We start from the raw sequence: 143756 nt of genomic DNA, 5'->3' as shown, positions 1-143756 counted from the left end.
CTTTAAAAATAAATAAATAAATAAATAAATAAATAAATAAATAAATAAATAAATAAATAAATTTAGGGGCACTTGGGTGGCCCAGTCCATTAAGCATCCAACTCTTGATTTTGGCTCAGGTCATGATCTCAGGGTTGTGGGATCAAGCCCCGAGCCAGGCTCCATGCTAAGCTTGAGATTCTCCCTCTCCCTCTGTTCCTCCCACCCACCTCTCTCTCTCTCTCCCTCTCTCAAATAAATAAATGTTTTTTTTAATTATAAAGGAAGTAGGCACCTATAGGAAAGAAAAAATTTCAAAATGTGAAAGGAAGGAATGAAAAACAAGAGAAAATAACACTATGAAAAAAGAATGGACAATGTGAGAAAAATCAAACAAAACTTCTAGACATGAATAATATAGTCATTCAAGTTAAAAATTCAGTGGATGGTTAAACCACAAATTAGCCATAGTTGAAGAGAGATTTAGTGAACTAGATAATTTCTCCACAGAGAAGTACAGAGTTTACACACATACACACACATACACACACACAGAATTGGGGCCCCTGGGTAGTTCAGTCAGTTAAGCATTGGACTCTTGATTTCAGCTCAGGTCATGGTCTCAGGGTCATGAGATCCAACCCTGCATTGGGCTCCGTGCTGGGTGTGGAATCTGCTTGAGATTTTCTCTCTCCCTCTCCCTCTGCTCCTCCCTGCCCCCCCCCCCAAAGTAACCATGACAGGGAATATCAAAATGGTCTTTAAGGTTCAGTTTCCAGAATTTTAATGGAGACAAAGTAACATACTCCACCCATCTCTCCCACAGAGTAAAGCTATAAAACATGAACAGATCATGTTTGAAGAAATAATGGCTGGAAACTCTCCACATTTGGCAAAAGATATAGACCTACAAATTCAATAAGCTCAGTGAACCAGGAGCAGGATCAACCTGAAGAAATTCACACACCCCCCAAAAAAATTCACACCCAGACACATTCTAATTAAACTATTAAAAATAAATGATAAAAAATCATGAAAGAAACCAGGGGATAAACATACATTAGAGGAGAACAATTCAGGTGATTGTGAATTTCTCTTGGGAAACCATGGGGGCCAGAAGGACAAGAACAACATTTTTAAGGTGTGGAAAGAACAGGACGGTCAATCCGTTATTCTATGCCTGATGAGACTATCCTTCAGGAATTAAGGTGGAATGAAGATATGCTCAGATAAAGGAAGACTAAAAGAATTTGTTCCCAGCATACCTACTCACAAAGAATTACTAACATAAGTTTTTCAGATAGAAGGGAAATAATACCAGAAGGAAACCTGGAACATTGTGCTTGACAGAAGAACAACAGAAATGGTAGATGTCTGGGCAAATAACAAAAGACTATTCTTTCTCTAAGTTATAAAAATTATGTATGACAGTTGAACGCAAAAAGTTACAACATTGTTTGGTGGGATTTTCAGTATATATCAATGTAGTATACAACCACCATAACGTAAAGGGAAAGAGTAAAGGAACCTATATTGTGGGAAGGCTTCTACATTCCACTCAAAGAGGTAAAATATCGATTCTAAGTAGACTGGAAAAGTTAAGTATGTATATCCTGCCCCCCCTAGAGCCACCACTAAAAAGCTACAAAAAGATGGAGTCAGAAACACAACAGATAAAACAAAATAGTAAAAAACAGGTAAAGAACCCCCAAAATAGGAAAGGGGAAATAGAGAAACGTAGAAGGAAAAACAGAAAAGTAATAAAATGGTAGACCTAAATCCACACAGACTGATAATAACACTAAATGTAGAGAAACACACCCATTAAAAGAGATTGTCAGAAAGAACAGAGAGAGAAGCGAAACAAGGCCTATTTGTTGCCTCCAAGAAACTTACTTCAAATGTAATGATATAAATAGGTTAAAAACAGAGGAATGGAAAAAGATATACCATTAAGAAAACCTTCAAAAGAAAGCTGGAGTGGCTATACTAAGATCAGACTAGGTAGACTTCCGAGCAAAGAAATTTACAAGGGACAAATTCAGTTTACCAAGAGGCAACCTTAAATGTGTGCGCACCTAAAAACAGAGCTTCGGGACACATGCAGCAGGAACTGGCAGAAATGAAAGGAGCAATAGACAAATGCATAATTATGGTTAGAGACTATAACACTTTTCTGTCAGTTAAGTAGCCAGAGTACAAGTAGACAGAAAATCAGAATGGCTATTGAAGAACTGAATAATTCCATCAGCCAACTGGATCTGACATTTATAAAACACTCTATCCAACACCATCAGAATACACCTTCTTTTCAAGTGCCCATGGAACATTCACCAGGACAGACTATATTCAGGGTCCTAAAACTAACCTTTACAAACATAAAAGAAGTGAAACCATACAAAGTAGGACCATAGAGCGCTTGCACTAGACATCAGGAACAGAATAACCCAAAAATATTCAAACTCTTGGAAATGAAACAACATACTTCAAAATAATCCATGAGACTGAACATCACTTATTCATTCTATAAGGCCAGTAGGACCCTGATATCAAAGCCAGATAAAAACATATAAGAAAAGAAAACTGCTAACTAATAGGCTTTATGAAAATAGATGGGGGGAAAAAAAACTCAACAAAACACTAGCAAACTGGGGCACCTGGGTTTGCTCAGTCGTTAAGCATCTGCCTTCGGCTCAGGTCCTGGGATCGAGCCCCGCATCGGGCTCCCTGCTCAGCGGGAAGCCTGCTTCTCCCTCTCCTGCTCCCCCTGCTTGTGTTCCCTCTCTTGCTGTGTCTCTGTCAAATGAATAAATAAAATCTTTAAAAATGTAAGAGTGAAAGTGATAAAACTCTCATAAGAAAACTTAGTAAATCTTCATGACCTTGGATTTGGCGGTGGTTTCTTAGAAATGACATCAAAAGCATGAGCAACAGAAGAAAAAATAGATAAATTGGACTTTGTCAAACTTAAAAAAAAAAATTACGCTTCAAAGGATACCACCAAGAAAGTGAAAAGATAAATATTTGAAAACCATATCTCTGATAAAGGACTAGTACCCAGAATATACAAAGAATTCTAAAAACTCAACAACAAAAAGACCAACAACCCAACTTAAAAATGGGTAAAGGATCTAAATAGACATTTCTCCAAAAAAAGATATACAGATGGCCAATAAGCACATGAAAAGATGTTCAACATCATTAGGCATTAGGGAAATGCAAATCAAAGCCCAGTGAGAAACCACTTTACACCCCCTAGGATGACTATAATTTTTTTTAAAAAGGAAAAAAGAAAATGACAAACATTTGCAAGGATGTGAAGAAATTGAACCAACATACATGGCTGGTGGGAATATAAAATGGCAACAGTTAAATATAGAATTACCATATGACCCAGCAATTCCACCCCTGGTTGTATCACCAAGAGAACTGAAAACATATGTTCACACAAAAATATGTGCATGAATATTCATAGCAACATTATTCATAATAGCCAAAAATTGGAGGCAAGACTGATGCCTGAAGAAATAGAAAGGTCAAACAGATCTATAATTAAATAAGTTGAACTAACAATTTCACATGTTCAAAAATAAAACACCAGGTTTAGGTGGCTTTTTAGGTGAGTTCTTCCAGATATTCAAAGAACATAAAATACAAATCAAGAACAAAATATTCTCGGGCGCCTGGGTGGCTCAGTTGGTTAAGCGACTGCCTTCGGCTCAGGTCATGATCCTGGAGTCCCGGGATCGAGTCCCGCATCGGGCTCCCTGCTCAGCGGGGGGTCTGCTTCTCCCTCTGACCCTTCCCCTCTCATGCTCTCTGTCTCTCATTCTCTCTCTTGCAAAAAAAAAAAAAAAAAAGAACAAAATATTCTGAAGAATATTCTCCCTCTTCTCCTGCTCTCTCTCTCTCGCTATCTCTGTCTCTCAAATAAGTAAATAAAGTCTTAAAAAAGAATGTTCATGACATCATTGCTTTTGGTGAAAATGAGGGACCAGCCAAAGCATCCATCAGTAAGCCAATGGTCAAACAAATCAAATTATTATTCCCATGTAATCAAATTTTATGTTAACAGTTAAAACAACAGAACTAGAGTTATATGTACCACATGGATAGATCCAAAATGCACTGTTGATTTTTTATGAAATGTCTTTATCTTTTGGAGATATGTACTGCAACTTTTATAGATGAAATTTCACTGTGTCTGTTTTGCTTTAAAATGAGAGTGAGAGGAAGTGGGTAGGTGTTTTAATGAAGCCCATGTAAACATAACTGGTTATTACTGAAGTTGGTATATGGATACATGAGGATTCGATATATTCTTCTCTTCTTTTAGGGAAAACATAGTGTGAAAAGAAACCATTGAGAACAACATACTCAAAATGACAGTATTTACATAGTTTAAAAGCACACAATACTCTATATTGCATTGTGATTATATATATATAGTTTTAAAATGTATATTATAAAACATTCATGAGAGTGATAAACACTAAATTCAGGGAGATTGGGGAAATATGTCAGGGGAGAGGTACATAGGGAACTTCAACTGGTTTTGTGATATTTTATTTCTTAAAAGAAAATCTGGGGCGCCTGGGTGGCTCAGTTGGTTGAGCGACTGCCTTCGGCTCAGGTCATGATCCTGGAGTCCCAGGATCGAGTCCCGCATCGGGGGTCCCTGCTCAGCGGGGAGTCTGCTTCTCCCTCTGACCCTCCCCCCTCTCATGTGCTCTCTCTCTCTCTCTCTCTCTCTCATTCTCTCTCTCAAATAAATAAATAAAATCTTTAAAAAAAAAAAGAAAATCTGAAGCAAATAATGCAAAATGTGGAGATTTGACAAAGCTGGATTGTATTAGCTATTATATAATTTCTGAATTTTTTTCTGAATGCTTGACACATTTATTTTAAAAAACATTTTTAGTTATTTACAGAAGAACAACATGCACACTCAAATGAATTTTAAACCAAATGCTTACACACTTGGGGTTGCCAAAGCAAAACTTGTGAGTAAAGTTAAATTATTTTTAAAGATTATATTTGAAAGAGAGAGCACAAGCTGGGGAGCAGAGAGGGGCTCGATCCAAGGACTCTGGGATCATGACCTGAGCCAAAGGCAGACCCTCAGCCAACTGAGGCACCCCATGACTAAAGTTAATTTAATAAATGATTGCTGTTGTTAAAAAGTAAATGAATTTGACACTATAAAAAAATACTAATAAAATACCACTCCCATCTGTTCTGCATACTGAGAATAATCTCACACAAAAAAACACTTAAAAATCGTATTAGGAATTGAATCATAAAATAGCTCTGTCCAGATAGAATTCACAAAACATACAACTTATTTTTTTTTTAAGATTTTTTTTTTATTTATTTGAGAGAGACCGTATGAGCACAAGTGGCAGGGAGGGGCAGAGGGAGAAGGAGATGCAGACTCCCACCAGGCAGGGAGCCTAACTCAGGGCTCGATCCCAGGACCCTGAGATCATGACCTGAGCCAAAGGCAGACCCTTAACCAACTGAGCCACCCAGATGCCCCACAAAATATACAATTTAAAGCGTACAATTCGATAGTTTTTAGTACATTAACAAACATGTACAATCATCACCACAGTCAACTTTAAAACATTTCAACACCTCCAAAAAAAATTACAATAACCTTGTAACCTTTAGCTATTGCTCCCTCCCCATCTCTCCCAGACTTAAGCCAAACCTAATCTGCTTTGTGTTTCCTATAGATTTATTTATTAATGGACATTTCCTATAAATCATATAGTACCTGGCTTTCTGTAACTGGATTCTTCCATTTAGCGAAATGTTGTCAATGTTCTTCCGTGTTGTAACATGTATGAGTACTTCTTGCCTTTTTATTGTTGGATAATATTTCATTGTACGGAACTACCAGACTTTGTTTATCCATTCATCAGTTGATGAACATTTGGTTTGTTTCCATATTTTGGCAACTATGAATGATGCTGCTATAAACATTCATATACACAGTGGTGCTGTGGATATATGTTTTCATTTGTCTTGGATATATACCTAGGAATGGAATTGCCAAACCATACAGTAACTGAATGTTAAACTGTTTAAAGAATTGCTAGGTCATTTTCTCAAAAACAAGTTCTATCATTTTATATTCCCAACTGTGCATGAAGGTTCTGATTTCTGCACATCTTCACCAACGCTCGTTATTATCTGACTCTTTGATTATAGTCATTTTGAGGGTGTGAAGTGGTATCTTGTGGGTTTGATTTGCATTTTTCCCTAATGCCTAATGATGTTGAGGATGTTGAGCATGTCTTCATGTGCTTATTGGCCATTCATAGATCTTTTTTTCTTGAGAGAGAGAGTACGCAAATGGGGGGGAGGGACAGAGGGAGAGAGAGAGAATCTTAAGCAAGCTCCATACCCAGCACATAGCTGGACATGGGGCTCGATCTCACAGCCCTGTGATCATGAGTTGTGTCAAAATTAAGAGTCAGACACTTAACCGACTGAGTCATCCAGGTGCTCCTCATATATCTTCTTTAGAGAAATCTTTATTCAAATCCTTTGCTCATTTTTAAATTGGGTTATTTGGGGGTTTTTTATTGTTGAGTTTTAAGTGTTCTTTCTATAGTCTAGATACAGTTCCCTTTCCAGATATATGATATGCAAAATTTTCTCCCATTGTGTTAGTTTCTTTTCACTTTCTTGATAGTGACTTCTGAAGCACAAAATTTTGAAAATTTTGATCAGTTCAATTTTCTATATCCTTATTTTGTTGCTTGTGGGTTTGGTGATGTATTCAAGAAACTTTTGCCTAGTCAAGGTCATGAAGATGTATCCCTATGTTTTCTTCTGAGAGGTTTATAGTTTTAGCTCTTATATTTAGCTCTCTTATCTTTGATCCATTTTGAGTTGATTTTTTTAATATGGTGTGAAGTTTTTTGCATGTTGCTCTCCAGTTGTCCCAGCACCATCTATTGAGGAGACTATTCTTTCCCTATTGGATAGTCTTGGCACCCTTGTGAAAAATCAGTGACCATTGACACATGGGTTTTTTTCTGGACTCTCAATTCTATTTTACCAATATATATGTCTATCCTTATGTTAGTACCACACTGTCTTGATTATTTTGCTCTGTAGGAAATTTTACAGACAGGAAGTGTGAGTTCTCCAACTTTTTCTTTTTTTCTTAAGATTATTTTGGCTATTCTGGGTCCTTTGTAGTTCCACATAATTTTAGGATCAGCTTGATCATTTCTGGAGGGGAAAAAAGGCAGTTGAAATTTTTACAGGAGTTACATTGAATCTTTAGGTTAATTTAATAATAAGTCTTTCAGTCTATGACTTAATATTATTCTGGATCTCTTCATTTGTTCCTGTGGATTCACATTGAGTCATTTCCTTTATTTTGCTTCCACTCATCTCTTTTGTGCTGTTATTGGCCCCCAAAAAAACAAAACAAAAAACCCCTATTATATTTCTATATGTTATAGGCCCAATAGTACATTATATGCATATTGTTTTATGTTATTGCTTTTTAAAGAAGAAATAAATGTGCATTTATACTACCTTTTATAATTACATAATTACCTGTTGCTATTCTTTTTTTTTTTTTTTTTTTCCTTCTGTGAATTCTGTCTCTTGTTTTGGGATCACTTGCTCTCAGCCTGAGGAAATTCTATTACTGCCTTTTTTTTTTTTTTAAGATTTATTTATTATTTGAGAGAGAGAGAGCACAAGAAGGTGGGGGGAGCAGCAGAGGGTGGGAGGAGAAGCAAGCTCCTCACTGAGCAGGGAGCCCAACTCGGGGCTCAATCCCAAGATCCTGAAATCACGACCCGAGCTGGAGGCAGACGCTTCACAGACTGAGCCACCAAGGTGTCCCTTTAGTACTGCTTATAAGGCAGGTCTGCTAGCAACAAATTACCTCAGTTTTTGTTTATTTGTCAAAGTCTTTTTTGTTTTGTTTTGAGTTTTGAAAGATAGCATTGCTGACTATAAGCTTCTTGGTTGACAGTTTTTTTCCTTTGAGAATTTTGAACATGTTACCCCAGCACCTTCTGGCCCCATAATTTCTGATGAAAAGTCAGCTATTACTCTTATTGATGTTCCCTTGTAAGTGACAAGCTGTTCTCCTCTTGCTGTTTTCAAGATTTTCTCCTGTCTTTGACTTGCAGCATTTACACTGGGATGTGTCTACGTATGAGCCTGCTTGTGTTTATACCATTGGGAGTTTGTTGAGATTCCTGGATGCGTAGATTAATGTTTTTTCAATCAATTTCGGAAGTTCTCAGCCATTATTTCTTTGAATATTTTTTCTCATTTCTGTCTCCTCTTTTTTCTGGTACTCCCATTATACGTATGTTGGTGTGTTAAATGATGTCCCACATTTCTCTGAGGATCTGTTCATTTTTCTTTTTTTTTTTTTTAAAGATTTTATTTATTTATTTGACAGAGAGACACAGCGAGAGAGGGAACACAAGCAGGGGGAGTGGCAGAGGGAGAAGCAGGCTTCCCGCAGAGCAGGGAGCCCGATGTGGGACTCGATCCCAGGACCCTGGGATCATGACCTGAGCTGAAGGCAGTCGCTTAACCAACTGAGCCACCCAGGTGCCCTGTTTATTTTTCTTCATTCCTTTTTAATCGCTGTCCTTCAAACAGCATACTCTCCATCAATCTATCTTTGAGTTTACTGATTCTCTTTTCTACCAGTTCAAGTCTACTATTCTGCTTCTCTAGTGAATTTTTTCATTTTAATTATTATACTTCTTAACTCCAGAATTTCCATTTGATTCCTTGTATAATTTCTATCTCTTTATTGATATACTATTTGACGCAACTTTGTCATCACATCTTCCTTTACTTCTTTGTCGTGGTTTCCTTTAGTTTTTTGGATGTATTTATAAAGGCTACTTTGAGGGTTTCCCCTATTAGATCCAATCCCTGGTCATTCTCATAGGCAGTTTCTGTTACCTGATTTTTTTTTCCTGATACATGAGTCATGCTTTCCTGTTTCTTTGAATGTCTCATAGTCTCAAATTTTTTTGGAGGCTGGATAATTGTAGATTATAGGCATTAGATTTTAGATAATATCCTGTAGGAACTCAGTATGGTCTCCTCCCCTGGGGCTTGTTATTGTTATTTGCCTATTTATTTGTGTAATGGCTGAATGGATTATTCCATCCTTTCTCATTCTCAGTGTGTAGACTCTGATGTTGCTCCTAAGTGGGTGCAACCATGGGTATGCCCACAGTCATTCTGGAATGACAGTGGTTTGGGTGGGCTTCTCTTTGACTGTCTCTTTCCCTGACTGCACCCGTCTATTAAGCTCCACTGATTGCTGGCTACTTATTATTTTCAACAACATGCTATGACATACATTTGTTCCCAGACTGAGCCAATCAAATTTGGGCTCATTTGAAGGAATAGTTCCGAGGTCAATGTTTGAGATTTGTTCTGACCCCAGAAGGGCTCTTTCCAAGTATCTCTTTCCCTGATTCTCTCTGGCAAACTAGCCAGGCTACAGTTTAGCCTGAGTCTCTAATGAATTCACGATTTCCCTTTCAACTACATTTTACCACACCCTCCACTGTTTTTAGAGCACTCTAGGCTTGCACTTCTTCACACTAAATGAAGTCTGTTCCTTTGGAAAGAGATTGGGAGCCCTCTGTTCTACACTCTGCCTCTTCCTCTAGGTAAAACCTCTAGGCCATGACTCTGGAGCTGGGGATAGGGACAGGGTGTGCTTCTCTCTGATAGACAGCTCTGCTCTAGGAGCTGAGTGCTCAGGAGAGGGGAAGGGTGGTAGCCTCAGGTCTTCCTGGTTTTCCTCTCCCATGATGGAACCTCTGCCTTACAAGCCAAGGGAAGGGGATTGGGACCTAGAATTCTCAGTGGTCTCATGCTCGTGGCAGAATGGGGGCTGAGCAGAAGGGAACCCCGAGCAATGCCTCAGCAACGGATAGCATGGGATGGGCTGAGAAACGCTGGCATCCTGCCCCTTCTGGGAAGATAGCCCTTTCACTGGGAGCTAGAGGGAAAGGGATTTCAGTGCTCTGGGCTGCACCAGTCAGGAGTGGAATTACCATCTTGTTGAGCTAGAGGTGGGAGTGGTCTTGGTTCAAACACCATAGACTCTCACTGTTCTCACCAACTTTTAGTAGATTTTCTTGAATAAATGTTTCTTCATTTATTATATGCCTCTAGGACCATTTCCAAAGGGTACCTGAGTGCTGTGATGAGCAAAAGCCCCCTCCCACTCCTGGTGGACAAGCAGTGTGAGGGAGAAATATTCTTTTGCTGTTTTAAGCCACTGAGAGTAGGAAGTTTTGCTACACAGCAAATCTAGTTTCGTGGTTCTCAAACCTGAGCATGCACTGGAATCACCAGAAGGCTTATTAAAATGGAGTGCCTTACCTCCTGAGTTTCTGATTTAGCTGATCTGGGTTGGTGCCAGAGAATTCACATTGCTAATAAGTTCCCAGGTAAAGGTGACCCGGGACTCACACTTTGAGAACTACTGCTCCAGCCATCCTTTCTGAAATGTGGGGATGAATAATAGTACAATAGTACTGACTTCCTTAGAGTATTGTAGGGATGATTGCATTAACATCTGTAAATCATTTAGAATAGTGTCTGGCACATAGGCAGCCTTAGTACTATTATTAATTTGTCCCAAGGTTTTCTTAATATAAAGATATTCTCAGGTGTTTAAATTTTAATACTCTTTGGCCTTTTACTAAAATAGCCCAGATGACTAGACTTCCCAGGATTATCAGCGGTCTCTTTATTCCTTCTTTTTTTTTTTTTTTAATTTTTAATTTATTTATTTGACAGAGAGAGATAGCGAGAGAGGGAACACAAGCAGGGGGAGTGGGAGAGGGAGAAGCAGGCTTCCCGCCGAGCAGGGAGCCCGATGCGGGGCTCGATCCCAGGACCCTGGGATCATGACCCGAGCCGAAGGCAGTCGCTTAACCAACTGAGCCACCCAGGCGCCCTCTTTATTCCTTCTTGATACACTCATGGCTCACACCAATTGCTAGGAAAGACCGTCATCCAGGCAGGATTGTTAACTAGACAGCATAACCTTGCCTACTTGCCCCGGTCAGCTTGCTCACCCCTACAGGGCTGAAAGCAGCCCCGTTCCTCGCCATGCACAAAGGTGCTTAGGCTTTGTGACTATGGTTCTCCTCTATTCCCACCAGGCCTGGGCTCGGTGGTCTCCTTTTTGATGAACCCAGTATAAGACCCCAAAGTGGTGCTGAGATTTCTTCCTTGTGAAGAGATGGTGCAAACAAGAAAGACAAGAACTAGGCTGAGTCAGGGAGGAGGGGGCTGCTGTGCTTCCATGCCCTTCTTCCAGCTGCATGAGGCATCAGGAGGTTCGCCATTATTCAGGAGGCTGTGGTCCAAGAGGAAAAGGCAAGAGCAAGTCCCTTGGAACTCCTAAGAGGGAAGGAATCATGGGACTGCCGTAGAATAAATGATGGCCTTCCATACTTTGATGTCCAATACTGGTCCTTCACCACTAACTCATTTCATCCTCCCAATGGCAAAGCAGGGACCATTATTGCCCTCACTTTACAGTTCAGGGCACTGAGGCACAGAGAGGTTAGGTGTTTTGTTCAAGGCCACACAGCCAGTTAAGAGAGCCAAGATTTGAACCCAGATGGTTCTAGAGTCTCTGCTGTCAACCCTGCCATTGAATCCCCAGAATGTAAGTGTCATGCAGACAAGACTGTGGACAGGCACCCATCCTGTCTTACATGCTGCTGTCGCCCCAGCCCCGGATGGCTGCCTTACCTATAGGAGGTACTCCATAAACATCTGTAGAATGAGTGAGCAAATTCCCAGTTTGGAGCTGGTGAGCAGAGACTGTTGATTATGTGCTCATCGAGTACTGCTTATACAAAGGAGGCTCAGAGAAGAGTAACTCCTCTGAGGTCTTGTAGGGCGTGGTGTGGCCAGAACCACTGCCCTTAGTCTAATTAGATGAATTAAGTGCCTGCAAGTCTCTGCCAGAACAAGAACCTGGGACAGGGCGAGGTTCTGCCGGGTGGAGGCTGCCCTAGGGAGGCAGTGCCCAGTGAGGGTGGGGGGAGGGCACCCTGCCTGACACTCCCCCCCCCCCCCCCCCCCGCCGCCGCCCTGGACATCACGAGAGACAGACACTGAAGGCAGCTCAGCGATAATACTGAATTTGGACACAAGGAAGAACCTGGGGTTTTCCACCATGACCTAGACTGTGGGCTGTGGCCAGAGACCCAGGTTCAAATCCCTGCTGCAGGGATTCTGCTGTCTGGGCAAATTCACTATGCAGATTGATGGATGTGAGGCCCTTACCTTGGTTGGCTCCTCCCAGACCTGGCCCCAGGGCCTCAGCCCCCAGAAGGCTGCCTCTCCCCACCCCTAGGCAGGAGTAGATTTCCCAGAGAGAGGCTGAGACGCTGGTAGGGGGTGATCTTGCCTCAAATAGGTCACTTTTCCAGCTGGTCACTTTTTCCCGCTGTTGCTGACCCAGAGACAGCGGGCAAACTGGTTTGCCCGAGGAGAGGAAGTGGAAGGGAGGGCAGCGAGCAGAGAGCCTTCCCCCTGCCCTGCCTTCCACCTCCCAGAGCCCCAGTCCTGTGTTGCAGAGGTGCATCGGAGGAGGCCTGGGCTGCCGGCAGAGACCGCAGGCCCGAGACCGTGGGGACCTTGCTTAAAATACACTTCTGGCCCCACTCCTGAGAGTCCAGGACCTGGCCTCTCCATTGTAAGGAGCTCCCCAGACTACTCTGATGCAGGCCTCAGAGTGCCCTTTGGGGCACATGCCCGAGGAGTCTCACCCCAGCCCCAAACCTGGTTCTGGGTCACCCTAAGTTCCTCCTTCCCGTTCTGTTTCTCCGTTGCAGGGGAGGCCCTGATGGTGTAGCAAGGTCCTGACTCGGGATTTTCTGCTGACGTACCACACCCCCAGCTCCGACCCTTATTCCTCACCCACTACCCACCTCTGACTCTTTCCCCAACTTGACTTGGCCAAGGATTTGTACTGTTCCCCCTGCAGCTGGCCTGAGCCAGCCCGAAAGTCAGCAGGCTTGGCCTGGGGGATGGAGCTGCAGGGGACCCACCCAGCAGCTCCATTTGGGAGGCACCCCCCCTCCCCCATGGAGATGAGGGGCAGGCAGCGAGCATGGTGCCCAGTGGGGAGGAGGAGGTGGAAACTTTGTCCTGATGGTCAAATGAGGCATGACCAGAGGGCGGGGCCTGGGGGTGGAGGGGTTGGCCGGGCCAGCTCTGTTCCATGCACAAGCATGTGCAGGATGCCATCTGGCTATTTTTACTCCTGCCAAGGAAATAGCGTGATTTATGGGAGGCCTGGTCCCCTTCAGGGCTGTGTTATAAATACACCTGGCCCCACACTCTTGTTCACTTGGAAAGGAAGCTCAGGCCCTGTCCTGTGTGGCCTCTCTCCTGCCTCCCTCCCTGGCCTCACTGGGTCGTGTCCACATGTGGCCTTCTTGGGGTGTCCTCCCTCCCCACCCCCATGGTGGCTCAACTCTCAGTCATCAGAGCCTCAGTATGAGTGGGTTTATCAAATGCTTTCAGGAGTGAGAGTTGTCTGGAAGCTGGCTTCGATGAGCTTTGAATTTGGGGTTCACACTGACTTCAAGGGCCAGTCCAGGTAACAGGAAGGAGAGAGGGGCCCAGGCAGGAGGGAGGCAGGCCTAAGAAGAACTCCACTCCTCCTCCAAGATGTACCCCTCTGACCAGAGCCCCATCCGGGAAAGTAGTGGGCAAGACAGCGTGCTCGCATACCTGCACTGAGGGGCCTCTCTCGGCCTGGACCGGTCCCGGAAGGATCCCGGCTCAGGAGCGCCAGCTGGGCTGTTCCATGTGTCAGCTACGTGGCCTTGGCAAGTCCCTCAATTTCTCTGGCCCTCAAGTTTTTCTTCTGAAAATGGGTGCAGAGATGCATACCTCCCGGGTCGACATGTTCGAGATTCAGGCCAGGCCGGACGGACAGGGAGGTATTCAGGGCAGGCAGCCCCGGTCTGGCATCATCCTCGTCCTCTGAGAAGCCCTGACCAGAGGATGGCCCCTCCGCTCTGCCCGGGGGGAGGCAGGGCTGCTTCCCCGTCGCCCCTGGGGTGGCACCCAGTTCCGTCGCTCCCAGGAGGCGGTCATTCAGTGCAGCATCCGCTTCAGAGAAGTCCAGGTCCAAACCCAGCTGAGCAAGGGCACGATGGGTCCCATCACAGATTATCAGGTCACTCCCTCCCCGGCAAGCCGCTCCATGGAGCTACAAGGGGCCCCCGGGGTCACCGAAGAGTGCCAGTCAGCTACTGCCAAACAATGCTGCCTCACAAGCCCCTCGAAAACCCCGATGCTCGAAGCGATGAACGTCTCTCTCCTGCTCATCCTGCCAGGCGGCTGGATTTGGCCCCAGCTTGGGTCCAGGACGGCTCCACGCGTCTCTCACCCTCTGTGGACAGGTGGGCTCGCTGGAACATATGCTTCCCGAAGCCGAGTCAGCGGTCCAGGGGCAGCCCAGTCACCCAAGCCCTTTTCCAAGCTCTGCTCGCCTCCTACCTGCGTGTATCCCATTGGCCATAGCAGGTGTCGGCCAAGGCCAATCTAAATGGGATGGGAGGCACACTCCTCCCATGGAGGGGCTCGCCGGGGAGGGAGTGACCAGATAATCTCATGGACTAACTTTGCGATCTGCCCTGGACCAGGATAGGGGATCCTGGAGATACTGTGGGGCAAGCGGAGGGAAAAGGGACAGATATTGCAACATCCCCGGACCCCAGCTCCTTCCAGAGCCTTCATGCTTCTGTCTTGAGGATGGGAGGTGGAGGGAACTGCTTAGCTATTCCTATGCTCAACTCTTCGGCAGTTCTGAGCCTTGTCCTGGGACGGGCCCCGCAAAGAGGAAGAGGAGACAGAAGGGGATGTCTGACTCCCAACCCCACAACTGCGTCACCTTGAAAAGGAATGAACTTTAATTCCAGTACCTTCCACGACGTAACTGACCAAGGTCCGGGCTTGGAGAACGACACTGGACTGTAGAATTTCTGATGAGGAAAATAATCCAGACAGGAGGAAGGAGGGTAGGGGGGGTCCCCCACTCCCTGCTCCTGGGAATTGTGGGAAAGGAAGGGACAGCCGCGTGTGTCCACCTGGGCTTCCGGATAGAAGGAGAGGGGCTCTCTCGCCCCGCTGCCCATTGGGACCTTGAAGGAAGCCCCTTGGGCCGAGCCACATCAAAGCGGACACAGTGGCCAGTGTGGTGAGCGGGAGAAGCCTGGACACGGAGCTCTCCAAGGCCCCTCCGAGTGGGTCCTGCGGGCGAGTCCCGGGTGAGAAGCCAGCCGTCAGCTCCGGGGACAGCTGTGATGGGAAGGTGCCACTCAGCTGAAGGTGACGGGGCCCACGCCAGGCCCACATCCTGGGGACCGGCAGACACCAGCAGGTGCAAGCACAGGCCCCGGGCAAGCAGGAAGCTGGACCCTTGAACACTGGCTCCCTGTGCATCCCGGCTGCCCTCTCCGAGAGTGGGGAGGCGTGTGGAGACCCCCTGCCCATCCCCACACACTGTTAGCACTAGCACCACCGTCCCCCGGGAAAGGTCAGAGCAGTTCACTCTCTTGCTTAACAGTTGTGGCCAGCCCCTTGCCGTGGGGCAGGGGTCCACTCCACGGCCTTCCCTGACTCTCTAGCCCCGCCCAGGCCACAGCTGGCAGAGACCTCTGGTTGTCCCTTGATATCCTTCCTCCCCTTTTTCCATGGCATTTAAACCCCTGAGTTTTAGCTGGACATGTGGCCACCCAGAATAATCTCTTGGCTGTCCTTGTGGCTAGGGTGGTTACAAACCAAGTTCTGGCCAACAGATTATAAACAGTGTCACCTGTCAGCTTCTGAAAGCCTTCCTTCCAAACTCTGACATGTATATTTCCCTCCCTTCTTCTTTACCTCTTTCTCCATGTTATTGCCTGGGATGTGGGTGCAATGGCTGGGACTCTAACTGCCATCTTGGGCCAAGAGGTCAAAATCCACATTCCAGGGATGTATCGTGAGCTGGCAAGAGCCTGGGTCCCTGAGGAATTCATGGAGCCGAGCCACCATGTCAGCCCTGACTGCCTCCCTCCGGACTTTTCCATGAGAAGGGGGGTAGGAGGCAGGGAGAGAAGCTTCTATCTTGTTAAAGCCACTGCCTTTCTATCACTGTCACTAACACACCGAACTTCTCACTGTTTCCAGATCCTTCCACACCTCCAGGTCTCTGCACCTGCTCTTTTCTTTTCCTGCATTTTCCTGTCCCCCCACTACCACCCAACAATCTGAGAAACTCCCATTTACCTTTAAAAACTCATCCCAGACATCATCTTCCCTGTGACAAAATCTAAAACTACACGATTTTAGGTGATCCATGAGCCATTTCTTCTCTTTTTACTTGCATTTTATTCTTAAACTCTCACAAAGTGAGCTGCTCCCAGTTGTGGGTTCCCCCACTGAGGCTCAGTGCCCCAGTGCCCTCCAGACGCCTATCTCTCCAGCCCAGCAGCACGGTCCTCGGCGACTTTGTGTCGTTACCCTCCTGGTCCTTCACGACATACGATTCATGCATGGGGTCTGGTGGGTGTCTGCAGGGTCGGGGTGATTCGGAGTCCCAATCCAGCCCTTTCTGTCATTCTGTCCCCCTCACACCCGCCCCAGGCTGGCAAGAGTGTGGCAGGACGGTAAGGGTCAGCCCAAGCCAAGGGTAGGCCAGGGGGCCACACACCTGGGCAGTGCCAGGAACCGTGCTGGGTGGTGGGAGGTCCACTCGGGGCGTGGAGGTGGGGGCCTCGGCCCAGGGCTGTGGGGGGCAGGGCCCAGGTGTCAGGGCTGCGCGGGGGAGGAAAAGGGCGGCCTATAAAGTGTAGATTCCCCTCTCCAGAACCTTACACTGCCCGGCCCCAGAAGACAGTCTGGAAGGGCCTCAGGCGGGCCCACTTCTGCTCCCAGCTCTCTGGGACACTGACTTACACAGGCCCCTCTCTGGAGCCAGCCTCGTTCCTAGCAGGGATGTTGTCAGAGTGCTGGGCCCCTTCTGGATGGAGCTCCCCTGCCTCCTCCTCTCCCTATGCCCAAAGAGCCCGTGACCCCACTTGGAGAACCGGCCATGGATGGTGGGCACCCGGCCCGGCCTCAGAGCCACACATCTTGAGAACAGACAGAGCCCCAACTCCAGACCGAACTCTGCTCTCCGATTGTGTCCACACGGGACCACACCAAAGTCGGTATGTCAGAGAGGAAATCCATCTGTCCCTAAAGGTTCTTTGTTGTCCGGTTCTTACAGAACCGGAGAGAAAGGAGCTGGGCTGACAAACCACATCCAATAAGGTTGTGTGATTACAACGAACAGAATGGATTCAGGATATTCCCTGGACTGGCCGATGAACTGGACGGTGGGAATCCAAGGTGTGCCCAGGTTTCCAAGCACAAAGCCCCAGCAGATGTGAGGACAGAGCAGAGGCAGTGGGCAGGCAGGGGTGGGGGCCGACAGGAAGTCTGTTCCAGCCGCGGGGCGCAGGAGATGTCTGCGGGCCTGACGGATGACGGACAGACAGCCAAGTGGAGACCGACATCAGGCACATGGCGGGGATGTCGGAGCTCACGGGGCAGGCTCACTGGAGACCTCGTACAAAGGAGAGAGATCCTTGACGGGGAAACCGGTGTTGCCCTGTCCGCACTCAGAGAGTAACGGGGAAGTTGAGGCATACCCACAATGTGCTGGTCAAGGTCAGGGAACCAGATGCCTTTTCTGAGGATCTAGAATGTAAGCTCCATGTGGGCAGGGACCCTGTCACTTGTCTCCTTCCCCGACCTTGGCCCTCCTGGAGAGCCTCCCAGACGCCCCCAGGGGAGCTGACCACGCCTCCCCAACCCCAAAGTATCCCCCATAGCATCAGACATGCTTTGCCATAGGGTGTACTGCTTTTAAGGGAAAATAAGTGAAGGAAGGCGGGATTTGGGGCTGGAGGTGGTGGAGACAAATGCAAAGGATCCGTGTCAGACCAGGCCCCTCCCTGCGGGCTGGGAAGTGGGTGTACCTGCCTGGCCTTCTCCACGGGGAGAGCATGGGAGCAGGCAGAAGACAGGGAGGGGACAAATGCCAGGGGCCGTGTGTGGCCCCCACTCACACCCGCAGGGCAGGGTGGACTCCGCCTGCACCCGGAGGGGGGATGGGGCCCTGGAGGACACCTGGAGGGCCTGATCTTGCTCCTGCCCCTCACAGTAGGGACAAAAGAACCAGGACAAGTGGGGTGCAGGCCCAGAGTCTCCTACCCATCAATGCAGGGAGCTGAGGTGACTTGTCCAGGTCAGGCAGGCTGGCGAGGGGCATGCGGCCCTCCAGGCACCAGCCCCTTCTGAGTCCTTTCTGCAGCTGGAAGCCATTTCCTTCCCCGAGATCACAGCGCCCCGCACCCCCTCCCACCAGGTGACACAGCTGGGATGGGAGCCCGGGGACTGCCATCCACCCCAGAACCCTTTCCGCCCCTCAGCTGCTGTGTCCCATGCTGCGAACCCCTGCCGGGGGTCCCCGGCTCCTTGCTTCCTCTCTGGGGGCAGCCCTGGGTGAGAGTGGGGACTGGGGCGTTGGCGGGGGGAGACTGGGCGGCCCAAACCTTCTGTGGGTCCTGTTCTCTCAGGGGCCAACAAAACTCAGGGTGGGGGCCCCGCCTTCCATTCTGCCCCTGTGGCCACACCGCAACTATGGCCATGGGGTTGGGGAGGGGGATAAGAAAACCCCAACACCCCGCTTTCCACCCCAGGCCCCAACTTCTCTGTATTTGTTTATTTACCTTGGAAAAGGCCCCACGGCCCAGGCAGGAAATGGGCCAATTTCAGGAGGCTCGGGCCGGGCTGGGGAACAAGGAGCCACATTGTGCTCATGCCCGGCTGCTCCCCACCCTGGGCCTGCCGCGGGAGCCCAGAGAGGGGGATCTGCGTGGGGGCGCAGCAGGAAGGAGGCGTGGGGCTGAGGGGCTGCCAGCGTTCTCAGCCAGGCGGCCATGAAAGGGCTTCTGTGCGGGGGCGGGACGGGGGGCTGCCGCGCCCCCACCCCTCCTGGGAGTGGATGAGGCAAGGATGCGGGGCAGGGGGGGGCCTAGGGCCCTCCTGGCACCGACCTGCCGGCTCAGCTTGGAGGCGTTCTGGCTGTGGTCCCCAGCCCCTGTCTCTTCCTGGGCAGATGCCACCCTTCACTGGGGGGACGTCGGGCCCTCAGCCCCCCGTCCCTGGTCCCAGCTCCTGCCAGGCAGCTGGCCCAACCTCAGGCCTCCCTGCGGAGGAGACTGCAGGCTGGAGAGTCCTGTGGTCAGAGCCCTGTCCTGGCTGATGAGGGCCAAGCCGGTGTGGAGCTTGACGTCACCACGGGGCCACTCAGGGAGGGCTGGCCCTTCTGCAACTCTGGGCTCTTCCATACCAGCGGGCTGTGTCCATACAGGCTGATCATTCATTCATTCATTCATTCAACACGTGGCTCCCTGTCCGCAGCCACACGCTCCCTTCTTCTCTATTCCTGCAGCCCTGACTTAGGCTCACTGGGGTCGCAGAGGGCTACTGGGAAACGCAGATCTGAGTATGGCACCCCGTCTCTAGGGGTCTTCTTCAGAGACTTCCTACTACTTTCCCCCCTGTGCTCAGGCCCCAGCACACCAATGACAGGGTGCGGGGGGCCATGGGGGATCAGGGGTGAGATGGACTTCCACCCAACCCTCAGGGCAACTTTGGGATGGATGGACATGTCCTTCCACCTGGAAGAGAGTCTGAGGGCCTCAGAACTGGGATGAAGACCTGGAACCTGGGACAGCCCCTCCCACCCCCACTCAGGGCTCTGAGGTGGCTCTGTGCCCCCACCCCTGCTGCCCTCACAGCCCCACACCACCCGGTGTGTGCGTTTATCTGCGTTCATCTCCGACTGGATCATCAGCCCCACCAGCAGGGACCAGGTCTGTCTCCTCACTGTGGGCCGTAGTAGGTGTTCAGCAAACGTGTATGGGATGAAGGAAGCAGGAAAGGAAGGGAGGAGCGAAGGAAGGAAACGACCAGAATATAAGGAGAGATCATCTGCTTCCAGAGGGGTGGGCTCGATATTGTAAAGGTGTCCGTTCCCCCAAAATCAATCTAGAACTTCAATAAATGAATCTCTAAATCCAACAGGATTATTTATGGAAGTAGATGACAGAGTTCGTCTAGAAGACAAAACAAAGAAAAAGAGCCAAGAGGACCCACATAAAGAACAAAGATGAGCACCCGCCCTTCCAGCTATGAAAGCAAAGGGCACGTTCACAGTCATGACATCCAATGGGTCCTGCACATTCACTGCGCTTGCAGCTGTCGCTGGGGGCCCGGCCACGCGTCCCGCACCGCCAGGAGCAGCTTTTCCCGGATGGACCCATCAGAACCTCACGTGAATCCCTTCTTACAGCTACCGCCATTTCCAGCTAAGGCAACTGAGGCACAAAGGAGTTAGGGCACTGGCTCAGGGCTCACCTGGTGCGCCCCAGGGCCTGTTCTGAGTGCTTAGATCTGACAACCCACGCAGGGGGTACTGTTACTCATTCAGTCCAGCTAGAATATATCTGTGACATGCGAAATCCTGGGCCGTGGTTATAAAGGAGGCCGACTGACTTTGCAAGGGTCCAAGACCCATCACGTGAGAAAAAGCTACAGAATGATACATACATACATCATTGAAAGGAGACACAGGAAAACTCCCGTTCTGTATACATGTCTGTGGAGGGATGTGAGTGCACGGAAGCTTCTGGAAGCAAACAAAGCAAGACCCACGGTGTCACCTCTGCAGAGGGGAGAGGGACAGGGACTTTTGGATTCATGCGCCCCTTTCCTTCCTAAGCGGTAAAATAAAACAGAAACGTGCACAAAATAGAAGTGTCCCCACGGAAACTTGTTATCAAAAGAGCACCTGCGTGACCCCACCCAGGCAAGAGAGAGACACGCGGTCAATCCCACAGCCCCCACCTGCCCCTCCCAAACCTGACCAACTCCCGGTCCCCGCCGGACTGCCACATCCTCCCTACCAATTATGACCTTAACCTCTTGACATTTTGGTAACATTTATCATAAACAGCGATTTACTTGTGCCTGTTTCCAGGCTTTGCCTAAGCGAGCGGTACATATCCCCTGCCGGACCCAGCTTCTTTTAGCCTAGTGATTGAGAGGTTCACCACGTCGGTGCGCGTAGCTTGTATAATGATGCTCATCTCATTCATGGGGCTCCATCCTCGTGACCTGTCACCTGCCAGAGGTCCCACCTCCTCATGCCATCACCCTGGGGGGTGGGTTTCTGCCTAGGAACTTGGTGGGGGGAGGACACAAACAGTCTATAAGCAAGCCCCAAACTGGAGACAACCCAGATGTCCATCAACAGGGGAACACACCAACTGTGCCGGGTTCGTACAACGGAGCCCCACTCGGCAACAAGAGCGAACGAATCACAGAGCCTCACAGCGCCGCCGAGGAGGGGCCCGGACACCACACCGAGCGCAAGCAGCCAGACACAAAGAGCAAATACCGCCCGATTCCATTTATACGCCGGGCAAGAACAGGTGCAGCTAAGCTGGGACGCAAGCAGTGAGAACGCGCAGCGCGGCTGGCCGCAGGGGGACCGAGGCAGTGGCGGGGTGGGGGGGCGGGGAGCAGGCCTGCTCCGCTTCTTGAGCTGGGGGGTGGTCACGTGGCCATGTTTGCTTTGTTAATAATTGGTCAAGCTGGACCCGCAAGACCTGTGCATTTTAACATAAATTCCATCGCGATAAAGAAAAAACTATCTGCATGTATTACTTTAATTACCATGGGGCTCCTGGGTGGCTCAGTCGGTTGAGCTTCCCAACTCTTGATTTTTTTTTTTTTTAAGAGTTTATGTATTTATTTGATGGAGAGAGACACAGCAAGAGAGGGAACACAAGCAGGGGGAGTGGGAGAGGGAGAAGCAGGCCTCCCAAAGAGCAGAGAGCCCGATGCGGGGCTCGATCCCAGGACCCTGGGATCATGACCTGAGCCAAAGGCAGACACTTAAGAACTGAGCCACCCAGGCGCCCCAGTCGACTCTTGATTTTGGCTGGGGCCGTGATCTTGGGATGGTGGAATAGGCCCGGCTACTGGGGGCTCTGTGCTCAGTGGCGAGTTGCTGGAGATTCTCTCTCCCTCTGCCCTTCCTCCCACTTGTGCACCCTCTCTCTCTCTCTCGGGTAAATAAATCTTTTTTTTAAAAGTATTATAAGGGGCGCCTTCGGCACAGGTCATGATCCCGGGGTCCTGGGATCGAGCCCCGCATCGGGCTCCCTGCTCGGCGGGAGGCCTGCTTCTCCCTCTCCCACTCCCCCTGCTTGTGTTCCCTCTCTCGCTGTGTCTCTCTGTCAAGTAAATAAAATCTTTAAAAAAGTATTATAAGTAAACAAAAGACATTTTACTCACTTGCAAGAAGGCCCCTGAGTCCACATCGAGGGTCTGGATGGACACATCGCCCACTGCTGGCCGGGGACCCTTTAGAGAGGGGGATGGGAGCACATGAAGATTTTCACTTTCTTTTTAACGTTTTTTATTTATTTATTAGTAATCTCCACACCCAACGTGGGGCTCAAATTCATGACCCCAAGATCAAGAGTCACACGTTCCCCCCACCGACTGAGCCAGCCACGCACCCCCCATCTCACTTTTTATTATAAACTCCTGTCTACTCTAAAGTTTGAGCAGAGCATGATGCTAGTTTTTTTCTTAATATGTGTGATTATAAACTATATACATTATATTTCTTTCTCTTTAAAAAGAGTAAATCAGTAAGCAATAGTGATGAAGAGTCCACAGTCAGCGAAGGGATTGTCCTGAGCAAAGATGCGGCCCCAGCCCAGAGGTTGGGGCGCGTGTTTGGGGGCCCGCCAGGGGCATGAGGGCTGGGACCCTGGGCTCCATGAATGGGAGGTGGGCTCCAGCTGGGAAGCTGAACACTGAGCCCAGGACAAGGCCTTGCTCACTAGGCTGGGCCTTTTGGATCTGACCCTACAGAAAGTGGGAGCCAGTGAAGACACGGGAGCAGAGTAGATGTGGTATGTCACAAAGATCTAGTCTGTCCTTGAGGGAGGCCACCGAGGGTCAGGAGACAGGGGAGGGTGCCCCTGGCTGTGGGTGGATTCAGGGAGATTTCTCACCTGCAGGGGACCACGGAAGGCCTGCAGGGCTCTCCTCTCCCTCCTTTCCAGGAGAAAGCTCCAGCCCCGGGGGGCTGTGCGCCTGGAGGAGCCGTCCCAGCAGCCCCAGAGCACCAGCCCAGCAGCCCAGGGATGATGCACAGATTGCCTCAGATGACAGCTGCCGGGCACGGTTGGCGTCCAGGCCGCTGAATCCAGAAACCACGTTCTGAACCATCTTTCGACGTGGCCGCGTGGGGCCTGGAGGCCACCAAGATTCACTTGCCGTCTGCCCTGGGTCAGCGCCTGCAGAAATGGTAGCACAGGCCCCAGAAGAAGACATTCGGGAAGGGGGTCTCCTGTGCTTCGCGTGGAATCACACTCCCCTCGCCTCTCCCCAGCGCACACCTGGGAAGGGCCAGGACCGGGCAAGAACCAGGAGGCACCGGGTGGGAGGGATGTGCCCCCTCCCTGTGCTGCAGCCCTTCGTGGGAGTGACAGGAGGACAGGGCCTGTCTGGTGGCATGACCTAGGCCTCAGTCTCCTCATCTGTCAAATGGGGCCAACAAGGTCATGGGTATGAAAGGGCTTCACAGGACACAGGGAGCGTTAGGACAGGAATCTGAAAGCACTGGAGCCTGGAAGGGGAGGCGGTCTGGGCCTTGAAGAGGTGGGAGGCCCTCCCTGGGCTTTGGTGGGGGTGCCAGGGCTGGGGGCGATGTCCACACCTTTCCCCCCCACAGTCCACCCCCAGCTGAGGGGGGACATGGTCTGGAGTGGTGGCTAAAGGTCGTGCCTCGGCATCTGACAGGCCTTGTTAGGCTTCTGTCCTCACAGCTGGTGTGGCCCAGAGCCAGGCCCCTGCGTGGGCCGCAGGCCGGCCTGGGGCGGGGCAGGAGAATGGGTCCAGAACACGCTCCTGACCATCAGGCCTGGAGCCTCCCCAGGCAGGGGCGGCGGAGGGGTGAGGTGAGCCCCTTGGCCAGGGCCCGCTTGCCCAGCAGGCAGGTGACTGGCCCTGGGAGAAGCCCCAGACAGCCCCCCACAGCCCCGCAGACAGCAGCCTCAGAGAGGGTGGGGGTCCCGGGCCCCGGGCTGGGGGGTGTGAGGCCCGAGACCCCCGGCTCCGCGGGGCATGGGGGCGGTGCGGAGGCAGTGGAGGCAGCAGAGGCCAGGCTGGGGCCTCCTTCCTCCCCGCTCGGCAGCTGAGGTTACTTTTTTTCCCCTCCGCTGCTGCTGGATTTCCCTCGGAGCTGGACCACTAAGCAGCAGGTTCCAACGTCAACGAAACAGGAGCTCGAGCTGCCGTACAAAAGCGCTTTCAGTAGCGGCCGGCGCCTCCGGGCCGGTCCTGGCCGCTGGGTGGCTACAGCGGACCCAGCCCGCCTAGGGGCTGGACACCGGCCGGGGGCTCCCTGGAGGTGGGGCGTCCCTTTGCCCCGACCCCCCGGCACTCGCAGACGTCACGCCCCTTCCCGGCAGCAACCGCAGAGTCCCGCACAGAAAGGGCCTGCTTCCTGCTGGTAGTTCCGCAACCCCCCGCCTCAAATGCCTTCCTCCTTCCCTTGGCCCGGAGAAAGCACTCACGCGCGTGTCACCTCTTTGGATCCTGGCCTGCCCCCAGCAGAGCCCACGCTTGTCCTTTGCCCCCATAGCACTCAGCACAGACCGAGTAACGGACACCCTCCCTTAAAACCATCCTGGGCTCCCCATTGCCCGAGGGTAAATCTCCGCCTCCACTATGACCCGGACCCCCCCCCCCCCAACCCCCGGCAGGCTGCCTCCTTTTTCCCTCCAAAGCTTTTGCAAAGGCTGTGCCCTCTGTCTAGAACACCTTTCCTTCTCTTCTCCCTGGCCTCCACTTGGCTTTGAGACCCAGCTCGCGCATCCTTCTGACACCCACCCCAGGGGGCGGGGAAACTCCTGTAATCACAGATGTCAGCTGACGACTCCCGCTGCCCGGGAACAACCCGAGGGCAGGCTCCCAGTCTGGCTCGTCCTGTGTCCCCAGCGTCTAGCCCAGTCTGTGCTGTGCGCAAATGGAGGTGCTCAGTGGAGGCTTGCTACCAAAAATTCCTATAAAATCACATTAACATTCCACTTATACAAACTAAATGCAAACTGCACTATACTGACCGCAGTCCATCACCTGGGGAGGGGGGAGAAGGTACAAGACAACTTTTGGGGATGAAGAATATATTCATTAGTTTTATTTTTCTTTTTCAAGATTTTATTTATTTGACAGAGAGAGAGCGACAGCAGGAACACAAGCAGGGGGAGTGGGAGAAGGCGAAGCAGGCTTCCCGCCGAGCAGGGAGCCCGATGCGGGGCTCGATCCCAGGACCCCGAGATCATGACCTGAGCCAAAGGCAGATGTTTAACGACTGAGCCACCCAGGTGCCCCAGTATTAGTTTTCAATCCTGGCACTGTTGCTTGCCCTTAGGTCAGTAGCTTGAACTCTCTCTAGGCCCGTTTCCTCACCTAAAAATTCAAATAAATAATAACAAGCTTGTAAGATGTTAAGAGGACTAAATAAAATGTAAATTAATACCTAATAAAAGATACTTATCTTTAAGCTCATTTTGCACTATACTGGCCAATTATATATATAGCAGTCACATATGTACCAGTTATTAATATTTTAATATGTGATTTCCAAGTAAGACATTTGCATTTTAACCAGAAGATAGTCATTATCTGCATCAATTGTGGTGATGATTTCACAAGTATATCCGTATGTCAAAACTCATCAAATTGTACACTTTATGGGAACTGTACATCAATAATGTACCTCAATGATGCTATAAAAAAATTCACACAGGGCGCCTGGGTGGTTCAGTTGGTTAAGCGGCTGCCTTCAGCTCAGGTCATGATCCTGGAGTCCCGGGATCGAGTCCCACATAGGGCTCCCTGCTCGGCAGGGAGTCTGCTTCTCCCTCTGACCCTCCCAACCCTACACCCTCTCATGTGCTCTCTCTCTCAGTCTCTCTCAAATAAATAAATAAATAAAATCTTTAAAAAAAAAATTCACACATCCATTGATCCATCGTTCTCAGACTATGCCATAAAAATAAAAACACAAGTACATTCAGGAGTTGACAAACATTTTCTGTAAAGAACCAAACAGTACAAGTTGTACAAGTTTTCCATTTTGTGGCCCATGTGGTTTCGGTCACAACTACTCATCTCTGCCATTGTCGCTCAAAGACCATAGACTCCATGTCAACCAGTGAGCATGGTTTAGTTCCAATAAAACTTTATTTACAAAAACAGGCAGCAGGCCAGATTTGGCCTGTGGACCACAGTTTGCAGACCCTGAATATAGATACATATACTCATGGATCTCCATGGTAATAGGAATCATAATAGAAATCACCTAAATGCCTACCTAAAGGGGATTAGCTGAATAGTTTATAATAGTTCCACACTGTGGGAATCAGAGTGACAATTAAAAAGAATGGGTTGGATCCTGTGTGTTGACATGGAAAGACATTCGTGACAGATTTTTTGTTTCAACTATGGTGAGAATTTAAAAATATACAGAAAAGTTGGGGCACCTGGGTGGCTCAGTTGTTAAGTGTCTGCCTTCGGCTCAGGTCATGATCCCCAGGTCCTGGGATCAAGCCCCACATCGGGCTCCCTGCTCAGCGGGAAGCCTGCTTCTCCCTCTCCCACTCCCCCTGCTTGTGTTCCCTCTCTTGCTGTGTCTCTCTCTGTCAAATAAATAAATAAAATCTTTTAAAAAAAAATAAAAATAAAAATATACAGAAAAGTTTAACCAAATTTATAGTGAACACCTGAATGCTCACCATGTAGATTCTAAAATTAACATTTTGCTACACTGATTTTAATCATCTATCCATCCATCTATCCATGATAGATTTTTAGGTAAGAGAAATGAAGTGTAAAAATGTACGATATTGGGGCACCTGGGTGGCTCAGTCGGTTGAGCACCCGACTCTTGATTTTGGCTCAGGCCATGATCTCAGGGTCATGAGATTGAGCCCCCTGATGGGCTCTGCACTGAGCGTGGAGCCTGCTTGAGATTCTCTCTCTCCCTCTGCCCCTTCCCCCCACCCCACTCTCTCATTCTTTCTCTCTCTCTCTCTCCAAAAAAAGTACAATATTAATTCCATTTTAGTAAAACAGAAACAAGAAAAGACTGCACTGTGTGTGTTTGCAAAGTCTAGGAGAAAGTATCAAAAACTTTTTAAGATTTTATTTATTTATTTGACAGAGAGAGAGAGCACAAGCAGGGGCCGCAGCAGAGGGAGAAAACAGACTCCCCGCCCAGCAGGGAGCCCGATGCGGGGCTCGATCCCAGGACTCTGGATCCTGACCTGAGTTGAAGGCAGACGCTTAATGACTGAGCCACCCAGGCGCCCAAGAGGTGCCCAAACTCTTAATGCTGATTCCCTGAGGGCCGGGTTTGTAAGGAGAGGCGGACAGATCATCTTATTTCTCTCCTCACCTCTAATGCTGACTAGTTGTGAACACTGGAAATGCCCTAACAAGGAATTTTAAAAACTCTTCTTTAGAATAGAACAGTCTCGTCCAGCCCTTGACATCGCATCGCCATCAAGGGAAACTGAGTCAAAGGGTTCAAGTTTTGGGGAGGTGAGCCCATTCCCGGAGCCCCCCCAATGAGCATGTCAGCCAGTCCTGCCCCATGCACGGGGGTGTGTGCACACACAGGAGCATCCAGGCCCCTGCGTGTCCCCGCAGATGCTTACACTGACCTCCCCCTGCCTCCCCGTCCCAGCGCACCCACCTCCTTCTGCCCAGGAGCAGGTGCATCAGTGTGTCTGCCAGGTCCTCCGGCACCAGCGACAGCCCTCCTGCAGGGTGTCCTGGGCACCTGGAGAAGGTGCGGCCTGAGCCTGCTTCCCCACACAAACACCTCTGTGCTCCAGGCTCCAGTCACTACTCTTCCCCACCCTCAGGCCCCACTGGCATTCAGGCTCTTCCAGAAAGATCTACGGCCCCCTCCTCATCACGGCGTGTTTTTCACTCAACAAACATTTATGGGAGCTTGCTCCAGGCCAGGTGCCCAAGACACCCGGGGGCTTCCAGGCTTGTGGGGAAGACAGGCACAGGTGTGGTGGCCCCAGGGCACAGAGGCGGGCACCAGGGCCATCAGGCAGGGCATCATCCTGGAGGAGGCAGTATCTGGGCCGAGGGGGAGGGCAGCAAGTGTGCACTGGGGGGTGACAAGTTGCCACAGTCAGGGAGGACGTGGTAAGAAGGGCCTCTGGGAGTGCAAGCCAGGGAGACAAGAGGGTTGGGGGGGGACGAGAGGGAAGGGGTGTCCCTTCCCATGTGCGCAGGGCCCCCAGGAAGGGAGGCCTCTCCGGGGAGGAGCCGAGAGGGGGGTTCTACGACCACCTCGCCCCTGTCTCTGGCCCCTCTGCCCAGTGAAGCAGGAATGGGGGGTGGGCACTGATGGTAATCCCCGTCCTCCTGGTCCATCGGCTCCCTTTCAGCGAGCCCACGGGTATTGTTCTGCCTTTGTAAAGATGGAGATCGAGTGACAAAGCCGGGTGGGTGGGCAGGCGGCCCAAGAGGCCTCTTCTCTCCAAGCAGCATCTGCATGGGGGAGGGGTCCTTCCACACCCCCCACCTTTGGCTTCCCAGGAGCAGCTGTTGCCATGGTGACAGGCCTGGCATCCCCCAGCTCCTGGGGCGCCCTCCCCACTGCCACTGACAGAGGAAGGGCCCCCAGACTCCTCTGCGCCCTGCTGGGGGGCAGGGGCACAAAAACCCTGGCTCCGGGCCCAGTGTGGGTAGCAGGAAGCCTCCACTGTCCTCAGCCTCTGCCCCCGGCTGCCCACAGAGGGGCTCCTCTGGAGCCCCCACCTCCAATGGACACCCTGACGTGGGGCCCCGCTATCATTCATGCACCTTTGCCTCCGGGGGGCCAGATGCACAGAGAACTAAAATGTCGCCATGGTCCTCCAGCGGCTGCTGGTATTGGGGTGGAGCAGGGGGTGGAGGGAGGGCTAAGAGTTCCCGAATGAACAGGGAGGGGACAGTGGGTGGGCAAGGACCCTGGGGCCCGGGAGCAGAGCCTCCAGCCCCATCCAGGAGAGCTGGGGGGCGGCACCTGGGAGGTGATGCCGGAGGCTGGTGTACCCAGCAGAGCAAAGGGGAGAGCCTCCCGGGCTGGGGAGATTGAAGGCATGAGGGAGGGACGTGGCATGGTGTTCTCAACGGGGCGGGGGGAGTCATGGCAGGAGATGAAGAGGCGGGCTAGGGGCTATGGCTGGAAGGCCATCTGCTGTCGTCCTCAGGAGCATGAGCTTCACCCTGGGCAACGGGAAGCTGCCTCGGGCATTCTGCGAAACTGTTATCCCTGACCACAGGGTCAAGGTGGGGTCCTTTTTTGCAAGATACCCGACCTCCTTGGGAAGTTCAGGATCTTGCAGCCATACCTCTCGAGGCTCAGGTGGGCTGAGTGTGGACGAGGCGCTGGGCACCGGGCTGCACGCACCTCCACGGATGCCCAATCTCGTGGGGCCTCTCAGCACGAGGCTGGGTGCACGCCCGTGACAGAGCACGCCCCTTTCCTTCTCCCTTCCCCACCTCAGCATGGCTCCGGGGGCGCTCAGCGCATCACCCTGAGTCCCCACCACGGGGCAGGTACCCTTCCTCTGGTGGTGGGCAGCCTCATGCTGGGAAAGAGCCTGGAGGCTCACCCTGACCCTGTGGAGCTGTGTAATCCTAGCAAATATCTTGAGTTTTCTGAGCCTCAATTTCTCTTCTGTAAAATGATTACAGATTTCCTTTGCAGAACTGTTATGAGGGTTAGAAAGGTCACGATGGGAAGTGCCTGGCCCAGGGTCTGCGTGGTTCATGGGACGTTCTGGGTCCATCTCCTAGACCCCTGCAGGGCAGGCTTCTCCCTCGGCCCCTCGTGCTCGAAGCACCCTGAGCTGCAGCTAGGGCGTCTGGACCTGTGGAGTCTGAGTCTGGGTCTTCCTCACCCTTCCGGGGGTGAGGGCAGACGTGAGGAGGGTAATGAGGTGGACTCCCAAGGTATCTGTGAGGTCCCTCTGCTCTGCAGGCACAGGAAGGAGAATAGGGCTCTCCGGAGGCTGTTGGGGTGGTGGCTGCAGGCTCCCTGGCCAGAGAGGACCCCCCAGGGAAAGCCCTATGCCCAGGGAGCTCAGGGGAGGGGAGGGGAGGGGAAGGGTGTCCAAATGAAGTCCTCCAAATACTGTATGATTTCGCTTACACGTGGAATCTAAAGACAAAACTCATAGATACAAAGAAGAGATTGGGAGGGGTGGGCAAAATGGGTGAAGGGGGCCAAGAGGTACAAACTTCCAGTAACAAGTAAGTCCAGGGGACGCCTGTACAGGCTGCTGACTGCAGTCAGTAACGTGGTATTGGACGTTTGAAAGTTGCTGAGTGAATCTTGGAAGTTCTCATCACAAGTGAAAACAAATGTGTAACTGTGTACGCTGACAGATGGTGATGAGACTTACCTGGTGATTATTTCCCAGTGTATACAAATACCCAGTCATGTTGTGCACCGGAAACTAATGTTACATGTCAATTGCACTTTGATTGAAAAAGCCAAGTCCCGGGGCACCTGGCCGGCTCAATTTGGTGGCGTCTGCAGCTCCTGATCTTGTTGTTGTGAGTTTGAGCCCCACCCTGGGTGTAGAGATTACCTAAAAATTAAAAAATAAATAAAAATCTTTAAAAAAATAAATAAAAAATAAAAAGCCGAGTCCTTCAGCCCTGAGGGAAGCACTTCCTAAGTGCCTCTCAAAGGTGTCAAGGTGGCATTCTAGAGAGCGGAGCCTCCCAGCGATACAGTGACACCGCGTGGCCCCCACTCCCCCCAGAGGAGTACAGCAACCTTATGGACCGAGCATAGGGGTGGGGGCGTGGGGGGAAACACCTGGCTGGCTCAGTCGGTAAAGCAAGTGACCCTTGACCCTGGGGTTTCAAGTTCGAGTATGGGGTCCGGACTCGGTCACAGATGCAACACTTAATAGCTCCGTGCCCTTGGGTATGTCACTCCTCTCTGAGCCTCGGGTTCCCCACCTGGATTGCGGAGAAGAGACAACGAGGTCATGTTGTGCAGTGTGACCGATAAGCAGGACGCATGCAACAAATGAGTTGCTTGTTTTCACGAGACTGTCTGCCCGTTTTGTAGGAAAGGAAACAGAGGCCGAGGGAGAAGAGCCCGAAGTCGCATACAACTGGTGAAGTCGCAGGCTGCACTTGAACTGTCACGGAGTACAAGTCCGAGGCTTCGCAACGCGTGGAGGACTCAAAAATGGGTCTGCCGCCTGGGGTAAAGAGAGGCGACCGGGGATGAAGGGCAGAAGAATCTTCCGGCGGTCTTGTCGCGGGGAGCGTGGGGCAACAAGGGAAGGGGAAGCACCGAGGGTGAGCGCTCCGGCCCCGGGCGCACCTGCACCCCGCGCCGGCGGATCGCGCCCACGCGGATGCCGCGGCGCGGCGGGGAGACGCGGCGCCTTTAAAGCCCGGCGGGGGGAGGGGCGTGCCCGGCGCGCGGAGGGCCCGCCCCTGGGCGTGTCCGCCCGGCGCCCCGCCCCGAGGTTTGTAGCGGCGGCCCCGGGAGGCGGCGCCGGCTCTGGCTCCGCGGCCGCTCGAGTGGCAGCGGCGGCGGCCGCTCGGCGGGCTCGGCGCCTCCTCTCCCTCGGGCGGCTTCCCTGCGCGCTGCCGGGGCGCCCGAACGCACGCGGGCGGCTGGGCGATGGCCCGCGCCCCGCGACGTGGCGGGCGGGCACGGGGGCGCCGGACGGCGCGGCCCGAGTGAGCCGGGGCCGCCCTCCCGCCCTCGGCCGGGGCCGCCCGGGATGGCCGTGCCGCCGCTCCGCCGGGCGCTGCTGCTGTGGCAGCTGCTGGCGGCGGGCGGCGCGGCGCTGGAGATCGGCCGTTTCGACCCGGAGCGCGGGCGCGGGCCGGCGCCCTGCCAGGCGGTGGAGATCCCCATGTGCCGCGGCATCGGCTACAACCTGACCCGCATGCCCAACCTGCTGGGCCACACGTCGCAGGGCGAGGCGGCCGCGGAGCTGGCCGAGTTCGCGCCGCTCGTGCAGTACGGCTGCCACAGCCACCTGCGCTTCTTCCTGTGCTCGCTGTACGCGCCCATGTGCACCGACCAGGTCTCGACGCCCATCCCCGCCTGCCGGCCCATGTGCGAGCAGGCGCGCCTGCGCTGCGCGCCCATCATGGAGCAGTTCAACTTCGGCTGGCCCGACTCGCTGGACTGCGCCCGGCTGCCCACGCGCAACGACCCGCACGCGCTCTGCATGGAGGCGCCCGAGAACGCCACGGCCGGCCCCGCCGAGCCCCACAAGGGCCTGGGCATGCTGCCCGTGGCGCCCCGGCCCGCGCGGCCCCCCGGCGACCCCGCCTCGGGCCCGGGGGGAGGCGGCGGCGGCGGCGGCGGCGGCGGCACCTGCGAGAACCCGGAGAAGTTCCAGTACGTGGAGAAGAGCCGCTCGTGCGCGCCGCGCTGCGGGCCCGGCGTCGAGGTGTTCTGGTCGCGGCGCGACAAGGACTTCGCGCTCGTCTGGATGGCCGTGTGGTCGGCGCTGTGCTTCTTCTCCACGGCCTTCACCGTGCTCACCTTCCTGCTGGAGCCCCACCGCTTCCAGTACCCCGAGCGCCCCATCATCTTCCTGTCCATGTGCTACAACGTCTACTCGCTGGCCTTCCTCATCCGCGCGGTGGCCGGCGCCCAGAGCGTGGCCTGCGACCAGGAGGCGGGCGCGCTCTACGTGATCCAGGAGGGGCTGGAGAACACGGGCTGCACCCTCGTCTTCCTGCTGCTCTACTACTTCGGCATGGCCAGCTCGCTGTGGTGGGTGGTGCTGACCCTCACCTGGTTCCTGGCGGCCGGCAAGAAGTGGGGCCACGAGGCCATCGAGGCCCATGGCAGCTACTTCCACATGGCGGCCTGGGGGCTGCCGGCCCTCAAGACCATCGTCATCCTGACGCTGCGCAAGGTGGCCGGGGACGAGCTCACGGGGCTCTGCTACGTGGCCAGCATGGATGCGGCTGCACTGACGGGCTTCGTGCTGGTGCCCCTCTCCTGCTACCTGGTGCTGGGCACCAGCTTCCTCCTGACGGGCTTCGTGGCCCTCTTCCACATCCGCAAGATCATGAAGACAGGCGGCACCAACACGGAGAAGCTGGAGAAGCTCATGGTCAAGATTGGGGTCTTCTCCATCCTCTACACGGTGCCTGCCACCTGCGTCATCGTGTGCTACGTCTATGAACGCCTCAACATGGACTTCTGGCGCCTTCGGGCCACAGAGCAGCCCTGCTCGGCAGCCAGCATGCCCGGCGGCCGGAGGGACTGCTCGCTGCCAGGGGGCTCGGTGCCCACCGTGGCTGTCTTCATGCTCAAAATCTTCATGTCGCTGGTGGTGGGCATCACCAGCGGCGTCTGGGTATGGAGCTCCAAGACTTTCCAGACCTGGCAGAGCCTGTGCCACCGCAAGATGGGAGCTGGCCGGGCCCGGGCAAAGGCCTGCCGGGCGCCCGGGGGCTACGGCCGTGGCACCCACTGCCACTACAAGGCCCCCACCGTGGTCTTGCACATGACTAAGACGGACCCTTCTCTGGAGAACCCCACGCACCTCTAGGGACACAGGCCTGCGCGGGGCGGCTGTTGCCCCCTCCCGGCCCCCCCTCCGGAGGAGACAGCTGACTAGCAGCTGCCCAGCTGTCAAGGTCAGGCAAGTGAGTGCGAGGGGCCGAGGACCAGGGCGGGGAGGCTCTCCTGCCACCTCGATTGCCGGGACCCAGTGAGGCTCACTCCCCTGCGGCCTAGTGCAGGGGGTGGGCCTGGCCAGGTCCCCACGGGGTCCTGGGGGAGCATGCGGCGAGGAGGAGGGGCAGAAGAGGGCGTGGTCCAGCAGGGAGTTTATTTAATGATGTAATTTATTGTTTGAGTTTCTCTGGAAGCTGTGACTGGAATAAACCCCCCCGTGTGGCACCGCCGAGTCCTCTGTGGGCCGAGAAGGGGGAAGGTAGGAGGGTGGGGGCCCTGCGGGAGTCTCCCTGGTGGGCAGAGCGGGGTGGGTGCTGGCCTCATGCGCCGGCCCCCGATCTCTGGCTCCCCCCCGCCCCCCGGTCAGGAGGGCGTCCCTGGGGAGCAGCTGTTTCTGCAGAGGTCCCTGCGTGTGCGTGTGCGTGTTTTCCCCTCTCGCCTGTCTTTGCTCCTTTGCCTGAGTCCTGAGCTCCCGCTTCGCAAAGTGTGCCTGGGATGCCGGCCGGGCCGCTCCAGGAATCCCTGGAAGGACACCCGTGGCCTTGGGGACTCTAGCCTGTCTGGGGGGTGTGGGTAGGACTGCTTTCTTCACTCGTATGGGAAGTGAGGGCGCCGACCTGTCTCCAAGTTTCCCTTCGAGCCTTAGGACCTGCTCCTGCTGTCTCGGGTGGGCGTGTCCCGCTGTCCCTTCCCGGGGCCTGAGGGCTGAGGCTGGAGTGACTGTCCTCATTGCCTGCCAGGAATGCCGGCGTCCACCTCACTCCCTGGGGTCCTAGTCAGGGCACCCCACCTCCTCCCCTCAGCAATCTGGGGGGAGTGGAGATGGGGCCGGACTGGTATGTGGGCATCTTGGCAGCCCAGACAGGGGACATGGGGAGCCCTGGAGTCTAGTGGGAACTGGGCCCCCAGCTCCGAAGGCTGTGGAAGGATTTGCGGTGTGGAGAGCTGCGGTGAGAAATGGGGCAGGTGCAGGGGAGTGCCCACGGCTGCTCCAGGGCACCTTGCACACTCGTGTGCCAGGGCCCAGGACAAGGTACGTGTGTATGTGCGCGCCGGGGAAGCCCAAGGCCGCGGGGACCTGCGCCATCTCTGCCCACTGTTAAGGAGTGTGTGGCCCTCCCACGGAGACCCCATCAACTTGGGCTGGGGGTGGGGGCTCAGACCCCAGAGGCCCATGTTGGCCTCTGCTCCGGCCACTGTGACTTCAGCCAGGTGAGGGCCTGCGCCACTGGCCCTGGGTGCATGATGCGCAGAGCCAGCACTCAGTGTCACTGCCAGGAGGCCCCAAGGGTCCAGCCTCGCCTCAGAGCCTCGGGGGGGCCCAGGGTCGACTGCTTCCTATCAGCAGTAGGGCTGAGTTCCCAAAGCCAGGGCCTCTCGGGCCGAGCTCTGTGCCCTGCACCAACCAGCGGTCTCAGCGGGCGAGAAAGACACCAACTGAAGATCAAACAGGCGGTGTCAAGTTCCCATTGGGAGCTGAGCAGAGTTGAGGACTGTCCTTCCCCGCAAGGACCGCCCCGCCCCCCGGGGGAGCTCTGCAGCCAGCCACCTGTGCTCATGCATTTCCTGCACGGCCTGTCCCCCCAGCCCCCCCAGCCCCCCCAAAGCCTTTCCCCTCAGGGAGCACACAGGAAGGCCCCTGGCCTTTTTCAGTCGGTGAAGCCAAGTGACCCTGACACCTTGTCACTCCCCCCGTGAGGGTCCTTGACTGAGAGATTGCGCTTGTTGAAGGTGACGGGGGCCCGGGTCGGAAGGGGGCGGGGCGGGGGCAGGGGCTGCATTGAGCTGCGCTCAGGGCAGGGGCGGTGGGAGCAAAAGGAGAGGATTCTGGAGACTGGGGAAGAGAAAGGCAGGTGACATGTGTATGGGCAAAGGATGGAGGAGACGCTGAGCATCAGGAGTGGCACCAGTCCACCCCTGTCCCTTGCCAGGCAGTGGTCAGGGAGGGGCGCAGTCAGCTAGGTCCCGCCAGGTGGAAACAAGATTTGAGCTTCCAGAACAACTGGGAGGGGAGAGGTGGGTGGTGAGGGGCTCTGCCGGTGGCTTCTCAGCACTGGGGGACACCAGAAAAGTCCCAGACCCTGGGGGAGAAGGAAGAAGGAAACATTTATTAGAGACCTTTTCCAGAAGCCTTCCACTTGACCCTTCTCTCCCCATTTCACAGACAGGGAAAGTGTGGAGAGCTTGCTGGCTGGAGATCACACACGGCCAGGCAGCCTGCGGCCTCCAGAGCCTTTGTGACTTCCGCCACACCACGGATTCCATCGGGACGGCAGGTGTTAGAACCTAGGGCGGGTTCGTCCAGAGAAACCCCTCCCTCAGCGGGGCCTCCCCGCCCCCCAAAGGAAATTCCAGAACCCAACACCTGCTGGCCTGTGCCCGGGGTGCCCCCGGCCCCGGCGGCACATCTGTGCGCTGCTCACGTCCACGCGGGCTCCGCTCCTCCGCGGCTGAGCTTGTGCATGGGAAGCCTGAGGCCAGGGAACTTTTTAGCCCTGACCTCGGTGTTAGGTCCGAGGAAACGGCTCGAAGTTCCCAAGTTCCCAGGAGTCCGCGGTCAGACGGAGCAGGTCCCCGGAAGGGGTGTCAGTACCTGCTCTGCCTGCCTGCTCTTGGCCGCAGCCTGGCGAAAGGCCCCGGGCCTGGGCAGTCCTAGAAGCATCTTGCAATCCGGGCCCTCTCCTCCTGCCCGGCTTGGGATTCTCAGTGCCCTGCGTAAGGACGCCCTGGCTCCCGGGCAATGCAGGCCCCGGCTCACTGCCACCGCTGACCAATTTCCAGAGCCTCCCCAGAGCCCGGGTCTGAGGAGGCGGCAGCGCAGGCAGGGCTAGAGGGAGGGCTCCGCTGAATCCCAGGAGTGGTGCCTGTCCTCGGGAGAAAGTTCTCGTTCCTGTTTGCAGGCGTCAGCCCAAGTCCGGTGGCTCCCCTAAGGTCCCACCCTTGGCGGGGAGGCCGATGGTTTAACAAGACCAGGGTGCATGCCCGCGGGCGCCACCCTCAGGTACCCGAAGAAACCCACTGGGGAACATGACTTCACGGACGTGGCCGGGCCCCCGTGTCCGGCTGTGACCGTCTAGGAAATGCTCGGAGGTCGTACAGTTCCCTTGCCCAGAGCCGGAGCGCTGGCCACATTGGGGCGGACCTCCGGGCAGGCGGCTCCCCACCCCACCCCAGGCCCACACTCAGCAAGGCCACAGAGCAGCTGGGGCAGAACCCGCACCCAGGGCTCCAGGTTCTCCTCAGATTTCTTCCCGTTTCAATCACTGCCGCCCCGGGTTCGGGTGGTCTGGGAGCCGAAGTTCCCTCTCGGTAGATGGGACCACACCGTGGGCTCTGCAACGTCTCTGGGTTCTGTAAGCGGGTGGCCACCTGGCAGTGACCTACTCCGATCAAGCACTCGGACTTTACAAACTGCCAGCATAAAACCCACGAAGGCGGAAGTAAGGCTGGCCGTGTGGTGGAATTGCCAAAGCACAGTACGTGGGAATTCATTGTTTTCACTCTTTTTGTGCTACATGTTCGAAATTTTCCTTGAGGTGTTTTAAAACGCCAGGAGTTGCCCCAAAAGTAAGTCCTCAAGCACTATACAAATTCCCACAGTGAAGCCTTTAAGAATATTTTCCCCGAATTCCTAGAATTCTAATGAAAACTTGGAGGGAGAGAGGGGGCTTAGGGCCAAGGCCAGGAGAAGCTGAAGGTCACACTTCAGGGATCCTCTTGCTCCTGAAGGACACCTGCCCCCAACAGCAGTACCAGCACTCAGGACCCTGCACGATCCTCTCCCTCCCCCAAGAGCACAAAGAAAGATTCGCCAGAACCGTTTCTTCTTTATAAACACAAGTACATAATGTTTATTTGAAATTCCAATTTATTACAAGTTTACCCTTTAATGGGGCCCTTCCTCCTTAAAGACAATAAAAAAAAAAAAACAACAGTTCAGGTGTCACTGAAGTGGGAACACAGGATTCTGTGAACAAGACCAGACTGGCTCTAGGGTACGAGGCAGGGCATGGTGTTGGTGGCCGGGACTCTGGAACCAGAGCGGCAGTGCTAAGCCCGAAGCTGGGGGAGAAGGGACAGTAAACCTATCCAGCAGCCACTGGAGCAAATCCCCAGTCTCCGGGCAGGGCAGGCGGGCGCGAGACAGGACCACACCTAGAAGTTCCGTATTAAGAGGCTTTATTCTCAAGTTCTAGGAGCTGCAATCCCCTGGTGGACAAGTTTTCCCTTAACTTAAATAGGTACAGAAGAGCTGAGGTGCTCACATTTTCTAAATTCAAAGCTGACAGAAAAGAAAATTAAACCCTGTCTTGCATTTTTATCAAAATCTGCCATAAAAGGGAGAGAAGACGACGAGGTTCTGCCTAACTAGAACTACGAGGGCCAGACTCCGCCCCCTGCCCCGCACGGACACGGACCCCTGCGAGATTCCGGGAGCTCGGCGTCTGCGTCTGCGTCCGAGGCCAGAACAGGCTCGGGAGCAGGGAGGAGGGAGGAGAGAGGAGGCGGCTGGAGATGGAGGCGGCAGAAACGGCCGCCAGGGCAGGCAGAGGGACGTGCCCGACCCCGCCAGGTCCCACCGCTTGCCCTGCTGAGCCTCCAACCCCGCTTCTCTGGAGGCAAGAGGATGGGCTGAGGGAGGCGACGGGGCAAAGTAAAGCAAACACGTTCTCATATAAACTGTACTGTACATGTGCCAAAGCAAGATGACAGAAGTATTTTACAAGATGTTCTTTATACAATACCACTGCTGAAACAAGCAACTTTTAATAACTAGAAAAGTCAATTTAAAAAAATTAAACATTTAAATTCTTCCTGCTTTTCTTCTGCTCCCCCAAGAGCTTGTGTCTGGTATGTGGGTGGGCTGGGCTCCAACACCCCTCTGGCCAGATCCATCCAAGTAAAGGTTATATGCATGATTATAAGCAGGACTCCAGTCTCTAAGTGAAGTGCCTTAGGTTCTTTGTGGGTTTTGTAGGGGGTTTTTTGTTGTTTTTTTTTTTTTTCAGTTTTTTTGTTTTTGATTTGGAAGGGGTGAGGTGGGGCGGGAGAGGGGAGAGAGCGGTCACAAAGAAGGGGAGGGGTATTCAGGAATGGCTCCAGGACATGTCCTTTTACTCGGCCAAGAGCAACTCAAAAGAGCACGAGGGTCTCGTGATGCTGGTGAACACAGAATGCGGTATGGCCCTCACTGCTACCATCACCTGGGGGAGAGGCAGGGAGAGACCGAGGACAGGCTTCAAGGAATGAGACTGGGTGTAAATGGAGAGTAAAAAAGTCAACACCGCCTCCCCACTGGCCTGATCACCCCGATCCTTCCATGTAACACAGTAATCCCTCCCCTGGAGACCAGAGGCTTGGCACCGTCGTGGTGGCCAAAGCGGGAGGGGCCGCAGGAAAGAAAGTTAAAGGACGGGGGCCCACGAGAAAGCTACACCCTTGGCCTCTCCCTGGAAACACTCAGCAGGGTTGAGGCCGCCTACCGCCCACGGTACCTCTAGGCAGAGACCACCAGCCCAGGAGTAGGCTCTCCAAGGAGCTCTGCTGCTTAGGGCCCTCTGGAGAGCTGGGCAAGGCAGCACAAGCTTGGGATGACGGGCATTTCTGGACTCCCTGTGATCTCCTCCCTTCCACATTCTTCTCCATCTTCCTCTCTCGCTCCCTCCCACCCTCCCCGGCTCTCTCCGTTCCCCCCCCCACCTCAGCTCCCTTACCAGGGCCCTGCCTCTCTACTTCTTCTGCCTTCGTCCCCTCGACTGTCCAACGGGCTCTGACTCACTGTCCCCTTCATCTTCAGCAAGCCGATCGGGAAACTTCTTGCGTTTCCTGCGGACATACGGGTGGCCAGGAAGGTGTTTATGCAACAGAGCCACCAGACACTGTTCTGTCTTCACCGTGCAGTTCAGCACATGGCTGCCTCGGCAGTTGTAAAGCTCAGCATTGGTAAACACTTGCTTCATGTCAGTAAGAAACTCCTGCACAGAGCGGTAGCTCCCACAGGAACATTTGTTCTGCATTGTCTGGAAGTCCATGGGGTGGGTGATGATGTCATAGTAATCCTCAGCCTCATCTCTGGTCACGGGCTCCCTGTGGAGAAGAACCAAATGGAGATCAGAGCGCGAAACCTTGTTTTCGGACCAGCGTTCCCGGAACGCCCACCCCTGCTGCGATCAGCCAGCGGGCAGGCAGAGAAGAGGTGTGTTCACCTAGGACCAAATGCGGTCTCTACCGGTCTGGGAAGGAATGCCCCCCACACTCAGACATGTCCTAAAGGAAGGATCAGGGTCGTCCATACGACCTCCACTCAGCGCGGCCCCAGCCAGCTGGCTGGCTGCATGCTCGGAGCACCCACCAGGCCGGTCCTGCTCCCCGGGGCCTGAGGACACAAAGCCCACCTGAAGGGCCAGCTGAAGCGGTACTTCACAATCTTGTGGAGGATCTCTTCACACTTCTGCAACTCGAGGCTCTGCCTCCGGGAGCTCCGCTTGGTCTGAAGTACCTGGCACCAAAGAAAGAGACATGTTATTACAGGTCCAAGAGAAGAGTGGACAGAAGAGAAAACGTATATATCCTTTGAAAAGAAAACAAAAACAAAAACAAAAAGCTCAACCATCTTCTTGGAGCAGAGACAGTCAAAATCATCTGACATTCCAGTCAGGGAGCGCGCTCAGCGGGGCAGACCTCTTCCCATCAGCCCGCCGGCCCCTCCCTGGCGGACGCGGATCAAAGCAGCCCAGGGCAGGCAGCAGCTGCCGTTACAGCGGTCCCGCTAGAGGTCGGCCAGAGAGGCCACTGTCACCAGCGCACCGGAGCGCAGATGGACCCGGGATCACGTGCCCACCGGGAGGGGTATAAACGAGCCACCGCGGAGACCCGCACAGGTTACGGGGACCACTGGCAGCCAATTCTCGGGGGGCTGGGGGCTCTGAGGAAGAAAAGCAAGAGGTACGATTCCTCTCCCAGGCCCTCCTGCTGCAAGCATGTGGGAGCTAAGTGGCTGGGGAGGGTGGGCGTCCCCTCCAGGGAGCCATTGCCACGGTCACTCACAGCAGTCAGTCAGAGCCCCAGGCTTGAAGGGTTAGTTAGGGCTGGGCCAGCAGAAGGATCTCGCATTGCCCTCGAGCTCCCTAATGGCTTGCTTTATGCCTCCCAACCCCAATCTGCTCTGCCAAAGTAAGTACTTTTTCAAGAGCCTCTGATTGTTCTTTAAAGCTCAAGTGAAATCTAAGGAAAACCACTAAAATTACATTGGTTGAGGAGCAGAGGGGAGGATAACACCCCTCCCACAACAACTGTGGGCAAAAGACCCAGGAGTGACTGAGGCTCCAACATTGCTGGCATTCCCACAACGGAGACCCAGCCCCTCCGAGCCACTGGAGACACATGGATACTATTTTAAAATCCTTAACAAGTCATGGGCTGCCTATTAACTGGAGGAGACGAAGTTTGCAGGCTACAGCAGGGGAATGCCGGACATAGCTGCTCCTGGGGGGCCCGTGGCCTCTGTCTGCCTACAGGCCCACCCAACTGCCGCATCAGCCTCCAAAGGGAGGGGGGAGGGGCCCCCACCTGTTGCCCGATGGATTCCTGACGCTGGAGTGGGGGCTGAGAAACGACGGGTACAGCGAGGAGGCGAAATCACTCACCAGCTCTTCAACCTCCGCGTCGTCCACAGGTGGCGCCTTCGGCCGAGACTTCCTGGTGGGATGCGGCTTCTTACCTGGCCGGCGGCCTGGCCTCGCCGCAGCCAGGATGACACCCTGCTTGCCCCGGACGGTCTTTCGAGGTCTCACTATAATAGAAAATATGGATTCAGAGCTGAACAACGGAGGATGAAGGGAGCATGCCTACGGGATGGGGAGAGCATCTGGTCGAGCAGAGCAACTGCTCCCTTTGGTCCTAAGTTGCTCTTGCTCTTGCTCTCCTGCCCTATCAGACATGACACTTTAAAGGTAGAGAAGCAGATGAATGGATACCTTTCATCAACTGCCAAAGACCTTCTAAGAATCTCTTCCAAAGGCCAGTTCCTTCAGAATGGCTACTCTCTGTCCCCGCTCTGTTCACAGCTACTCCTAGGAACGAGGCCTCTGAAGGAGTCAATGGCAAGCTGACTCACTCTGGAGGAGAGGCCGTTTGCTAATAGGTCTGCCTGGAATTCCCAGAGCCCAAGCTTGACCTGTGAGTGTGTGTCCTTGCATGTGAGATGGAATCTGACTGTAGGACAGTTCTCGCCTCCTAGTTCCCCCAAATAATCCTATGCTCACCACCACAATCTTCGGGGAGAAAAGCTGTTATCTACTCGAAGTCTTCCTCAGTGAATCCAATTTAAAGGCCTGCCCCAGTCCTGCTTTCTTGCATTTCTGAAAACCAAACAATGGGCCAGGCCACTTCCATAAGAGCCCTGCCCAGGACCCCCAAAGGGAGAATAAGGAATACAAAGGCCCCCAAGATGACCCGTGTCTCAGGTTGACAACGGGTGCTTGATGTCAGACAAACCAATATTTCTCAATACGTCCTCAGGGAGTGATGCTCCATTAGGATTAGCTCAGAGCTTCTCCACTGAACACATTTTCCCTTCAAAGTAGGGAGGTGACATTTGGACAGAGACAAGGGTATACAAAGCCAATGACACAAAGAATCAATAAACAATGTTTCATATTCTACTTCTAGACCCTGATAACCTTTCATTGGCTATTTTAAGATCTCTAAGCTCAAGACCAGGCTTGGAAGAAAGAATAAGAAACTGACACCAAGGATGAAACTCAAAATGCTAGAGACGGCCACCAACCCAGGGCCTTGAGTTGGGAACTAGGGAACACATCTTTGGTGGCCTAAAAGGTGGAGTAGACAAAGGGTTCTCAGATACCAATACTTCCCAGACCCCTTTGGCAGATAAGACCCTAGAAAGCTGGACAGAACAATTTTTTTGGAAAGAAAACAGTAACTTGCAAGTGGAAAGCTATCACTACTCTGAAAATAAACAAAATGAGTACACTGTCACATTCACAATCTATTCCCTGACAACCCTGCGTCCCAATCATATTCTCCAGCTAGCAGACGAAGTCTCTTCATAATCTGGGGTTAAGGGACTACTTGTGTTCTGACCCTGGACAACTGGGAAATCATGCCTAGTGAACAAACAAAAGGAGCTCTGTAGGAACGAGAGAAATTAAGGTATTCCAAATGAGAGCCCTGCAAGATTGGAAAGATGGGGACAGGCGTACATACCCAAACCCCTCAGGTTTTAGCAGCACCCCTCCTGTAAAACTGGTCATGCCAAGCATCTTCTCAGACTCCTTATACCAAGGTCTAAACGCTCAGAGTGCTGTGATCTTGGGAACTGTACCATCTCTTCAAAAGCTCATCAAAATCTTGATCTGTGGTCTCTTTTCTACTAATCTATAAAGAAGGGTATATTTTGGATATATATACCCTTGGAGGAAGCTGTAAAACACTAGACTGCAGAGCTTTAGGTTTAACCATGAAAATGCCTCATGAAAAATGGCTGTTAAAGAGTGAGAGTCAACGCGGTTAAGTGTAAAGGAAGAGCCGCCCCCCCCAAAATCCCCCATTGGCATCTAGTCAAAAACAGATCTGAACCTTCCTAACAACCACCCTAAGCCATGAAAAAACTAGTCTTCTCTTTTCAAACTAGCAAAGCTAGATCCCTGCACACTATGATGAGAAAATCACGTGACCAGAGAAAAAATCACTTCTCTGAAAGCAACACTGCAGCACAGCCAAAACCACTGTTAGGAGAGGACAGTGAGCCTTGGCCTTCCTTACCCATGGTCCCCACTGTCCCCATACACTGAGAGGCTGGAACCAGCAGACTCGTCATAAACACACCTGGAGCCTTGAATTCCACTAAATGTCGGACCAAATGGATCTACACAGGGCTGATGTTCTTAAGACCAAGCCATCCAACTCCCACTAGGAAGGTGGTTACATGGCACCTTGAAAATCCCTTCAAAAATCACGGCAGTGGAGTCACCCCACAGCCAAAACATGGAGAGAAAGATGATGGCCCGACGGCAACGCTGGGTGGGTGGGTGGCTACTGCCAACCCAGTCTTTCCCAGGGCAGCTTGGAAAACTGTGAGGTGAACTACAAAGGCAAACTGAATACTTACATCGCAGACCAGCCACCTCATAATCCTCCTCCTCCTCTTCTTCCTCCTCCTCCTCCTCCTCTTCATCACTCTCATCATCTTCACTGTCCTCAGAGGCAGACTCTTCGGTGTAATTTCTGTGGGGAGGGAAACAGATGTAGGGAATGCGGGTCTAGGCCAAAGTGGTCCTAAGAAAGAATGAAGGCCCACGGGGATCCTCTTCACAGACTGGGTAGATGAGATGACTGAGGGCAGGGAGCCTGAATCAAGGCTAGGACACGGGCAACAGCATGAAAGCCTAAGCAGGCCTCCTCCAACAGGCCCCAAATGCTTTGGATAAGACACCAATAGCAACAGAAATCAAGATCAAAATACAACCCCACCTCTCCTCACATAAAACAATACAAAACCTATTCATTCCTTTTTTCTCACGAAATCACCCAGATAATGTAACATTTCAGATATTAAAAGCTGTTCCCAACTCTGGGGTGGACTGAAAGGATAAACAGCCCGGACAGGTGTTACTCCACCTTGACGGTCCTCTTCTAGGAGTAGAACAGCTTGCAGATGACCATAACATCAAAGCAATGGTAATCCCAGCTCAGAACAGCTGGTCCAAAGCCCCGCCATTTCAGGGTAGTGTGCCTTACTTGGCTCTAAGTGCAGCGGGAGCGGAGTGAGAAATAATTGAGTAATGCTGTTAGATGGGGTCAGGGTCAAACAGCTCTGCCCTCTCAGAGACCAAACCAGAGCACCTATAAGCTGCTCTTTCACCACCTCAAACTGCAATGTGGAAAACAATGGCATTAACTTGGCAAATATTAGGCATATCCTCTTCACAAGGCCTTATTGGGATCAGGGTGAAGAACAAAGCACCACCTCTACCCTCAGGGTACTAACAATCTCGTGGGAAGACAGTCAACATGTAGACTAACCATAGAGGCAAGATGCACCAAAAGACTGAGAGATTGGACGCTTGGTTGGAACACAGAGAGGAAGAATTTACCCTAAGAATATAAAAACAACATCTCAAACAAGCAGTGACATTTTAGATAGGCTGTAGTCAGTTCCCTCAGTTCTGGGGAGAGGGAATATTCCCAGCGAGGAGGAAAGCCCAGCAGACAAGGATACCCAGTCAACAGCCTGCACCAAGCACACAACATGGGAATAAGGGCTCATAAAAACATAGACCGGTATTGTCTAAGAGTCTCAAAAATCAGGCCAGGGAGTTTGGACTTTATTCTAGAGGCAATGGAAAGACTTAAGTTTTAGGATAGTGACACGAACTTATCTTTATGCCTTACATAACCATTCTGGTATCCACACCAAAGCTGGATGAACAGGAGGGGCAAGACCATGAGTTAAGGAGTTGAGAAGCCACCGAAGGAGCTCAGAGGAGAGATGGAAGAGAGTCAACTGACAGCAGGGACCACAGAGAGGGGCAGCAGGAGACTGACTCATGAGATGTCTGGACACGGAACTGACGTAAATGAACTGAGCATGAGGGAGAGGAAGATGTCCAAGTTGACCCCAGAGTTCTAATCATGATAAAGAAGGAAAACAACAGGTATGGGTAAGGAAGGTCATGAGTTTCAGGACTCTGAGCAGGGGGTGGTTGCAGACGTAATTCAGAAGAGGGCAAAGCAGAAGCGTTAAGGCAAAGGGAGATAAACTGTTATCTGAGAAGGTATGATCCAGAAGATACAGAACATGTCTGGCAGTGAAAACCAGGAATGTCAACATCAAGCTAAAATGAAATCAGAGCCCTCTGAGCTCCTACTTAAGTAACCCCAATGATCAGGCTCCGTACGCAAAAGATAAACTTAAAACTCCTTAGAATCATTCCGTTTGAGTAACTAAAGCTTAACTGTAACAGCCATTTCACTTATTTGTTTTGAGAGAAGAAATTCTCACCTGCCACGGGAGTTGCGCCTGGCGGTCGCAGGCTGGCAAGCAGGGCACTGCCACTCACCGTCTGGGACCTCGTAGAGGGCTGGCCTCAGACAGAACAGGTGGAAGGCTTTATTACATTCATCACACAAGATCAGTTTGTCATCCTCACCTGCAAAGAGAAAAACTTGTACAGCATTGTTGGGAGCATGGCAACGGTCCGCAAGCCCGTAACAAAGAGCCACTCACCCTTGACTAACAGCATGGGGGAGCAAACAGTCTAGCATAGTGTTATCACTTTCTTTTTAAATACAGTCATTTCTGATCAGAAATGTAGCATAAACTAGGATACTGGTAATTTAAGACTCAGGTCTTCTGACTTATATCCCCAAATCTAGCTCGGCCTAGGGAGGACAGTTAAAACATTTACAAAGTAGCAGCAAAAACCAAGTCGTAGCAGGAAAGGTGGCTGTTCATCTCAAACTAAGAGATGAATCCCACATGAAGTATTACATTTCCTGCCCATCCTCTTCCTCGACCCCCAACGCTTCCCAACTCCTATATGATACGGTTCTCTTAAACCACTCGGTGTCAAAAATGCACAGAACCAACCTCACATGGTCATTTCTCTCTCCGACCTTCATTCTGAAACTTCAGCATTTAGAGCAACTGATAGATTTTTCACAGATCTTTCTATCCTTGGGATTTAAATCCTAACTTACTTCACAAAATAACGTTAGCCACTGAGAAGTCAATCGCTTGAGGGCTATTAGTCATGAAGTTCCTTTTACACGGGCTCTGAGAGCTGTGACCATTAAAGAGCCCCAAATGCCTTGCTCTGTAGGACTCAGTGGCAGAGGGCCCAAAGCGGAGTATTCCTCCCAGTGTGCAAATACTGCCCTCTGCTGGCAGACGTCTTACTTCGTGCATGACTAAAAACTCCGGGAGATGATAAAAGAGATTTAAAATTTTAGGTTAATGTGTTCCCTGTAGAAAATTTAAAGACTGGAGAGATAAACTGCTCTTATACTCAAACCTGAGGAACAAAGGGCTTGCTCTGATTTACTGTCATGTTATTTAAAAGAGTAGCATTTTACAGACCTCCAGAGGAAGGTAAAATCTGTCCCACTATACTTCAAAGCTGTGTGCACAGAATTCTTCAGCAGAGGAAATATCTTTGGAATGGAAATCCTAGTCCCTACTACACTCAGATAAGCAACACTGATCTAAATATACCTTTCTTTCGACAAACTTTGCATCGAGCATTTTCTGCTGACATATCCCACTTGATACAGGCATCCAGCATCCCAAGTAGAACATGCATTCTGGAAAAAGTCTGAGCTTCACGTATTGCTGTCTTCCATTTTTCCAGAGCAGATGCAACCTAAACAGAGACCAAACCAAGTCAGCATTACTACAATGACCTCAAGGACATGACATGTAGATTTTTCACATAATACTGGCAGAGTATGCACCGAGAGCACTAGGAACAGAAGAGGCGAGAGAATGCTGAGCACGTTTACCTCCTAGAGCTTCTCCACCCTCACCCATTTATTTTACAGCAGAAATCAAGGCTCTGAAGAGTGAAAAAACTTGCCAAAAGTTACACAGAGAATTAATGCAGGGGTGGGAGATGATCAGAGACCCATCTCTTCCAGTGAAATCCACTTAAAAATTCAGTATCATTTAACATTTATGGAAATGCTAGCATGCAACCATGTCCTGAGCTAACACAACTTTGGTTAATAAGATGATGGGTCTCTGCATTATGTGCCACAATCCCAGACTACAGGGCCTGGATATTACAGTAAATACTATATATATCGCATTCAACAACACTTAAAAATATTAAGTACTGATACAAAGCATTCCTCTTGACTTTATCACCAACTTCTAACTAAGTGAAAATTTCAGAGGGCCAGGGCTCAGGCTGACTTCTTTCTGGGCAGTTACTCTCAGCTTAATAGACACCGCCTCCTCCCATCATCAGAAAATGCAAATTAATTCAGAATTACCCACGGAAAACACAGTTAGGATGGGGGAAAATACAATCAGGAATTTCAATGATAAAACACAACCCTCACTCCTATAAAACAGACATTCTAAGGAAAAACAGAAATGCCATTTTAAAATAATTCACTTATTTGTATTACTGTTTCATTAAGTCAAATGTGTTTTTTTTAGGTCTTCAAAGTATTTCTTGCCTAAATGATTAGGTAAGCATCTGCACAGACAAATGCCTGTCTGTAGCTGAGCTACTTCTAAAGCTGTGGTGGGAAGGTAGAGAGAGGGGAACAAAGGCTGCCCTTTCTCTTTCTTACGGAAACAGAGAACCACAGAGAGCCCTGTGTGTGTAATTTCATAAATAACAAGAATACGTAATATAAACACAACAAAAATGAGAAGCTGCTAAAGCTCTAGTGGAATCTGACCCATTCCTTACTCCAACTTCCACTGCAGCTATTTCAACAACTGTCCTCAAAATACAGCACAGCTGCCTTCCTCCCCACTCAGAGCTCCTCCGTAAACTGTGAGGTCCACAACCACAGCTTGCCTCGCTGACCTTCTCCCGAAGGGCAGTGGAGAGCTGACATATAGCTACCGCACAGGTCCTCTTATTGCGCTAACAACCAACATCCTGTCAATGGAATATAATTTTTTTTTTAAGATTTTATTTATTTTTTAACAGAGACACAGCGAGAGAGGGAACACAAGCAGGGGGAGTGGGAGAGGGAGAAGCAGGCTTCCCGCTGAGCAGGGAGCACGAGGCGGGGCTCGATCCCAGGACCCTGGGATCATGACCTGAGCCAAAGGCAGACGCTTAACGACTGAGCCACCCAGGCGCCTGTGGAATATAAATTTAAGAATTTTAGGTTCAGCCCCTAAAAAGAGTGCCTACTGGGAAAAGGCTGAAAATGGCTAATATGAGCTTTGCTGTCCTCTAGTGGACACTCAGATGCACACAAGTAGTCAGGAAAAAGTCCTATCAGCAGATAGTACAGTACTGCCTTTTACTTATTTCCTATAAATTTTAAGATTTGAGCACTCAATAGGGCATCTGGCCTCATTAAAAAAAAAAAAACAAAAACAAAAAACAAAAAAAACAACAACCTGGGGCACCTGGGTGGCTCAGTAGGTTAAGCATTCAACTCTTGGTTTCAGCTCAGGTCATGATCTCAGGGTCATGAGATCAAGCCCAGGTCAGGCTCAGCGCAGAGTCTGCTTGAGATTCTCTCTCCCTCTGCCCCTCCCTCTACACTCACACTCTCTCTCAAATAAATAAATCTTTAAAAAAAAAAAACAACCCTGAAAGATCTTAGAAATAAGCTTAACCTCATTTTAATACAGATTGAGATATAATTTAAGTTCACGTGTAAAGAAAATAATGGTTTACATATATTTGCAGAGCTGTACAACTATCAACATAATCTTAATGAGAACATTTTCATCACCCCAAAAAGAAACCTTGTACCCCCACTAGTAGTCACTCCCTATTCCACACCCTAAACTACCACTTCCCCAGCCCTAGGCAACCACTAATCTACTTTTGGTCTAGAGATTTTCTTCTTCTGGACATTTCATATATAACGTGTGGCTTCTTGGAGCATAATTTTTCTAGGGCCATCCACATAGTAGCATGTCATAGTACTTTATTCCATTTTAATTGCTGAATATTCTTCCATTGTATGGATCAATCAATTACATTTTGTTTACCCATTCATCAGATGATGGAAAAAATGGTTGTTTCCATTTTTTGGCTATCATAAATAATACTGCTATGAACATTTGTATAACCTTCATTTATTGTTTTTGCCCAAGGTCTCACAGCAATTTGGGAACAGGTCTCCTTCACATCTCCAGATCCCCAATACCGATGCTCTTGACATTAGAGATACCGGATAATCACTAGCATCCTATTAAACCCACAAAGTTATCCACCTAGGCCAGCCTAGATTCCAACCAACCTCTAATTTTGAGGGCAAAACATTAGGCACTCAAGATTTGAAAGACCATCCTGGTTTCCTACCACTGGAAAAAAAAATTCCAAACACTCCAGCACATTAAAACAAAAACCCCACACAATATTCAAAGACACTGGGTTTTTTTGTTTTTTAAAGACACAGTTTTTAGGAACAGATGAACAGTGGCAACTAAGTTTTGACATTCAACACTGGTGGTATCTGGTAAAATCCTGTGTCTCACAATGCTTCTGGGAGGCTAAACACATTATTCTGATGAAAAATTCAAATTCTCAGGGCACCTGGGTGGCTCAGTCGGTTGGTTGGCTCAGGTCATGATCCCAGGGTCCTGGGATTGAGTCCCGCATCGGGCTCCCTGCTCTGCAGGGAGCCTGCTTCTCCCTCTCCCACTCCCCCTGCTTGTGTTCCCTCTCTCGCTGTGTCTCTCTCTGTCAAATAAATAAATAAAATCTTAAAAAAAAAAAAAAAGAAAAATTCAAATTCTCTAGCACGTTTAAATAAAGGTGGTCCCTACGTAGAAGTGGATATAACAGAATCAAAGGGAAGCCAGCTTATATGCAAAGTCTATATTAATCCCTTTACTAACAGTAAAAAGACAACATCCTATCTTGCAAGGACAGGACAAGGCTTCCGACCATATTCTTCCACAAAAGAACATTTAAAGTGGAAAATCAGATAATCAGGTTGTCAGGACAAATGCATCCAAAGTAAACAGAGAGCCTAACAGAACCCAGGATTTTGCCAAATTACACAAGGTCTTTCCCACTTAAGACAAAAAAATGAGATACATTATTAAATATTTGAAGTCATCAGGACTATTACAAAAGGGGGTTCGAGAAACAATCTACTTTTATTTATTTATTTTTTCTTTTTTTTCAAGATTTTATTTATTTATTTGAGAGAGAGAATGAGATAGAGAGAGCATGAGAGGGAGGAGGGTCAGAGGGAGAAGCAGACTCCCTGCTGAGCAGGGAGCCCGATGCGGGACTCGATCCCGGGACTCCAGGATCATGACCTGAGCCGAAGGCAGTCGCTTAACCAACTGAGCCACCCAGGCACCCAACAATCTACTTTTATTAAAGACTGATACTAACTAACTCACACAACCACCTAGTGCCCGCCGAAAAGCGCTGGCCTGGGCTAAGTGGAAACCTTCAAAGCAAAGGACAGTGGAAACCTTCAAGGCAAAGGACAGTGGAAAATTTCAGAGCTGTGGCAAAGCTGACCTTTGGTCAGAAACTGCAGGCAGGGCATAATGCCATTTTAATGGAGAACATTGTTGAACTACTTAGTAGGCAACCTAATTGATTTTCCAAGAAACTCTTCCATGCTTTCCATTTGTGTACTATGTGTCTGGGCCCCAAGGTTAAATCTGCAGTGCTCAAATTTTCCTCCCCAATCAAAACTAAGAATGAAGTCTCATATGACAAGCTAAAAAGAGGTTACTTTGCTATGGGGAGGAGTACTAAAAAAGAACTTAACGAGAATTCTATAGCCACTACTTCCCAACGAGAAGAAAATGTTACTGGTAAGGAAATGTCAAGGAAAGATCACGTCAAGAAAGAGACTCCTCTGGACAGAGTTAAAAACAAAACCCATGCAGTACTTGGCAAGGCTAAAACTGATGCCTAACGAGAAGAGACTTAGCAGAGAAGACTATAAACTAATGTCTTAGACTTTATCTGGAAGGTGACCTGCATACCAGGTGGCCATTAAAAGGGGCACACAGGAAGAGAGAACCCAATCCCAGAAAGATACTGACATGAACAGACCTTGATCTTACTGAATCTTCGTTCTCCGCTCCACTTACCCTCCCACCCAGAAGGACTCTCCTTTCATCATGCATCACCTTGGCCTTGGAAAGAAATGCGGGAACGTGACAACGGTATACAAATACCTGAGGTTAGAGGGAAAACTCATTCTGTGTAAACTCAGAGGGCAAAACAAGGAGCAACTGTCAAAGAGGAGAAAGCCAATTTCAGTTCAATCCAACCAGGCCTATGCCCCCTTCCATGACTGGATTAACTCCTATTTATTCTTCAAACCCCAGTTGACACATCTGCTCCTTTGGGGAGTTTTCCCTACTTTGCCCCAGGTGTCCCTCACAGGTAGGCTGAGTCCTGCGCTTTCTCGTCAGGACCTTTTCTCGTCACTCCACCACAACCATCCCTCCCACTCCAACAGGACTCCTGGAGGGCAAGGACTTCTGGCTTCTACTCATCACTACAACCTCCGGACCCACCACAGGACTGCCCAAGCCAAGTCTTTACCAGCTGGTTTCGAAAAGAAGGACATACGGAAGGGGGAGAGAGAAATCAAACACAAAGGGAGGTATTCTATGGGATGATGCCTGGGACATTTCCCTTAATGCAGTGGTTTCAACTTCTTTTCTTTGTAAGTAATCTTAAGTAGAAAGCTAATAGACAAAACAGAAAAAACTGGAGCTGCTAACTATTCTAATAAAGACAAACCAGAGACGACATAAAGTTCATCAGTGAGGAATTAATGCGCTGAGAAAACACGGTATCACGCAGATCTATAATGGACTGAAAGCAGGGAGACAGACAGAGTATGTTGATGGATAAGAGACTGCAGAACATGACGCAGATGATTCCATTCTGTAAAATTCCAGTAAAACTATCTTCGTGTGCATACAAAAAACACACCAAATACTGAAGACTGATAATCCTGGGGAGCAAAACTAGGATGGGAGTTGTTTCATATTTCACTTACCTCTCACACTGGATTTACTTACAATGAGCATGTTACTTTTAAAACTTAAACCAGAAAACTGGATATCCACATGCAAAAAATTGAACTTACACCTTAAGTCTACAAATAATAATTCAAAATGGATCAAAGATTTATTTATTTATTTTTATTTGAGAGAGAGAATGAGATAGAGAGAGAGAGAGCATGAGAGGGGGAGGGTCAGAGGGAGAAGCAGACTCCCTGCTGAGCAAGGAGCCCGATGCGGGACTCGATCCCGGGTCTCCAGGATCATGACCTGAGCCGAAGGCAGTTGCTTAACCAACTGAGCCACCCAGGCGCCCCAAAATGGATCAAAGATTTAAATGTAAAAGCTTAAATTCTAAGACCTGTAGAAGAAAACAGAGGGGAAGGAAACTGGATTTGTGACGCTAAATTTGGCAATGATCTCCTGGATATGACACCGACAGCAGAAGCAACAGAAGAAAAAACAGGTAAGGCAAACTTCATCAAACCTGAAAACTTTTGTGCATCAAAGGATGGCATCAACAGAATGAAAAGGCAGCTCACAGGATGGAAGAATTTATTTGGAAATCATACATCCGATAAAGGATTAATACCCAGAACATATAAAGAACCTACATAACTCAATGACAAAAAACACATAATCCAATTAAAAGACAGCTAAAGGACTCAAAGACACATTTCCCCAGACAAATGGCCAACAAGTACATTGTTCACCACTAATTATTAGGGAAATGCAAATCAAAACCATGAGCTATCACTTCACACCCATCAGGATGACTGCAATCACAGAAACAGAACATAACAGGCATTGGCAAGGATGTGGAGAAATGAGAACCCTGTGCACCACCGGTGGGCATGTAAAATGGTGCAAGGTTGTGGAAAACAAGGCATTTCTTGAAAAAGTTAAACGGAATTACTAGATGATGCAGCTATTCAACTTCTAGGTATATAGCCAAAAGAACTGAAAGAACTGCAACAGACAGTTGTATGCCCGTGTTCCCAGCAGCATTACTGGACGTGAGGGCCATCTGGACCCAATATCTGTCATCCCACTGTTCTCCAGGATGACTCTGGCTGGTGTGGCTGGTTAGATGGCTGTCTCCTCCCTCCCTCACTGTGCGGATGACAGGAGACTATCCAGGGTGTGCACCTGGCCATAGAGGACAACCTTCTCTGACAGATCAGGATCGTCCTTCAGTCAAGGGTATACAGCTGGACTCCCCAGTTAGATGCTCCAACAAACTCTTAAAAGTCCATAGCAGCATACTCACAATGCCAAAAGGTGGAAGTGAGTGCATCGCCAGATGAATACAGAATGTGGTATATACACAGAATGGAGTATTACTCAGTCTTAAAGGGAAATTCTGGCACATAACACAACATAGATGAGCTCTGAAAACATTATGCTATAATCCATTAAGAGACTCTTAATCTCAGGAAACAAACTGAGGGTTGCTGGGGCGCCTGGGTGGCTCAGTTGGTTAAGCGACTGCCTTCGGCTCAGGTCATGGTCTTGGAGTCCCGGGATCGAGTCCCACATCGGGCTCCCTGCTCAGCAGGGAGTCTGCTTCTCCCTCTCTGACCCTCCTCCCTCTCGTGCTCTCTCTCATTCTCTCTCTCGGGGAAAAAAAAAAACAACAACTGAGGGTTGCTGGAGTGGAAGGGGGTGGAGGGATGGGGTGGCTGGGTGATGGACACCAGGGAGGGTATGTACTATGGTGAGTGCTGTGAATTGTGTAAGACTGATGAATCACAGACCTGTACCCCTGAAACAAATAATTCATTATGTTAACAAAAAAATTTTTTTAACAAAGGAAAACATTATGCTAAGTTAAATAAACCAGTCACAAAAGGACAGATATTGTGGGCGCCTGGGTGGCTCAGTTGTTAAGCGTCTGCCTTCGGCTCAGGTCATGATCCCAGTGTCCTGGGATCGAGTCCCACATCGGGCTTCCTGCTTGGCAAGAAGCCTGCTTCTCCCTCTCCCATTCCCCCTGCTTGTGTTCCTGCTCTCGCTTAAAAAAAAAAAAAAAGGACAGATATTGTGATTCCACTTCTATGTAATAATACTCAGAGCAGTTGAATCCATAGACACAGAAATAAAGTGCGGATTGCCAGGGGTTGAGGAGACAGCGAAATGGGTAGTCTTTAGTGGGCATAGTTACAGTTTGGGAAGATAAGAAGGCTCTGGAGATGGATGGTGGTGACAGGTGCATAACACTGTGAATGTACTTAACAACACAGAACATAAAAATGGTTAAGATGCTACATTGTTCCTTATGTGTATTTTATCACCATTTTTAACAATTTAAAAAACCACTACCACCTTTTAAAAATCAATTACAGCCCTGGTAAAAGGAGATGGGAGCACTGTGAGACTTTATCCAACTGTGCTCCACAGACCAGTTTGAAAGCCACAACATTTAGTAGAAGTGAGAAAAATGGAACACTGGCTCAGGGAACAGTGCTTTTCAGAAGGTAAAAGCACTGGGTTAGACTATTTTAAAATCAGATCCACTCTCCTACAGTTACGAAACCACATCTTCATGAACAAAATACCTTTGCTTCCTCTGCCAGTTTCTTCTCTTCATCCACCTCTTCCGTCTTTGCTGAATCTTCACTTTGGAGTTTTCTTCTCTTTTGCTTGGGAGCCATGAAGCCTTGGAGAAACTTCTTTATGACACTGGCTTGTAGGGCAATAACACACTCACCAAAATCCTTCAGTTTCTCTAATGAGATCACCTACAGGAAATGACGAAAACAAGAGAATGAATGAAAGGCCAAGATGACAGGAGACTATCCTCCCCTCCCCACACCCCGACTCTGGTCATCTCTGTGTACTACTCTTACTTGATGTGGGTTGTAGGGGGAAGCTAATTTTAAGCATGTTCAGTAGCAGCTCCCCACCAGTTTCAGTGTCACTGGGAAAGTTTATCCAAAAGCAACTTCACTGGGGGTTTGCCTAGGAGGTAAAGGCCTTTTACTGAAGCTAACCCCTCCCCACATGTGGTAGTAAAATGCTGTATTTACTCAAAATAACGCATGTTGTCTGCTTAAAAAAAAAAAAGGAGACTATCCTTGACTAAATTCAAATCAATCTGGGCCCCAAATGGGTCACACAACATGAATTTGCCTTGGTCCTCAGTTCAATGGGTGGTTTATACCTTTAAAAGCAGCTGACTACCTCCATTTACCCAGCAATGGGACCCATGGGATGCTGAAACTTGCTCTACTTAATTAAGGAAGTTAGGGAGCTCATTCATTCACTCAGCAACTGGGTGTTTACTATGTGCAAACTACAGTCTCAAGGCAAAGAAAAACTGAGAAGGAAAATAAACATTTACTGACCCACTGGCTTACAAACTATAAGCCAGGTAATACACTTTCCATATTTGATGTCATCTAAGCCTCACATTTATTTTATGGATAAGGACAGAAGCAAAATCACTTTGATCCAAGTCACACTCTTGAGTGAACGCTACCTTCTCAGTCATGCAAAACATGTCAATTTAAAAAATACCATTTTATAGCTATAAAGAAAAACAAAGAATGATGATAATCCAATGTTAGCAAGGTGTGAGCCTGGGTTTGGCACAAAGTAGGCAATTGACTAATATTTGCAAAATAAACAAAAAAGTAAATATTGTATTTGAAACTAGCAAAATATTTAGTGTTGAATAATTATTTAAAAAATCACTAGAACAGGGGTGCCTGGGTGGCTCAGTTGTTAAGCGTCTGCCTTCGGCTCAGGTCATAATCCCAGGGTCCTGGGATCGAGGCCTGCATTGGGCTCCCTGCTCTGCAGGAAGCCTGCTTCTCCCTTTCCCACTCGCCCTGCTTGTGTTCCCTCTCTCGCTGTGTCTCTGTCAATTAAATAAATTAAAAAAATCTTAAAAAAAAAAAAAAAATCATTAGAACAATAAAGATATTTAAATCCTTTTTCCCACAAAATGTACTATGAATTCATAACCAGACTTTTTTTTTTTTTTTAGATTTTATTTGACAGAGAAAGACACAGCGATAGAGGGAACACAAGCAGGGTGAGTGGGAGAAAGAGAAGCAGGCCTCCCACAGAGCAGGGAGCCCGATGTGGGGCTCAATCCCAGGATCCTGAGATCATGACTCGAGCCGAAGGCAGACGCTTAACGACTGAGCCACCCAGGCGCTCCCCCTTTTTTTTTAGATTTTATTTATTTATTTATTTGACAGAAATAACCAGACTAATTTAAAAAAAGGCTGGGGGTGCCTGGCTGGCTCAGTTGGTAGAGCACGTGACTCTGGATCTCAGGATTGTGAGTTTGAGCCCCACAGTGGGTACTGAGATTACTCAAAAAAAATAATAAAAATTAAAAAGGAGAAAGAGAAAGCTACATATATAAGATGCATATATAATATGCTAATTCTAATAGCAAAGAAATAGAAATACAAAAGTCTTACAGTAAAAGATTTATCCTATCAACTCCATGGGTTATTTTATGTATCCCAAAGCGATATAAAGACTTAAAGAAATGGAATGTACTTACAAATTGAGAAAAAAGATGCAACTGCTCAAAAAAACACATGACTAACACACATGCTGTAACACGTATGAATAATTTGAAAAACCCACAATTATTAGTATCTTTGGAGTTACATGGATTTTATTTAAAATCAGTAAAAAGCATTTTAGTATTTTCTGATGGACAGTATTTTTCAATGTTCTCTCCAGCTGTGATATCTAAATCTATCTCATGTGGAACATGGGGTCTCCTGAATTCATGTGAGGGTCTTTCTGAGCACTGACAGGACTCTAAACAGGCCTTGAAATGTACCCACTTACCAGCATGAGTGCTACCCAACATTAAGCATAACCCTACTGAGCTGGATCGGTATAAAGGACAGACAAAACAGGGATACACAAACAAGTTTCAGATCTTAAAGCACAGGCATCAATCACATGGGCATATTATAGATATATTAAATAATGTTTCAAGACTGTGACTCCAGGACCAGTTTTCATTCAACTTAGTAGAAAATCACTTTTTGGGGTGCCTGGCTGGCTCAGTCAATGGAGCGTGCGACTCTTGTTCTCTGGGTTGGGGGTTCGAGCCCTACACTGGATGTAGAGAGTACTTAAAAATAAAATCTTAGGGGCATCTGGGTGGCTCAGTCCATTAAGTGTCTGACTTCAGCTCAGGTCATGATCTCAGGGTCCTGGATCAGCCCTGTGATGGGCTCCCTGATCAGTGGGGAGTCTGCTTCTCCCTTTCCCTTGCCCCTCCCCCTGGCTCATGCTCACTCTCTCTCTCTAAAATAAATAAATAAAATCTTTTAAAAAATAAATAAAATCTTAAAAAAACAAAACCAGAAAAGCTCTTTTGAACAAAGGATCTAAGCCAATGATTAGATTTTTCTGGATATCAAAGGAAAAATATCAAATGTACATGGAGAATTTTTGGTTCCACAGGTCTTTCAAAAACAAACCCACACATGATTTCCAGGGTCATCTGGGGAAGTCAAGAACAATATCAGGGAATAATTCCAAATTGAGTTTCCATGAATAACAGATCTCCTAAGGGTGTTTGCTTATATTCTTACCCGAGCTTCAAATTCCGATGTTTCTTCCACATAACCAAGTCCCCCCTTTTGTAACCTTGTTGCAACTTCAATGAGATCACTGCGAAGAAAGTTTAAAAGCTCCTGGTTGCCATCACAGGATTTTAGACCCAAATTAGGCTTCCGGGCCAGATGAATAGAATGAATGATGTCCTGGTACCTAGAAAAGTTGGGGAAAGGGAGGGAAAATAAACTCTGAATGACAGGTCTCACTTCTAGAAGACTTACTCAGATCTTCATCTCTCCTTGGTGATTTCTTTAGTTTCGTGTTTCTTGTACAAATTTTCAAATTTGTCTTATTCTTGATTCATTTGAAAAACACCCTTCTTTTTTTCAATTATTTGATAATCCTAGTACCTGAAGTGTCCTGCTTTACCTAGCTCTCAATCATGGTTCCTGGTTGGCATTTTTTTTTTTTTTTTACCTTTTTACCATGAGTTTCTTGGGATTTTATCTGTGGAAATTCTTTGAGGCCTGGTTTCAAGTTGTGCTCCTCCAGAGAATGTGCACTTGCTCACGTCAGTTACCAGGAAATGCTACCAACCTGGGACAACTTTAAATCACCTGCCTGGAATGCCTCATAACATAGTAAAAACGTGAAACAGGGCTGAAACTCTACACAAGGACCTTCAATTTCACTCTCACACTAAAGATTAACCCACTGAGGTCCCACCAATAGACTGGCAAGTCCGTAAGCTTCACTGTTGGCTGCTGCTGCCTGCTTTTTTTTTTTTAAGATTTTATTTATTTATTTGAGAGAGAGAGGAGACAGCATGAGATGCGGGAGGGTCAGAGGGAGAGCAGACTCCCTGCAGAGCAGGGAGCCTGATGCGGGACTTGATCCTGGGACTCCAGGATCATGACCTGAGCCGAAGGCAGTCGCTTAACCAACTGAGCCACCCTGGCGCCCTCACTGTTGGCTTCTTACAACAAAATGAAAACTAGAGCTCAAGGTCATCTCAGTTGAAGTATACTAAGTTCCCATTTCATTCTTAATAAGCATTTTATTTATTATATATTATTTTCCTCTGAATACAACTTCATTGTGTCCCACTGGTTTTTTTGCAAAGATTTCCCTTTCCTTGCTTTCTAGAATTCCCTTTATTTTCTTCTTTGATGTTATCTAGGAATATATTTAACTGTCGGTTAAGATCTTTTTGGACATCTTTAAGGAATTTGTTTCTAATTTTATCACAATCTGATCAGAGAAGGTATCCTGAAACTCTATTTTTAAAATCTGTTGAGATTGCTTTTGTGGCTAAGTATATGATTAATTTTTATAAATGTTAAATGGATAGAACAAAAAACTTTACTTCTCTTTTTCCAACTGGCCTAGTATCATTTTGTTTTTAAATTCCTTTTTTTATTGAGGGGCGCCTGGGTGGCTCAGTCGGCTAAGCATCTGCCTTCAGCTTGGGTCATGATCCTGGAGTCCCAGGATGGAGTCCCGCAGCTGGCTCCCTGCTCAGCGGAGAGTCTGCTTCTCCTTCTCTCTCTGCCCCTCACCCTGCTCGAGTCTGCTTCTCCCTCTGCTCCTTACCCGGCTTGTGTACTCTCTCAAATAAATAAAATCTTGAAAAAAAAAAAATTTTTTTTTTTTTAAAGATTTTATTTATTTATTTGACAGAGGGATAGAGAGCACAAGTAGGCAGAGTGGCAGGCAGAGGGAGAGGGAGAAGCAGGCTCTCCGCTGAGCAGGGAGCCGGACGTGGGGCTCGATCCCAAGACCCCAGGATCATGACCTGAGCTGAAGGCAGCCACTTAACCGACTGAGCCACCCAGGCATCCGCAAAAATTCCTTTTTTTATTGAAGTGAGTAACTGAGTGCATACCCTGTAATTTATATCCTTCATCACTTATTTTCTTGTAAAGAGTATATATATTTGTTTTATAAATGTGAACTTCAAGGGCGCCTGGGTGGCTCAGTTGGTTAAGCGACTGCCTTCGGCTCAGGTCATGATCCTGGAGTCCCTGGATCGAGTCCCACATCAGGCTCCCTGCTCGGCAGGGAGTCTGCTTTGCCCTCTGACCCTATCCCCTCTCATGTGTTCTCATCTCATTCTCTCTCTCTCTCTCTCTCAAATAAATAAATAAATAAATAAATAATCTTTATAAATGTGAACTTCAAATGGTCTGTGATACATTATCCTCTCCCCTTGGCTACCCCAAAGGAAATCCAAATAACCACCACCAAGAGAACAGATAAAGTAAAATCACAAAGACTATACACAAATTCCCAGAATAGGATATAGAAAGAAAAATGATAGAGTTTGGTTATAAAAATCATGGATGGAACCTGAAACTACCCATATATTTTATGTCAACTATACTTTAATTAAACACAAAACAAAACAGAACAAAATGTGGATGGCTCTTCAGTAAAATAATGCTAAGGAACATTAAGTCTCAACTATTACATATGCTTGACAGCCTTTAAAAAGTTCAAAACCAGCAAAACAAGGTATGTGTTTGGGTTTTTTTTTAATGCTCAACAAACCAAAAAAAGTCTAAGTTTTGTTTTTAACCCTGACAATCCAATATATATATATATTTTTTTTTAATTTATTTGAGAGAGAGAGAATGAGAGACAGAGAGCACGAGAGGGAAGAGGGCAGAGGAAGAAGCAGACCCCCTGCTGAGCAGGGAGCCCGATGCGGGACTCGATCCCAGGACTCCAGGATCATGACCTGAGCCGAAGGCAGTCGCTTAACCAACTGAGCCACCCAGGTGCCCCGACAATCCAGTATTTTAACCAAACAGAAGACACATCATAGAACCATATTCCTTTGTGGTTGGGTATATTTGACATTTTCCCTTGTCTTTCTTAATTTGCCTGTTAATATCTATATTAACACACCATGATTCTGAATAAAATTTTAATTAATTTATGCATTAAGTAGTGGACTAAAACTAGTGTCATGTACCCATCCATTATCACTCACAAAGTCTGGAAAAGTTGCAGTTGTGTACTGAATGATTTCTTCTTTCTTTCATTTCTTCTTTCTTCAAACACAAATGCAACTATGAAAGCATGCAGTCAGATACTAAAGGTGGCCTTAAGCCAAAACCTTGCCCTGGCTTTGACAGGAGCAATGGCTAGAACAAGAAGGACACTAGCAAATCTAGATGTAGATAGTATTTGTTTTGGAGGCTTTTAAAGATACAATCCATTTAACATTAAACTCACCAGTTTAAACCATACATTTGCAGTGATTTTTATGTTGTGGAACCATCAAAACTACCTAATTCCAAAACTTACATCACCCCCAGAAAGAAATCCCATACCTGTGAGCGTCTGCCTTCGGCTCAGGTCACGATCCCAGGGTCCCGAGATCGAGACCCACATCGGGCTCCCTGCTCAGTGGGGAGCCTCCTTCTCCCTCTCCCCTTGCCCCCTCCACCCCGCTCATACTCACTCTTGTGCTCTCTCTGCATTCTCTTTCTCAAATAAATAAATCAATAATAAATCAATAATAAATCAATAAATCAGACATTATGGGCCTTTTGTCTAGCTTCTTTGATTCAGCCTGTTTTTTAGTTTCAGCCCTGCTATAGCTATAGCATATAGCAGTACTTTGTTCCTTTTTGTGGCTGAATATGCCACATTTTGTTTATCTATCCAACAGCTGATGGACATTTGGGTTTTCATTTTCTGGCTATTTCAAATACTGACAATACTTCTGAATCCCAACTGCTGTGGAACTGCAAGGCTGTCTAACTACAATGAGGATCTCAGTTCAGTGCATGACACACATTAATCAACGAACAATCCTGCTATGCTGTATATACGTGGTTTAAAAACATGCTTTTCCAAATAAGCATGAGTCAAGAAAATACCAAGCAATAAGAACATAAAAGGGTTACAGACACTTTTTAAAAATTTACTTTTATCACTTTTATGGATATATAACCCCTTAGATATTTATAATATTTAATGCTGAAGAGAAGCTGTGAGAACAAGATGAAAATCCTTACCTCTTCTCGAGTCTCTCTTTAAGTTGACTTTCTCTTATTCCCTGAGGGTGAAGGCAGTTTAGCAACTCATCCAGTTCCTTCTGACTATCACATAAAAACCTGCAAGGAGAAACACAGAATCAGCAACTCTGAAAACTTATCAAATACTAAGATAGGGATCTAGGATTGTTGGTGGGAGTTGGGAAAAGAGAATTCCAAACTTGCTCACAAGTAGAACAAACAATTTACTATTTCCATGAGGCCTACTGTTAACTTTATCCTAGAATACCGGAACCAATGTTTCCTACTAAAATACGAGACAAATTTTATTAAGTTAATTGACACACTTGTCCATACACCTTAAAACAGTAAACTTGCCCCAAAAATAAAAAATGAAAGGTCATTAAACCAAAAGCAATCATAGGAAAAACAGTTAATGCAATCACAAAATAAAAGGGACCCTCTCAAAACCTAGTTCCCCACTTAAAAGAGAACTGACAGAAAAGCAGATCAATGGCTATGTATACAATTTATATTCTTTAATTAATAAAGATGAAAATCCTAAATCTATTCCCAGATTGAAAAGCACTTCCAACTCAATGTAAGATCTATCCCAGGGGCGCCTGGGTGGCTCAGTTGATTAAGCGACTGCCTTCGGCTCAGGTCATGATCCTGGAGTCCCGGGATCGAGTCCCGCATCGGGCTCCCTGCTCGGCGGGGAGCCTGCTTCTCCCTCTGACCCTCCCACCTCTCATGTGCTCTCTCTCTCTCTCTCATTCTCTCTCTCTCAAATAAATGAATAAAATCTTTAAAAAAAAAAAAAAAAAAGATCTATCCCAGAACATATACAAAGTTATATTATAACGGGGAAATAAAATTCCAAAGCTTGGAACAAATATACTCTTACCAAACAAAATCAAGCCTGCTTTTAAAGCAATGAGTTACATATCCAAGAAATCAAAGTCATACAAAATGATCTTAACAGATAATCACTGGTATCACTATATTAAATATTTTCTTAACATGAAAAAGGAAAAAGAAAGAGCAACCCGATAAATGCTCACATTACCATAGATTCTGGCCTTGTTTGGGTATGGTGGTCTCCACAGCAACTTCTGTTGCTGGTCCAGGTTGTGTGTTCATGCTTGCATTTTTGCCTAGGTTTGCTTTCTTACCTAAAAAAAATGTAAACATCAGGTTAATACAGTAAATACCCAATTCCTCGTTTCAAACCTAAATAGGACAGTGCCAAATCCAACAACTAATAACACAGATGCTGCCTATTAAATACATCTAGTGTACAACAGGTGTTAATTTCTCTTAAATAGCTTACACAGAGCACATTATTTGAGATACTCTATACAGCTGAACAGTTGCACAGTTCAAAGTTTAGAGTATCACAACTTAGAATGGAGCAGGATGACTGAGTAACTATATCAAAGCAAATAATCCATTTACTCCTTGTACGTGAGGCTTAGCACAAAGGCATTTATTTGTGGATTTTTTTTTTTTTAAGATTTTATTTATTTGACAGAGAGAGAGACAGCAAGAGAGGGAACACAAGCGGGGGAGTGGGAGGAGGAGAAGCAGGCCTCCGGAAGAGCAGGGAGCCCGATGCGATGCGGGGCTCAATCCCAGGACCCTGGGATCATGACCTGAGCCAAAGGCAGACGCTTAACGACTGAGCCACCCAGGCGCCCCTATTTGTGGATGTATTTAAGTAGGGACAAGTGAAACACAGAAACTAGTATAAACTTACCGCTGGAGGATTCAAAATGTCAAACACGATGAACTTTTTTCTAAGCCAGCTCCTATATACTACTAGGACATAATACAGATAGATCTTAAGACAATCTGTGAGGCCTCACCCAACAGTATAATTGGTTCTGTCCCCTGCTCCCATTCTCTCCCCTTTAACCTGTCGCACTTGCCCTGCACTACAAACACATCACCCTATTAGTCTTCTGAGTTAGGTGATTTTAAAGAGACCCTGCCATGCTGGATGAGAGAACATGAAGTAACAATACCCACCAGGATGCACTAGAAGTGAAGGGATGGAATGCCCATTTTCTCTTGGGAGCTAGAACTATGGAGACCTAATTTCTAAGAACACCCATTAAGCTTCTGAAAAACATCATAAAATCAGTCTCTCCTCCTGCTGGAAACTCTCCCCCAGGTCTAAAGATCCTGACCGTACATTTACTGCTCTCAAACATAACTGCCCTCATGTGGGTATTTACAAAGTCTACCAAAACTAGATTTTTCTACTAAAGTGCTACAATCTAACACTTAATATTATTAACATAGTTTGAAAAGGCCTTCGGGCGCCTGGGTGGCTTAGTCGTTGGGCATCTGCCTGCTTCTTCCTCTCCCACTCCCCCTGCTTGTGTTCCCTCTCTTGCTGTGTCTCTCTCTGCCAAATAAATAAGTAAAATCTTTAAAAAAAAAAAAGAAAAGGCCTTAATTGTGAAACTTCAGGCTACATATTAATTTCCTCATTTAACAATTTTGTGAGTTTTAAGTATGGGTTAGGAGTTTCTTTAAAATGAAGGAAAACTGGGGCGCCTGGGTGGCTCAGTCGTTAAGCGTCTGCTTTCGGCTCAGGTCATGATCCCAGGGTCCTGGGAATGAGCCCCACATCAGGCTCCCTGCTCCGCGGGAAGCCTGCTTCTCCCTCTCCCATTCCCCCTGTGTTCCCTCTCTCACTGTGTCTCTCTCTCTGTCAAATAAATAAATAAAATCTTAAAAAAAAAAAAAAAAAAGAAGGAAAACTGCTTTTAAAAAATTTCTTAAAGAAACATAATGATCTAATATTTGAGAAGCAATTTTCATTAGGTCACAAAAAGCAGAGCTATGGGGCACCGGGGTGGCTCAGTCAGTTAAGCGTCTGCCTTCAGCTCAGGTCATGATCCCAGGGTCCTGGGACTGAGCCCCGCATCGGGCTCCCTGCTCAGCGGGAAGCCTGCTTCTCCCTCTCCCATTCCCCCTGCTTGTGTTCCCTCTCACTGTGTCTGTCAAATAAATAAATAAAATCTTAAAAAAAAAAAAAAAAAAGTACCGCTAGAAGCTTGCAGATCATTTAACCCAGTGGTTCTCCACAGGGAGCCAGGCTGCCTCCCAGGGGACATGTGGCAATGTCCGGAGACACATTTGGTTATCACTATTAGCATCTAGTCCGTTGAGGCCAGGGATGCTGCTAAATATCCAACAATGCACAGGACAATCCCCAACTATAAAGAATTATCTGGGGGTGCCTGGGTGGCTTAGTCACTTAAGCGTCCAACTCTTGATTTCGGCTCAAGTCATGATCCAAGAATCGTGGGACTGAGCCCTGCGTTGCATTCCACGCTGGGTGTGGAGCCTGCTTGTGATTCTCTCTCCCCCTCTACCCTTCCCCAATCCTTAAAAAAAAAAAAAAAAAAAGACTGCAGACCTACATAGTTGGAAACGCCTCATAGAGTATATGTGTGGTTTCCTTTATTCACAGAACTATGTGTTAGATCTGTGGGAAAGAACTGTAAGACATTTAACTGCTAAAACTCTGTGAAAGACCTAATAGTCAAATTTTTTAAAATCTTAGGCACTGGCCAACAATCTGTACAGTTCTAGGGTGTGATGGTTTAGGGGTGAATAGGATTTGAACTCATTCACATTTAGAGGATGTTTGAAATTGAGAACCAGGCAGATCCAGGCTCAGACCGTAACGGGGCCCTGAAGTAAAGGCATTGGATCCCAAAGATGACAGGTGAGGAGTTTTTGAAGTATGTCCATATTCAAGTGGAGGTCGAAGAAGCCCAACCGAAAGAACTCTGGACTGACAGTGACAACTGTGGATTGAACAAGTTCTTTTTAAAAGGGCTATTTTGAAGATTAGGATTCTGACTTTGGAGGAACTACGGTGATTAGCAGCAGAAGGAATCACATGTGAAATTCCTTAAATAAAAATTTATTGACTTAAAAAAAAAAAAAAAAAGAATAATCTGACCCAAAATGTCAATAATGCTGAGGTTGAGGAAACCTGACCTAACCTGACCATTTGTTTTTTTTTTAATTAAAAATTTTTTTCATTTCTTTCTTGAAATATTACACACACAAATGTTGCAAATGTTACACATAATGTTCAATGTATATATATCCCTCAAGAAAATATATATATACACATTTATAAAAGTATAGTTGCATATTTATTTTACAAATCAAACACACCCATGTAACCAGAACCCAGGCCAAGAAAAAGAACATCAGAGCCCCTTTATGACCCTTTCTCGGTCATTTATTTTTACCTAGTTATTTGCTGTATTTCCCCCTCACTAGAATTTTAGTTAAATGACATTCAGGACCTTATCTGTCTTGTTTTCTATCTTGTATCACAAAACATGAAAAACTGGTTAGCACACATGAGATGCTCCGTACATACTGAATAAATAAATTCTGAAAGTGGAGCAAAAAGACATGTAACTGTCTTCTTAGCCCTTTACCTCAATTCCAACCATTAAGGTACCTATATAGAGACTTCCAAGAAACAAAGTTTGAAGACTACTCATATAAAATCTAATACCCAGGGGCACCTGGGTGGCTCAGATGGTTAAGCATCTGCCTTTGGCTCAGGTCATGATCTCAGGGTCCTAGGATTGAGCCCCACATCGGACCTCCCTGCTCAGCTGGGAGCCTGCTGCTTCTCTCCCCCTACTCCTGCTCTCTCTCATTCTCTCTCTCTCAAACAAATACATAAAATCTTTAAACAAAAAATCTAATACCCAAATACCCTAATATTCAAGCTCTTTATCTTTTCACACTACATTTGGAACAAAGCTGATAATCAAATGTTAGTTTCCTTCCCTCTTCAATGCATTTCACATCCTCCCACCCCACTCAAATACATCTACCTAAGGAGACAATAAAGAAACTTTGCAAATGGAAAAAGTGACTAAGGAAAGACAGTCCTTAATAATGATCCTACTCAAGCAGAGTGAAAGAACTGACAGGTATACATACTACGAGGACAGTAATCCTCATCAGGAGAGTCTGCACGGTCTTTGCGGTGATTGAATCGATAGTCGATGCTGTCATGTACCCAGCCTTTTTCAATGAACAATCCTGGAACTTCATCTGAGAAGAGCCAGTACCTATAAATCACAACCATATATTAATAAAATAATGACAAGATCATGAGCACGGGATGATTTTATTGTTGGGGGGGATGATTACAGAGTATCACTGAACATTCAGACCAATACAAATGATAAAGTAAGGCCCAGGATACCAACATTTTTGAAATTTGAGATTCGCTTCATATTTGTAATTTTTATAACTTCTAATATTTCTCTACTTCAGGTTCCACACAATGTACACATGTAAAATATATTACCATTTCTAATGACCTCTATTTGGATTACATTTCACCTATCATAATATAGGCTTCATATCTGTGGTATCTTCAAGAACAGGGTTGTGTCTTATTTAACTTTGTAACTCTAGCATGTAGCACAGAAAACATTCAATAAATGTGTGATGAGCAATGGTTTCCAAAATCCATACACAGAATAGTTTGTCTATTCTAAGTACTGTAGAGAGTTTCATAACTAGGAACAATGCATTAACCCTAAAAGATGACAAAAATTAAGTCTAATAACGTACCTGTTATGGTTTCGATCTGTACCAATAGGAGTCCTACGCATGACTAGCTTGGCCTTGGCAATTCCTTCCTGGAAAGCCTTCTCAGCAGCTGCTTTGTGCTTTCGTATTCGTTCTTCTTCAGCTTCACGTTCTAGTTTCACTGGTAAAGATCCAAAGAATCAACTAGATTTTATTTTTTCTAATAAATTCTATTCTTACATGTTAAATAAAATATGGAATAGAAAGTATAAAAGAGACTTCCATCAAATCTTAGTTTCCTTCTCCTAATTCTGATCTGTTGTAAGAAATGACATGCAGTAAGGCAGCAATTTCTCTCTCTCTTTTTACAGATTTGAGAGAGAGAGCATGAGCTGGAGGGAGAAGGGGGGAGAGAGAATCTGAAGCAGAGTCTGCGCTCAGCGCAGAGCCCAATGCAGGGCTCAATCTCAGGACCATGAAATCATAACCTGAGGATCACGACCTGAGCCGAAACCAAGAGCCAGCTGCTCAACCGAGCCACCCAGGGGCCCCTGTAAGGCAGCAATTTCTATCTGGTTCTCCTATGTCCTTTGTTGTTGGTTTTTTTTTTTTTAAAGATTTTATTTATTTATTTAACAGAGAGAGAGATAGCGAGAGCAGGAACACAAGCAGAGGAGTGGGAGAGGGAGAAGCAGGCTTCCCGCTGAGCAGGGAGCCCGATGCGGGGCTCGATCCCAAGACCCTGGGATCATGACCTGAGCCGAAGGCAGATGCTTAACAACTGAGCCACCCAGGCGCCCCCTCCTATGTCCTTTGAATTCTGGTCATGCCGCAGCTATCAACTCAATGAAAATTCTTTTCTCTCCAAAATTTAAGTTATTAATTTTAATAATTAAATTATATTAGTTTTATTAATAGTTTAAAATGGAACAATAAAACAGTCCTTGGGCACCTGGGTGGCTCAGTTGGTTGAGCGACTGCCTTCGGCTCAGGTCATGATCCTGGAGTCCCGGGATCGAGTCCTGCATCGGGCTCCCTGCTCGGCGGGGAGCCTGCTTCTCCCTCTGACCCTCCTCCCTCTCATGCTCTCTGTCTCTCATTCTCTCTCTCTCAAATAAATAAATAAAAAATCTTTAAAAAAAATAAAAAAATAAAACACTCCTTAAGGGAAACCTGGGTGGTTCAGTCAGTTGAGCATCTGCCTTTGGCTCAGGTCATGATCCCGGGGTCCTGGGACTGGCCTGTGTCAGACTCCCTGCTCAGCAAGGAGCCTGCTTCTCCCTTTCCCCCTCAACTACCCCGCTCGTGCTCTCGCTCTGCTCTCAAATAAAGTCTTTTAAAAACAATAAAATAAAAAAATAGTTCTTAAATGGAATTAATTGATCCTCAAAATGATCAGAATGAATAAAACCAGGATAGTATTTCAAAATAAAACCTATTTCAGTCCTGAGGAATTTGATTGTAATTCAGCCTTGGTGACAAGAAAAAAGACCTGAGAGGGCAAAGGCAGGCAAGCACTTGTGCATAAAAGCAATCACTGCATACTGAATACCATTTGGGGAGTTATTCAGCAAGTTACTACTGTTAATGATGAAAAAAAAGTTTGAGGGCGCCTGGGTGGCTCAGTGGGTTAAGCATCGGACTCTTGGTTTCAGCTCAGTTCATGATCCCAGGGTTGTGGGATGGAGCCCTGTGTTGATTCCCTGTGCTTGAGATTCTGTCTCCCTCTCCCTGCCCATGCTTGTGCAATCATAAAATCTTTAAAAAAAAAAGTTTTAATCAACTTACTTCTGATCATTCACCCTTATATAGGGTGTATTTCATCCAGACAGAAATTTCTCTCAACAAGAACAGCCCAGTAATCTTGCCTTTTAACTTTTTCTATAACTGTAACAAATTTTAAAACACAGCACTACTATTTACAATGCCAGAATGTGTAACACTGATCTGATGAGAACATCTACATTATGGTGAGAATCTGGAAAATACATCAGTCTAAATATGCTACTTTAAAAAATTAAGACAAATCTCATTTATTTAAAACCAACATGATACTCGCTACCTTTAACAAAGTTCGCTCTCCTGAATGGAACTGTATGTTTGCAACAGTGATTACAGCAGAAATCAGTACAAAGCTAAACAACACAAACAGTAATGGCCAAATCACAATCAAGGAAAAGTTCTTTCTCTTATGGCCACAAACAAAAAAACCTAGGGCAAGTCATCAAAAGAAGACCAAACTTGGCTCCGGAGGTTACAGCACTGAACTACATACTGAACAACCTGAACTAACCGTGGCAAAATATTAACATTCTTTCTCCCTTATTTCTCTGTAAGAGTATCAACATTGCCTTTCCTTTGTCCTATGTTAAGATAAATATAACACACAGAGGAACACTTCAGAAACTCAAGGAGAAGTCATTACATTTCAGGTAAAACACAGCTGCAGTGTGATATATACACAAAGTTAATCTACATGCTATTTTACTTGGAATGCAATATATGGTCTTTAAAACTGAAAAGTATGTATATGTATCTACGTGAAGACATTTCAATGGCCTTAGGTAGTATAAACTAGAATCTGTTTTAAAAGAAATTATTATATATTCATGAAAGAACTACTAAAGTTATTTCTAGGTACCTAGGATCCAACTTTGACAAATAAATGGTTTTTACCATCTTCACTTTATAAGCTGGAAATGTTGATATGGTTGGAAACTATAGCAGTGACCAAAATAGTTTAAAGACCAAAACCCCCAATAAACTTAGCAAGTTTACGGTGGGTTGAACAGTGACTCTGAAACTAAGTTTGTGTACATTGTAAGACTCATCAAATAAGTAAATACTGGTATTGGTGGGTGCTAGGGTTCTCATGATTCATGAAAGGAGATACAAATATAGAATGAGGGACAGCAAAGCAGAACCCTTGAGTGGTATTCAAGCATAAAAGGAAATGAGGAACTGGACACATGCTACAACATGAATGAACCCTGAAAATATTATGCTTAGTGAAAGAAGCCAGACACAAAAGACCACGCATTTATTATATGATTCCATTTATATGATATGTCAGAACAAGCAAATCTGGATAGCTAAAGAATATAGAGCGTTTGTTTTTGAGAAGATGTATTCTAAAATCGTGATGAAAGTTGCACATTATCTGTGAGTATATTAAAAACAATGAGTTATGTTATAGACAGACAAGTTGTATGGTATGTGAACTATTTAATAAAGCTGTTTAAAAAATGTTCGGAGGGGCGCCTGGGTGGCTCAGTTGTTAAGCATCTGCCTTTGGCTCAAGTCATGATCCCGGGGTCCTGGGATCAAGCCCCGCATCGGGATGCTTGCTCAGTGGGGAGCCTACTTCTCCCTCTCCCACTCCCCCTGCTTGTGTTCCCTCTGTCAAATAAATAAATAAAATCTTTAAAAAATAAATAAAAATCAAAAATGATCAGTTTTGGGGTGCCTGGGTGGCACAGTTACTCAAGCATCGAACTCTTGGTTTTGGCTCTGGTCGTGATCTCAGGGTTGTGAGATCAAGCCCCACAACGGGCTCTGTGCTCAGCACGGAGTCTGAATTTCTGTCTCCCTTTCCCTCTGCCCCTCCCTCTACACACTCTCTTTCTCAAATAAATAAATCTTTTTAAAAAAAAGTTCAGATCTGATGGTGCTATCAAAGCCTCAAATTTTTACATTCTTACATCATAATAAGGGAAAGATTAATATCTGAGTTGGCAACTGTGCTGAGGGCTTCAAATACCTTGTCATTTAAGTGTTACAACAATCTTAATGAGCACAGAAGGACACTGAGGCATAGATAAGTAACTTGCCCAAAGATTACAGCTAAGTCAGAGGTAGGGTTTAAAACCAGCCCAGCGGGCGCCTGGGTGGCTCAGTTGGTTAAGCGACTGCCTTCGGCTCGGGTCATGATCCTGGAGTCCCAGAATCGAGTCCCACATCAGGCTCCCTGCTCAGCAGGGGGTCTGCTTCTCCCTCTGACCCTCCCCCCTCTCATGTGCTCTTTCTCTCTCTCATTCAGTCTCTCAAATAAATAAATAAAATCTTAAAAAAGGGGCGCCTGGGTGGCTCAGTTGGTTAAGCGACTGCCTTCGGCTCAGGTCATGATCCTCGAGTCCCGGGATCGAGTCCCGCATCGGGCTCCCTGCTCGGCAGGGAGCCTGCTTCTCCCTCTGACCCTCCTCCCTCTCATGCTCTCTGTCTCTCATTCTCTCCGTCTCAAATAAATGAATAAAATCTTTAAAAAAAAAATGTTAAAAAAATAAAAAATAAAAAAAAAATAAAACCAGCCCAGCAATTCCCAAGTCCTATATTCTTTCCACTATGTCTATTTGTGATTTTGGTCCTTCACTAAATCCAGAGAAGATGCCACCATCACATTAATCCAAGTCAAACCATCATTAGCTGCAGAAGGCCAGGCTGCACACTCCCACTGGAGTATTACATACCCAGTGGGGTCTGGGCTACTGCAACCCGAAATAACTGAAGAGTTAAGACAAATAGAGCCTCTACCATTCCGTTGGCAATTTCCTTCCTTCTACTAACTATCTTCTAAAGGGTTTCCCTTCTGCTCTCAACACAAGGTTTTACCTTTCATCTCTCTCTCCTGGATTTCACGCTCCTTTTTGGCCTGGATGGCGAGCAGCCGCCTGCTCTTCACGGCACTGATCATGTCTTCGGCTCCCAGGTCTACCTGGGGCTCAAACTTCACCACTTCTTTTTTCCTATCAGGTTTGCCTAGCCCATTCTCCTCTTTTCCATTTTCCTTGTTTCTGGCTTCCATTTCTTTCCTCTTTTGTTTCTCTGCTCTCTTCTTATCATTCTCTTCCTTCAGTACAGCAAGCCGTTCTTTCCACAGCTCTGCAGACATCTGCTGTCTGGTTTCCATGTGGTCCTGCACAGAGTACGTCATGAGGATGCGGTGACAGAGTGCAGTAAGGATCTGGAGCTTCTCTTCTGATGTTAATTCAAAAAACTCTGAGGTCTCCAGCTTCTCTAGGAACTCATCTTGTACCTCATTGTCCTCAAATGGTGCTGAATCTTTATTGTCATCTGCATCGGAGCCCTCACTTTCTTCCTGAACGTCAGATCTGCGCAAGCAGAGCCGCACCAGCTCTGAAACAGAATGGAGAGTCAGCGGGATTTCTGACAGCTTCATTCCCAATTCACCATAGTCTTCCGCTATTTCGTCCTGTAATAAGGTCTGTAAGAGGATGACCAACACTCTATTCAGGTATAAAAAACCGCCTTTTTCTGCACTCAAGGCTTCCATGAGAGACACAGCAGTTATGGGATACTGAGCATCTGGTAAGAGGAGCCCCGAGTAACAGCTCAAGAACTCCACCACCATGGCCACATCCCCAAAGAGTGTGTTGGGCAGCCCTTCAGGGGTATCCACCAATCTAAATGCTGGAAGGCTTTTGCCGGTTAACTCTTGGTCCTCGTACCTCTTCTGTTTTTCTAGTTTCTCAAGCATTTCTTTCTCTCTCCGCTCCTTGGCTTTCTCCTTCAACTTTTCTTTCAGCTCCTCTCGTTTCTTTTTCAAATATTCTTTGCGCTGCTCTTCAGACATAGAGGCCCACCGCTTTTTGTGCTCTAGAAGCTCAAAGCGTTTTTGAACAATACTTCGCAGCTCTTCTGGGAGACGAGCTCTATCTTCACTAGAGAGAAGACGAGCTGTTTTGGAGATAACACAGGACAGGGCACTCTTCTTGTCCTCCCTGTCTTTGTTTTCTTTGTAGTAGGCTATAAGGTGTAGGGCAGCAGGAGGCAGATGTTTGTGGGGTTTACTAGAGGACCTGGCTGTACCCCCAGAGTTCCGTGGGGCTCGTGTCATCTTCTGAGTGCCTTTGGCCATATCCAACAAAGTCATCTGCTTCATTTTGGTTTTAGGAGTCTTCAGGCCCTTTTTGGGAGATTTGGAATTACCTGTAGATTTCTGTCCATTAAGGATGCCTTTGCTTCTGCCCTTCGCTTTCAAAGGTTTATCACTGTGCTTCCCCGATTTCTTGGCAGGTGGGCCCTTCTTAGGAATGTGAAAGTTAGCATGTAGCTTGTTGGGTGACATCATCTTCATCACTTCTTCCAAATGTTCTTCTGGAGATTTGGAATTTTTGGAGTTCTTCACTTTGAGTGGCGAGCCATTCAAGGATTTCTTCAAGTGTACATGACACCATAACTTGGGGTTTAGTGGTGAACTCAGAGAAGAGTTGTCTGTCTTGGATTTTTTTGAGGGCTTCCTGTCTGGGGATCCAGTATTCTTCCTCTTAGTAGAAGGGTTGAGAGTCATGTACTAGAATTTAAGAACAAGAGCAAAACTGATTTTAAAAACTAATTTGAAGAAGCAATATTTAAGCATCATACAGGCCCTCTTCCCCAGCTATCCAGGTAAAGCTATAGATTCATTTCTGTCCACAGACACTATGTCCCTGAAGAAACAAAGACATGACTGTTAGCTAATGTTTTGGCCACATCAATACAAAATCCTCTTGATACCCAGACTTAAAAATCTATACTCTAAAATTAGACATTTTTGCTATGTAACTAGTTTTCTGTTACCATACAGTGCTAGCAATTCTTAAACACTTTAATGAAATCTGTGAACCCTTTCCCCAGAAGCAACACACAAAAATCATGCATACAATTTCAGAGGGCATACACAGATCCCAGACGAAAGATACCTGATCTAGATAATGGCAACATCTAAGGAGTTAATCAAGAACCACTCTGGATTTCTAAGCCTTTAAACCTCTGTTCCAACTGGGAGCATTATATGCTTTTAAGTAGAAAGTATACTACTTTAAGTTTTTTTGTCTAAATGCAGAAGCATATTTTATTAAAAATACAACAACAACAACAACAACAAACCACTGCTCACAAACACGGAGCCCTCCTGCCCCTGGCCCTGGCCCTGGCTCCTCAAACTCCCCTTTGTTCTCTCCCACACATCAAGAATTCATTCCCCCATGAATACGTTATTAACTGTAAGCCCTCTACATTCTCAATCTCATACACTTCTCTTTCATGGTCCCTCACAACCTTCAAATTCACTCCCTCTAGTAGCCCAACTCTACAATCCTTTAATCCTGCCAGAACCTTACATCCATTAATTCAACTACACTTTCCCCATGCTCACTTCCTTGTCCTTTTTACCCGCATTAAATTCCAGTCCGTTGTTATAATCAGTCTTACATAAACCTATGCTTCTCTTGTCTCTCCTGCTCTATTATACTGAGCTACCCCTGGCCTGAACATGTTCAGCTTACCCATGACTGGAATAGAAGATACAAAGACGGTGTGTGATCTCACTCTAAATTCAGAACCAGGTACCTCAAATGCATCCTGAATGCCACCCAGTAATGACGTGCTATCGTCCCTTAGTCCATTCACTTCCCTCTCCCCTGGACACACATGTCCTGCCTCCTCAAACCTCCACCATGTCCCCCTCAGACAGAATTAGTTAACAGGCTAGAACCCAGTCAACTTGTCATAATACCATTGTTTCTGTTGAAGTGTGTGTTTAAAAAACAAAAACAAAAAAAACCCAACTGCTGATTTTGGAACTTTCAAGAATGTAATTACAAAGAAAAAAGCTAAACCGAAGACTAAATGAAATACTAACCAAGCATTGAAAAAGTAGAGCCAATTTCACAAAAATTCAAGTGAGTAGGAGGGAGACTAGATAACCTCCAGAAGATGTGATTTCTGTTACCAAAAGCAACTAAGCACAGAGGACACTTGGAGACTTGAACCTAACTCGAGGTTTCTGAGTGGGAAGGATGAACTTCACAGAATCAACATGGAAGCAGCAGGTCAGCACAAGAAGACACTGCAGGCAAGGAAGCAGCTATAGACTACTGAAGACGAAATCATGAGCCCCTTGAAAAAGGTGAAGGAAGTGCTATGGCGAAAGTAATCCCAAAGTGGATATGGAGGAACACCTACGTTCCTGTTGGGCATAACCAAACAGGTATGGCAAAACTTAATAAGTTGTACTGCAATGTCAAATAAGATTTAAACATTACGGATATAATCATCAGACAAACTCACAGAACCGAGGCAGCCCGAGTAGGAGAAATCTGGTCTGCAACAAATGAGCGGACTACACCTAACATCCTTCTGGCTGTCTCTAACTTCAAAGGCCTACCTGCCTTTTAAGGACTACAGGCAATTACAGATTATTGTTCCTCCAGCTGGCTGTTTTTGTTCCCCAATTATCGTCCTCAGAATTGGCTGACGAAGAGGTTTCATAGTTTACAGAATATAAACAGCACCTCTCCATAACTCGGGGGATACCTTCTCCAGAAGCAGAATTTTCTAGTTCTGTTTCCCCAGAACTAGATTTCAAAATGCTAAAACGAATAAGCAAAGATGACTTATGTGAGACTCTCTCCTGATGGGACAGTAATGGTAGCAATACTCCAAAGAGAACAGTGTTTCAGAGATCACCCTACAAATCATAGAAGAAGGGCCCAAAGCTACCCTGGCAGAAATCAAAGACAAATATGTGCCTTCCAAAAGTTAACCATCCTCCTCTTCAACTAGTCTTGGAAAATCTTCAGAGGATAGAGGTTGATACTTCTTCTAACACTCAGGATAAAAGGCTGTATTTAAAGTCATTCTAAAATGAAACTTATCACTAAAAAGGAGACTAGTGTGAGACTGTTTCATTTTTACCACTTTAAAAAGGTATCTTTTAATAGGGTCTATTAAAAGGGCCACTTCTTAATTTACTGATTCTTTTTCTATTGAAAAGTCACTCAAATTTTCATAAGGTTCTTTAAATTTCTTCTACTTAGAAGCATTATATTATGCAGAAATGATGTAAGGAAAAGCTGGGATGGCTTAGCCATAAGAGGGCCCAGCAACCTACTTTTATTTATAAGGTGTGTGTTTTTTTGCCAAACCACACCATATAATTTTTTTCTTAAAAATGAAAGAAATTAACTCACCCAACCCCCTCCCAACAGGCCAGCTCCCCGCTTGAGCAGTCCTTCAGTAACTGGATCATCTCAGCATAGGGCATGCTGGGCAGTCACAGCCAAATGGGAGCCGGCATGGCTGGACTCAAGGGGATCTGAAAAAGTATAAAACCACTTATGTGCTAAGGGTCTCCCCTATCCCCCATTCAGCATAAGTAATCTACCAGTGTAGTGCACAAGGAGGGAGAAAAGAATGGACACCGAAATAGCAGTATTGTGTGTAGGTTTTAGGCAAAGGCCCTTCCTAAATGCTAAACAGGAACGAAGTATTTATGAATGACTCAGCAACTACAATTCTATACCTGGTTCCCTGTCACCTGAAACAAACCACCACCACGAATAAGGAAATCTAATAAGATAAAAATGAAAAAACTTTATTTATAGCAGCTCATTCAGATGCTAAATTTAACTTAACAGTAAGCAGCAAAAACCCTGAATTGGAAAACTTTGGCAATCTATATTCTGATTCTTACTCCACTCTTCTCATTCACCCAAGGAGCCATGGTAGCATTTCACGGCAACCTTCGCACAGCGGGCTTGCCTCAATCTCCAGATGTCTTTATCAGCCAATGTGCAAAATATGTTGCCATAAAATAGGTTTTAAGTGCTCTTAAAGTTAACATAATTTATTTTTTAAAGTGCTTCTCTAACTCATAAATAAAATTCAAGAGGCAAATTATTTAAAGAAAAAATTTAAACCATAAACACTTAGTTGAAACATTAGAAGAAACAAGAAACATCTTTAAAAATATTTAATTAACATCACTAGTAATGAGACAAAATTATATCATGTGCCTTCTGATATGATTCACTAAGAAGAACACATCAATCCTGTGGTATTTCTACCCAAAATCCATAGCCTGAATACAATCATATGGAAATAACCACAAATTGAGAAGTATCACACAAAAATAAGATTGGCTTGTATTCTTAAAAAAGTCAAGGTTCTTGAAAGCTGAGAGATGGCTCCAGATCAGAGGAGATCAGTCTCCTAACAAGTCACAAACAAGGAAGTATAATACATGATACTACACTGGATCCTACTAAAACCAAACCAATATTTTTTTGGCTAAAAGGGCAGTACTGGGACAATTTTCAAAATTTGTGTAAGGACTACCGATAATACTAGTGTTTCAATGCTAACTTCCTGATTTTGCCAACTGTACTGTAGTTACGTTAGAAAATATCTTTGTCCTTGGGGTGCCTGGGTGGCTCAGGCAGCTAAGCATCTGACTCTTGGTTTCGGCTCAGGTCATGATCTCAGGGTCATGAGACTGAGGCCCGCAATGGGCTCTGAGCTCTGCCCGGAGTCTGCTTGAGATTCTCTCCCTCTCCTTCTGCCCCTCCTCCGATGCTCTCACGCTCTCTCAAATAAATAAATAAAATCTTAAGAAAAAGAAAATACCCTTGTCTTTAGGAAGCATATTCAAGTGAAAGGGCATTCTCAGTGGCTCAAAAAAATAATTTGTGTGTTTGAAAAGAGAGAAAATAATAAAACAAATGTGGTAAATGCTAACATCTGAGGAATTCACTCAAAGGTATACAGAAGAAATTCTTCATTGTAATTTGTCTACTTTTCTGTATGAAATTATTTCAAAATAAAATGTTCTTAAAATGCATTAAAAACCCTATTAAATCAGTCCAAATTATGCCAGGATTCCAAAGGTCTTAAAAAAGTAGTATTTAGTTGTTACATCTCTATCCAAAAGCTTCCCTACTAGGATATACCAGCCTGAAATAAGTGTTCAAACACCGTAGACTAAGTAACAAAACACTACAGCTACAATGTATTACCAAAGGGCAATGAACCAAGATGGCAGATTTCACTTTAGATGACAGTTATCACACAAATTCCTTGTAAATCATTCCCCCAAGTCATTATCCCTAAACTCAACTGTCGGTTGCATTTTTCTCAACAAATGATACTTCTTAAAGAGATGAATTCACTAGCCACATACCTATTACACCTATGCTAAATATTACAGAACATAAAATGAGTAAGATAGTTCTTACATTCAAGTAATTTATGTTCTAGAGTTTACAAGACCACAAACACACTCTCATCATCACATCAGGCCCTACTCAGGTAACACTCCAACTTCCAAATCTCTAAATAACTTTCTTCTCTCCCACCTAGGATCCCCATCAGTCCTTTCCTTAAACTACTGCTCAGAACTTGCTTCTCCAGGTCTCCTCTCTCTCCACAGCAGCTGCACTTGGCAGCCTAGCAGAACATGAAATTCTATGAAAACCAAAGAGAAGATGAAGAGAGAAAAAAAAATTTTAAACCTATTGCCTTTGGGAAAGGCAGATCGTATGTCACCAACTTGAATCCTCAATGCATTACTTAAAATTTCCTTTAGATGAGGAAAGAATCCAAACCACTGTTTTATGGTCTACTTATCCGTGTCTTTCCTGTATTCTGTCCTGACTGAGATACTCTAAATTCTTTAAGAAAACTACAAACAGGGGCGCCTGGGTGGCTCAGTCGTTAAGCATCTGTCTTCAGCTCAGGTCATGATCCCAGGGTCCTGGGACTGAGCCCTGCATCGGGCTCCCTGCTCCATGGGAAGCCTGCTTCTCCCTCTCCCACTCCCCCTGCTTCTGTTCCCTCTCTCGCTGTGTCTCTGTCAAATAAATAAATAAAACCTTAAAAAAAAAAAAAAAAGCTACAAACAGGAAAAACACAACTTCTATGCAAAACTCAGGAGACAAAATCAGGGAAATGTCAAATAGTATTGGGGAATAAGAATTATTGTGTAGACTGGTATTCTACGAGTCTCAAGTTCTCTGACTAAGCAGAATCACTTACAGAACTTTGGTCCAAACAAGCTTATACTTCCTAGTCTCAATCTTAATTATAGCTGAATTCCATTAAGTTAGTATCTTAAGCCCTCGTTAGAAAATTTGAGAGTAGCTGATTTCTTCAGAAACTGCTTTTTAAGATATAAGTTCCTGGAATTCTAGTCTCTGGCTCCTTACAGAAAGTATGGATCGGCTTTTTTGTTCTAATAAGCCCCAAAGATCTTTTACACATAAATAATACTTAGTCTTTCTTTCACGTTATTCATATACTTGAATCACTAAACGAAAATACATAAAAGCTGTAAGATTTAAAAAGAGGAAAATATTGCGGCGCCTGGGTGGCTCAGTCGTTAAGCGTCTGCCTTCGGCTCGGGTCATGGTCCCAGGGTCCTGGGATCGAGCCCCACATCGGGCTCCCTGCTCAGCAGGAGGCCTGCTTCTCCCTCTCCCACTCCCCTTGCTTGTGTTCCCTCTCTCGCTGTGTCTCTCTCTGTCAAATAAATAAAATCTTAAAAAAAAAAAAAAAGGAAAATATTTAAGGACTCAAATGATCCAAGAGTCTAAAACTCATTCAGAGTAGGGGCACCTGAGTGGCTCAGTCGGTTGAGCGTCTCCCTCTCTCGCTGTGTCTCTGTCAAATAAATAAATAAAATATTAAAAAAAAAAAAAAAACTCATTCAGAGTTAATTCTGTATAGGATTTTTTCTTTCTTTTTTTTTTTTTTAAAGATTTTAAGCAGATGCTTAACAACTGAGCCACCCAGGGCACCTCTGTATAGGATTTTCATACAGTAATGATGATAATCTTATGCTGTAACCACTGAAAGCCATTATCACAGCTCCAAAACTCTAGAGCAATAAAATGACAAAGAATTAAAATTTCCCCTCAGTAAATAAAAAAATGTAGGTTTACCAAAGTTCCAGAGAAACTTTAGTCCTAATCTAGAAAAAACAAATTAATTTCTAAATTTTTCTTTTTATGCAAATAAAAATTTAAAGAGCATAGGAAGAAAATGCTTGGTCATGCTAGTGTGGAATAAGAAAACATGCTAAGTACTAAACTATGGTTGGAGAAATAAAATTATTTCTCAATATACCTTTGTCAGCAAATTAACCTAAAATAATTGAGGTAATTTAGCTGTATGACTCCAGATGTGCTTAGTTTTTCAAAATAAAAAGGAAGGAGAAAAAACAATCATGGAACTCTGACTTAGTTTTAATGGATCAGCAAACTCTGTTCCTGTCCCAGTCTGGCCCTAAGACCAAGATGAACTATCAGTATGCAAATGAGTGAACATGCCATGAAAGACACAAATACTCTCAAAACCTACATTTAAAAAATCTTATTGGAGAAACCCTGAGATGAAAAAGACAATCAGAAATCTGAGGCCAATGTCTTGACTTTTGTCATTTTACTTTCTGTTGGTTCTAATTAGACTAGCCTCAGCTTCTGCAACTGGAAAGTAAGATTATACTCACACACACACACCCACCCCCTCCCCATGACTTCATAAGAAATGTTTTGAAGATCAAATGAGCTAATTAACGAAAAAAAACCGAACACAATTCTCAAGAGAGAAATGCTAGACTTTCTACTAATCTGTCATACACAGTAAATACTCATTTCAAGTCTTTTTTCAAGGCTGCTGGTATGTTTGATCATTTTATCTGATACACAAATTGTTTTTTCTATTTATACCATATCTCATTCCAAGAAGAATCTGAGGCAAAAAAGTATGTATGTGTTTTTTTTTTAATTATGCAACCATAATAAAAAATAAATTGAATTAGGGGAGATATTCAATACCAACCCCACATCATCACCTACATAAAATAGATTTGAAAATTTCTGTATCCATTTTCTGATTTAAAAGCTCAAAATCTAATCTAATTGGAGCTACCAGAGAAAACAAACTCATCTAACAGTGTTCTACCTTGCTGTTCAAAAATTAATAGTGACCTTACCTTGTATGGATCAAGTAAAAAGTCACTGAACTTGCTAGGGAGGGAATACTTCTTCACCAATTCGTCTTCTACCACCCATGGTGCATTTTCACCAGTACCAGCCCGTAACGCATTATGCCGTATAAAGTATCGAAGTATCTCCTTATTTGGTGGGCGTTCTGTACGAATTAAGCTGTCTGCTGGCACATTACTGATGATCTAGGTTAACAAATATAAATAACTTACCACTTATATAAAAAGCATTTAACACTGAGAACAAAGATTTATCTTCTCTCCAAAAAAATAATTCCCTCTATAAAATATGGCTATAAGCTAGATGAAACAAAAAGAATAATTTTCAGAGACAGAATGTTAAACACATCCCTAGGCAATTTATTAGTATGTATCAAAGTCCTAAAAATGTGCATACCCATTGAACCAGCAATTCCTTTTTTTTTTTTTTTTAAGATTTTATTTATTTATTTGAGAGAGAGAGCATGAGTGGGGTGGAGGGGCAGAGGGAGAAGGAGAAGGAGACTCCCCGCTGAGCAGGTGTCTAACGCGGGGCTCGATCCCAGGACCCTGGGATCATGACCTGAGCCGAAAGCAGACACTTAACCAACTGAACCACCCAGGTGCCCCTGAACCAGCAATTCCTCTTGTTAAGAATTTAGAAGTAAAAGGATAGTCATCATCGACTGCTTATAAAAGGAAAAACAAAAACAGAAAGGAAAAACTACATAAAGGTACGTCAGTAAGGGAATCATTTTTTAAATTAAAATATATCCATATAATGAATGCAACCATTATATACAAATAATTGTATGTAATATACTGCATGTAACATATACAACCATATAATATACAACCATAGGGGAAAAACATTTCTTAATCAGGACAAATTTATCAGAATCATCTAGGGTGCTATTAAAATGCAGATGCTTGGGCCCCAAACTTACTGAATCAGAAGAATCTCTGGCAGTACAGCCTGGGAATCTACATTTTTAATAAACTCCCCTGGTGACTATCATACACCCTACAACCTGAAAATACTGTTTTGGAAAAAAATTTAATGACATCACAGATGTTTACCACATAGTAAATGAAAAAAGTTACAAATTAGTATGTATAGAATACTCCTATTTTTAAAAGTCACTTAAAAGCTAACCACCAGGGGCACCTGGGTGGCTCAGTTGGTTAAGCATCCAATTCTTGGTTTCAGCTCAGGTCATGATCTCATGGGTCATGGAATGGAGCCTCTCCCTCGGTGCCCCCCCACTCCCCCCCCAAAATAAATAAATCTTAAAAAAAAAAGGATATATTAAGACTCTGGATGTATTAAAAAATATAAACCTTAGAATCAATAAAACAAAGCACTAAGTCATTTTAAAGGTATTTACTGTCTTAGATTAGTAGCTTCACATATTCCTTATAAAAGCATTGATTAGAACTGACTACTCAGTTTCTGAGTTTAATTATATTACAAATTGCTTTATTTTTAACTGGGAAGAGCTATTACCTGGGGAAAGTCCTTAACTGCTGGGAACTGATTCTTATTTTTCAAACTGAGTTTGAAGCTCAATTACAAATTATTCTTATACCCTAATAATTCATATTAAAAGAAAAAAAGCATGCTATCTCCTAGGGAAAAAATACAATTTAACTTAAGGTCATAATTACAAAGACTAGAAAACCCCTCAGAATTTGTTGTAGAAACACAATCATTCACATTTTTTTTTAGCACATTTTCTCTGAGAAAACTAGCCATATATTTTCTGAAGTAACATTTACTACATGTAAAAGGTCTAATACAAAGTGCCAACTAACCTTATCTTCATTTTGTAATTTCACGTCATATTTGTGAGGCAGAAATTTTGGTGGAGCCCATTTCCTTTCTCCCTTTTTTAATGAAGTAGGGAGTTTTCGTGGAGATCTACGTGCTCTGTCACCTAGTCAAATCAATAGAAAATTAGTGAAAAAAACAAGTCTTTAATTTTATCCATTCATTCATTACCAGTATTCTTAATGAACACCTACTCTGCACTAGGCACTGAGTGATGGGGCACAAAGATGAATCATAAAGTCCTTACCTCAAGCAGATAAAGTCTATGAGTCTACAAAAATTACATTACAATGTGATGAACTACTGTAACAGAGATTGGCACAAAAAAATACTGTGATAGGAGAGAGAAGCAATGTCTAATTTGGTCTGGAAGATAGGCAAAGGAAAGGGCCTAGAAAGAGTAAGACTTGTTCAGAGACTATAAGCAACGAGATAGGTGACTATGATCTATAGTAAAAACTTCAGACCAAAGAGGTAAAGTAGGGTCCAAATTATAAATAACACTGTATTCCATTATTATTATTTTTTTAAAGTAGGCTCCATGTCCAATGTGGGGCTTGTACCCACAACCCTAAGATCAAGTCACATGCTCTACCGACTAAGGCAGCCAGGTGCCCCAACACTGAATGTCATTTAAAGAGACTGGAATGTGTCTCGTGGGCACTAAGGAAACAAAGGATTTCCCATCTGACTGACTAGATATATGCTGTGAAAGATCACTATCATGAAAAAATTAAAAGAAACACTTTCAGCAGTTAGAAAACGAATGAAAAGGGCAGGTGAGACTGAAGATTGGGAATCACAAGATACAGCACTAAACATCTGAATCAATGTAACTGAAATGGAGGCTGAAAGAGTCTAGAGGCTTTTAGAAGACAGACATGGTAACCAACTAGATGTGGAAATGCTAACAGTTTCCAAGTTTTCTGCCTTAGGGACCGAGGAGATGAGGGGGTCGTTAACTGAGTAAGAGAATGTTGAAAGAACAGCAGGACAATTCTTGTTGACGTGCCTTGGGAAGATAACATAAAGAGTAAGATGATCAATTTAGCCTTACAGGTGTTAAAATTTGAACTGCCTGGGACAGGCACGTGAAGACTGGGTCTAGAGTTAAAGAGTTAAGCCGATGTGGGTCTGGGAATCATCAGCCTCTAAACAGATTAAGAATTTAAACTATGGGCAGGAATGAAATATAACAATACCCTTGTATAGAAAAATAAAAAGGAGGCAGAACAAAATCCTCTGAAAAATAATTTAATGAATGGCAGATGAAAAAAGGAGGTTAAAAAACAAAAAACAAAAAACAGAAAAGTAAGGGTGCCTGGCTGCCTCAGTCAGAAAAGTGCAACTCTTGATCTCGGGGCCATGAGTTGAGTCCCACGTTAGGTAGAGGAATTACTTAAAAACAAAAAACAAACAACCCCTCCCCCACCCCCGAAAAGTAGTTGGGAAACCTAGGGAGACTATGGTATCAAGTAAGTGAAAGATATGAAAGTGACCAACAGTGTTAAATGGAACAGAAAAGTAAAACACAAAGGAGCAATGAGTGAATTTTGCAATTAGGGGGGTCACCTATAAGCTTATTAGGAACAGTTTCAGAGTAAAGAGGCAGGAGTTACACCGTAACAGCATAAGGAATAAACTGATGGTCAGAAAGTGGAGACAACATTCTCAAGAATCTTAACCTGAATAAGTAAGACAGAAATAGAACAATAGGATCAAGGGAAGATACGTTTTTGTTTTTAGAAAATGGGACTTTGTTTATAAGCTGAGAAGAACCATTAGAAAGAGGGTTTAAAACACTGTATAGTAGAGGGACACTTGGGTGGCTCACTCGGTTGAGCGCCCAACTCTTGATATCAGCTCAGGTCTTCATCTCAGGGTCGTGTGTTCACGCCCTGCATTGGGCTCCACTCTGGGCATGGAGCCTACTTAAAAAAATACACACACACACACACACACATATGTGTGTATGGATGTATGGATGTATGTGTGTGTGTGTGTGTATATATATATATTATATGGTAGAATAATAAAAGTTTACCCAGCCCTTGAGAAACTAAGAGGGAATGGTATTAACTTTTTTTTTTTTTAAAGATTTTATTTATTTGTGAGAGAGAGAGAGAGCAAGCGCACAGGCAGAGGGAGAAGCAGGCTCCCTGCCAAGCAAGGACCCGATGCAGGACTCGATCCCAGGACCCTGGATCATAACCTGAGCCAAAGGCATAACCGACTGAGCCAAACAGACATCCCAGAGGGAATGGTATTCAAAGCACAAGTATCTTGGTCAAGAGAAAAGAGAGCTCCCTTCTAAGATGGAGGAACAGAGTCCTACCAAGGAGGTTAGGAACACAAAGCTGAAAAGTTCCTGCCCTAATACATTACTTTTCCCCCCACAAAGTAAAAGGCCAAGTCACATGATGAGAAAATATTTTTCGTACTAGAATTTGCCTATCATATTTCTATGGAAATTCTAATCAATTTTTCCCCTGAAGACATGCAGAATATATCATAACATTAATTCTTTAGCCCACCTACTACTCTTATCAACATACTAGCAATAACATTACATCCCAGTAATTAAAACCCGAACTAAGGCACACACTCCAAAAAATAAGCCAAAGCCTAAAACCAGCAGTTCCTGGTACACAATGCTTAGGTATAAAACAAACAGCTGTAACACATCACTGGTATTCCAATGATCCTCATTCTAGAAGAAGTGTTAGAAGACAGATCAGCCAACACCTAACCAAAACATTTATCAACCTCAAATCTAGGGAACTGTGAACAACACACATATTATAAAACTGTCAAAAAGAAACTGAAAAATGCAGACATTAGCATTCATAACACAGAGTAGAAAACAAAACCAAAGTATCAACAGCTAGGGGGGAGCAGCTACACAACAATCTCTGAAGCTTCCTTGGGACTAGATAAGGACGGCCCTCTAAAACCATCTGCACGTTGGGCGCCTGGGTGGCTCAGTTGGTTAAGCGACTGCCTTCGGCTCAGGTCATGATCCTGGAGTCCTGGGATCGAGTCCCGCATCGGGCTCTCTGCTCGGCAGGGAGTCTGCTTCTCCCCCTGGCCCTCCCCACTCTCATGCTCTATCTCATTCTCTCTCTCAAATAAATAAATAAAATCTTTTAAAAAATAAATAAAAATAAATAAATAAATAAATAAATAAAACCATCTGCACGTATCCCAAACATCTGGAGACACAAAATAGAATGGAAGGCAGATAGCAGAACGTTTTAATGTAACATTCTAACTAAAACTTTGTGACAGTTAAATATTGAAGTGAAACTTTAATCCCCGAACAGTCACGGGGAAGGAGATCGATAAACACAAACTCTTTGAGTGCTCCTATTTTTGGAGAGAAAAGGGATCCAGTCAAATTCCTTATTTACACACACACACAAATGAAGGCCTCAGAGGCTGAAAAGTCTCCCCAGGAAGCAACATCTCAGTTTCTCAACTTTCAAAACATCACTGTTAGGTCTCCAGATCCCTAAAAATTACTTTTAGTGTTTCACAATTCTGGCAGCTCCCATCTGAGAGGGACCTAAATTACAGAATACAGATAAAAAGAAGTACCTTAAAAGCACCACATTGGCTTATAACATGCAAAGAAACAGAAATAGAATTATAGCCCCTCCTACTTCAATCACCCCCTTTCCACACTTATTTCCATATTTCCAACTTAGAGAAAAGGAAAGCAAACTTTCTTTCCCATCTTGGGTAGACAGGTATGTGTACACAGATTTCTAAGCAGCCAGAGGTAATGACTTCCCAATGGTCCTAATTGTGCAGGGAGATTTAAATCTTTTTTTTTGGTGGGGGGGAGGGGCAGGTTTAAATCTTAATTCACTTGGTGAATATTTGGTTTTCTGAATCATAAATGAACAAAAATATGTCTAGCTATCTACAAAACTCAATTACAAATCTAGTTGCTAGAGAACTGAAAAAGATTTGAGTATAAAATAAACAGAACAGAGTAACGTAACTCACTAAGGAAAGCTAGCATCATACATACTAATACTCTCTCTCCTTCCTTCATCCTCTTTTACAATTGCCTCCTTCTTCTGATGATCCTGAGCAATTTGGCTAGAATTCTCTTTGTCGCTTGAGGGAGAATCACAGGCACCATCTGATTTCTTCTCAGTGGCCTCTTCATCTACTTTCTCCAAAGGATGAATCTTCACAATCCTCACCTTGAGCATTTTTTCCTTCCCAACCTATAAAGGAGACAGGAGAGAATCAAAGACAATAAATAAGAATCAGAAACCTAAAGATATTTAGAATATATTATCCAATATCCATCCCACTTCACCTGACAGAAATTCACTGAAACTCTGAAGCAGCCAAGTACAGTGACTTTTTTCCAACTTTATTTCTCAGACTTCTAACTTGAAATAGGATACCTTAAAAAATAAAATGATCACCATCTAGTTCAAAATTCATGCACCAATGTACTAAGGCCAAAAGGCAATCATTATACTAACCTGACATATATGTAAAATACAGTTCAAGAATTTCCATTTTTAAGAAAATCAACTATACAGGAACACCTGGCTGGCTCAGTAGGAAGAGCACATGACTCTTGATTTCAGGGCTGTGAGTCTGAGCCCCACACTGGGTGTAGATTACTTAAAAATAAAATCTCTAAAAAATAAATAAATATCAACTATACACATGGATATCCAATTATTCTAGAATCATCTGTTGAAAAGACGATCTTTTCTTCACTTAATTACCTTTCCACCTCTCAAAATTCAGTAGTGGGGGGCACCTGGATGGCTCAGTCAGTTAAGCAACTGCCTTCGGCTCAGGTCATGATCCCAGGGTCCTGGGATAGAGCCCCGCATCAGGTTCCCTGCTCAGTGGGGAGCCTGCTTCTCCCTCTCCCCCTGCCCCTCCCCCCCCGACTCATGCTCTCTATCTCTCTCAAATAAATAAATAAAATCTTTAAAAAAATAAAATAAAGATTTATTTCAGAGAAAGAGAGAGAATGCAAGCCAGGGAGAAGGGCAGTGGGAGAGGGAGAGGGAAGTCAGAGGAAGCAGACTCCCCGCTGACCAAAAGGCTCAATCTCCCCAACCAGAGATCATGACCTCAGCCAAAACCAAGAGTCGGACCGAGCCACCCAGGCACCCTTCCACATGAACTTCATAATCAGCTTGACGACTCCTACAAAAAAGCTGCTTGGATTTTTATTATTATTATTTTTTAATTTGAGTATAGTTGAAAAGCTGCTGGGATTTTATTGCAACTGTGGTTAATCTACACATCAATTTAGAAAGAACTGACATTTCAACAATACTGAGTTTTCCCACCCATGAACAAAGGTATATCTATCATTTAAAGCCTTCTTTAATTTCTCTCAGGAACATTTTATAATTTTTACTGTATGGATCTTGGGTATCTCTTGTCAAATTACTCCCAGAGTATTTCACATTTTTTGACATTACCATAAAGGGTACTGATCTTTCCGGGAGCCTGGGTGGCTCAGTCGGTTAAGCGTCTGCCTTCAGCTCAGGTCATGATCCCGGGATCCTGGGATCAAGTCCCACATCGGGCTCCCTGCTCAGCAGGTAGTCTGCTTCTCCCTCTGCCCCTCCCCCCACTCATGTTTTTTCTCTCTCTCTCAAAAACAAATAAACAAAAAATCTTTAGGGACGCTCAGTCGTTAAGCGTCTGCCTTCAGCTCAGGTCATGATCCCAGGGTCCTGGGATCGAGCCCCGCATCAGGCTCCCCGCTCAGCAGGAAGCCTGCTTCTCCCTCTCCCACTCCCACTCCCCCTGCTTGTGTTCCCTCTCTCACTGTGTGTCTCTGTCAAATAAATAAAATCTTAAAAAAAAAAAAAAATCTTTAATGGTACTGATCTCTCTAAATTTCAATTTCCAATTGTTTGTTAACACTGGTTTTCATATTATTTATCTTGTCTTGTATCCTGCTACCCTGCTCATAAACTCACTTATTAGTTCTAGTAGCTTTTATGGGAGATTCCAGATTTTCTACATAGACAATCATGTTGTCTGCAAATAAAGATCACTTTACTTCTTCCTTCCCAATTTAGATGCCCTTTATTTCCTTTTCTTGACATAGTACCACTGACTAGAACCACCAGGACAATGTTAAATGGAGTGGGAGAGCAGACATTCAGTCTTTTACCATTAGGTATAATGTTAGCTGGAGGTTATTCTGTAAATATCCTTTATTAGACTGAAGGCATTTCTATTTGCAGTTTGCTCAGAGTTTTTATCAGGAACTGATGCTGGATTTTGTTGAACACTTTTTGTGTGTAAAATGAGATGACCGTATGGTTTTTCATCCTGTTTATAAGGAGAATTATAAATTTATAACAACTTTGAATTTGTAGGATAAACCCCACTGAATCATGATAAACTGTCCTTTTCCTAGTGCTGGATTTCATTTTCTAAAATTTTGATTAAAAAACTTTGAATCTGGGGCGCCTGGGTGGCTCAGTTGGTTAAGCGACTGCCTTCGGCTCAGGTCATGATCCTGGAGTCCCGGGATCGAGTCCCGCATCGGGCTCCTTGCTCAGCGAGGAGTCTGCTTCTCCCTCTGACCCTCTCCCCCTCATGCTCGCTCTCTCTCTCTCAAATAAATAAATAAAATCTTTAAAAAAAAAAAAAAAAAAACTTTGAATCTATGTTCACAAGGGAGTTTTATGAACATAGATTTTTTTTTTCCTTAATCCATAGTTTTTTCTTTTAATGTGCTTATATGGTTTTAGTATCAGGGTAATGCTGACCTCACATAATAAGTTGCAAAGAATTCCCACCTCCCTCTCCTCTTCTATTTTCTGATAACATTTGTATAGAATTGGTGCTATTATCTTCCTTAAATGTTTGGTAGAATTCACCAATGAAGACATTTGGGCCTGGAGTTTTATCAGGTAATTTTAACCACAAGTTTAATTTCTTTAATAGATATAATAGGGGCTATTAAGGTTTCTATTATTTCTTGTTGAGTGGGTTTTGGTAGTTTGTATCTTTCAAGGAATTTGTCCATTTTAGTTGTCAAATTTATTGGTGTCAAAGATGTTCATAATATTTCCTTATTACCCTGTCAATATCTGTAGACTGTAGATATCACCTGATTCTTCATGTTGGTTAATTTGTGTCTTCTCTTTTTACCCTGGGAGTTTGGCTGGAGGTTTATCAATTTTATTGATCTTTTTCAAATTAGCAGCTTTTGGTTTCATTGATTTTCCTGTTTTCTATTTTACTAATTTCTACTTTGATCTTTATTAAATCCTTTCTTTTTCTGTTTTCTTTGGATTTAATTTGCTTTTCTTTTTCTTATCTCTTAAGGTAGAAGCCAAGGCCAACAATTTGAGACCATTTTTTCCTAATAAAACAGTTTGATTGTTTAGTGCTATACATTTCTCCTAAGCCCTACCGTAGGCAGCATCTCATAAATTCTAACACATTGTTTTCACTTCCATGCAGTTCAAAACATTTTCTAATTTCCCTTTCGATTTTTTTCTCTAATCCAGGTAACTTAAAGGTGTCTTACTGAGTTTCCAATTATCTGTGGTTTCCAGATAGCTATTATTGATTTCTAATTTAATTCCATTTTGGTCACAGTATATTCTTTGTATGACTTGAGTCCTTTTAAATTTATTTACTTTTTTATGGCCCAAAGTATGGTCCACCTTGGAAAATTCTGCACTTGGGAGCAATGTCTATTCTGTAGTCATCAGGTAGAGTATTTTACAAATGGCAATTAGGTTAAGTCAGTTGATAATGCCATTCAAGTTTTCCATATTCTTGCTGACTTTCTGTCTACTTTTCCTATCAGTTACTGAGAACAGGGGTGTTGAAATCTCCAACTACAGCTGTGATATCTATTTCTTCTTATAGTTCTATCCATTGTTGTTTCACAGATCTTTTTTAAGCTGTATTTATTTTAAAGAGAGAGAGAGCACACACAGGGGCCGGGGGGGTACAGAGGGAAAGGGAGAAAGAGAGAAGCAGACTCCCTGCTGAGTGCAGAGCCCAGATGCCGGGCTCAACCCCTCAACCCTGAGCCGAAATCAAGAGTCGGGACACTTAACCGACCCAGGCACCCCATTTCATAGATCTTGAAATTCTCTTTAGTAAATGCATAAACATAAAGGGCTGCTATGTCCTCTCAATAAACAGACCCCTCTGTCATTATGAAATATTTATCTGGTGATATTTTTTGCCCTGAAATCTACTTTGTCTGATACTTATATAGCCACTCCAGATTTCTTTTGACCTAATGTTAGGATGGTATCTCTTTCTCCATCCTATTTACATCTTTCTTATAGGCAGCATATAACTGGGTCTTGCTTTTTTATCCAATCTGGCAATTTCTACCTTTTAACTTAAATGTTTAGATCATTTATATTAAATGTAATTACACATACAATTAGGTGTAGTTGCTTTTTCTTTTTTTTAAGATTTCTTTATTTGAGAGAGAGTGTGTGCACGGGGGGGGGGGGGGCAGAGGGGGAGGAGAGAGAGAATCTCAATCAAGCAGGTGTGGGGCTTGATCCCAGGACCCTGAGATCATGACCTGAGCAAAAACCAAGAGTCAGATGCTTAATCGACAGAGGCACCCAAGTGCCCTGGTATAGTTGCAAAATTTCTATTCAGTTTCATGAAAACTAAAAAATTCTGCTCTTCAAAGGACACTGTTAAGAAAATGAAAACACAGGGGCGCCTGAGTGCCTCAGTTGGTTAAGCGCCTGCCTTCGGCTCAGGTCATGATCCCAGGGTCCTGGGATTGAGCCCCACATCAGGCTCCCTGCTCAGCAGCGAGTCTGCTTCTCCCTCTGCCTGCCGCTCTGCCTATCTGTGCTCTCTCTCTCTCTGTCAAATAAATAAATAAAATCTTTAAAAAAAAAAAAAAAAGAAAGAAAATGAAAACACAAACCCTAATTGGGAGCAAAAGCAAAGCATATGCCTAATAAAGAACTTGTACCCAGAATAAAAAACTCTTAAAACTCAAAAACAAGAGGGCGCCTGGGTGGCTCAGATGGTTAAGTGTCTGCCTTCGGCTCAGGTCATGATCTCAGGGTCCTGGGATCGAGTCCCGCATCGGGCTTCCTGCTCCTTGGGAGCCTGCTTCTCCCTCTGCTTCTCTCTCTCTCTGTCTCTCATGAATAAATAAATAAAATCTTTGGAAAAAAAAAAAAACTCAAAAACAAGAAAACAATCCAATTTAAAAAGGGACAAAGATTTGAAGACACTTCACCAAAAGAAATATAAATAAAAACATAGCAACGAATACATGAGAAGATCTTCAACATTATTAGTTATTAAAAGGATATTTAAGAAAAAAATCCTTTGTCAAAAGGTATGTGCACACTCAATTGTACTCAGTAATGCTCAAGTGTTTATCAAAACAGTTAGTAGTAAACCAGCAGCTCCACATTCTTGTCAAAACTTGCCATTATTTTGACTTTTTCTTATTTACTAATCTGATATGCATAAAATGGTCTTGCTAGCTTTTAATTTGCTTTCCTGGATTACTAATGAGTTTAAACACTTTGTCATATGTTTATGGGCATACTTATCTCCCTAATTTCTCTCTCCCCCTTCGTCAAACTTTTCCTCTTTCACCTTGCAGATGTGTACAGCATATTTTCCTTTTGCCACTCCAAATCGGTCTCCATTCTTCTCTACCTTACTCTGTCCTGTATTATACAGGCTGATCTTTGTGGCATACACCAAAGGGCTCCCTTGTCTAGATTTTGGTGAGTTCAACCCATAGGAAGCAAGAGCAGAAAATCAGATGGTGGAAGAAAAGTGATGTTGGGGTATTTATTCCCTTGACTACCTCCCTAGGAAATTGGTTACATCTTACTATCAAAGTACTCTTCTACAACTACATTACTCTTTTCTAATTCCAGTACCCACTCCCTCCCTTGTTTCTTCGGGGTTTTGAAGTGGTAGTCTCTCTACTGTTGATAGCAATCAGGTACTTAACCTTTCCTTGTTAGTTTTCCTTAACCTAGATCACACTGTTGTCTCTTATCTATAGTCCCTTTATTAAATTCAATTCAATTACACTATTTGAATATGCCATCTGTTTCCTGCCAGGACTCTGACTAATGTAAAGTATGTGATTAAAACCCACAGACATTACAAATATAACAAAAAGAACTAGCTAGGAGCTCCAGGGAGTCAAAGTAAATTAGGGAAAAGAACAAGAACTTTGGAACCACACAAAAAGACAAAAGTCTGAATCCTTGTCCCATCACTTACTGGCTACCGTTGGGCTACCTAAGCCATTCCCCTCCCTCTTTTCTCTTGCCAGGCTGCTTTTTCTGAGGCTTTAAAAAAAAGAGGGGGGCGGTGGCTCAGTTGGTTATGCGTCTGCCTTCAATTCAGCTCAGGTCATGATCTCGGGGCCCTAGGACTGAGCCCCACATCAGACTCCCTGCTTGACAGGGAGCCTGCTTTTCCCTCTCCCTCTGCCCCTCGCCACAGCTCATGCTCTCTCTTGAGCTCTCTCTCAAATAAATAAATCAATCTTAAAAAAAAAAAAAAAAAAGGCAATATTCACTTTCTTAGCCCCCTTGCAGCTAAGGATGGTTATATAGACATAGTCTAGCCAATAACATGTAAAGACAAGGGTCGGGGTGGAGGGGAGGGAGTATACACTTCTAGTAATCATTTTCTTACAATGCTTAGGTAAGCATTTTCTCACTCTGAGTACAGTCACAAGTTCACAACCAAGAGGCAACAAAGCTAAGGACAAAACCCAACACCCTGAGAAGAGAAGAGCAGAAAGGCAGAAAGATAACAAAGTATAGGTCCTCGACAATATTATCCAGCCTCTATGCCAAATCTGGTACCACCTGCCTCTAAGACTTACTATGTGAGATAATCAAATGTCTTCATTGCTTAAGCCAATACTACTCAAAGTGTTGTCCCCAGAGTGTCATTATCACACCCCGGAGCTGGTCAGAACTGCATACTTTTAGGCCCTACCCTCGGGGATGGTGCCCAAGAATGTATATTCAGAAGTCCTCCAAGTGATTTTATTTAGGCTAAAGTCTGAGAAGTACTGGACACTGCTAGTCAGCTATTTCATTACATACAGCTGAAACTACTCTTAACTAAAACATATCAATCTGAGGACGCCTGGGTGGCTCAGTTGGTTAAGCGACTGCCTTCGGCTCAGGTCATGATCCCAGGGTCCTAGGATCGAGTCCCGCATCGGGCTCCCTGCTCAGCGGGGAGTCTGCTTCTCCCTCTGCCTGCCGCTCCCCGTTTGTGCTCACTCTCTCTCTCCCTCTGACAAATAAATAAAATCTTTAAAAAAAAAAATCAATCTGAAAGCTATTTTTTTTTAAGCTATCTCTACACCCAGTGTGGGGCTTGAACTCATAGCCCCAAGATCAAGAGTCACATGCTCCGCCAACTGAGCCAGCCAGGAGCCCCTAAACAAGTTATTTAAATACTTGAGCCTGACATGCACCCAATGTTTATAGCAACAACATCCACAACAGCCAAATGATGGAAAGAGCCCAGATGTCCATCGACAGATGAATGGATAAAGAAGATGTGGTACACACACACAAGCAAGCATGCGCGCGCACACATGATGAAATATTACTCAGCCATTAAAAAAAAATGATATCTTGCCATCTGCAATGATGTGGATAGAACTAGAGGATATTATGCTAAGTGAAATGAGTCTGTCAGAGAAAGATAAATATCAAATGATTTTACTCATGTGGAATTTAATAAACAAAACAGATGAACACAGGGGAAGGGAAAGAAAAATAAGACAAAAGCAGAGAGGGAGACAAACCATAAGAGACTCTTAACTATAGGAAACAAACTAAAGGTTGCTGGAGGGAAGGAGGGTGGGAGGATGGGGTAACTGGGTGATGAGCATTGAGGAGGGCACGTGATGTAATGAGCACTGGGTGTTATACACAACTGATGAGTCACTAAATTACCTCTGAAACTAATAATACACTATATGTTAATTAAATTTAAATAAAAAAGAAAAAATAAATTAAAAAATAGATAAATATCTAAGCCTGTTTACCACCTCACCATTTTCTGTGCAGATTCTGCAAGATGTTATAGCAAAGCAATCAGCCCAGTATCCAGTACATACAGATATTTAACAAATGTTAGTTCCCTTCTTCCTGAATCTTACTTTAAGCTTTCAAAGGATTATATAGGGATTGCTTTAGTGTTAGGTTTTTACTTTAGTCATAGTTATCCTTGTGCTATCTGGACTAGAAAATTAAAAAAACAAATTTAGTAAAAAAAAAAAAAAAGAAAAGAAAAAAGTCAACTCACTCACTATTGTACTGAAATGACATTCTTTGCTTATTGGTACCACAGATTTGGATTAAACATTATCTGAAAGTCTTTGAAAAAATTACACAACCAAAAAAAGCCAAGATAGCAGTTATCAAAAAGGGATAAAACAGGGCAAACAAGGATGCAATGGTACATAGTATAACAATTACCATAATATTTTTTTAAAGATTTATTTGTGAGAGAGAGAGAGAGAGAGAGCACGCAAGCAAGAGAGAGTGCACAAGCGGGGGGAGGGGTGGAGGGGCAAAGCGGCAAAGGGAGGGGGACAAGCAGATTCCCCACTGAGAAGGGAGCTGGACTCGAGGCTCGATCCCAGGATCCTGGGATCATGACCTGAGCCAAAGGCAGATGTTTAACTGACTGAGCCATCCAGGCGTCCCAATAATTACCGTAATACTAACATAATATTAAACATTCCCAACAATGAATATAGTTCTAAAATTTGGTCCTTACAGTATCTGATACTAAGTAAAGCAGACTTCAAATATAACACAATTTTACACACAGAACTACACTCTGTAATCTATGCTGGAAGCTCTAATCTCAATGTATGGTTAGTGAGTCAAATCGTACCAAAAAAAATAGGGGCTTACCTCAAAATCACACTCTTCTCCCACAGCGTATTTGGTCATAATCTCCAACCAAGCAGTATCTACTAATTTCTCTAAAGAGGCTGTGTTATGGTGAACCATTTCCAGAACAAGTTTCTCGTACCAGGCAGGGAACTCCTCCTTCAAACTAAACAAACATGTTATTAGTTACCAAGAAAATGCACAAAAACCTATCTAGAGAATTAATTCAAGTTAGTGCAAACCTTTCTTTAGCAAATATAAGCAGGCACTGGGGAATAGAAAGCTTAAAAACCATGTGGCATGCAGGACAAAGAAGGAACTGTAAAAAGCTCTGTCAGATGGGCTTATCCAGGTTAATTTTCTCATTTGGAAAATAAAATTAATAGGCACACCATCAGTAAGGCTGAACATTTTCCCATTTGTTTGTATAGCAGACTTCCCTTTTTAGGTGTGAATTATTTATTCATATCCTTTACCCTTTTTTTTGTTTGTTTCTTAGAAGCCCATAACTTGATTCTATTTGTGTTAGGTTTCAGTCAATAAAATTCTTTCCTATGCATTCATTCGTTTAGGTCTCACAATACCTTGTGACATGTCTAGAATTTTCACTTTATGAACAAGGGAAATAAATCAGGAAGGGTTAACATGTTGGAACCATAACTTGAACCCCAAAGCCCTTGCAAAAGTAAAACAATGAAGTACTACTTTTCACTTATTAAACTAGCAAAAAAGAATTTTAATTAACATACCCAACATGAACAAATGAAGAGTGCAACATGACACTCATGCAAGGCTGACAGCCTATTACGCTTACTATCATGATATTCCCAGTCACTCTGTGCGGTTTGTAACTAAAAACGTTCCTCCAACTGACTGCTAGCCTTAAAGTCTTAGTATACTGCCTTACAATTTACCTATGGAGTTATCTGCTATTCCCCAGTCCATCAATAAGCTTCCAGTCTCTCTGCCTTTGTTAAGGCTGTTACCTTTTTCCTCTTCCTACCATCCTCCCTCCCAGCTCAATCATCGTCCCAAGATGTCCTCAGACTTCCTTAACTCCATGAGGCCTTTCCCGGCCCCTAAGAATGCACGCTGTCCATCAAGCCTCCCAGTCAATAGGCTTAAAACTTCACTGTCCATGGTTACTTCTGGGGAGTGAGGTTGGACAGTGATGTTCAGATCCTTATATTAACTCTGTATTGCTTACATTCTTATAACAAGTATGCATTACTTTTATAAATGGAAAAAAGTGATTTCTGCTTTGAATAGAAATTGTAAAACCATACTTTTTCAGTAATCCCTCCCATCACGCCCTATATTCTGTTCACTATCAAATCACATAAAACATGCCCCAACTGTGTTTTTCAGAACCTCTGCTGTAATGGCTTCTAAGGTCAAGTAAGTTTGAAACCCACAAGGTTAAACCAAGCTACAGCTTCTTTAGTGGAAGTCTTCTGAAAATCCTTAATATGCTAATGTATATTATGACTTTCCAAGAAGAAAGCTTATAGAGCTTTTCCAAAATTAAGGCCAAAACCCCTCTTTTCAGGAAGGATTAGAGAATCCCTCTTATTATTTCTATTCCCAAAAATGCCATGACTCTCTACCTGAATACTATCCTAGCAAGCCTACATCAACTTCCCACCTGCTCTTCCTTCTCTAACTCATCCTACACACCGCTTCCAGATTAATCTCAAAGCCTAACTCCAAACCCATGTCTCTCTCCTGTTCAAAAATTATTGCTGTCCTCCTACTGTTCACTGAATTAAATACAAACGTCTCCTCTTGTCTTCTATAATTTGGTACAAACTACCCTTTCAAGTGTCACCTTCCTCAATAAGACCCATGAAGTTTTCCCTAACAACTCCAGGTTAGTCTCTAGCCTCTAAATACCCACTGTCTCTCTGTATGTAGGAAAGCAATTTATTTACATTTTGAAACTGAATTCTCTTATTTATTCCTAACAGTTTTTCACTTGATTCTCTTTGGGTTTTTCTGGTACATAATCATATTACCAGTAACAATAACTGACTTCCTCCTGAGTACTCTTCATACTCTTTATTATAGGTTAATGGTTACCATCTTTTTATTTACAATGAATTTTCACACACATATCTTTTGTCCCAAAAAGACACCCAGAAAAGGTAGCATTATCTCTATTTGCAAAGAGCAAGCAGTAAGTGCTTATGTAGTGCAGAGGAGAGTGCCTAGCCATTGTAACCAATTCCAGAATAAGTCAGATATGAGACCTGCCCGCAGGAAGTCTACAAGCTACTATGAGGGTCGGCAACAGCCCATGGGCCAAATTCAGCCTACCACTAGTTTTTGTAAATAATATTTTCTTTTATTTACAGTCATTCACATTCATTTACACTTTTACCTATGGCTGTTTTCACTGTACAATGTCAGAGATGAATAGGTGAGACAGAAATCATGTGGCCCACAAACCCTAAAGTATTTACTAACTGGCACTTTACAGAAAAGGCTAGCTAACGCCTGGTCTAAAACACTAAACGAAACTTATATGTAAATTGCACTAATCCAAAATGGAACATTGTAAGTGATCAAGCAAAGAAGAAACAGACACCAGGTTAACAGACTCAACAATTATTAGTGATGGAGCCATTACTAGAACCAAATCTCAACTGAACCTAGTGCCCTCACACCAGCAAAAAAGCAGAACAGTATCAGATTACTCAACTGTATGCTCTCTATTTATCTGCTATCAAGAGAAGTCGATGAAAAATGCACAGAAAAAGCTTCTTTGCCCAATTCCTAAAATTGAGTTCTGTTTTATTATCATCCCTGATTTCCATGTATCTTTTGCATGTTCCTTCTGACCAAATTGTTTTCTCTGAGAGAATACCCAGATGGGTAGGTACTTGAACATAGACAGGATTTTTAAAGACACCTCATTCAACCACCCTACTTAGATAAACAGTCTTCAAACCGTGTGTTTATTTCTTATTTTTATTTTTTTTTTAAAGATTTTATTTATTTATTTGAGAGAGAGAGAATGAGAGACAGAGAGCATGAGAGGGGGAGGGTCAGGGGGAGAAGCAGACTCCCCGCCGAGCAGGGAGCCCGATGCGGGACTCGATCCAGGGACTCCAGGATCATGACCTGAGCCGAAGGCAGTCGCTTAACCAACAAGCCACCCAGGTATCCCAGTGTGTTTATTTTTGATAGCTACTGTAAAGACTGTCCTAAATTTCAAAAGACCACAAAATAAAGAAAACTTTCTAATTTGCTGCCTCCATATTACTTCTAGATTATTATCAACTTCCTTTGCTCAGATCACATTTCCAGGGGTGCCTGGGTGGCTCAGTTGGTTAAGTATCTGACTCTTGATTTCGGCTCAGGTCATGATCTCAGGGTTGTTGAGATCGAGCCCCACCAGCCCCACATTGGGCTCTGCACTGAGCATGGAGCCTGCTTAAGACTCTCTCCTCCCTCTGCCCCTCCACACCCCTCAAGCATGTGCTTGCTCTCTCTAAAAGCAAAACAAGGGGCGCCTGGGTGGCTCAGTCGTTAAGCGTCTGCCTTCGGCTCAGGTCATGATCCCAGAGTCCTGGGATCGAGCCCCGCATCGGGTTCCCTGCTCCGCAGGAAGCCTGCTTCTCCCTCTCCCACTCCCCCCGCTTGTGTTCCCTGTCTCTCTCTGTGTCTCTCTGTCAAATAAATAAATAAATAAATCTTTAAAAAAATAAAAAAGGGGCGCATGGGTGGCTCAGTCGGTTAGGCATCTGCCTTCGGCTTGGGACATGATCTCAGGATCCTGGGATCAGGCCCCGCATCGGGCTCCCTGCTCAGCAGAGAGTCGGCTTCTCCCTCTCCCTCTGCCCGCCCCCACTCATGCTCACACTCTCTCCTTCTCAAATGAATAAATAAAAAATCTTTTAAAACAATAAACAAAACAAAACAAAAACCACATTTCCAGAGTATTTTCAAGGTAGAAGAATAGAGCAAGAACACTCAAAAGCCTGGCAAATACCTAAATAAGTCTACACAACTATATATTCCACATACTTTGTTACCAGCAAAATGCCACTAGACAAGGACACTCAGACACCAACACATTACACTAATGTAATGTATTCCAATGTATGCGCATAAATTTAAATATAAATACTGCTTTACTGTTAATATCCCCCCTTTCCTAATAATATGAAGATGGTGCTAGAAGGGCAATGGTTCTATTACTTACAGTTCAGCAACTTCCTGTTCCTCCTCCCAGGCCTCCTTGTGTGTTAGTTGACTGCTTCCAGTACTCTTACATGTCCAAATGCGCTCACTGTACCTTTCCAGGCGGGCCTCGTACTCTCTGTTAGCCATGGCTCAGGAAAACAATATTCAAGCAACAGAGACAACTTATCCATATCCATAAAATACTTCATAACATAAAAAAAAAAAAACTAAAGCATCCTTTCTATAATTGTACAGCATAAAAAGCTAAAATTGAAATTAGAGTTTTCAAGTGGCAAATCCAAATAAAATGATTAAAGCTAAAGAATGACTTAAATGGTTTGTCATATTTTTGTTTTAACAGATAAAATACTAGTATTTTAGGGGCACCTGGATGGCTCAGTCGGTGGAGCATGCAACTCCTGACCTTGGGGTTGTTGGTTTGAGCCCCACACCAGGTGCAGAAATTACTTTAAAATAAAATTTTTTTTAAAGATTTTATTTATTTGAATGAGAGAATGAGAGAGAGAGAGAGAGCGCACAAGAGGGGGGGAGTGGGAGAGGGAGAAGCAGACTCCCCGTCGAGCAGGGAGCCCAACACAGGACTCGATCCCGGGACTCCAGGATCATGACCTGAGCCGAAGGCAGTCACTCAACCAACTGAGCCACCCAGGCGCCCTAAAATAAAATTTTTTTTAATTAATATTTTGTTATAAATGTGATTTCTTCAAATCACCTGTTTCATGTCAAGAAAATTCCCACGGCACTGGAAATTTATAAGAAAAAATAAAGGTAAATTAAACACAAATCATAAGGGATAAGAATTTAAGGTATGTGGAATTGTCACAGAACTCAGATGGTCAGCAAGCTTAAGAATCTGCTCCATGGAAAGATGAACTACCCCAGTCTCATAGGCAGTTTGGAATAACCCTGTGCATATGCTAATGATCCATTTCCTAGAAAGCCTTCCAGTCTATCTCGGAAACACCTGTTGATCCTTAGAGTTTAAAAAATAAATTCCATAAAGCCCTAAAAATAATTTTGATACCATATTTACCCAAGCTTTATGTTGTCTCCAATAATACTACACTCACAAGTCATTTACCACTGTTCAATCCTTGTAAGGCAGATGAAGGAAGAGAACATCCTATTAGTGCCATATAAATGGTAACTTTCCACACCATCTCAACTAGAATTCACTACCAGACAGCCACATTCAAATTCAAATGACAACTAATTTACTTTACGCACAGCAACAGATGCTACCCGAGAAAATAAACTGACACAACTAGAGAATTAGCTGCCAATCTCTGTACTTTCCAAGTGACACTTTTTATAGTAGTTGAAATAGAAGTATTTAAACAGCTCATCCATAATATTACCTTACAATTAAACAAGTAATTCATTTTTAATATATGGAGATTCTTTGTTTTCCTGGGTTAATAATCAGTGAAAAGACAGACGACAGGGACAAATCCAGAGGTAATCCAAAAAGAGTAGTTTTAGCCAACAGTGTAAGCGCCTTCCCTTACTGTATCTTTCTCAGGATCTGCCAAACACAAAACAGTAAATCTTTTTTCCTGGGGTGGCAGGGGGAATGGTGCTAATATATTTAAATGACTAAACAAAAAAGAAGTACCAGCAAAAACCAGGAGGCAAGCTTCCATATAAAACTACGTAAATTCTGGGGGGCGCCTGGGTGGCTCAGTCGTTAGGCGTCTGCCTTCGGCTCAGGTCATGATCCCAGGGTCCTGGGATCGAGCCCCGCATCGGGCTCCCTGCTCAACGGGAAGCCTGCTTTTCCCGCTCCCCCTGCTTGTGTTCCCTCTCTCGCTGTGTCTCTCTCTGTCAAATAAATAAATAAAATCTTAAAAAAAAAAAAAAAACTATGTAAATTCAATCTCACTGAAAATTTATAAAAACTTACAGAGAAAAGGAAACAGCATGGCTTCCAAAGTGACATTACCATAACTAATCAACAAGATAAATTTGTTTTCTGGTTTTATCTGTTTGCACTGGGGAAGGAGAGGTAAAATAATGACAGAAAGAATCAGTAAATAGATTTAAACATTCAAAAAGCTTGATAACATTCTAACACAGTATTTACTTACATTGAAGAAATTCACTGTGTAATCAGAGAGAATGTGAGATAAACAAACATGTCCTAAAGAAAGAATTTTAGTTTTTGTTATTAGCTGCTATTTTTAAAAGTAGGAATGATGTGCCCAGTCATCCTCCTGTGATCTAGACCTACAGGGCCAGCTGGTATCACCTGGATGCCTCAATGATACCTCCAGTCCAACTTTTTCTAAACTAAACTCTTATTACCTCTTCCCTCCCTCCTAAGCTTGCTCCTTAACAGTTATTCCCAATGCCACTGAAAGGCCCTAGTGTCCCAGTCAGAAACCAGGGAATCATCCTCAGCTCTTCAGTCCCGAATTGCAATCACATATCTATGGCTCAGTTCAGTCCTTCCTCTTCCACAACAGAGCCATTATTCAAATTCAGCCTCTGATCCTCACTTCTCAGCTAGCCAAAATATTTTAAAACATTTCAATTGGCCTCACTGGTAATCCTCTGATCTTTTATGCTTCTCACCCAAACATCCTTCTTCTCAATCTTACTTGTTTTTAAACCCAGTTCTTCTTCTTACTTTAAAATCTCATTTGCTCTCAGGCCCCTGAAATGCAAATATGTTCACACTGGGAAGCAATCCTCTGGCTCCCACAGTACTGAAAATCACTCCACCAATCAAGACTTTGTTGAGCAAGTTCCATGATTTTTATTCTTTTAAGAAGAAAAAAGGGAGGGCGCCTGGGTGGCTCAGTTGGTTAAGCGACTGCCTTTGGCTCAGGTCATAATCCTGGAGTCTCAGGATTGAGTCCCGCATCTGGCTCCCTGCTCAGCAGGGAGTCTGCTTCTCCCTCTGACCTCACCCCTCTCATGTGCTCTCTCTCTCTCTCAAATAAATAAAATCTTTAAAAAAAAAAAAAGAAGAAGAAAAAAGGGAGAAACTTTATTTTCCTCAAACAATACATATTTATTTATTTTTATTTTTTTTATTTTTTAAGATTTTATTTATTCATTTGAGAGAGAGAATGGGAGAGAGAGCATGAGAGGGGGGAGGGTCAGAGGGAGAAGCAGGCTCCCCGCCGAGCAGGGAGCCCGATGTGGGACTCGATCCCGGGACGCCGGGATCATGACCTGAGCCGAAGGCAGTCGCTTAACCAACTGAGCCACCCAGGCGCCCAAACAATACATATTTAAATATCAAATATTTTTTACTGATTATGCCTTTTTGCAAACAATAAAAGTCTCTCCTACTCTGATACATATCTTTCTCACCCTCCTTTGAAAAATCACTATCAGTCCAGCATTCTCATTCAGGGTGACCGCATCAATTCCCATAACTTCAATGACTATCTATATGCTAGTAATTTCTAGTAATTTCTATCACCAGCTCAGTCTCCTCTCTGAACTCCAGGCCCCTGTAATACACTAGCAATACAGACACTTCCATTTGGATATCCAAAGCAACTCAATAGAAGAACATCCAAACTAAACACTCACTTCCTACCCTCCCCACCCATTCCCAGTCAAAACAAAAACACTAGATCCTCTTCCAGCATTCTCTATTATCTGAGAATGACCCACTAACCAAATGACAACCAAAACATTATCCTTGATTCCTTGCCAATCACCAAATCCCGTCAAATCTACCTAATTTATTTTGAAATCTATATACTTCTCTCCTCAAGGGCTAGTAAATTTGTTCAGCCCCCATACCTGTTGCCTAGTTTACTTAATAATGGCCTCACTAGTTTAGCTGCCACTAGTCTCTAGGCTGCAGATCCATTCTCAACACTGCAGCCACAGTGAGCTTCCCAAGAACCTGCTTCTATCCTGTTCAAATCTGTAAACAGCCTCCCATAAACTCAAGGTAAAGTCCAAACTTCTCAACCTATCTCCCAAGGACCTATGTGGTCCAGCCCCACTAAGCAGCTCAATCTCCATTCCCACTTCTTTACTCCAGCTATAGAAAACTTCTTTCAAGTTTTAAAATCTGGGGCGCCTCGGTGGCTCAGTTGATTAAGCAACTGCCTTCTGCTCAGGTCATGATCCTGGAGTCCCGGGATCGAGTCCTGGATTGAATCCTGCATCAGGCTCCCTGCTCAGCAGGGAGTCTGCTTCTCGCTGACTCCCCTCCTTCTCATGCTCTCTGTCTCTCATTCTCTCTCTCTCAAATAAATAAATAAAATCTTTAAAAAAAATTTTTTTTTTTTTTTAAGTTTTAAAATCCAAGAAGCTGGGGCACCTGGGTGGTCAGTCATTGGGCGTCTGCCTTCGGCTCAGGTCGTGATCCCGGGGTACTGGGATGGAGCCCTACCCAGGCATCCTTTTTTTAAAAAAAAAGATTTTATTGGGACGCCTGGGTGGCTCAGTTGGTTAACCGTCTGCCTTCAGCTCAGGTCATGATCCCAGGGTCCTGGTATCTAGGCCCACATCGGGCTCCTTGCTCAGCGGGGAGCCTGCTTCTCCCTCTGCCTCTGCAGCTCCCCCTGCTTGTGCTCTCGCTCTATCTCTAACAAACATATAAATAAAATCTTTATTAAAAAAAAGATTTTATTTATTTGGCACATTATATGTCTATTAGACAGGACTATCTACCTAATAAGGTTTACATCTAGGAATGAATGAATGCCCTCTAACAATACATGACAACTTTAACGGACTAGTCATGGGGGCGCCTGGGTGGCTCAATCGTTAATTGTCTGCCTTTGGCTCAGGTCGTGATCCCAGGGTCCTGGGATCGAGTCCCACATCGGGCTCCCTGCTCCGCGGGAAGCCTGCTTCTCCCTCTCCCACTCCCCCTGCTTGTGTTCCTGCTCTCACTATGTCTCTCTCTGTCAAATAAATAAATAAAATCTTAAAAAAAAAAAAGAGTCTGCCTTTGGCTCAGGTCATGATCCCAGGGTCCTGGGATCGAGCCCCGCATCGGGCTCCCTGCTCAGCAGGAGGCCTGCTTTGCTTCTCCCTCTCCCACTCCCCCTGCTTGTGTTCCCTCTCTCGCTGTGTCTCTCTCTCTCAAATAAATAAATGAAATCTTAAAAAGAAAAAAAACCTGACTAGTCACCTAAGATTAATCTCAAAAATTCAAAACTAAAATTCCTACAACCCCAACATTGGGTATTTTTAAATTTATGTAACTCTGTTCTTGTTATTACTTTGACTTATGTTAAGAGAAAGAGCGAAAAGAGTCAAAATCAAGAAAAAAAAAAGCCTATTACAAGGATATTTGGTCAGCTGCCTCCAAATCCTATTTCAGATTTTAGGTTACCAAAATAAGTCACTTACACTCAAATAACTACTCAGAGCAAATGCCAACTGAGGTTTTTATGTTCCAGCCACTGTTGCACATATAATTGCAGACAAAATGTCAAAGCAATTCTCCAAAGACTGTGTAAGTTATAAATGACAAGATATTCTCAAATCCTATATATCTCACTACCATCTACTTTTTTGTGATTTCAAGAGCTACCTCCTTACCACAATATGCTGTTTCTTTGTTCTCTTTAGCCTTGTAAGGATTGTTTCTTTCAATAAAGTACTTGATAGCCTGAAAGGAAGTGGCCCAGAAAAGTATGGAGGTTAAATAAGAATAACTATAACCCTAAGAGTTCTACGTGAAATGACAAAGCACCAACTCAAGATTTGCTTTTTATTCTCTTTTCTGTCTTTGGAACAGTCTGTCATCAAGTTAAAAGCAATTCTCATTTAGTGTAACTTCTTTAAAGAAATTACATTATAAAAATCAACATAAGAACTCACTATTCCAATGTCCAATAAAATCCTGGCTTGCAACTACAATTTAAGTCCAACTCTTAAAACATGCTCTAGTCACTCTTGCCTAGTGCCAGATTAACTGAGTTCTAACAGCCCCTCCTCATCACACTATTTAAAAGCTCTCATATATCGAGGCTACAAAGGTTATGAAATACTTGTTTCTATGCTTTACAGAGAAGGACAGTTAAAGCAATACAACAAAAACATTAGCCCACAGCAGGTTGCTTGTAGCTTCAGTTCCTCCTCAAAACCCATCTTGACTTGGCCACTGTGATTATCCTATTGCCAGATAATCACATCAAGAATTGATTCTGATCAAGTTAATCTTTCCAAGGAAGATCTAATGTACTGCATTAGTACTAACCTAGGAAGTAATGTACCATAGATTCAAAGCTATAATACAATAACCATAATCATCAATATATAGAACACGGTCATTAAAGGTGTGCATCATTCCCAACTACCACTATAAGTTTAATGAGGAGGTACGATAATGCCTTCAAGAACATACCAACACTCACAGCTTTAAGTTAATAAAATATCTCACTGATGTGCTATTGCATATACATGCAATCAAAAGGCAGATGTTAGAAAATTCAAGTATCAAATTCTATTAAAAACAGAATTGTAAATGTAAATTAAGAAGCGGAAACAACATACTTCAAATGCAGCTGTTAACCAACCACATACTTGTTCTCTACGAAAACACTAAGAGCCTAATAAATACGCCAACCTGCCAACCACACAGTACAATTGTTTAAAACCATCCTCGAAGTGCTTCCACTTGTAGAAATTCCCAAGGAAGCAATTTCCCCCTCAATGTGCAACGCAATTTAAGAACTCCTTTGTTAAAAAGCGTTCTAAATACCAGTATAGGAAATTTTTTAAATGAATTTTTTAAAAATACCTAACACTTAAAAAGTTTCAGGTTTCAATTTTCAACTGTCATCATTAACAGAATCTCTTCATATAGATCATTACATTTCAATGATTTCAGTAAATGATACAAAAAGGCCTGGGCTGCCAGTTCTAAATTAACTATATACAGCCATTTTTTACATGGCTCAATACCTATCACAGACTTTGCGCTTGTCTCTATTGGGTGTTTCTTATACCACATTAGAACCAGACGTGAAAAATAAACATCTGATAATATTAGTGAGTACCCATCAAGTGCTCAAAAAATGGTATTTAAATAATATATGAAAAGGATATGGCAGATCCCCACAGTAAATTTTTTACCCCACCGATGTTTTTAAATATCTCAAAAAATAAAAATAAAAAAGTAGGACTCCGTTCGAATAATGCTGTATTCAGTGTAGCTGGAGTACTTCTCCAAAGCTTTCCAGAATTCCTAACAGGACAAGAAAAAGAACCAGATTACCACCTGAACCCCTCCCTGAAATGCACCTTACCTCACACCACAAACTGACATCGAAGTTGCCTTCTTTTCTGGATTTACTTACAGGGATAAGTTAGAAAAGTACTGCATTCTACCCCTGACTTTCACCATTTCAGTGTTTGACCTTTAACAAGTCAACCTCAACCCTCTCGGCCCACTTGGTAAAGGAGGCAGCAGAACCTGACCATCCCCAAGATCCATTTCAGCTACAAGATGCTACAGCTATAATTCTCCAAGAGCCTTCCTATGGCACAGGCTCATTTTCCAGGTCCTTTTGTATGTAAACACCCAACTCCACAAACTGCATCAGAACAAGCATTAGGTTATCTTGCAAAAGATTGTATTAAAGAGAGGATCAAAGAGAAATGAAATCAAATGACATCGCTCACCTGGGCACTTCCTCCCATACGGAAGCAAGCAAGCAAAGAGAAACTAAGAAATCCAGTCCTTCCAAAGGAAAAGGGCTGATGAAACTCAGTAATATAGTGGCCTTCAGTCTTGAAGCTTTCCATACACTAAAGAAAGCGTGATTCAGAAATCTACTTCTTTTTTACAATGAAGCTTCAAAAAGGACTCATCTGGCATCCATAAAAGAGAAAAGTAAATAAGTCATACAACTAAAAGACTCTGAGCTTGTGCAAGGAACCTTCAACGATTAGAAAAGAGAACGCGTCTTCTTTAAAACATCAGTCTCCTGTTCCTAAGATACAACATAAAAACTTTAAGTATACCTTCGTATTTTTTAAATGTTTATTTAAAAACAAATACCGATCTCCTTCTAAATCGTCAGCATTTCAAACCTGTGCGTGCCGGGGAAGGCAGGCATCAGCTCCTCCAAGGTAACTTTTTCTTCCCCTTCCCCTACGTCTGGAAATTCGTTCTTGGTTACGTGCCTCACAATCTTGTCAGTTCATCACCGGCCTCAAGTCTCCACTCCGGAGGAGAAAAACACAAGAGCCCCCGCGGAGATCCGGGGAAAACGCACAAAAAATCTTGCACAAGCCGGATCACGAGGCCGCGTGGGTACAATTTCAAAAACTTAAGTTGAAGGCTTAATTTAAGAAGAAAGAAAAAGCAGCAAAGAGAAAGCCCTCTCCCGTCCGTACTCCAGGCCTAAAGCCACCGCGGGGCAGGGGGGGCCGCTCCTCGAAAGCGAGGCCCGGGGACAAAGTGCGGAGCCGGGGAAAGGATGGAGAGCGCGGGGCTCCGGGCCGGCCCGCGCCCCCACCCCGCGGAACGGCGGGCTCGAGCTCCGGCTCGAGATGCAGGCCCGCCGGCGGCCGGCGCGCTGACAGCTGCCACAGGCGCCGGCTGCGCGGCCCTCCCGGCCCCGACGAGCCCCCCGGCCCACCCCGCCCCACCCCGCGGGCGGCCTGGCGGCCAGGCTGGAAAGGATACTCCCGGGTGCGGAAGGCCTCCTGAGTGTGCGCGATGGTGAAGAGCGGCTCCTCGCCGGGAAGCGGCTTTACCAGCGGGAAGGGCTTGCGGCCCAGCAGCGGCGCCATCGCGGAGGTGGCAGCGGCCCGGAAGGTGGCGGCTCCTCGGAGAGCCCGCGGCGCAACACTAGGCCCCGCGGCCCGGAGCGAGCGCCTGGCTCCCGGGGGTGGGGTGGGGGAGGGGAGGGGTGAGAGGGCGGCGCGAAGTCGGCTCCCTCAGTGCTGGCGCGGCCGCGCGAGGGCCATGCAACGGGACGCAAGGACACGGAACTCCCACGCACACCGCCGCGCCGCCCGGCAGCCTCCGGCCCAACCTTCGCTACGGGTCCCCGCGTTCGGCAGTCACGACTCCTCCTTAGCTGCACCGGAGGAAATTATTGAAAAATGGCGGGAGATTCCCCTCCTCCCCCCCGCCCGGCCAGCGCACACACTAACTTGCTCCCCTGTGGCGCCGGTGGCGAATGCGCCAATAGGCGGAGAGCTCATCAGCGCTCACAGTCTATTGGCTCAGGGGAGCTGCCGCTCTGCGCTTGGGTCCCACCCCCTTTCCCGGCCGCGTAGTTGGGTTGCAGCGCACTAGAGGGCAGTATGAAGAGGTGAAAGGTCACGTTATGTAAGCGCTGGTGACAGGCCTGCGGGCCTCCAGCAGCGGAGTTGAAAATGGGGGACAGCGGGGGACCGAAAGGCCTGGAATTCAAAGAGGTCAGGCCAGAGAAGCCCCTTAACATATACAGACACTGCGCCATCTGTCACCGACGGCGACACCGACATCCGGGCACCACTGTCCGTGTGGTGCGCCGGAGGGGGAGGGGGAGCGCGCGGCCAGGGGCTTTGTCTTTCCACTTGTGCTCCGCCCCCTCCTTAAAGGCGCCGCGCTCGGCCACGCCCGGGGATGCGCGGGTGGGGCAGAAGGGGGGAGGGGTTGGCGGGAAGAAACCCAAGACCTTATCCACGCGGAGGTTCTACTGAAGGACAGCTGGAGCCTCAGCATTGCTCACCCCAAAGTTAACTTCTTCTGGAAGAGAGTGTGGTTGAGACCTGGATGTTAGTATGATGCTTGTTTTTAGGCGCTTGATGGAAAAGATAATAGAGAAGCTTCTTTGGAAAAATATATTAAATGGCGTACCTATTAAAGATACATCCATTAATTCAGGTAGCCTTACTAGCACCTCCAGTGTTCAGGGCCCGTACTGGGAGCTAAGGAGGGAAAAAATACAAGAGCCTGCCCTGAAAAAAATAAGGCCCAAGTAAGGACAGTCCTGTGATGAGTGCTGTACCAAGTGCACAGTAGGAAGACACCACTAACGGCCTGGAGAGTGAGGACATTCCAGCTACTTCTCCAAGCAGACTACACCCACATAGTCCGCAATGTGTTTGGCTATCGAGTACAACCCGAAACACACTCATTCATAATTCTCTCCCTATTAAATCGTCTCCCTCGGTCCAAAGATCTTCACTGACCTCAGAACATAGCTTCCCAGCCTGTTCTTAGGGGTTAGACTGCGAGGTGTCCCTGAAAGCCATGGCGCATGCCAATGCCAGGCCCTTTTCTTCTTTTCTTCTCATCTTGAGGTGAGAAGTATCCCCCCTGAGTAAGACGTAAGTTCTTTCACTACGGAGCCTCCCCTGATCCCCTAGCAGAGATGGGAGGGCATCCTCCTTCAGTAGCCATTTCTTCTAGGAGGGTTAAGAGCAACCTCAGGACAGGGCACTTGAGTTGATTGTGAAAAGGTAAGTAGCACTTCACTAGGCAGAGAAATGACAGACGAACGTTCTAGTAAGAAGGAACAGCAGGGCCGACTTGGTAAATTCAAGACAACATACCTAAAACTTCGGGGGTGTTGAGGTGGAAAGTATCAAGAGATGAGTGGCAAAGGAAGGGATCATCCTGGTCACAGCATGTGATGCTTGGAGTGACCACTTAGAAGGAACTGTAGTAGTTTGTGGCAGGGATACCAAGGGACCCAAATGTAATAAGATCAAGGGAGACAGATTTGAGAGGCACAGATTAGGTGACTAATGGGATGGACATTTGCAGGACCAGGTACCTAACAGCAGACTACACACAGAGTAAGGACTCCAAAAACATTAAGAAACACATTTTGGAAATATTTGATATTTCAAAGAAAGCTAATTGTACATGAGAATAGGGACCATAATCATTTCAGCGCTTGGGGCCGCTGCAGGTTAGAACCCAGCCCCAGTATTGCTAAAGCAGAGATCTAAAATTGGAGAACTGGGGGTACCAACTGGCTCAGTTGGTAGAGCATGCGACTCTTGATCTCGGGGTCATAAGTTCAAGCCCCACATTGGGCCTAGAGCTTATTTAAAAATAATAATAATAATAAATTTAAAAAGAAAGAAGAAAGTGTAACAGACTAAGTTTACATAACTATCAGTTTCCTGCTCTAATATTTTTGTTGACTCCAGTTGCAGACAAAACTCTTCCAAGTTTACTCTTCCTGTTCAGTCTTCAAGCTCTTGACCCAGCAAGCCCCAAGTGGACTACTTCCTTCTAATTCCCAGAATTCCTTAGCTTTATTCCTACCCACTGTCGGAAATGTACTTTTTTCTCCTCTGGGCATCTAAATCCCACACTTCCTTCCTAATGCCTTTTCCGGATTGTTCCAACCCACATCCGCTTTCACTAAACTCTCGAGGTTTTTTTTAATCATAACTGTAGCAAAATTTGTTGTTCAGTGTGTTTTCTTTCCCAACATTTGAATAAACAAGTTAATAAAAAAGGGCCGAGATTAAAATGTGTAGTTTCCAGGTATCTGCACCAAAGCTTCTATTGCTCCAAGTCAGCTATGGGTGCTTAGCTGCAGTAATAAGACTGTCTGGAGGAGCATAGCACATTTCCCTATGCGGATCTTCACTGGGTAGTTTTAGGACATGAGCTCAGTCAGCAAGATCTGTTTCTGTGGTCTGTGTCATGTGGAGCTGTGCCCTGCCACATACCCCTCCTTCATTGATGCAGACACAAACCCTTGCTCAGACAGTTCCAGCTAGTCTTTTCCTCCCTGTCCTGTTGGATCTTCAAACTCAAAATATCCCAAACCCACAGTCTCACCATCTTCCTTCCCTCCATCATCTGCTTTATCTGGATGGTTTTCATTTCTATTAGTGCCCCACTCACAACGTCACAGGCTCAGGCTTGACCTCTCTTGAGCTCCACAGCCACGGGGTCAACCAGATAATGGCAATTCTACCTGCCTGAAATCTATCACTTTCCTGCCATCCCCATGACATCCTACTTCAGGCCTTTATTTTTTCTGGCCAAAACTACTACTATAATGACTTTCTTCCTTTAAAATGTTTTAAACTACATCAAAATTATATCTTTATGGTGGTAAAATGAACGTAGTTCCCAAAAGGAAACATGTAAGTGTACTTTAAACAACAACAAATAGTTAGTTCTACAAAAAGCAGCTGTGGGGCACTCTCCCCCATGCACTTCCGGCTCCCGTAAGCACCCATTTTCAAATTGTTAAACTGTGTTAAAATTAGTAAATTTCACTTAAAATGGAATCAGGAGGCCAGAAGGGGAGCTCTCACAACTTATGACTGGTAAACTGCACACCCAACAGGAAGAAGCCCCTACTTTACTACCCCAGCAACAGGAAGAAAGCTTTCCTCCTCCCCCAGTAACAGCCCAGCCAATGAGAGAGTCAGCACTCAGCCAATGAGAAGCCACTACACTTCCAACTCCCAGTTTCCACCAATGGACTTGTTGTTTATAACAGCCTTCCCAACTTCTCTCTTTTCTCTATAAAGGTTTCCTCTGCTTTGTTCTGTAGACATGCCTATGGTGTTGCTGTAACCTGTGTATTCTGAATCGCAATTTTCTATTCCTGAATAAACCCATTTTTGCTGGTAAAATAAAGAACAGTTTTATTTTTAAGGTTAACAGCTATTTCCGCTAATATTTCCTTCCATATTTTTTTGTTTTTCTTTTTTTATTATGTTATGTTAATCACCATACATCATTAGTTTTTGATGTAGTGTTCCATATTTCATTGTTTGCGTATAACACCCAGTGCTCCATGCAGAACGTGCCCTCTTTAATATTTACTTCCATATTTCTAAACATGAATGTTGCTATTTTTTAGCTTCTCAGTTTTAGTATTAGCTGTTGACTTTTCTTGAATGGAAGTTGAGGACTTAACCCCTCTTACATCCCCCACAAACACCACACACACAATCATATTCCCAAAATAAATATTGCAATTCGTTAAATCATTATTCACTGTATAACTTATGATTATGTATTATTCAGATGATCCACGTGGTGGTCTGATCACATTTCCTTTCTTCTTTTGTCTTTGCTGGTTTGCTTCAGGCTTTCAGTTCATTTTCTATGTACGTATCACCACTATCCCTAAACTGACAGAATTATAGTTTCCTCTCAATACGTGCAAACTTTTCGTGTTCCAGTATGTCCCCCACCTGCTCTTTCCTCTCCATGGCATTTTGCACACTACAATCACCCCCCTGCTCTCGGCTTTCAATGGTTGGCTCTCTAAAGCCAACAGAGTAAAACCAAACTCTTTGGCCTAGACTTCAAGGCCCTCCGGGATCTGTCCTCAGTCTTAACTTCCCTTGAACCCCCTACTCCAGTAAACTAGGTTTATCCAGGTTTCTAACCAACTGAGCCACCCAGGCGCCCAGGTTTATCTAGGTTTCTAAATACATTCTCCACTAAAAAGATCCAGGGTTCCTGGGAAAAAGGACTGGGGCTGGCAAAGTTCAAAGTGAGTCAGGAATATTGTGCCTGAAAGTAAGGAGGTGCTCAAATAGTGATGGGGACATGTCAAAAGGACACAGGAGCCAGCAGGAAGGGATTCTAACTGGCTGAATCTAGGACAATTTGAACATTTAAAAAAATGACAGCAACAGATTGTTAACACATTGAATGTAAAGGGAAACCATGAGCCTGTAGTAATATTCAGAGAGAAAGGAAGGGAGGGAGGGAGGGAGGGAGGGAGGGAGGGAGGGAGAAAGAGAAGTGGAGAGAAGGGAAATCTGTTATCTACAGAAGGCTGCCAATGAATGAATGTACAAAGATTTAGAAAACTCATCATTTTTGCAAACTCCAGTGAAGTAACTGATTCAGAAATAGATCATCAATGGATACTAAAAATCACTGGTCTAAGTGAATGGTCTAAGATTATCAGCCCCCAACAGATTATTTATGTAAAAGCGCCCTGAAGGTGGGAAGGTCTGGCAGACACCTTAGCCAAATGATCTCGGCATTACCAAAAATGAGACAAGGCAACAACGTTTCTCTTGATACAGGCAATGAAAAATACGTATCACCTCTGTAGTATTCTAACCAAAAAACATTTCACCTGAAATCCTTAGAAAATAGATAAATCCAGTTTGTGGGACATTCTACAAATAATTGCCTAGACCCTTCAAAAATATCAATGACACGAGAGACACCAAGCTACCCACCTCCAAAAAAAGGTTCTAAAAGGAGACTAGGGGCGCCTGAGTGGCTCAGTCAGTTAAGCGTCCAACTCTTGGTTTTGGCTCAGGTCATGATCTCAGGGTCCTGGGATCGAGACCAGCATCTGGCTCCCCGCTCAGCATGGAATCTGCTTGTCCCTCTCCCTCTGTCCCTCCCCCTCCTCTTGCCCTCTAAAATAAATAAAATCTTTAAAAATAAATAAATAGGGGTGCCTGGGTGGCTCAGTTGGTTAAGCATCTGCCTTCGGCTCAGGTCATGATCTCAGGGTCCTGGGATCAAGCCCTGCATAGGGCTCCCTGCTCATCGGGGAGTCTGCTTCTCCCTCTCACTCTGCTGCTCCCTCTGCTTGTGCACTCACTCTATCAAATAAATAAATAAAATCTTTAAAATACATACATACATACATACATACATATATACATAAAGACTAAAGAGACATGAGAACTAGATGCAATGAATGGATTGGATCCTGGATCTGGGGACGGGGGCTAAAAGGAACTACTACTATTATTGGGACAGTTGGGGCAATTTAAATATGTTCATATTAAATACTATTATTGTATCATTGTTAAATTTCTTGGGTATGATGGTGATACTCTGGTCATGTTGAGGAATGTCCTTGTTCTTAGGACATACAGGCTCAAGTATTCAGGGCTAAAGTGTCAGAATGACAGCCACCTATTTTCAAGTAATTCACCCACCCACCCCCAAAAAAGAAAGAAAGAAACGTGTATTGAGATGCAAATGTGCCAAAAATTAGTAACTGGTGAATCTAGATGAAGGGTAGACATAGTTTATTGAACTATCTTTTTCAGCTCTCTCTAGTTTTGAAAAGTCTCAAAAAGTTGGAGAAAATAGAAACCCAATTCCCTGGTTACTCCCTACACATAACCCAGTGCTTCGCTGCCTCTATTTGTTTGCCCATGCTAACCTGCCCGGAGTGGTCTTTCCTCATAACCACAGAACATTTTCAAGGCCCAGCCTCGATTGCCACCTCTTCTGTAAGCCTTCTGTGATCTCAAAGCCTCCAAGTTTCTCTCTGGACCCTCACAGTCCTCTACCTTCTCTGCCCCCGGTGGCACATGCTCCTTCTCTACCTCGCCAGACTGTAAGCTCCTGAAAGGCAGACACCTGTCTACCAGTTGTACTTTATATACAGAGAACCCAGAATACACTTGCAACAAATATTTGTAAAATAAATGCCATTTTCCAAGACGACCAATAACTAAGGCATGGAAATCTGCTTCCGTGCCCTCAACTTTTCCATTCTCCAAGGTTCTGTGCAAAAGCCATTGAGCTCTGTTGATCTTCCTTTGTGCTTATTCATATTCAATGAATTTAGTTAGCGGGCTCATATCTATTTTTCTTAATAATTCAAATGTGCATATGCATTGGGCCTACTGATACCCAGAGGCAGTTTTCTGAATTATTTGTAACTTGCATGGCTTGATGCTTCCTCTTGTCTTTTTCTTCTCTAACCCTTACCCCATCAAGATTCTGGGATGCTGCTGGAGATGGTTAGCCTGGATTCTTAGAATATCAATGAGAAGTGGTGCTGAAGTGGCAGTCAACAAGAGAAGAGGATGGTTTCTACTACATCTTTTTCATCATCCCACATGCTCCTTCGTGGGCTCCACTCCAGCACTTCCCTACACTACACTACACTCTAGGAGGTTCTATGTAGAGGTCTACTCCCTTGCCAGCCTGTCTCCTGACGGACAGGATTCCTGGCCTCTGTGTAACGACTGCACAATATCGCGAATGTACTTAGTGCCACTGAGCTGTATACTTTTAAGTGGTTAAAATGGTAGATTTGGGGGCACCTGGGTGGCTCAGTCGGTTAAGCCTCTGCCTTCAACTCAGGTCATGATCTCAGGGTCCTGGGATCGAGTCCCACATCGGGCTCCTTGCTCAGTGGGGAGCCTGCTTCTCCCCTGCCTACAGCTCCCCCTGCTTGTGCACTCTCTGACAAATAAATAAAACAAAAAAAAATTATAAAATGGTAAATTTTATGTTATGTGCATTTTACCACAATATAAAAAAGTAAAAACATTCAAGAATGCCTCCCAAGGACCTGGATGCATGGCAAACACACATTGGCTGAATTCACTGTACACAGGGACAAAAATATAAATCAGACTACATGACAATTTCAAAGGGGGTCTCCAAATCATTTCTATCAGAAAATCCCTTTGTGGGAGTAAGACAATTGGCAGGCACTCAGTCCTTGCCCCCATGACCTTCAAGAAAGAAGCACTCAAATACCAACAAGACGTATTTCAAATAGTTTAATTTTAAAAATATGCTATTCAGTGCTAAAATATGTCTTCACTCACTGTTGCCCATTTCCATTTTCTTAAACTTTTTTGAACAAAAAATAAAATCACAAAGTTCAATTAAACATGCAGATTTCAAAGAAGAGGGAATTTTCTAGAAAGTCTGAGCTGAAGGAGTACTGTGGGGGGGTGGGTACTGCTGTCAGAACCTCAAATCCTTGCTGGGGCAGAGTCTGTGGCAGGAGGCAGGGGACCGTAGCAGGAGCAGGGGATGCTGGAATGAAATGTACAGGTGAGAACAGGGAAAGGCGTGTGGGTGTGTGTGTGTGGGTGTGTGGGTGTGTGTGTGTGTTGGGGGAAGAGGATGGTTATAGCAGGGGACAAAGGACTGTCAGCAGCTGGAGAGCCCATGAGAGGCACGATAACCTCAGGAATGGGCAGAAGTGCCAGGACAGCAGGAAACCTATCCAGACTTTTCTGCCCCCGTGTAGAGAAGAGCCCTTCCCTTCCCTCCAAAGTCTCTACCAGGCCTTCAACAGCAGCTCACAGGTCCCTAGCCGGATGGGAAAATTCATGAATCTACAGTCTCCATTCAAGTTCAAGTAACCTAGGCACTCTCTTCTCTAGAGGGTGCCTTCCACATCTCTTTCCTCCTGTAGAAGCGCCAGCAGCTCAGTCCAGAGGTTCTGGAGCAGAGACTGCTTGCTACCTGGAGGTGACAGATGAACCTCGGGATGGCTGATGCTCCAGCCTATTTAGGGTGCAAAAAAGACATGAGTGCTCCTCTTCTCAGGAGCAAGCAGACACAGGTGCCAGGGACGGGAAGATGATGCTACAACCCCAAGTCCTATGTCCAACCTTCCAGCCCAGGAGGCTCCTATGTGCGGGCTCTGGACCCCAGTGCTTGCCCTTACCCCAGCAACAAAGCACGGCCAGAACCAGAATGCAATAAATAGAGGCAAGGGGCCAGGAGGCGAAGGGTGCCAGGACGGTGCTAGCTTTCTGATGCTGTCTGCGGCACCGGGGGCTGGTCCACACAGAAGCGTTTCAGGGGTGGGGCACTGGAGTCTTCCTCTTCCTCAATAACCTAGGAGCAGTCAGAGCATGGAATTATAATAGGGCCACCCCTCTCTACTAGAACCTCCCACCCACCCTGATTACAGCCCAGAAGAAGCTTACATCTGCAATCTTCTTGCAGATAAACAAACTTCTTCCCCTACCTTATAACCTGGAGACACCAGCGTCCCTTGCTGCCTCCCCAACCTATATTCGATGCTATAAGGTCCAATTCATATCAACAGAGTCCTTTTTTTTTTTTAGAAACTGGAAAACCCAGAGTGGTTCCTTACCTGTGTCTCTAGTGGAACTGGTTCTTCCTTTGTGAGGGTGGGAGGTTCATCAGCAACTTCTGAGGCAGGCAAGGAGGGCTCTGAAAAAGCAGCAAGGTCAGGGGCGCCTGGGTGGCTCAGTCGGTTAAGCGTCCGACTCTTGATTTTGGCTCAGGTTATGACCTCAGGGTCGTGAGACTGAGCCCCACGTCAAGCTCCACGTGGAGCCTGCTTAAGATTCTCTGTGTCCCTCTCCCTCTCCTCGCCCCTCTAAAAAAAACCCCAAAAAAACAAAAAACAGCAAGATCAGTACAACTGCATAGCCTCCTGCCTCAAGCTGGGGGAGCTTCCCTAAGAGTTATGTGGTGGCTCGTTGGTGGAGGGCAACACTGGCTGGAGAGGCAATATATGTTATCAGAAAAAATGTGCAAGACACAATGCAAAGAGCATAATTTCTGAAGTCAGAAGGCATGAAACTGGAGACATCTGGTTCCACCAGTTACTAGCTGTGCGATCTTAGAGAAGCAATTTAACCTTTGTAAGACTCCACTTCCTCGTCTGTACAATGGAATAACACCTATTTCACAGGGTTTTTGAGAGAATTATACCAGGCATCGAATATGACAAGTGCTTTACACAGAGCCTGGCGCTCGATTATGTTGTTTTCTTCTTTCATTCTGTGAGAAGGGAAAATCAACCCTTCCCCAAAAAAGCCCAAACTGTTAACAGATGGTTCAAGCCTGTGAGGCCGGGGCACCTTCTCTAGCCTCTTCCTCTAAAGAAAAGAAACTTCAAGAGTACAGGCCCCTCCAAGCTGCTCGTCCTGGGTCGACGGTGACTCACCCTCGAGGATCTCCTGGCCCAGAGTAGGGGGCTGGGAGTCATCTGTGCGGAAGTCAGAGGTGTGTGCTGGGCTCAGGGACTCACTCTGCTGGGGGCTGGGGCTTGAGTTGGTGCTGCTGTCCACCTTGAGTTGATAGACATCGGATACAGAACTCTGGTTGCTATTTTCATCTGAAAACCAAACATGACAAAGGCAACAGCTGAGAGTAGTAATGTTTCTTGAGAGTAACTCGGTACAGAGCCAAGGGCCTGGTATCTCCTCAGGCAGCCATGGGCACAAACAAATGCAATGATCGCTGCTCAGATGCCCCCTGAGCCAAAGGCAAACAAACAAAGGTAGAGCAAATGATCAACAGTCTAAGTTGATTAAACATTTTCTATTTCACAACATATATTCTAAGCACCAGATGCAGCCAAAATCTTTCAGTTTATGCCACATTGATATTTCAGGAAGGTCAGGACAGGCCTGGTAACCCCTTCTGTACACCCACCAGTTATAACCGGACCTGGTATCTTCTCACTACCCAGGGGAACGGGGTGACGCAGCGGTGCCTCTCAGCCTCTCCCACAACACAGGCTGTGGAGAAAATGCTCAACTCTGCCCGGCCTTCCTGGCTATCTCAAGGAGGGTGGTGGTATCTGGAGGTGGCCACATAGGCCCTTCAGCGGCCCAGGCTCCACCTGCCCACCTCAAGGACCAAGAAATTCCCACCGGGGAAGGTCTGTCTGAAGGCTGCAAGTCACCACCTGAGTTAAACACTCAGGAAGGAGGCAAAACCTCCTTCCTCCCCCTGACCTGCGGCAGCCGGTCACCCAGTCTGATCAGCCTGACTACTCTGACATCTCTTCCTCTCCTGCCACCTGAGGGCAGGCCGCCTCCTCTCTGGCCTGGCCTCCTGCAACAGCCCCCCGACTGCACTTCCTTCAATCTCCTGTCCTCCCACCTGTACTTCACACCATCGCCGGAGTTATTCTAAATCCTTCCGGGGCTCTCTGCTGCCCAAAGGATATAATTCAAACTCCAGGGCTTCCCCGGGGCAGGCACAGATGGCCCTATCAGAACCTACAAAATCTTTCCTGATCTCCAGGCTCACTGCCACTGACCTCCCACACTCAAGCCTCGACTCCAGCCATGCGGACTCACTGAGGCCCCGCTTCACACACAGGTGTCCGGTAGGACTGCTCTTTCCAGTCTTCCTGGAAAGCTCCGATACAGACCACTACTCAGCTCAAGCATCACCTCCTCTGTGAGCCCCGGGTCCCAGGCTCCCTTGGGTGGAAATGACCAGCTTCTCTATTATGCTCCTGTTGTATCCTACGCACACCTACACTCATTATTTTACACACCAATTTCCTTCCATTACGCTCTGCAGGCAGGCTTTGTGGCTTACTTGCCCCAGGATTTCCAGTGCGGTACACGGTACCTGGCACACAGGAGTTCATGACATGTTCACTGAACAAAAAGGATGGGATGGTGGCCAGATTGAGGAAATGGGGCCTCATATGTCTCCCAGAGCTTTGTGATTATTGGACACCCCACACACAGCTAGAAAACTGTTCCCTTGTATTCCCCTTCTTCTATCATACTCGCTGACCTTGGGGGGGGGGCGCTGGGGGAGAGGTCGGGGGGGGATACCTGCACGCTCCCAGTCTTGTTCCCAAAGGAAAATCATAAGCCTTTTCTAGTTTTTACTCCTACAAAGACCAGGATCTTCTACGCTAAAACGGAAGCAGCATTTTACTATAAAAAGAATAAAGCTCTGTCACTATTGAGCTTAGGCAAACACTTCTTCTCTGAGCATCGGCTTCCTTCGATAGGGTTGATGATAACTGCCTGCTTTATGTCACAGGCAAAACAAGAAGCTCAAGTGCAAGCCCTTCTGAACAGCAGCTGCCACGCAGGTGTGAAGGGTTCTCTGGGACTGCAGTGCCAACACAGGCGGGACATTTACCGAAGACCAGTTGTTTCAGGAGGTGGAACTTGGCTAAAAGTGGACAGGAGAGGCCCTGGCTTTGGGCAGCCCACTCTAAGGCACTATCATCGTAAAACATACCATCTAAAGAAAAGAGCTTCTGATCCAGAAAGCCAGGACCTAACATGGGCTCTGTCACTTACTGGTTATGTACCTTGAGATACAGAACTTCAGCTCTCTAAGCCTCGGTTTCCCTAAATGGCAAATGAAGCTCCAATCATCTACCTTGCAGGGTTGCCGTGAGGTTTAGATGAAAAGCCGTGATGTAAAGTGCCAGCAAGATACCAGCAGAACAGCAAGCACTGAAGTGACACATGGAACTATTCTTTTCGTTATTAATGGGTTCATCTAAGTGCTGCTTTTCCTGCAAGGAAGACACATGGATGCAACTCACCCTGGAATTCAAGAAGAAGAGAGGAATTGGCTGAGGCATCAGAGGGAAAGCCATTAGGTTCCCGGGCTGCTGAACTGTTCGATTTTGACTTTTCTTTCTAGAAAAGGAAAAAAAGAGGAATATGACAGAGCCAAGCAGGAGACCCACAGAGAGGGAGAAGGGTACTATGTGAGACACCACAGAAGTCTGGATTAGGACTGAACAGGAACAACGACAACAGTGTGAGAATCCAGGACCCAAGGAATAACAGAATCCTGGACAAGGTGTCCCCAAGCCTCAGTGTCTCTTCTCTATCTTGTAAAATGGATCCTGCCGGCACTAATATCATGACTCAGAAGTGAGAGGCAGATACACAGGCTTCCACTAGAGCTCCCTGTGGTTCTCTTCTGCTTTCTGCCCTGAGCAGAATGCTCTATCCCACCCTTCCCTATGTGGATGGAAGAGAAATACAGAGTACTCATTTGAGAAGGATTCCTGTTTTGGTAGTACAGCAGGAAAAAGGGAAAACACGGGCCTCTGATTGGACCCAGGAAGGAGTCGCTTTATATGTAACGCAAGCAGTGACAGGACAAAGGGGCCCTGCTAGCCTGATTACTGACCAATCAAGCCATCCATTCAGAATGACCATCCCATGTCTACCTCTGCCTATAACATCATTTCCTTCAAGCAGGATGTAGGTTACACATGTGGGGAAACAGTGTGAAGGTAAGCACAAGCTTGTAAGAAACAAGCCCAAAGGAAAAGAAATAAATCCATCCAAACATTTCCAAATGAGAGCATCCCAACAGCCAAAAGTTTAAATCTGGGTAATCTCAAATTTACTAATTTATACTTTTTAAACACATCTATTTATTATACATGCATTTAACTTGTTAATAACTCTCAATCCTCTCTGCAACGAATCAACTGCACACATTCATGTACCGCTTTCTCTTCATTTGTTTCATACGCAGACATGATTTTAATGCAATTACACTTCACATTTAACCAAAGAAGCTACATAAACACAGTTTTTAAAAATTTGTTTATTTATTTAGAGAGAGCACACGCTTGAGCGGCGGCAGGGGGGCAGTGGGAGAGAGAGAGAGAATCCCAAACAGACTCCATGCTGAGCAGCAGAGCCCAATGTGGGGCTCGATCCTACAACACTGCGATCATGACCCGAGCTGAAATCAAGAGTTGGACACCCAACCGAGCCACCCAGGGGCCCCCAACCAAAAACTTTTAAATGTACACTGCACAGAGTTTGTGTCAATCTACTCTCTCGTCAGTGATGTCCCACTCCCTTGGATCCTTCCCACTTCTTCACCGATTTGATCATAATTTCCCATTTTCCTAATCTAGCAGGTCTATACTAGTACCTTAGAAGATGGCACTCTACCATGGACCACTGGAGGGCAGATAAACTGAGGGGCCTCAGCAAACACTATGAGAAGCCCTTGGGAGACACAAAGGGAGCTGGGTCCCGGGCAGGGAGAATTTCAATTAGGAAAGGGCCAGGAACTTACATGTGAGAAATGGGTTGGAGTGGAGAAAGGCTTTCTACCAGTGCCTCCCACTCCCCATTCACATGCCCAAGAGATTTAACTGCCTGACCTTTGGCCCTTGTGGATACTGGCACCACTAGAGCCAGGGCTAGATGAAAAATCAAGGGTGGCTCCAGAGCTGCCCCAACTTTCACCCACCAGCTCCCTGGGGCTGGCAATGACAAGGAAGGATGGTGGCTCCCAGATAAAGGTAGCACCTCAAGACTGGTACTAGGGAGTTCCCTGGGAGGGAGGCTAAGAAGGACTGGGGGCGAGGGAAAGGCTGAATCCTGAAGCTCACCCAATGACCTACATTCACTAAGAGGAAGGAAAACCACAGCCTGGGCTTACATCCTCCCTCAGTTACATACTGCTAGTCGAGGCAGCTCAGAGTCCCCAGGGAACAAAAAATGAGTGCACAGAAAAAACTAGCCAGACACTGGAAGAAACAAGCACCATTAAAGACAATAAATAGAACAAGCTGTACCAGAAGAAGGAGACTAAGAGGACACAAGAATTTAAATAAAACAGTAAGTCTCGGGGTACCTGGGTGGCTCAGTTGGTTGAGTGTCCGACTCTTGATTTCGGCTCAGGTCATGACCTCTGGGTGATGAGACTGAGCCCCCTCACTGGGCTTGGGGCTGAGCATGGAGCCTGTTTAGGATACTTTCTCTCCCTCTCTCCTTCTCCCCTCCCCCTCAACTGGTGTGTGGCACTCTCTCTTCCAAAAAAAAGAAGAAAAGAAAAAAAAATTTTTAAATAGTACGTCTCCTCAGAAAGATAAGGATACTGGAAAGTTGTTTTGAAGAACCACCAACTGAGGAAATTTGGTATGAATAATGTAATTGTTGAAAATAAAAATTAAGTGAATGAGTCTAGTAGGAGAAACAGATACAGCTGAAAATGAGCAAACACTGGGTTGAGAAATCAGAATACATGAGAAAAGAATGAAGAGATGAAACAAATGAGAAGAAAGGGAAAAACGAAGCTAGATATGAACATCACAGGATATTCTTACAGAAGTCCTAGGAGAGCAAAGACAGGGAAGAAATTCTAAGTTTCCAGGAATACAAGAGGACCACCTAGGAAGAATCAAGAATTAGACCAACACTAGATTGGTCAATAGCAACACCAGAAGCACAACAACTGAGTAATAGTTTCAAAATGCTGAAAGAAAACCCAGAATTTCAGACGTAGGTAAAATAATCAGTTAAACATAAAAAATGAAACAAGAATATTTTCAAGAGTAAAAAGACACTTTCAGAGAGTTTTCTCCACAAAAGCTCTCTTCGACAAAACTCTTGAAAGATACGTTACAAGAAGAAAAGAAATGAATCTAGGAGAAAGCAATAATAAATAGGTGCAAAGAGTATATAATCTGTAACATTTACTTTGTCTAACTAAGCATAAAATAAGAAACATCTGTAAAAACTGAAATATCTGGGGGCGCCTGGGTGGCTCAGTCGTTAAGCGTCTGCCTTCGGCTCAGGTCATGGTCCCAGGGTCCTGGGATCGAGCCCCGCATCGGGCTCCCTGCTCGGCGGGAAGCCTGCTTCTCCCTCTCCCACTCCCCCTGCTTGTGTTCCCTCTCTCACTGTGTCTCTCTCTGTCAAATAAATAAATAAAATCTTAAAAAAAAAAAAAAACTGAAATATCTGAATATCTGATCTGAAATTCCAGTCAAAACTAAGGACAGGTTAGGGATGGAAGTGGGGGAGGGGTGAAAGAGAAGTGGTTAAAAATGTGTTATGGGTGTTACCAGGTTCCAAGGGTAAAAGCAGATTTTTTTTTTAAGATTTTATTTATTTATTTGACACAGAGAGAGACAGCAAGAGAGGGAATACAAGCAGTGGGAGTGGGAGAGGGAGAAGCAGGCTCTCCGCTGAGCAGGGAGCCCGATGTGGGGCTCCATCCCAGGACCCTGGGATCATGACCTGAGCCAAAGTCAGATGCTTAACCAACTGAGCCACCCAGGCACCCCTAAACGCAGATTTTGATATAAGCTTCATACATTGACATGGAAGAATAGTAAGTATAAGTCTTATTTTTTTTTTTTTTTTAAGATTTTATTTATTTATTCATGAGAGACAGAGAGAGAGAGGCAGAGGGAGAAGCAGGCTCCCAAGGAGCAGGAAGCCCGATGCGGGACTCGATCCCAGGACCCTGAGATCATGACCTGAGCCGAAGGCAGACGCTTAACCATCTGAGCCACCCAGGCGCCCAGTAAGTATAAGTCTTATTAAGTTAGAGGTAGGCAATAGAAAAACGAAAACAGAATGCAGAACTTTCAAATCAGCAAAGAAAAATTTGTCTAGCCATCATGAAGCAAAGAGAGAAAAAAAGTGTATTATGGTAAAAATCCTTGTCCATATTAATAGAATTTTTATCTGGTCACACTTCCCCAGCCTTCCTGGCCACTAGATGTCATACAAGCTATTACAAACACACATAGTAAATATATATGTCCCGAGGCAATTTCTAGGAGACTCCTACTAACATTCATGAAAATTCTATCGGCCCATCCTTCCACTCCTCTGCTACTTAGAAGAGCCTAAATGTGTAGAATGAATGGCTGGATCTTGACCTTGGAATACAAGGTCAAAACTAGAGCAGAGGAATGGGGAGTTACTTAACGGGTATAGAGTTTAGTTTTGCAAGATGAAGAAGCCTAGAGATTGACTGCACAAGGTGAATGTACTTAATACCACTAAACTGTACACTTAAAACACAAAAATAAAAAAATACACTGTACACCTAAAAATGGCTAAGATGGTAAATTTTATGGTATGTTAAACTAAAATTAAGAGTCATTACTCTCTAAAAAAGTTTAAAAAAAAAAAAAGGATCAGAAAGGTTGGAAGAAACCTGGGCCCTGGGGACTTCTGGAGCAGAACCACACCAGCCCTGGACTACATGCTTCTAAGCACTAGCCTTAGAGGATTAAGAAAAAGAGTAAAATAAACTTCTTAAACTACTGCTATTTTGAGTTTTCTGTCACCCACAGCGAAACTTAATGCTAATACACCCAATAAACAAAAAACATGAAACAGGTGACAAAAAAGAATTTCACAACACACTAATCCAACATAAATCAAAAGAAGACAGGGTAGGAATTGTAATATCAAATAAAATCGAATTTGAGGAGAAAGTTTTGGATATAAGGGACAAAGAACATTATATACTAGTAAAATGAATGACAAGACAAGATGACATCATAATAATGGCATAATCATATAAATATATCAAAAACAGAGCTTCAAACATAACATGACAAGTGACTCATCAGCCATGAAGAAGCAAACATATCAACAATTTCACACACCCTTCTCAGAAACATAATAGGACAAACATACAAAAAATAAGCAAAGATACAGAAGATTTGGGTTAACATAATAAATGCTTCAATTGTTTAATTTCATACCTAGAGAGTGTATTTGTTTTAATCACAAGTGAATGGTCCGAAAATCAATCATGTACCAGACAAGATCACAAAAAAAGTCCCAATAATCCCAAAGAACTAATATCCTACCAATTCAATAAAATCAGTACACCAATTTTTTTTTTTTAAGATTTTTTATTTATTTATTTGTCGGAGAGAGAGAGCACAAGGAGGGGGAGCGGCAGGCAGAGCAGTAGAGGGAGAAGCAGGCTCCCCGGCGAGCAAGGAGCCCGATGTGGGACTCGATCCCAGGACCCTGGGATCATGACCTGAGCCGAAGGCAGACGCTTAACGACTGAGCCACCCAGGTTCCCCAGTACACCAATTTTAAAAAGATAGTTAAAGAACAATCTCACATATCTAGAAATTAATATTCATTCTATTAGTGCTTGCTTCGGCAGCACTTATACTTAAAAAAAAAAAAAAGAAACATTCTATTAAATAAACTTTGGATTAAAGAGGAAACCAAAGAGGAACTTATGAAAAACTTAAAACTTAATTACACTATCAATGACATTTTGACATTCATATATGTCAAAATTTGGGAGAAGACTAAAGTGAAATGTATTTTATTTTTAACTAATCTCTATGCCCAATGTGGGCCTCAACTCACGACCCTGAGATCAAGAGTCGCATGCTCTAAGGAGTGAGCCAGCTGGGCACCCCAAAAGCGAAATATATTTTTTAAAAAAGAAGGGGTGCCCACCTGGCTCAGTCGGAGGAGCGAGTGAGTCTTGACCTTGGGGTTGGGAGTTCAAGGCCCACGTTGGGCACAGAGATTACTTAAATAAATAAAACTTTTAAAAAGTATAAAAAGGGGCGCCTGGGTGGCTCAGTGGGTTAAGTGTCTGCCTTCAGCTCAGGTCATGATCCCAGGATCCTGGGATCGAGTCCCACACTGGGCTCCTTGCTCAGCGGGGAGCCTGCTTCTCCCTCTTCCTCTGCCTACCACTCCCCCTGCTTGTGTTCTTTCTCTCTGTCAAATAAGGAAAATCTTAGAAAGGAAGGAAGGAAGGAAAGTAAAAAAAACAAACAAAAACAAAAAACTTAGAAAAAAAGAGCTAAGTTCAAAACAAGGAGCTAGAAAAAGAACAACAGAGTAAACCCAATAAAACAAAACAGGAAATTACAATGGCAAAAACTAATGAAATAGAGAACAAAGCAAACAAAAAAAAGATCAACAAAAATTACATTTTTTATTTTTATTTTAAAGATTTTATTTATGTATCTGACACAGAGAGAGAGAGAGAGAGAGATGGCATGCACACACACAAGCAGGCAGAGGGAGAGGGAGAAGCAGGGAGCCCAATGTGGGACTCGATCCCAGCACCCTGGGATCATGACCTGAGCCCAAGGCAGACACTTAACCAACTGAGCCACCCAGGCGCCCAAAACATTTTTTAAATAGACTTTACGAGAGACAGTAAACCAGATCACATTATGGAAAAAACACAACATGTGAAAGAGGTAAAATAATTACCAATATAACAAAGACTTTAAAGTACGTAAGAAAAGCACAAATAACTACATACCAACACATGTGACAACTCTGATCAGTGTTCAGGGTATTGCTGGCATCTGAACAGGCCAATTAATTCCTCATTATACAAGACTGAGTCATGCACTGCCCGAGTTAGCATTACTGGCCAACCGAAAAGTGCCCTGCCTCATTTCTAGACACAACTGGGGAAATGAAGAAAGGGGAGGACCTAGCACTGAACCCTATTAAAGAACCAATGGCCTATTTGCATTGGATAAATTTCTAGGAAATATATAAAATGCAAAATAAGTACCAAAAAAAAGAGAAAACCTAAATGCATCAATCACCATTAAAGCTACCATGATGATAGTTAACATCCCTCCACCAAAGGCCCAGAAAGTACTAAAGGTGACTTCTACCAAACTTTCTCATTTTATACCAATTGTTCTAGAAATCAAAAGAGGGGAAATTGCCTAATTTGTTTTAGGAGGCGAATGTAATCTTAATACCATAACAAGGTAAAGACAGCATAATAAAAGAAAACTGTAGACCAATTTCACTTATGAATCAGATGCAAGTATCTTAAATGAAGTATCTGTGAATTAAACACCACATTCTATGGGGGGAAAAGAAAGCATATCCAAGTAGAATTTCTCTTAGGCATACAAGAATGTAAAAGTTTCAACATCAGATGCTTTATTAATATAATTCACCATACTAATACATTACAGATTAGAGGAGGAAAATTGCATGCTGGATAAAGCCCAACATCTATTCATAATTTTTTTTAAGATTTTATTTATTTATTTGACAGAGAGAGACACAGAGAGAGAGGGAACACAAGCAGGGGGAGTGGGAGAGGGAAAAGCAGGCTTCCCACTGAGCAGGGAGCCTGATGCAGGGCTGGATCCCAGGACCCTGGGATCATGACCTGAGCCAAAGGCAAACACTTAACAACTGAGCCACCCAGGCACCCATCTATTCATAATTTTTAATGAATCTTAGAAAACTAAAAAGAGAAGAGAATTTTTATTTTATAAAGGCTATCTTCCCAAAAACCTACAGCAAGGCAGAAAATTCGTCCTACTTAATAAATACTAAATTTATAATTTAGATAAATTATATATAAATTAATATAATTAAGTATAATTTAATATAATATTATAAATAAAAGTCACACTAGCCCAGGAGTTAATACACTTTCCAGGAAGAAATAAACAACAACAAAACAGAATGGAGAATTCAAAAACATCTAGATATGAATATGGCACACAACAGAGATGACATCACAAATCAAGAGAGAAAGGATAGGTTACTTAGTAATAGTATTAGGGCAAATAGCTCTCTGTATGATGGAAAATTAAAATTAGATTCATATCTCCATCATTAAAAAATATATACAAAACGTAGCAGGAGAGGGAGACATTCTTTATGACCATGCAGTGGAGAATAATTCTGAAACAAGACTCAAAAAGCAAAAACCTTAAGAAAAAGTTGATTAATTTGACACAAAAAAATTAAAGGCCTGTTACTGACAAAGTTATCAGACAGGCAACATGTCAGACAGAGATATCTGCAAGGTACAAATCTGACCGGAGTTTTCTGTGTCTAGGATATCAACGAATCCATGCAAATCAGAAAGGTAAAGACAGGAAACCCAAAACAAAAATACGCAAAAGAAATCAGAGAAGAGGATATCCAAATGAATTCAAAAAGGAAATCTGAATGGAAACCTGAAGAGATGAAATCATCCACCTCAAAGGTAATCAGGGAAATGTAAAATAAACAAAGAGATCTAGCAGCCTGGCAGGATTGATAATATCAAATGCTGGTGAAGTTGTAGAAATGGGAAGCCCCTGGCACTCCCAGGGAAGTACTAACTACACTGGTGCAGCCCTTCTGGGGAGAGAGTGGGCAGCAGTTGCTTTTTCTTTTTTTTTTTTTTAAGATTTTATTTATTTATTTGACAGAGCGAGCACACAAGTAGGGGAGCAGCAGCGGGAGAGGGAGAAGCAGGCTCCCCACTGAGCAGGGAGCCCGACATGGGGCTCGATCCCAGGACTCCAGGATCATGACCCACACGGAAGGCAGACGCTTAATGACTGAGCCACCCAGGCGTCTCTCGGGCAGCAGTTATTAAAAACAATTGGTGGGGCGCCTGGATGGCTCAGTCGTTAAGCGTCTGCCTTCGGCTCGGGTCATGGGCCCAGGGTCCCGGGATCGAGCCCCACATTGGGCTCCCTACTCAGCGGGAAGCCTGCTTCTCCCTCTCCCACTCCCCCTGCTTGTGTTCCCTCTCTCGCTGTGTCTCTCTCTGTCAAATAAATAAATAAAATCTTTTAAAAATAAATAAATAAAAATTAAAACAAAACAAAACAAAACAACAACTGGTATGTACACCCTTAATAGCAATCCCACTCCTGGGTATTTGCCCCACAAGTCATCCAGAACAATGGTGTAAGGGATGTCCAGTGCAGTCATCTGTGCTCCCAAAAACCTGGAGGCAACACACAGAAACAGACCCATATTCAGACACTTGAAATATGACAAAGGTGGCTCTACAGAGCGGGAGGAAAAAAAACAGTCTTTTCAATAAATGGCGCCAGGACAAATGCACATCCAGGTGGAAAAAAATGAAATCGGGCCCCTACTTCAAAATACACAAAAATCAATGCCAGGTATGTTACAAATGGGGACTGAATAATGAACTTGTAGAAGACTACATGGAAGATTATCTTTGTGGCCTTGAAGAAGGAAAAGATTTTAAGATATTTAAAAGTACTAACTATAAAGGAAAAGATTATTTTGTCTACATTAAAATTAACAACTGTGGGGCACCTGGGTGGCTCAGATGGTTGAGCATCTGCCTTTGGCTCTGGTTGTGATCCGAGTCCTGGGATCGAGCCCCACGTCCCGCTCCTGGCTCAGCGGGGAGCCTGCTTCTCCCTCTGCCTCTCCCCCTGCTCATGCTCTCTCTCTCTCTGTATCTCTGTGTCTCGAATGAATAAATACAATCTTTAAAAAAATAATAATAATAAAATTAACAACTGTGATTCAAGGCAGCCTACAGAAAGTGCAAAGGCAAGCCGTGGAATGGAAAAAGATTGGGATAGTATATAATCAATAAAGGGTTTGTATCTAGAACACAGAGAATTCCTACTAAGTCATAAGGAAAAAATAATCAAATGGATTAAAGAGGCATTTCCTGAAACAGGAAATCCCAAGGGTTCAATCCTAAACATTGAAAAGGTGCTCAAACTTGTTGGTAACTACATACTTAGTCAGCAAATTAAAATCACAAGATATTTTTACATATAAGTTACAATACCAATGTTGATGAGGATTCGAAGCTATGAGAACTCTCCTATTTCTGGTGGGAATACAGATTGGTACAATCACTTTGAGAAACAGTTTAGCATTAGCTACTATAGGTCAACATACGCATACTCTAAGACCCAGCAATTCCACTCCTAAGAATATATCCTAGGAAAACCCATGCATTTGCTGGCCCATATACTGAATAAGAACGTTCACAGGAACATTGTTCCTACTACCCTAAACTGGGAGTAATCCAAATATCCATCTACAGGAGAATTAGAGAGGTAAATCATGGTACAGGCCTATAATAAAATTCCATACAGCGATGAAAAGGGACAAATGGCTCCAAAGAAAACATGGATGAATTTTACAAACATAATACTGAGCAAAAAAAGGAAGACACACAAAAATAGACAGATGATGCTGTTTATATAAAGTTAAAAGTGTTTACAAATGAGTAGAGAAGTGATAAGAGAAGCAAAAGTAGGAGAGAGATTTCCTCTGGCGAGGGAGGGGAAGCTGGGAGAAGTCAAACAGGTCTCAGGAAGTTGGCAATGCTGTTTTTTGACCTGGGTGGTTTTTACAAGGGTGCTAGTTTTATGTTTCTTCATTATACCATACATTTATGTTTTTTATACTTTTCTGTATGTGTTTTATATTTGAGCTTTTTGAAAACAATTAGGGAAAAAGAGTTGGAGACAATCTGGGTGTTTATCGCTCAGGGAAGGTGTAGATAAATGTGGCCACTGCATATAAGAGAATGAAATGCAAGATTCAAAGGTAGTAACTCTACTTACAATTACAGAAGTGTGGACAGTTCTCAAAAACAACGTTGAACAAAAGAAAAGAAACAGAAGTTTTTAGCACAATGCTCTATAAATTTTAAAATACAAACATGATACAATGCCATGTATTTTTCTTTCCTTCTCTTTTTTAAAGATTTCTTTATTTATTTTAGAGAGAGCGAGCGAGAGCGTGCAAGCACGAGCTCGAGGGGCAGAGGGAAAGGGAGGAAGAATCTGAAGCAGACTGTACAGAGAGTGCAGAGCCCGATGTAGGGCTCGATCTCACAACCCTGAGACCACAACCCAAGCCGAAACCAAGAGTTGGACGCTCAACTGACTGCACCCCCCATGTGCTCCAATGCTATGTATTTTTCAAGAACACACAGCTATCCACATAAACGCATGGGAGAGGAATTAGGAAAGTATATATACATATAAAACACAGAGAATACACTATAGTGGCTAGCTAATCAGATAAGAGCAGGAGTTAGCAAGCTTCTTCTTACAGGGCCAGCTAAGAAATATTTTAGGCTTTGCAGGCGTGTAGGTCTTATGGCAACTACTCAACTCTGCCATTATAACTCAGAAGTAGACACAGACAATAAAGAAACCAACGGGCATAGCTGTGTTCCGATAAAACCACATTGACAATCACAAGGAGCAGCCCTAGGCTGTGGTTCACCAAGCCTTAGAAAAAAGGAATGGGTTAAGAAAAGGGAATAAAGGGGAGAAATAATAAAGTAAGAGAGGCTTTGCATGGATCAACCACACAGGGTGCCTTTAAGTACTTTCAACTCCATTTTGGGAAATAAATTCCTTTATAATTAAAAGACAATCAAGGAAAGAACAAAAGGAAGTAAACAGTACCTTTTTGTTGTTTTGATTTTCTTCCACACTTACCTCCTTGCTATCTGTCACAGGAACCCATTTAAATATCCTAAGGGACGTGTCACCCACGGTCACCCACTTTTTCTCCCTGAAAGAAAGACATTTCTTAAAACCGAAAATAATGAAACATTTTTTGTTCATAATGTGATTTTCTACTTCTCAGCAGATCGATCATTCCTTCAATCTCTTAAAAAAATTTTTAATTTAAGTTTATTTCATTTCAGTCATCTCTACACCCAACATGGGGCTCAAACACACAACCCCGACATCAAGAGTCACATGCTCTTCCAACTGAGCCAGCCACGTGCCCCAAGCTCCTTCAATCTTAAATGCCTTCTAAACTTACTTCCCATCCAATTATACCTATACCTTACCCTGCAAAATCATCCCTTCCAGAAAGACTTCTCTATCAAATTCCTTTGGCTCTGAAACTTGCCTTTTCTCAGTGTACCAAAGCTCTTTTTACCTCCCAGACTACACCCATATTGAGTACTAGCACATTTTCACACTCAGGTATCTACCTGGCATTACTTCTTTATTTTTCAAAAATTTATTCAATTCCACTGATATTTATAAAGCCCTGTTATACAAGGCCCTACAGGAGATAAAGAATGTGTAAGATACGGTCCCACATAGGAGCACATAGGAATAAAAAACTAAGTAAGGACATCATTGTGATACATGAAGGTGATAAGGAAGTTGAAAAGTAGGCTGAAAGACGGTAAAACTGGGCTATGGCATAGAAGGAGAATTCTTAGGACTCCTGTGTAACTCTATGTTGAAACATGATTCCATTTAGAAATAATCACAGGTGCAGGATACGATGCTTTTTTTTTTTTTAATTTTATTATGTTATGTTAGTCACCATACATCATTGGTTTTTGATGTGGTGATCCACGATCCATTGTTTTCATATAATACCCAGTGCTCCATGCAGTACGTGCCCTCCTTAATACCCATCACAGGGCTAACCAATCCCCCCTCCCCCCTCCCCTCTAAAACCCTGTTTGTTTCTCAGAGTCCATAGTCTCTCATGGTTCATCTCTCCCTCCAATTCCCCCCCACTCCTGCCATTTTTCCCTTCCAGGATAAGATGTTTCTAAGTCTTACACTGGTTTCTGAAAGAGGTGAAGACTGGGCCACGAAAAGAGTGCTTTAAGGTTTTATCTTACAGAGAAAATTACTTTTGAGATAAGCCTTAAAAAAAATAAGCCTAAAAAAAATTTGCCCTATTTGGGGAAATGCAAGTGACATTCTTGAATAAGGACTAGATTACGGACAAGCAGAGTTGGGGAGTCTGAAGTATGACTTCTGAACTTGTCAATTCCAAATGTGAGGTTACAAAAAAGCAAAAAAAAAAAAACTGTTGTGACTGCTGATATTGATGATGCTGTTCAGCAAACAGAAAGAAGAATGAACACAGACTTAGGAAATTGAAATTAATTCCTGGACAGACCACTCCACTTCCTCACTGATTCAACAAATACTATACATGACCCTGTGCTAGACCCTGGGCACGCAGGCAGCAAGATGTACAGTTCCTAGCTTCACAGAGCCTCATTCCAGTTGGAAACTGACATCAAACAACTCATTTCATAGTCACTTAATCATTAGGTTTAACCACATCAAATTGCCACTTCTGTTAAGTTAAAAAGTCAAATATAGGAAATGTCTTATGATTCAATCTAATACAATTGTGGGAAGTTCTATGAAGGGGACCTGATTTAGATTAGGGATCTTGAAAGGTGTCCCTCGAGAAAGCATTTTTATACAGAGCTAGGAGTTAACTAGGCGAGGAGGAGGAGAGGGCAGAGGATGTCAGGCAGCATGTCAGCCAGCAACCCCCCGGAAAGAGGGCAATTTGAGCCAGTCTGGTGAGGCAGCAAGCACCATCTTTGGTCTCTAACCTAAGAGCAAGAAGAGGTCACCGAAGCATTGTTTCTATAACAGGGGAGTACTTCGATAATATTTACACTTGAGAAAAGTGAAATCACTGAGTGCAATGTGACAAATAGACTGGGTAATGAAGCAAGCTAAGAGTTCCAGGTGAGAGAGGATGGTCATCTGGTCTAGGCTCGGTGGGCAGAGATGGCCAGAAAAGAAAGGTGTGGTGATTCTGAGGTTTCACCTAAAAACCCTAGGAGGAGTAAATTTGGAGGGGGAAAAAATCATTAATTATTTAACTAATATGTAGGAGTCCCAACTACATATAAAACCCTTATATACAAAGAGAAAGAACTTGCGGGGAAATGAACAAATAAACACGCAAAAAAAAAAAAAAAAAAATCCAAGGTAATGATGCCCCTATAGGGGGTGGAGGTCTTGGGAAGGAAGGCTTCCTGGAGGGAGCTAACCCCTACCTGGGTTTTAAAACGATTACTAGTAGTCAGCCAGAGAAAAGGACTCAAGAAGTTGGAGCAAACAGTTGGCTGTTCATAATGCATCGGAGTTCCTGATACAAAATAGGCGGTCAACCGGCCCGCCGTTTCCAAATGAGGGTAGGTCTCGACTCCTTCACCAACAACTCGCAGCCCCAAGAAAAAGAAAGCCACACAGTTGGTTCCGTGTGGGCCAGTATTGGGGGAAAGAGAGGGGTTTACATTCCGATGACCACGCCTGCTCTCGTCACAAGAGCTCTCACCAAACTTAAAACGAGTTAATACATAGAGCGCTCGGTCTGGCCCGCGGGAACCCCCCAGAGATTGTTAGCTGTTATACGCAGCAGCTGAGAACGCGAAAGGCTCCTGAGACCCGCGGCCGCGGGGAGGAAGCCGCGGGGAGGAAGCCGCGGGGTCCTGCGCGCGACCAAAGCCCCGAAGCCCCAGCGCTGCCGGAAGCCGGCAGCCCCTCCGGGAGACGCGCGGCCCTCCGGCAGGTGGGCGGGCCCGCGAGCCGGGCGACCCCCTGATTGGTGGCAGTCGGCGCGCCCTCTGACCTCACGCCGACGCGAGCTGCACCCTCCTCCCGCCTTCCCCCGCTCCCCCCCTCCCCCCAAGCGTCTGCGGGTCGGCTCCCACCCCGCCAGCCAGTCCGCCCTCCTCTGGGCCTGGGCCGGCGACTCCACCGGCTCCCTCGGGCCCGACCCCTCACCATTTCCGCACTTTCTCGATGGCCGCCATCACCTTCTTGATGTCGTCCTTGGCCCGACTGCGGGTCTCGGCCCGAACCGACCGGCCCGACATGGCGGCAGCGGAGCGGCGGGGGCCGGGACACTGCTCCCAAGACACGGGGAATCGCGCGCCTCACGCGCCGCCGCCAGCCCGCCGCAGCAGCGTCACCGCGGCCGTCGCCCCCTCCGTGCGCGCGTGCGCGAGGAAGCGCGCGCACCCGCCCGCCTCTTGGGGCTCGAAGCCTCAGCGCGCCTGCGCGCCCCGCCCCGGGCGGCCCTCCCTGGGCGCCCCGGGAGTCCCCTCGGCCCCCGAGCAGGCCGGGGTACGCGGCGGGCGGGCGGCACGTGCTGCGGGACAGGCGAGGTGCGAGGCGCTCACAGTGGGGTCCCTGGCTCTCAGGGGGTTTGGAGGTTGGGACCTTTGTCTTCTGGCCATGGGTGCTGCCTTTACCTATGTTTTAGGCACTTGACCCTAACAGGTGCTTGGTTCTGTTGCCTCTCATCTCCAGCGCCCTTGCTTTCCAGATAATACTGCTGTGCTCTAACCACAGAATTTCACACCTTTCTTCCGAACTTCGCAGACACCTATTCCCTAGCTGGAATTCTCTCATCGCTTCACCTGGTGAACTGACCACTTACTCTTCTAACATCCAGATCCAGCTCAGAGGAGCCTTCCCCTGATATTCTCGGGTTACACACTTAGCACTCTACAGCACTGTCTGATTTAATTCGGCAGTCGTTAACCGAGTGGTGCCTGCATTGTACAAGGCTATGTGGTCAATGCTGAGGACAAAATCTGGGTTTTTGCCTTCAAAGAGCTTCCAGTTTAGAAGAACATGCAGACCAGAAAACAGGTGTTTAAAATGCCATTTTATGGGGCACTTGGGTGGCTCAGTCGTTAAGTGTCTGCCTACAGCTCAGGTCATGATCCCGGAGTCCCCAGAGTCCTGGGATCGAGCCCCGTATCGGGCCCCCTGCTCAGCAGGAAGCCTGCTTCTCCCTCTCCTGCTCCCCCTGCTTCTGTTCCCTCTCTCGCTTCTCTCTCTCTCTCAAATAAATAAATACAATCTTTAAATTAAAAATAAAATGCCATTTTATAAATGATAGGCTGAAGTAAGTTCAAGGTGCTATGACAGCCCTAATCCAAATGAGGGGTGTCCAGAGGCTTCTGGGAAAATAAAACCTTGAAGCTGACCTCTGAAAATAGGGTACATGCAGGGCCTGTGTCCACACATTGTAGAACATGCTCAATAGATGTTTGGGTGAATGTTTAATTTTGAGTGCAGCTCCCTTGCTTCCCCCACCCCCAACACCACCACAGGCATTTATTGATGCCTGCAGTATTTAGGGAGGGCTATATAGTAACTGCCTCAGGAGACATAAAGGAGGCAGGTGACAGTTTGCTTTGATTAGTTGGTAGTGGCTACTTCTCTCGCCTCTAGAGAAACTTCCTTCTGTGTGCCCCAGAGAAATGCCTAGCTAACTCTGAACTTGAGACAGCCTCTGACCATGTTCAGGCTTTCATGACTAACATGATTTGATAAGCATATGCTGCCTTGCTAATGAGAGGCCCGGGAATAGCATCTACCTGATTGAGGACTGGAAGAGCTGAACCAGCATGTGGAGGGAAGGGATGATTCTAGAACTAATGGGATAAAGGTGGCACATGTGTTTCTCAAGCCCAACTGATCCAAAATAACTCAATGTAAGTACTGCCTGAGCACCTGTTAAATGCCCTACAGCATACAGGATACCGTGTGATGCCAAGATGAGTAAGACACACTCCCTGCCCTTGAGGTGAGGGTAAGGAAAGCAGGAGGAAAAGAAAACACAAGGCAGAACATGGTAAGTGTCCTGAAAGAAGCCAGCTCTCTAGGATTCTCCCAATACTGTTCACAGATCCCCTCCTGTAGGCACACAGCTCAACAACCTCTGCAGTTATATCTAACTTCTCTCTCTCCCTTGTCCAAGTGCTGGCCAGCCTCCTCGCTGAGGGTTCTTGCCTATAGCTTCTCTCTACTCCAAGGCCCACTGCTCCTTCCAGCAGTACACTAGCATCCTACATCCATCTCGCCTCCAGCCCACCCTGCTAGTCAGCCACTGTCCTCAGGCCATCCCCTGCCCTGAACACCCAATGAGCTCCCTGTTTTCTGCCCACCTTTGTCCACCAAGTCGTATTCCCCACCTCATCTCTACTGGAGCTCTCTGCATAAGAGAATGGTCAAAGTGGGTACCTACCGACTACTCCCCACGGGCCACACAAATGCCCTCTGTTGATATCCTTTTCTTTAAAAAACATTGCACCTTGGGGTGCCTGGGTGGCTCATTTGGTTAGGTGTCTGACTCTTGATTTCGGCTCAGGTCATGGTCTTGGGGTTCTAGGATCAAGCCCCGTGTCGGGCTCCATGCTCAGCGGGGAGTCTGCTTAAGGATTCTTTCCCTCTCCCTCTGCACCCCCCCTTTCTCTCTCTCTCTCTAAAATAAATAAATCTTTTAAAAATTTTTAAAAATTGCATCTTGATATTTTTTAGGTGAAAGCCCTGTGCTAGATGCTGAGGGGGATACAGAGATGAGCCAGCCCAGACCTTGCCTTGGGCAACTTGCCCTCAAGGCAGTGACTTCCCCTCTCAGAGTAAAAGCTACAGGGGTCTACAGTGCCCCACCTGTCCCCACACCTCCTCGCCTCCTATAACTCTACCCTTTGTTGTCTCTGCTCCAACCATACTGGCCTTCTTTGCTCATCTGAAAACATCCAGTAAAGTTTCTGCTTCAGGGCCTTTGCACAGCAGGCCCCTGAAACACCCATCCCATATATATTTCATGGCTCACTCTCTCACATCTTTCAGATCTTTAGTCAAATGTGATCTTCTCTTCTTTTTTTTTTTTTTTAAAGATTTTATCTATTTATTTGACAGAGAGAGAGCTCAAGTAGGCAGAGCGGCAGGCAGAGGGTGAGGGAGAAGCAGGCTTCCCGCGGAGCAGGGAGCCCGATGCAGGGCTCGATCCCAGGACCCTGGGACCATGACCTGAGCTGAAGGCAGACGCTTAACGACTGAGCCACCCAGGCGCCCCCAAATGTGATCTTCTCAATGCAGCCTTTCCTAGCCACCTATCAAAGAATGTAGTATCCATCCCTCCACTCACTATCCCCCTTCCACAATTTATTTTTCTCCAGAGCATTCATCACCCCCTGAAATACTATTTTTCTTGTCTCCCTTGCTTATTACCAATCCTCTTTTCAGTAGTTCTGAGATGGTACAACATGATCTGTTTCATTTTGTTCAATGATTATCCCTAGTAGCATCTAAAACAGAGCCTGGGGGTGCCTGGCTGGCTCAGTTGGTAGAGCATGCGACTCTTGATCTCAGGCTTGTGAGTTCAAGCCCTATGTTGGGTATAGAGATTACTTAAAAATAAAATCTTAAAAAAATAATAATAAAATAAAATAAAACAGAGCCTGGTATTCAGTAGGTGCTCATTACATATTTGTTGAATGAATGCCCAACCTCAATGCATCCTCTTCTATGAAGCCTTCCCCAGGTCACTCTGAGCAGGAGGAAGGATGCCTCCCTTCCCTGAACCCCCACAGAACCCTGAACACAGTCTGCATTACACTCAGGGGCAGGGATTTCCAGGGCAAGCAAGAGAAGCCACTCTGAAGACCACATGACACTGGGTGTACGTCCTCATGTTCCTGAAGATCCTGTTTAGCCACAATTGGAAGTTCTTGTACTTGTTCATTTGCTCCTTATGATCCGCTGTCCCCTGAAGTGTTAGTTCTGTGAGGGTCGGAACCCTGTGGTCAAGTTCACCATTACATCCCCAATGTCTAGCATGACACTTAGCACAGGGAAGGCACTTACTAAAGAGAGATTGGAAGAATGAGTGAATGAATGAATGAACGCCATTCTTCCCCACAGGGCCCACATCAGCTGTGCTCTCCCTTGCTGCCCTGTCCATGTGACCCATAGAGCACCCCACTTTCTCTGTCAGAGCGACGTAGCCCCACTGCAGTGCTCAGTCCCCCTTAACCAGCACACGTGCCCAAGGCCCAGCACGCCTATGATAATCACAGCTCTTTTTTTTCTTTAAAGATTTATTTATTTTAGAGAGAGAGCATGGTGGCAGGGGAGGGCAGAGGGAGAGAGAGAATCCCAAGCAGACTCTCCACTGAGCATGGAGCCTGACTCGGGGCTCAATCCCACAACCCTGAGACCATGACCCAAGTGAAACCAAGAGTCAGACGTTCAACCACCACCCAGGCGCCCCAACTACAGCTCTTCTAAAATCCTTGCTGTGGCTCCCCATCACTTCAGTTCAAACTCACACTGGAGCATTACTCAGGTCCCCCAGTATGACCCTGGTCACAGGGAAAAGAATGCCAGGAGACTGAAGCCGGGGTCGGAGTCCCAGCTTGGCCACATACTTGTGCCATGGCTTTGCATAGGTCACCTGACCACTCTGAATCCCAGTTTCATTTTGCTTTTTGTTTTTTGGTTTTGGGGTTGTTGTTTTTTTTAAGATTTTATTTATTTATCTGAGAGAGAGAATGAGAGAGAGCACATGAGAAGGGGGTGGGTCAGAGGGAGAAGCAGACTCCCTGTTGAGCAGGGAGCCCGATGCGGGACTCGATCCCGGGACTCCAGGATCATGACCTGAGCTGAAGGCAGTTGCTTAACCAACTGAGCCACCCAGGCGCCCCTTGTTTTGCTTTTTGTTTTATTTTTCTGGGAAACGAGTTCACCAACAATGGCCTCATACCTCACAGGGCTGCACTTAGGACCTGATGAGGTGGGGAGTGGGTGAATTTTGTAAACTACAAAGTGCCTTCCAGGCAGAAATACTTTTTGGTTTCCAGTGCCACTGCTCCCGCCTGTATTCAGTTCCAGCTAAACAAGACCTGCTCCCTGTTCCCCTCTCGCCATCCTCCTTTTGAAATACCCATCTTTCTTTTTATTTTTTTTTAAGATTTTATTTATTTATTTGACAGAGAGAGACAGAACACAAGCAGGGGGAGCAGCAGAGGGAGAGGGAGAAGCAGACTCCCTGCTGAACAGGGAGCCGGATGTGGGACTCGATCCCAGGACCCTGGGATCATGACCTGAGCCGAAGGCAGACACTTCACCGATTGAGCCACCCAGATGCCCCCAAATACCCATCTTTAAAGACTCAGCCTCCTCCACGGTTGTTCCCAAAGCATGTAATCAGACCCTTAATCAGACCCTTAATCAGACCCCCAGAGCACTGAGTTCACCCCTGTCAGCCCTCTCCTTTTATTTTACCTCCTGAAAAGCTGAGATCCTCACTGGGCTGCTTCAGTGGATGACCAGGCCCAAGGAACCTGGCAATGCGCACTGGTTCCAGCCTAGAACCCTGGGTGTTCATCTCCCACACTGGTATCTGCGAAAACCTGTTTGAAGACAAGCCTTGAGGAGGAAGTGCCTGAACTATGCTGGAGTTCCTCTCTTTTCCCTCCTTCTTGGGTTGTGTCACAAGCCCTGTTGAGAAAGAAGACAGAGGACCAGGATCAGGGTCATCTTTCCGTCAAAGGCACTTTGGAGCTGTGTTCCTCTGTAAGGCCATAGAGGCCCAAGAACCAGTCCTAAGGAGTAAGGGAAACCTATAGGGGGTTGTGAAGGACTCCCTGTGCCTTTGCAAGCAGGGACAGTGAACCTTCTGGAATTCTTTGAGAGCTCCAAAAATGGAAGGTGCAATGAGGGCTTCAAAACATCTCTCCTGGGGCGCCTGGGTGGCTCAGTTGGTTAAGCGACTGCCTTCGGCTCAGGTCATGATCCTGGAGTCCCGGGATCGAGTCCCGCATCGGGCTCCCTGCTCAGCGGGGAGTCTGCTTCTCCCTCTGACCCTCCTCCCTCTCATGCTCTCTGTCTCTCATTCTCTCTGTCTCAAATAAATAAATAAAATCTTTTTTTAAAAAAAAAGAACAAAACAAAACATCTCTCCTGGCCATCTCTCCACTGCTCTTGGCGGTGGCCCTCCCTCGGCCTAAGGCACGAAGGTGGCAACCAAAAAGAAGATGAAAAAGTCGCTGCAGGGCGCCTGGGTGGCTCAGTTGGTTGGGCGACTGCCTTCAGCTCAGGTCATGATCCTGGAGTCACAGGATCGAGTCCCGCATCGGGCTCCCTGCTCAGCGGGGAGTCTGCTTCTCCCTCTCCCGCTCCCCCCTCTCGTGCTCACTCTCTCTCTCTCAAATAAATAAATAAAATCTTTAAAAAAAAAGAAAAGAAAAAGTCGCTGCAGTCGATCAACTCTAGGCTCCAACTCGCTATGGAAAGTGGAACGTACACGCTGGGGTAAGAGCCGATTCTGAAAATGATCTTACATGGCAAAACAGAACTAGTCATCCTCGCCAACAACTGCCCAGCCTTGAGGAAATCTGAAATTGACTACTATGCCACGTTGGCCAAAACTGCTGTCCGTCACGACAGTGTAACACTGAATTGGGCACAGCTCGTGGGAAATACTGCAGAGCATGCACACTGGCCACCACTGACCCAGGCGATTCTGATATCATTAGACTCCTGCCAGAACAGACTGGTGAAAAGCAAGTCACAAAATATTTCTCTTTAATAAAACCGGCCAGAGCTTATTTAAAAAAAAAAAAGAAGAAGAAGAAGAATATGGTCTGGGAGGGCTAGTCAGAGGCGGAGAGAGCCCAGTGCGGCCCCCAACTATCAGGAACAACCCCCCAACCAAGAAGCTTGTTAAAATGCAGATTCCTGGGCCATGTCCCTAAGGGTTTTTTTTCTTGTTTTGTTTTGTTTTTATGTCCCTAAGGTTTTATCTCCATAGTTCGGTGGTCCAGCTTGGGCACACGTATTTTATTTTCATTATATTTATCTTAATATATAATATTTCTACGTGCTGGAAAATTAAAAGGATACGATGATGTTACTATTTCTGAAGCTGGGTAATGGGTACGCAGGGGCTCATGATACTGTTCTCCCTACTTTCATTATACTCTGAAACTTTCTATAATAAAACATTTTTTTTAAAGTATGCAGTGGGGGCACCTGGGTGGCTCAGTCATTAAGCGTCTGCCTTCAGCTCAGGTCATGATCCCACGGTCCTGGGATTGAGCCCCACGTCAGGCTCCCTGCGTCAGGCTCCCTGCTCGGTGGAGAGTCTGCTTCTCCCTCTCCCACTCCCCCTGCTTGTGTTCCCTCTTTCGCTGTGTCTCTCTCTGTCAAATAAATAAAATCTTAAAAAAAAAAATTAAGGTGTGCAGTGAAGTTCAAAGGTTAAAACAATAAAACAAGCCCTTCCCTTTTTCCCTCCCCAGTCCCTCAGTCACCCTGTGCCTCATTGCCTCACCTTCCAGAGTTAAATGTAATGTTAGGTTGTTTGAGATTTTTCTTGCTTCTTGAGGTAGGCCTGTATTGCTATAAACATCCCCCTTGGAACCATTTTTGCTGCATCCCAAAGATTTTGGACTGTTGTGTTTTCATTTTCATTTGTCTCCATGTATTTTTTTTTTTTTTAAGATTTTATCTATTTATTTGACAGAGACACAGTGAGAGAGGGAACACAAGCAGGGGGAGTGGGGGAGGGAGAAGCAGGCTTTCCGCTGAGCAGGGAACCTGATGCGGAGCTCGATCCCAGGACCCTGGGACCATGACCTGAGCCGAAGGCAGACGCTTAACGACTGAGCCACCCAGGCGCCCCTCCATGTATTTTTTTATTTCCTCTTCGATTTCTTGGTTGACCCATTCACTGTTTTGTAGCATATTATTTAAACTCCATGTATTTATGCTCTTC

At 45.5% G+C, this 143756-nt stretch overlaps 3 protein-coding genes, 1 long non-coding RNA gene and 1 pseudogene across 6 annotated transcripts; 2 read left to right on the top strand and 3 right to left on the bottom strand.

The window, feature by feature from the left end:
* Nucleotides 1–31808: 31808 nt before the first annotated feature.
* On the top strand, nucleotides 31809–34221 carry FZD9 (frizzled class receptor 9). Its single transcript, XM_045875550.3, has one exon. It carries the CDS (start codon nucleotides 31986–31988, stop codon nucleotides 33780–33782), a length of 1797 nt encoding a protein of 598 aa, XP_045731506.1. The 5' UTR covers nucleotides 31809–31985; the 3' UTR covers nucleotides 33783–34221.
* Nucleotides 34222–35594: 1373 nt separating this feature from the next.
* BAZ1B (bromodomain adjacent to zinc finger domain 1B) lies at nucleotides 35595–109572 on the bottom strand. 3 transcript variants are annotated; one of them, XM_064593129.1, is made up of 20 exons: nucleotides 109111–109572; nucleotides 100489–100605; nucleotides 96303–96447; nucleotides 87398–87599; nucleotides 83346–83467; nucleotides 81540–81737; nucleotides 72380–74081; nucleotides 67814–67952; nucleotides 67172–67302; nucleotides 63246–63351; nucleotides 62198–62296; nucleotides 58205–58382; nucleotides 55187–55369; nucleotides 47148–47295; nucleotides 45936–46083; nucleotides 44043–44158; nucleotides 41557–41702; nucleotides 40306–40409; nucleotides 39625–39997; nucleotides 35595–35991 (listed from the first exon to the last, which is right to left on the bottom strand). In XM_064593129.1, the coding sequence occupies exons 1-19, from the start codon at nucleotides 109215–109217 to the stop codon at nucleotides 39640–39642; spliced, it is 4449 nt and encodes a 1482-aa protein (XP_064449199.1). In that variant the 5' UTR covers nucleotides 109218–109572; the 3' UTR covers nucleotides 35595–35991; nucleotides 39625–39639. The 3 variants fall into 3 exon arrangements, with proteins under 3 accessions (XP_064449199.1, XP_045731505.1, XP_064449200.1); XM_045875549.3 differs by lacking the exon at nucleotides 35595–35991 and adding an exon at nucleotides 38073–39114; XM_064593130.1 differs by lacking the exons at nucleotides 35595–35991; nucleotides 81540–81737 and adding an exon at nucleotides 38073–39114.
* LOC135364583 (uncharacterized) lies at nucleotides 104878–109103 on the bottom strand. Its single transcript, XR_010411988.1, has 2 exons — nucleotides 108102–109103; nucleotides 104878–107664 (listed from the first exon to the last, which is right to left on the bottom strand). It is a non-coding gene; the product is annotated as an uncharacterized LOC135364583 (long non-coding RNA).
* Nucleotides 109573–116893: 7321 nt separating the features above from the next.
* On the bottom strand, nucleotides 116894–136188 carry BCL7B (BAF chromatin remodeling complex subunit BCL7B). The gene is made up of 6 exons (XM_045875548.3): nucleotides 135962–136188; nucleotides 132884–132959; nucleotides 121436–121532; nucleotides 119069–119239; nucleotides 118247–118326; nucleotides 116894–117984 (listed from the first exon to the last, which is right to left on the bottom strand). The coding sequence occupies exons 1-6, from the start codon at nucleotides 136051–136053 to the stop codon at nucleotides 117892–117894; spliced, it is 609 nt and encodes a 202-aa protein (XP_045731504.1). The 5' UTR covers nucleotides 136054–136188; the 3' UTR covers nucleotides 116894–117891.
* Nucleotides 136052–142636, top strand: LOC123841224 (uncharacterized; annotated as a pseudogene).
* Nucleotides 142637–143756: the final 1120 nt, after the last annotated feature.

Source organism: Mirounga angustirostris, unplaced genomic scaffold (genome assembly GCF_029215605.1).
Source record: "Mirounga angustirostris isolate CCGP_5_RB_7025 unplaced genomic scaffold, mMirAng1.0.hap1 SCAF_5, whole genome shotgun sequence".
NCBI classification, from domain to species: Eukaryota; Metazoa; Chordata; class Mammalia; order Carnivora; family Phocidae; genus Mirounga; species Mirounga angustirostris.
Note: the sequence above shows the minus strand (reverse complement) of the source record. Positions and strands in the feature narration are given on the sequence as shown.

Excerpts from the sequence above, each read along its gene's own strand:
- FZD9 (XM_045875550.3), top strand. The coding sequence starts at position 31,986 with ATGGCCGTGCCGCCGCTCCGCCGGGCGCTGCTGCTGTGGCAGCTGCTG.
- BAZ1B (XM_064593129.1), bottom strand. The coding sequence starts at position 109,217 with ATGGCGCCGCTGCTGGGCCGCAAGCCCTTCCCGCTGGTAAAGCCGCTT. Across the intron at positions 100,606-109,110 it reads GAGGCCTTCCGCACCCGGGA|AGAGTACGAGGCCCGCCTGG; the intron begins GTATCCTTTCCA and ends CATGGCTAACAG. Across the intron at positions 63,352-67,171 it reads TGAGGATTACTGTCCTCGTA|GTAAGAAAGCAAACCTAGGC; the intron begins GTATGTATACCT and ends CATTTTTTTTAG.
- BCL7B (XM_045875548.3), bottom strand. The coding sequence starts at position 136,053 with ATGTCGGGCCGGTCGGTTCGGGCCGAGACCCGCAGTCGGGCCAAGGAC. Across the intron at positions 121,533-132,883 it reads CTGTGACAGATAGCAAGGAG|AAAGAAAAGTCAAAATCGAA; the intron begins GTAAGTGTGGAA and ends TTCCTTTTCTAG. Across the intron at positions 117,985-118,246 it reads CAGTTCCACTAGAGACACAG|GTTATTGAGGAAGAGGAAGA; the intron begins GTAAGGAACCAC and ends GACTGCTCCTAG.